This window comes from Candoia aspera, chromosome 1 (genome assembly GCF_035149785.1).
Source record: "Candoia aspera isolate rCanAsp1 chromosome 1, rCanAsp1.hap2, whole genome shotgun sequence".
In the NCBI taxonomy this organism is placed as follows: Eukaryota; Metazoa; Chordata; class Lepidosauria; order Squamata; family Boidae; genus Candoia; species Candoia aspera.
Window position 1 is genome coordinate 263331747 of NC_086153.1, and position 144179 is coordinate 263475925.

The 144179-nt window shown below is 39.9% G+C and overlaps 2 protein-coding genes across 3 annotated transcripts; one reads left to right on the forward strand and one right to left on the reverse strand.

The window, feature by feature from the left end:
* Positions 1 to 19262: 19262 nt before the first annotated feature.
* On the reverse strand, positions 19263 to 54759 carry APIP (APAF1 interacting protein). The gene is made up of 7 exons (XM_063289621.1): positions 54566 to 54759; positions 40250 to 40350; positions 35684 to 35732; positions 32788 to 32905; positions 29826 to 29961; positions 21439 to 21606; positions 19263 to 20415 (listed from the first exon to the last, which is right to left on the reverse strand). The coding sequence occupies exons 1-7, from the start codon at positions 54623 to 54625 to the stop codon at positions 20316 to 20318; spliced, it is 732 nt and encodes a 243-aa protein (XP_063145691.1). The 5' UTR covers positions 54626 to 54759; the 3' UTR covers positions 19263 to 20315.
* Positions 54760 to 56078: 1319 nt separating this feature from the next.
* Positions 56079 to 104463, forward strand: PDHX (pyruvate dehydrogenase complex component X). Of its 2 annotated transcripts, none has more exons than XM_063289617.1 (11): positions 56079 to 56241; positions 62236 to 62319; positions 65377 to 65477; positions 70832 to 71043; positions 72577 to 72675; positions 84740 to 84923; positions 85352 to 85499; positions 91071 to 91129; positions 96472 to 96630; positions 98311 to 98375; positions 104034 to 104463. In XM_063289617.1, the coding sequence occupies exons 1-11, from the start codon at positions 56100 to 56102 to the stop codon at positions 104296 to 104298; spliced, it is 1518 nt and encodes a 505-aa protein (XP_063145687.1). In that variant the 5' UTR covers positions 56079 to 56099; the 3' UTR covers positions 104299 to 104463. The 2 variants fall into 2 exon arrangements, with proteins under 2 accessions (XP_063145687.1, XP_063145689.1); XM_063289619.1 differs by lacking the exon at positions 56079 to 56241 and adding an exon at positions 58440 to 58467.
* Positions 104464 to 144179: the final 39716 nt, after the last annotated feature.

The window sequence follows — 144179 nt, forward strand, 5'->3', positions numbered from 1 at the left end:
TACTGTCTCTTGTTCTTCGGCCTTTTAAAAACCAGCTTGAACATTTGGCATTTCCTTTTTCATGTAGGGCTCTAATCTGTGTTGGATGATCCTAAACATTATTTGCTAGCATGTGAAATTAAGAATATTGTGCAGTAGTTTGCCCAATCTGTTAAGTCTCCTTTCTTTGGTATTGCTATGTACTGTATACTCATCTCTTCCAATCTGTTGGCCACTGTGTCATTCTCCAGATTTGCTGGGATGTTTGGTTAGAATATTTACTGATTCCTCTGTTGCTTGCCATATGTCAGTAGATATTCCATCCATTCCTGTAGCCCTTCAACCTGGTAATGACCAGAGTGCTGACTGAACTTCATCTAATGCTAGAGGTTCTTGTAAATATGGAATAGAAGATGATTAGAAAGAGAGAGAGAGATACGTGATAGATAGAGATATTGTATATATCTTCTAAGATATATATCATAGAAGATATATTGGATGTTGACGTCCCTGGTGTACAAAATTTCGGTATATTCCTTCTATCTCTGATCTTTAAATGAGTTACTATCTATCCATTGGCATCTTTTAGCATGCCAATTTGAAGTTGGAACCTCCTTCTGAGTATGGAAATCTTTTGAAAAATGTCTTTGTTTTTCTATGCCTTCCATTCATTATAGTTGTTGTTGTAATACTGTTCCTTGTCTCCTTTAACAGATCTCTGAAATTCTTAAGTTCCTTCCTGAGATTTTTGTCTTTCTTGGCTTTGACGTGACTGTATAGAGTATATACTCTGGATGTATGTTTCCAGTGTGTTTTAGTCATCCCTCCCAGGAATACTCTCCCCCACAACACTGACACAGCATTGTTGGATTTACCATTATGTAATCCCTCTTAATATCTAACCTGAATCTGAAACCTGTAGTTTCAATCCATTGGTTCTGGTCCTGCCCTCCAAGGCAACAGAAAACAAGTCTATTCTCTCCTCTGTATGATAATTCTTTAGCTAGCTGAAGGCTACTATCATATTTTCCCCCAATCTTCTATTCTGCAGGCTAAATATACCCAGTTCCTTTAACCATTTCTTATCTATTGGATTTGGTTTCCAATCCTCTCACGATCCTCTGAACTCATTCCATTTGTTGAATTATAATTGCTGGAATTCTTAGCAGCCCCTATAAGCATGGTCAGTAGTGACTGATGGCTGCAGATTCATAATATCGCGTGAAGGGGCACAAATTACTTTTTTTTTCTTGCTATCTAGAGTCACTAATGTGTTTACGCCAGATGGACCACTTATTTAGTTCTCCACTAATCCAATTGCATGGGCTTCATTCAATACTACGAAAGCAGACTCCTACTTACACGATGGGATTTTCCCTGTCCAGTCTTTGGGTTTTTTACAACTTCCTCAACCAGATTTTGGAAGAATGTAAAGAGCAGAAGGTAGAAAATGGGGAATCCATCCAGTTGGTGGATGCCATTCAGTTAGCAGACATAGAACTGGATACAGTTACATCCCAATTGTTTTCTAGGAATTCAGGGCAGCATGCTTGGAATTCTAATCTCCAATTTTTCTCCACAACATTTCTTAAGGTAGTTAGGTCCTAAAGTCATCCAGGATGCTCTCATGGCTGAAGCTTTACAAGTCTAAATCATCTTGATTCTAATTCAACACTTTAACCACTACCCTAAAGTGCCTCTCTAATATATAGAGAGGGGGTGATTTAACTTGTTTGATGGGAGAAATTCTGAAAAATGTACCGATGCTGCAAGTCTGGCAACCAAGTTGAATCATCCTACTTTTCATCACAGCTCATAAATTACAATCTGTTCATCAAGATATTTTAGTTACAGAGAAAGAATGAAATTAATTAATTAAGCAATTTGACCTGCAATCCTACAGAAGTAATTTTCAACCTGTCAAAGATGCAGAGCTCATGAATACTAAGAAAACTAGTTAATATACAAACAATGAATACTTTCTTGGAATGCCTATTGCTTTGAAAAGTTACTCAGTCTTATTGTCAGTACAGACAGAATTGTGTATGGCAAAGAGTACTCTCTCCTACCTATTTCTGCCATTCCCAATCAGGGTTTCTGACAAAGATCCAGATCAGTCAAGTTTCTAGAAAGTGCAAAGCTTTAATAATCTTGACTACTGATCACTGTTTTTTAAATCCTACTGATTTCACTGAAACTGATTTCCAGATACATCAGGACTACACATTTATTATCTATATTATCTATCTGCAGCAAAAAAAAATTGGCACCAGCTCATCCACATTGGCATGACTGAAACAATGTTGGAAAAGGAACAAACGGTACAAAGGAGCGACATAGTAGTGTTCCATTAGACAGGGTTATGGGGGTTTTTTGCCTGATTTATTACTTTACTCTATATAAAGGTTTTGTTTCATTTTATATTTTATTGTGTAAAATTTAATGTCACATATCGGTTGGGGATGATTTGCAAAGCAGGCATTAATTAAATGCTTTAAATAAGTATCCTTCCCAAAAGATCTATGAGAAAATAATAGTTTTGTATTCACTCTTCAACATAATGAATGAATTTCTGTTCATCAATCTTACTTTCCTGTTGAACTCTGGTAGAAACCTTATAGTTTACCTCCCAAAAAACACTGAGTGTATTTAAATGCAAAGACAACAATCTGATGTTAAAGCAAAAATGCAGTTCCAAAATTCACATCATAGAAAAAAACAGAAGCCTTCTGTCAGTGGAATGAAATTAGCTGCATTATGCCCTTTCAGAATCATAACATTTTCCGTACTCTCTTAAGGCCCGCATCATTTATTGCTCTGTATGTTGTCTCCTAGGATGAAAAATACTGATTAAAATATACTAATTAAGACATTGACCTTACAGTGTTATCTGTTGTTTATACCTTCATTGGAAAATGTGTGTGTGTGTGTGTGTGTGTGTATGCATATGTCACCTTTGTGAACAACACCAGTTTATTCAGGCAGGTAAAACATGCATACATGCATACTATCCTGTCCTCCTTACTATAGGTATCCATTATGTACTAAAGTAAACTTTAATTTTTTTGGAATATTACACCAAGCAATAATGAACAAGCTGAGATGCTCTCCAGTGAAACAGTCATCCTGTTTTTCCACATTGCAAAAAGTATCCATTTGTGATTGCCCAATTTGCATTGATTTAATTCTAAAGATGCACAGTCAACCTTACAATTCTAACAGCACAGCTGAAGGCCTGTTAACTTGACAATACACCTGACTGAATTCAACGGAGCTTATTTTCTCTGCATAGGAATGCATAGAAGGGAGAAGGGGGATTGAGCGGGGCTTGGTCGGCGGTTTCCAGCACTTGAGGTGGTTTAACAAGCACAACGGGCATTGGGGTGTAGGCCCCAGCAGTGATGGGTGGGAAGTAGACCAGAGTGTGCGTGTGGGTCATCCCCCAACCTGCCCAGAGACAGCAGAAAGCTAAGAGGGTCCCTCCAGTGTGTGTGTGTGAGAGACTCAGGGGGAGTCCAGAGTTGTGTGGTTGTGTGTGAGAGTGCTTACCCCCTGTGTGAGAGACGGGGGGATAGGAATGGATGGGTGCCTCCCCATCGACCAGTGAGAGAGGCTGGGGGGGGGGCACAGGGAGAGTGTGGGGGGCATTGGCTAGGCTCCCGCAGTGCCAAGAGCATGATCTGGTGCGCTGTGGGGCCAGCCACTGCCCAGCAGTTGATTGAGTTTTGGAGATGTGTGAGTGGAGGAGGAGACCCTTATTTCCATCCAGGGTTTCCAGAGGTCTGGGAGTGGAGGCAACTGGGCCTGGAAATTCTGGGGGCTATAGGGTGGTGTGTACCATTGAGGTGGTGATGGGTCAGGGATGTTATGATGGGAACTGGAGGGTGGGCCATCTTCAGGGAAGATGCCCCCAGTATTTGTTACCGGTGGCGTGTTCCAGCCCTCCAGGTTCAGACCCAGGCCCTGGACAGCATATCCTTGAGGGCTCTGGTCTCCGGCTGCTGCTCCTTAATGCCAGGTCAGTTAACAACAAGGCCCCCCTCATATGCAACTTGATTGCAGAGGAAGGGGCAGACCTGGCGTGTATCACCGAGACCTGGCTGGGCCCAGAAGTGGGGGTAGCCCTTTCGGAAATTTGCCCAGTTGGGTTCCAGGTGTGGCACCAGCCGAGACACCAGGGTAGGGGAGGAGGGGTGGCTGCTGTCATCTGAGAGTCTCTGGTGGCCTTCAGGGGCCTTGCTCCACAAGTGGCCAGGTGTGAGACCCTGTTCTTCAAGTTGGATTCCCGAGAACAGTTGGGAGTGCTGCTACTATACCAGCCTCCCTGCTGTGTAGCAACCTCCCTGCCTGAGCTGCTGGAGGTCGTCTCAGGGTTGGCAGTGGAGTTCCCCAGACTTATGGTTCTGGGGGATTTCAATCTGCCTTCCCAAGGGAGTGCCTTGGAGGCAGCCTGGGAGTTCATGGCTACCATGGCAACCATGGGCCTGTCCCAGATTATCGGGGACCCAACTCAAGACAGTGGTCTCACTCCAGACTTAGTTTTCTTGTCGGAGCAGTGGCAATGTAATCTGAGGAGAGAGCCACATCTATCCCCATTGTCATGGTCAGTTCATGCCCTGGTGGCCCTGAGATTCTCCTATGCCCCCTCTGCAGGGAGGCAAGACCCATTCGATTGGTCTGCTCCCGGCAACTGATGGACCCAGTGAGGTTTCAGAGGGAGCTGGGGGTTGTACCCGAGGATCTGCTGCACGGTCCAGTGGAGGCCCGGGCTGCTGCCTGGAATAGGGAGGCGGCTGGGGCCTTGGACAGGATCACACCTGTGCAGCTTCTCTTGCCTCATCCATCCCAACTCTCCCCGTGGTTCATGGAGGAGCTAAGGTTTCTGAAGAGGCTTAAGAGACGCCTAGAGTGCCGCTGGAGGAAGACAAAGACTGAATCTGACTGAACACAAGCTAGATGTCATGAGTGCTGATGGTGAGCAGGAGGGGGCCCCTATCCAGGGGGGAAAACGCATGCGTAGTAGAGAGGATTTGAGCTGTCATTCAAATAGACACAGAACAGACCTGCCTTGACTTTTGGGGTTTATCTGTATGGGTTTTCTCACGCTTCTTCAGTTTGGTAGGATTTTCTGTCTACTGTAGCAGTAATAAAACACTAGAGACTTATTCCTCGTCTCGGTGTGGTTCCTGCTTGTCAGGACACTAGAGCTGCTATTAAGGCCTACCTTGTGGTGGTAAGAACGGTGAAACGGCAGTATTTCTCCGCTCTTATTGCATCCACAGATTGCCATCCAATGGTCCTTTTTAAGATCACACGTACCCTTTTGGGGAAGGTGGGCCCAGTGACCCACCTACAGGGCTGTGAGGAAGAGTCTCCTGAGCATTTGCAGGATAAAATCTCTCAGATCCATTCCAAGTTGGACTCCACACATGAAGCAGGGTCTGAGGAGATGCTGAGGGAACATTTTAGCCTTGTTATCTGGGAGCAGTTTGATCCTGTTGGACCCAAGGAAGTGGACAAGATCCTCCAGATTGTGAATGCCACCACCTGTTATTTAGATCCATGCCCCTCCTGGCTGGTGTAGGCAGCCTGGGAGGTGACATGTGGTTGGGTCCAAGCGATGGTAAATACATCCTTGAGTGAGGGGGTGTTCCCAGCTGTCTTTAAGGAGGCACTGGTGCACCCCCTCCTCAAGAAGCCATTGCTGGACCCAACTGTGCTAGACAATTTTCCTCCAGTCTCCCACCTCCCCTTTTTGGGGAAGGTAGTTGAGAAGGTGGTGGCATTGCAACTCCAGAGGATTCTGGATGAAACGGATTATCTGGACCCCTTTCAGTCAGGTTTCAGGCCAGGATATGGGACAGAAACTGCATTGGTCACACTTATGGATGATCTCTGGTGGGAGCGGGATGAAGGCAGTGCATCCATCCTTGCTCTCCTTGACCTCTTAGCAGCTTTCGATACCATTGACTATGGTATCCTTTTGGGTTGGCTCAGAGAGTTGGGGTGGGCGGCATAGTTCTGCGCTGGTTCACCTCCTTCCTCCAGGGCTGATCCCAATTGGTGGTGATAGGGAGCGAGAGATCCGACCCTCGGCCCCTTCTTTGTGGGGTGCCGCAGGGTTTGGTTCTCTCTCCTCTCCTATTTAACGTCTACATGAAACCACTGGGTGAGATCATCCATCAGCATGGGATGAGGTATGATCAGTATGCTGATGATACCCAATTATACATCTCCATCCCGGGTGAGGTAAGTGATGCAGTTACTGCCCTTTCTCAGTGCCTGGGGGCTGTGGGGGTCTGGATGGGGAACAACAGGCTTCAGCTGAACCCTGGTAGGATGGAGTGGCTGTGGATTGATGGCTCCTCGGCTTCCGGGAAATTGTCATCTTTAGTTCTGGATGGGGTTGCACTGCCCCAGACAGACTCAGTGCGTAATCTGGGGGTTCTCCTGGACTCACGACTCCTGCTCAAAGAGCAGGTGGCAGTCGTGGCCAGGAGGGCCTTTGCGCAACTTCGGGTTGTGTGCCAGTTACACCCGTTCCTGGAATGAGAAGCCCTCTGAACAGTCACTCATGCCCTGGTCATCTCCCATATAGACTACTGCAATGTGCTGTACATGGGGCTACCCTTGAAGAGTATCCAGAAGCTTCAGCTGGTCCAGAATGCAGCCGCGCGGGCCATTTTTGGTGCCTCTAGGTCGGCACATATAACACCTTTGCTGCGTGAGCTGCACTGGGTGCCAGTTTGCTTCCGGGTCCAATTCAAAGTGTTGGTTATTACCTTTAAAGCCCTACATGGCATGGGGCCAGGTTACCTGAGGACCGTCTCATCCCCATCACATCGGCCCGCCTCACCCGATCTTCCAGAGAGGGCATGTTATGGATGCCGTCTGTAAGAGAATTTCATCTGGCGGGGTCCAGGAAACAGACCCCAGCAGTTTCTATGCAGTGGCCCCTGCCCTTTGGAACATCTTGCCCCCGGAGGTGAGGCAGGTGTCTTCACTCCTGACCTTCTGGAAGCCCCTGAAAACTTGGTTCTCCCATCTTGCCTGGGGCAGGAAAGTGGGTAACCATTCTTGGGGGTGGCTCGCACCCTAGAGTCCCTCCCACCAGCTGGAATTTTATAGCCTCTTGGATTTTATATTTATTTATTGCATTTTATTATTGTAATGTGTTTGATTTTTATGAGATTTTAATGTTTATGGTCGTAGTTTGATTTTATTGTAAACCGCCCAGAATCCCTCTTTTGGGGGAGATGGGCAGTAATTAAATTTAAATAATAAATAAAAATAATAAAATGCAACCTAAAAGCTTTTATTTTTTATTTATTTTCCTCCATCGTGTACTTTTTCTTGCATAATCTGTGGTCTCCTGAATTAGACATAGCCTATCAGCCATCTATTTTGGTTTGACAGCTTCTTGATTGCTTTTGCAATCATAAGCAGGCAACTAAAACAAGAAGAGTGTCTTTTAGGTTACGGATGGATTCCATTCACTTCAGCACAGGCTTGCAGCAGTTTCAGTGTATGTAATCCCCATTGTACAAATCTCTTAGCATTTTAATATTCTTGTTTTTCTCAAAAATATATTGTCTAATCTTATAATCCCCAAACTCCATATTGCCCATATTGATTGTTTTAGATAGGAGCCTTTTGTTTCATTGTTTAAATTGGGTACTTGCAAAATTTAAAGTACTAGTTGGATATATGATGTTTTATTTAAATTTTTATTGCTGTCTTGTGCCATATACTTACTGAGGACTGATATTAATTTTCTGTGCAGCATAATCTTCTAAAGAGTGTCATTATTTAGCCAATTATTCCTTAGCTTATTCATGCATAATCACAGCTATATTCCTCATGCATATATATTGGATTTCTCATCTGTCATTATTTAATTTATTTATTTATTTATCAAATTTGTCACCGCCCATCTCCTCCGACCGGAGGGACTCTGGGCGGTTTACAATACTTTTAATTTAATATTAGTGTAAACACTCCACCTGTTTTCATTCCTACAAATGCGTTTTGAATGTTTTAGTTTCTTTCCCTTTTGCATCATCTATAAAAATTGCCAGATGTAAATTCTGCTCTCCTCCCATCAAAATGTCAAAGGTTATATTTTACCAAGCTTTGGTTTGTCTTGTCCTGGATTCAGTTCCCCTTTTAAGTCAATGTTTTATTTGCTGCCTGTTTTCCTATGTGAAGGCAGCTTTTCTTTGGTTACTTTATGGCATTTCCTTCTTCCCAACAACTCCTGGGCCATCATTTCACCATCACATGTATCATGCTAGATTGTCAAAGGAATGGGTACCTGACAGAGAGCCCTAAAGAAATAATTACCCATTCCCTCTAAAAACAAGGACTATTCCCAAGATATTTTCCCTGCTGCTTTACCCTTCCTCTAGTAATCAGAAGAAAGCACATATCTTTTATTAATGAACAGCTTCTACAAGTTTCTTCTATTCCAAAATCACATTTAAATGTTGTTCTATCTCCTTTCTTTGCTGTCTCTTTGCTGCCCTTGTCCCTCCTTTTGTATGCCTTTAATTTATTCTGTATGCCAAATATTCGTCTCTGCTGAGATGGCTAATCAGAGCGCCTTTCTGTCTACCTTAAGTTTTGCAATCCTCCTGAAATACACAATGTTAGCACTAGGTGTTACATAACTCAGCATAGTATGCCACACAGGTCCTTTTAAAATAATGCTGGATTATGAATTAATTGTATAGCTATTGAGAAATAATATAAATTATCACTTCAGTGATCAGTAATTCCATCTGGTATTATATTCATTAGAAATGTGCCTATGTTGTGTTATTTAAGTATGTTTTTAAAGAAGCATCCATTCACTGTGTGTGTGCATGCCTTCAAGTCAATGTTGACTCCTGGTGACTGCCTGGACTAGTCCCTGCAGTTATCTTGGCAAGGTTTTTCAGAAATGGTTTGCCATTGCCTCCTTCCTAGGGCTGAGAGAGAGTGACAGGCCCAAGGTCACCCAAATGGCTTCATGCCTAAGGCAGGGCTTGAACTCATGGTCTCCTGGTTTTTAGTCTGATGCCTTACCCACTACACCAAACTGGCTCTCCTATTTATCCATTTACGATGTGTCCTTAAAAGGAGAAGATACCCTTCAGGTATACTGAGTAAATATACATAATGTATAATAGAGTCAATATTCAATTAGTGGAAAATATGACTTAAAATTTTGGATAAATATATGGATACTTATTGGAGGATTAGTTACTTCTGAGTAAAAGAATTTGGTTATGTAAGATAAATGTTTAAATTTTAGAAATAATGCTATAGCACATGGATGGGGAGAAGGGGGTTAAATGAGCAAGGAACAAGGATGATAAGGATCATTGTTCTCCTTTGGAAATTCTCAGATTAAATTTAAATCCTCATACATGACTGAAGGTGGAACATGTAGTTTGACTATTAAATAAAGAAACAGATAATTCTTAGCCCAAATCAGTTCTTCTTTATAGATATGAGCACAGTTATCACATTGCTACCCATGAAGCCCACAGCATAGATGTACAAATTCTTTGCAAACTATTCAGGCAAATGGATTCATGAGGCCAATTTGCACACTCATTCACACTACTAGATTGGTTAACATTTCAGGGGAAATGATGCCATAGAAATCTATTTTTGTAATTCCACAGGTTGTTAGCCCTGTGATGTTTCACATACACACAGAAGTCATTTCCTTCTATTGCATTTATTGAAAGATAAACCTGCATGGAATGAATTAGCTTTTAAAATGTGCCTAAAGAAGACAAGAGGCAGATAGGTGAATGCAAAACTGCTTCCTAGAAGCCATGAGAAATAGTTAATTTTCAATCAAATTAACCCATGGTAAGATAAGAAAAAGGAATTTCTGTGTCCTTTGAAGCAGGGAGAGGGAGAAATCTTGCAAGGAGGGCTGGGAAATTCTGGGAGTTGAAGTCCATGTGTCTTAAAGTTGCTGAGGTTGGGAAACACTGCTCTAAGCAATCAAAAAGCCATTGCTGATAATTAATAATATAATTAATATCATGCATCAGAAAATGTATTAAGAAAATGTTATAATAGGGATTTAGTACTGAAGCTTCCTTCAAAGCAATAGCACTTTTATTATAAATTCTAAGCAGTAGAGGAGCACTCTATAAGACACATTTCTGCAGCAACTATTTCAGTCAAGAAAAACATTATAAATGCAAGTGATAGGTCTGGTAAAATAAAGGAAAAGTCTGCCAATGTAAATAAGGGATGAATTTATAAGCCAGCTTTCTCTGTAACCAGTTACAATCAAGTTTTGAGTTCAGGCCTACTTTCCATATATTTGGATATGTATTTTCTACATTTCCTAAAGGAATAAATTCTTAGTGCTTCACTGAATATGTTTTACATTCATTCATTCATACATGGATCAGAAGATGCATACATGAAATTTATACTTCCAAGAAACTGTATATCTACAACATATATTCACTGGTTAAAATGCCTGTCTATGAGTTATTGGCCAACCTTCAGCCGGTCACCATCTCTCAACCCTCTAATTCACAACGTCATTGTGAAGATAATATAAAAAAAAGTAAGGAATATAAAACTGTAATAAATACATCAACCATTATTCATCATCATCACTCTTTATTACAGTCATAGACCAATACAATGGTATTATTCTGTGAGATAAACATAGTCACACTTTAAGTATTAAAAACATTCAATAAAAATACATATATTAAAATCAGGTAAAATACACTAATTATCTATCTAACTCTATATGTAAAGTCTAAGGTGTAGCCTATTTTAACTATTTAAAAGTGTAATATTTTAAGAATATATTAGATATGAGATATAAAACATGAAAATCTACATTGCGACTATGTTACATACATAGATAAGATATATAGATAAGATTATAAAGAGTTACTAATGTATACAAGACATTACAAAGATTGGTCCCTCTTGGTGTGTCGAATCTTCACTGCTGCAGCGCAGAACCTTGCTACCTGCACCGTAACAGTAGAATTTTCATCTATAAGCAGCAATTGCTTATACTCAGGATCTGTACATCCAGGATGTTTAGTAATCAGTGGTGTAATAAATTTAATATGAATGTCTTTGTAAAAGGCACAGTGCAAAAGAACATGATCTATAGTTTTGACCCCCCCCCAAGTCACATGGACAAAGTCTTGCAGCCAATGGAATTTTTTTATATTTGCCCTCCAGTGCTGCAGAAGGGACAGCATGGCAGTGAGCTAAGGAAAAGGCTCTCTGATGAATGGGAATTTCGAGTTGCTTGAGATAGCTAGCAGCAGAAACAATGTATTTTTTATGCACAGGAGACAGGAAAAGTGGAACCTTCCCTGTGTCTGCTTGCCTCTCTATATCCTTTATCCTTTGTTTTAAATCTAGCTTTGCTCGATTAAAGTCCATCTTGAGAAGAGTAGCTGGAAAGTATCCTAGCTTTAAAAGATTTGTATTAATGGTCTTGATCCATGAAGATTGAAAATTTTCTTGAAAAATAAGAGGTGCAAGGCCTTTGGGATATAGTTTAAACTCTAGCCAAAAGATTAGAGAGGCTAGACACACTCTAGACTCAACCCTGACCATGCCAATTTCAAGTCATAGGTGAGCATTTGACACGCATCAAGGCATCTGAAGTAATGCTGCAATAAATTTGGCTTGTACTTTTTCCAGTGGTGTAAAACGTGAGGGGGAAGGGCCTACTAAAGTCCAACCATTATTGCCACTGATGGGTGACATATGAACACCAACACTTTTTAGTATTCTTCCCCCACCCTGCCCCTCTACCCTCTATCTTAATATTAATGGTGTTTTTAGATATGAGGCTTTTGAAATACTTACAGAGATCAGAATGACCCTTTCCTGGTGTATGCCATTTCAGAAAGATGTCATCTTCTAAAATGACCAGCAGAGCCTCAAGAAAACTTCAGACTTTTTCCAGGAAATACCCTTGTCATTCTAGTCCCAATTCAGTACCTGTGACTTATATGCTGCATCACTGGATCCAGTGAAAACCATAACCCATTCAGGGGTTTATTGATTGAAACCATGGGCAGGAGCCACATATATATGCTATAGATTTCCCCTCCCACCACTCCAGTCTGGCATTATGTTCCTAGGAAAGGGCTGAATATAAGTTTTAGTATGTTTATAGTATATTATGGGACCAGGATCTTTCATGGTGCAGGATTCCCAAATTTATGGAGTGTAGCTCTCTCTTTGAGCCAAATAATGACATAGCTGTTCTTCAGACATTTCCTAGGGAGGTTTGGGGTGAGGATTTCCCCCAAGATTACAAACAATGAATTGCAGCAAACTATCAAGTTGGGTAGCATATTGTTTACCCCTTCCATGGGGCCACTAGGAACAATGAAAGCTGTCTAATATTGGGTCTGAATGTTCGACTGTCCAATATATTACTGTCTACTCCAGTTGGCTGATTCCAAATCAAAGCTCAGTTTGCTGCCATAATGTGGCAGTATCATATTCAGTTTCTAAATGAGTGTATAAGGATTTATGTGAAGTCCTTAATTACTAATGTACTTTTTCCTGAGTTGTTCTTTGTTACACTCCTACATTGGCACTCCTGTCTTTATAGACAAACTGAATAAAACACACACCTAGTCATATTGTGAAATTTTATTGTTTGGTTTTTGGCTAGATCTCTCCTAGGTGTAGACTGGAATTCTTTATTTTTGTAGCATGATAGGTATATCAAAAGTCAAGGTAACCTGATGATTGATATACAAATAGAGCTTTGACCCAAGAAAATATGTCAGCACAAATTATGGCATTTGAGATAAGTAACACCCCCAAAAGGATTGAATTTATATTACATTGGCTTAATTAAAACATATTCATTGTGATGGCAAAGTTATAATAATCTTCTGAGTTGTCTTTGTGGACAGTGACCTACCTAAGGGTGCGACCGTATGGTACTAGAATAGTCCTAAATTCTGAGAAACTGAATAATAAAAAGCTTCCACAGAAATACATTTTTTGGGTTTGGCAATCAAATCATCTTTCAGGTTTTTACTTGCTCTTCCCTGATGATGATTATGCAAAATTTTAACTGGAAATTACACTTGAAACTATAGATGTGTTCATGCAAACCACCAGAGTTATTGCAATATATGAGCAGTAAAAACCTCACAATGTCTTTGGCCAGTAAAATAGCGATACAGTTTGGTGGCTTTATATGGCAGTCCCCTGCCTTCAGTGAGTTATGTTAAATACTTCTTTTTCATAGCAACCACTCTGTTGACATGGCTTCTAAATTATCAACAGTTAGCCAGTTTGATGTGGTGGTTAAATGTGGTGGACTAGGATTAGGGAAACTTGAGTTCTAGTCCTCCTGTAGACACAGAAGCTAGCTGGGTGATTTTGGACCAGTCACTCTTTCACCTAATGAAGAGGTAACTGGGAAACCACTTCTGAAAATGTTGCCAATAAAACTGCACGGACCTGTCAATGTGGTCACTAGGAGTCAAGATTGACTCAAAGGACCATAACAACAACTTCTTCTTAGACAATTGAATTGCCCTCAAGGGTCTATTTTGTTGATCCCTCTTCTAAACTGTACATTGCAGAATTGTTTTTCTGGACTCCTCTTGAAATAATATTGTGCAAGGGACAGAGAGTAGAAACTACCCTAGACAGCTTAGCTCATGAGTCATCGACATGGCACCTGCAGGCACCAATGTCCCTGCAGAAAACAACCCTTGGTGTTTACCAGGTTCTTAGCACCCCTGATTTTTTGATTGATTCTTTTAATTAAAATTAAATAGGGCCCTAACATGCAATAAAGCAAAATGATCATCTCAAGCATGATTTTTAAAAATTTATTGCCAAGAATGTTCCCTCCATATACCCCACAGCCATTCTTGGAAAATGATAGGAATGGTAAGAAGATGTTAGGATCCTCCAAACAAGCAAACAAAAAAGCAAAACTACTCTCCCCGCAAAACTTATGGGCACTAGTGTGCTCACAGAGCCTTGCCTTGATGCCTGCTAAACTTCCTGTGCCAAATCTTTTTAAAAATGTATTTTATTTGTTAATTTATTTAACAATATTTATAGTCATAGGTGGCATACAAGACTTCAAAATATGATACAATCTTTAAAAAGCAATTAAAATAATACATAACTATGATGGTCACCCAAACAAAGATACAGGCCAAAAGCCTGCTGGAGCTGTACTGCTTTAATTTGCTTTCTGAGAGCAAGGGGTTTGGGGGCCATGCTATTTCTTTTAATTAAAAAAAAAGACAATAGGACATTGCTCTGCCCTCTGGCATCAACTTCCAGGAAAAGAGACATGTGTATTCTTAGAAAATAAAAATGGTGGGAGGGTGCATCCTAGTGCTTTGTCCAGCTGCCCAGAAAAAAGGGAAACAGAAGGCCTAGAGGACAGGAGGAAGCATCCTGGAGACAGAAAGGGGAGTTGGTGGAGAGCCTCTTGACCAGTTTGCCTTTGAGCTTGGCCATGCCTGTATCAGCAACCTTCTGTGTGTCCAAAACTCAAAATTCTACATGTCTACCAACCCTATACAGTTGGAGATCCTGGAATTATAATTAAAATTTCCTCCTCCTTTTCCTCTGGTCAACAAACTTAAGTTCATAGTAAATTACTTTACAGTGAATCAGACACTTAGTCTGCCTAGCTCTGTATCACCCTGATAAACACTAGAGTTTCAGGCAGAGGCTTTATGTAGATCTAAGGATAACACCTGGCTGGGACTTTATCTGCACAAAGCTTGTGCTATCTCTGAACCTGGGTAGCCCTTCTTGTACAATAGAATGCACATTGCTGGCACTTTCTACCTTTCCCCTTCTGTATTTTTACTACATCACCATCTTAGAGCTGCTGGCAAATGCTTCATTGAAATCTGAGCTTATCAGAAAGCCCACTTGGACAATTTGTGTACATTCTGATGCAACAGATGACCTAGCCCAGCCTTTTTTACAGTATTGACATGCTGATTACAAGGAAGTTAACTGAAATATTTACTATAGAAGTTCAAAATAGAGGTTACCTCCATATAGTTTATTGTAGTATAATGTATTATACTACATTATATAGTTTATAATGTAGTAAATGCTGAAAAACAAACAAGTTGTCTCCAAAAGCCACTAAGCCCAACCCTGAAATGAGGGGATAACTCTGGTTTCTGATCAGGGAACTAATGGTAGCTAGCCTGGGTGAATAGGAATGGGTTACACATTGTACTATGTAACATGGTTTAGTTGGTTTGGTATTAAATTTATGTTTATTTTGATCACAGATCTCACTCTTGTCTTCATTGAAATATGCTTTATTTTTAATTAATGGAGTACCCTAAAAAGCCTACATATTCAATAGAAGTAATGCATTTTATGGACTACATTCTTGTTGAGCAGGTTTTTGAAGATTAAAAGCTTTACCATTATATTTCAAAGTCTGCTCCTAAAAATTTCTCAGAGGAGAAAAACAATGAGATTGTCTATAGTTCTTCCTAGTTTTGAAAACTGTCATTCACCATTACCTCTGTAATTGATAGAGACATAAAGACTTAATAAGGGGTAAATACATCTTCCTCTTATTCAAAGCCTCTACATAAGATTTACCATGGCAACCATTAAACCTTAGTTAAGATCTTCCATGTTTGATCATCAAGTTAACTCTGATATGACTCACTACCTATTATGTCCCATAGCCTCATGTGGCGCAGAATGGTAGGCGGCAGCATTGCAACTGAAACTCCCCACGACACAAGTTCGATCCCAGTGGAAGCTGGATTCTTGGGTAGCCGGCTCAGGTCGACTCAGCATTCCATCCTTCTGAGGTCGGTAAAATGAGCACCCAGCTTGCTGGGGAAGGGGATGACTGGGGGAGGCAATGGCAAACCACCCCACTCTATAGTCTGCCAAGAAAACATCGCGAAAGTGGTGTCCCCTCAAAGGGTCAGGCATGACTCAGTGCTTGCACAGGGGACCTTTCACCTTTCAGTATTATGTCCCACCAATGGGAAATTTGTGTGTACAATACCTTATATATGCTAAATACAAATTCTTTCCCACTACTGTGATCTTTGTCCTATATTATGTCCTGTATTAGATAAAAGTGGTAAGATATTATTAGAAAAATAATTTGCATGATGAAATACTTGTTTAAAAATGGTGATATGCACCAAAAGACTAGGGCAGTTTTTAATTAAATGTCATAAAGAATCATTAAACAGATAAAACCATTCTTGGGGAAAATACATCTTATGATCTGAGTTTCTCCTACTCCTAGTATGAGAATATTTTGGATTATACTATTTGTATCCAGGATTTCACAACTAATGAGGAATTTTGGTGTTACAAGAAATAAGAATTCTATCCAATGCTATGTGAGTTCTCCACCTTTAATTTGTGATGCTTCTTCCTAGTTTGCTCTGGAGACCTCCTCCAACTTCTGAAGCAATTTGAATATGCATGCTGAATGATTAGATGCCGAATGGAACAGGTCCACATAAAAGGCATGGGTAGCATGAGTAGGAAGTGGAAAGAAGCTAGGGATGTCAAAATCTGGAATAGCACAGAACAAATGTCTTCAAAATAATTCTGATCACTTTACAACTTGTTCCATTAGCTCAAACAACTAATGATTTGATAATGTTAGACAATGTGCTATATAATATATATAAAATGTCTGCTTTAGCTATGAATGGCTAAAAATATCATGTGCTTTTTCTTCTCAACTGCAGTTACATAACACTTTCAAGAAATGATCCTGAAATAGCTATATTTTTCAAGGAAAATAAGAATATTTAGGTTTTTGAAGATTAAAAGCTTTACCATTATATTTCAAAGTCTGCTCCTAAAAATTTCTCAGAGGAGAAAAACAATGAGATTGTCTATAGTTCTTCCTAGTTTTGAAAACTGTCATTCACCATTACCTCTGTAATTGATATAAAGCTAAGTTCCTTTTTTTTTCAGTAGGATTTCCTGCGTTTCATTAATTGACCATGTATCATCAGGTTGGTGTTGACTCTTGGCAACATAGATTTTCTCCCAGATGACCTGTCCTCAATCTGGTCCTTCAAGTCTTCCAATTATGCACCCATCACTGCTGTAACTGAATCCATCCACCAGTTTGGCTCTATTATGGAACAATATGAAACCATGAAACTGCCCAGAGTCCCTCCTCGGGGGGAGGTGGGTGGTGATAAATTTGATTAATAAATAATAAATTAATGAATCAAACTACTGACAATAGCTTTGTATTCTATAAGCAGAGGGTAACCTCTACCAGTAACACATGAGCAGTTTCAGCATGGAAGGATTCATGGAAGATGCCACCAGATGGCCATCAGTTTAGAGAAATGTAAATATGGAATGTGGCTGTCTTGACTGCTGTATGATTTCCCAGAATCAAAACTAGATTGCCATAAATATCAGTGTTAGGATCCCTAATGGAAAAGAACAGTCATGTTCCTCCAGCTTCTCAAATGCATTTACTTGAACACTGTGTGACATAGAATGCTGGACCAGATAGACCTTTGCCTTGACTGAGTAATGCTCTTATGACTAGAAGCTATACTGTTCCAATAAGATATTTCAAAAGGAGCCTAAAGAGCTAGAACATTTTGTAATTCCTTTCTGTTCTGAAGTCAAAATCGAATGTTGTATTTTGAAGTGGTAATTTTCTTTTAATGGAGGTAAGTCTTTGTGTCAGAGTCATATTTCATGTAGAATGAAAGAAGGGAATAGTTTCATATTTCTGCCATCACTTCAACTTTGGAAATTAAAAGCCAGTTTAGATACTAAGCTTGTGCCATACAACTGCAAGGTCCTCAGAGAGAGGACTACTTTGCCTCTCATGGATGTTAGAAAGGCTCCACAAAGATATTTCAGCCTCAATTCTCCCAACCCCTGTAGCTATCAAAAACGTCAAAGCAAACTTCAAGTTAGCAAAGAATCAGGCTACCTTGTGCTTCCATTAACCTTATAAAATGGCTTCAATCTAGTGGAAGCTTTTTTCGTCCCTACTTTAGTTCACCTCACCATTGCTTATCACCTTCCACACCGTATTTCTGTGGCCCACTGTGGCTGCAGTGGGATGGGGGAATAGGTGAAAACTGCCTGTCCTTTGATATTAGTAGCAATGCCTGCTTGATGAAAAACCATTCTGCAAGCAGAATGGCAGCACTTGATTTCCATCCAGATTGCCATCGTGATCACAATTATTTTATGGTACAGTATAGTACTATGGTAGAGGATAGAACACTAGGATTTGAATTAGGCATACTAAAAGCTTAGTTATTCCTACCAAAACATCTCTATGTATGTATGTATGTGCACACATACACATATGTATATGCCTGTATGGATGTGTATATATCATAGAATAAAAACTAATACTGGAATTGGAAGGAGCCATCAAGTCCAACCTCTTCCCAATGCAGGAAACCAAGTTAAACACCATCAAGAGATGATTGTCTAACCCTTCACTGAACATAGCCAAGAAAGGGGAGCCCACCACATCTCTAGGTAATTGGTGCCACTGTTGACTTGCTTTTCCTACCAGGAATTTTTTCCCAACAGTTGGTCAGAATCTGCCTTTCTGTAACTTAAATCCACTAGTCCATATCCTGCACTGTGGGATGCAAAGAAACAGGACCTTTCTCCTCTGACATCCTTTAAGGTATTTGGAGAGTGCTATCATATTTCCCTGTAGTGTTTTCTGTAGGCTAAACATACTCAGCTCTTTCAAACCCTCTTCACGGGATTTAGTTTCTAGTCCCCTAGTCACCCGTGTTGATTTTTCCTAAACCCAATTTCTCTGACTCATTACAGTTCAGTGCCCAGAGCTAGACACATTACTTGAGGTGGGGTCTGCTCAGAGCAGAATAAACTGGCATGATTACTTCCTGTGATTTAGCAACTGCACTTCTGTTTGTGCAGCCTGAAATTACATATGCCTGTTTGGCAGACACTCCACCCTGTTAACTCATATTTGGTTTCCAATCAATTACTTTTCAAATATCATTTTCATAACTGCCATTACCAAGCCAGAGATACCCCAGTCTGTACCTGTACACATGATTTTTATTTTTCATGGCAGAGTAAAATCTGAACATTGCTCTATTGAAGGCTTCATGCAGTCTTCCCTGTACTTTCTTTTTAGTTCTTGATTATCAAAGTGTGTTGAAGTTAATGTTAGTAACTAATTTAAAGTCAACATAAAATCATCTGTGTGTATCAAATGCTCATGCAAATTAGAACATACAGTACCCTTTTCAGTATTACTTCTGTTTTTATTTCTACAGGAGATTATATGATATATGTAATTGACAAATATTTAGTCAATACTAGACAGTGTTTGCATAAAATGTCACCAGGACCAAAAAGAACTTCTGTTCTTTCTATTGCACATACTGCTGTGCGCTTTAGTGGCAGGGAGAAGAGGCTCATCATTTTGTATTTAAACAATACTTTAATATTTGCCTGATGGTCCTTTTAATAAATAATTCTGATAGCACTTCATCTGTGGCAGGATTCAACTGTGTAACTACTAGTCATCTTCACAAACTTCTGCCTTTCAGACTTTGTGCCCAGCATCCATCTTATTCCCACAGAGCAAGTAACACTGAAATGTAAATTACAGCAATATATTCCTATTTTATAAGATAACACATGTAAGTTTTAAAATGTTAAATACATTGGCGCCATCTAAAATACTTTGGTAAAATAAATACGCCATTCATTTCTGTACACTATTTTTTCAGGCTGCTTTCATTACTTTTCAAAGACCTATAATTTCAGAATGATTTCTGTGCTGACATGTATTTTGAATTATCCAAGGAAAACAGCATGTAGGAGAATACATTCATTTTCTTAAAGAAAAGAGTGAAAAAAGTGTCATTTTTAAGAAATAAAAGCTAATGTCTTATTCTGGCGTACTTTTATCCATGGCACTCTTTCAACCCCTATTTGAAATTGTTTTCAACATTTTCTCTGTTGAATAACACAGTGCACTTCTGATGTAAAAAAGAAAAGAAGAAATCCAGAATTAGAAAATTACAAGACCACCAGGTTTTAATAATGGCATACTGTTAAATGCTAGAATATGAATCACAAAGAAAATCCTAAAACAAAAATACAAATATTATGCAGATTGAGAGGTAAAGGAGTTTTGTATAATTCAATATCTGCATGAGGAATAGAGAGTATCTTGCGCATCTTTCAGACTTTTAACAACAATCCAGAATGGCTAGTGTTTAACCATCACTGTCCTAGAAACCCAATAATATTGAACTAAAGTGTCATTACTTTAGGAAAAAGGGTTACTAAACAATTCCATTTTCTTCACTGGGAACTACAGCAGGATCAATTCCATGTTGTTTCATTTGTACTGCAATGTCGAAAAGGTAGTCGTAACATTCACACCTGAAGTATACACAAAAGGGAAAAAAATAAATAAATCAGGGTGTTTTTTTATTATATACATTTTGTTTTTGACTCTGTTATGTACACATAAATCAACTAATTTACCAGTACAGCAGAAATAAAACTGTATCTGAGTGAAAGTTTTTCATTATTGTACAATTTAAGATGATACAGACAGAAAAAACTTAACTCAAGTATCAAACTAAGACAACCTTCCCCTTTTAAAGTAAATTATTTGAGAGAGAAAAAACCTAACATTTTGTTAAGGGGAATATAGTATTATTTTGGCAATAATACCACTTTTAAAATATTTAGCACTATGGATGACAGAATTCTAAAGTACCAGTAGGTAGTAAAGGTAAAGGTTTCCCTTGACATTAAGTCCAGTCGTGTCCGACTCTAGGGGCCGGTGCTCATCTCCGTTTCAAAGCCGAAGAGCCGGCGTTTGTCCGTAGACACTTCCTCTGTGGTCATATGGCCAGCATGACTACACGGAACGCCGTTACCTGCCCGCCGAAGTGGTACCTATTAATCTACTCACATTTGCATGTTTTCGAACTGCTAGGTTGGCAGGAGCTGGGACTAGCAACGGGAGCTCACCCCGTCACGCGAATTTGAACCGCCGACCTTCCAATCGGCAAGCTCAGCAGCTCAGCGGTTTAACCTGCAGCGCCACCGCATCCCTTGGAAAGTACCAGTACCTTACACTTATTTTTACACTTTGTTTGTAAAAATAACTGCTTCCCCTACCCCTACTCAAAAATCCTTTTTAAACTTTGAAGCACATGTTATAACAACAGAAGCTCTGCAAGTATTTATAAAACAAGTGTAAAAATAGAATGGTACACTGGAGAATATTTTTACGCTTGGTAATTGGAATAATTCCCAATTCTCAAAAACAAAAACAGAAAAACCAAGTAAAGTGGAAGTAAACATGCTCCAGCTGTACTTATATGTAACATTAAGAAGTTCTGGAAGAGACAGACCCCCCACTATAAAGGTTTTCTTCCTCACTGTACTCACATTGTCTTGGCTTTTTCCCAAGTTTCACCCCAAACATAAACACCATGACGCCTGACCAGCACAGCACAAGTGTCTGGATATGAGTTCATTGCGTGTGCCATTCTCTCCTTCAAGTCCTTCTCTTCAGGTGTATTCTCAACAATAGGGACCACTAACATGTCATCGTATCTGAAAAGATGAGGTTGTGTTGTCATGAATAACATGGTCACCAGCCTTCCTCAACCTTTTGACCCTGGAGGAACCTTGAAATATTTCTCAGGCCTTGGGGAACCCCTGCACATTCAGGCTCAAATATAGGCCAGAAGTTCCAAAATTATTATATTCGTTTCATGTGTAGGCCTGTATATATGCATTAACAGTGTTCTTAAACTAAAAATAAAGAATGAAACTGTCCTAACAGCCAGGAACCACGCTGAGACAAGGAACTGGTCTCTAATGTTTTATTGCTTGTACATAACAGGAATCCTAACAAACTGAAGAAGCGTGGGAAAAACCCAGACATATAAACCCCAAAGTTTAAGGCGGTCCCGATCTGTGTCTCTTTGAATGGCTGCCCAATTCCTCAGTGCTACGCATGCGCTTAACAGCCTGGATGGGAGACCCCTGCTCGCCATCCTCACTCATGACATCACCCTCCCCTCCAGATTCACATTCCATTTCAGCCCCCTCCCCTCCAGAGTCTTGATAAGATTCGCCGTCTGCTTCTAAGGTCCCATGGGAACTGGGCAATGATGGAAAGTCTTCAAAGGAAAACTCCTCCACGGACGAATCAGTGCTGCTCTCCAGGTCTGATAACGCTTCTGGCCCAGGTGGCCGCTGCTGGAAAATAGCTAGATAATTAGAAGAGTCGTCCCCCCTCCCCCCTGGGAAATGCAAGCCCGAGGTGGAGGGCTGCGGTTCCCCCACCTCCTCTGTAACTGGAGTCAAGGCTTCAGGCGGGGGGGGGGGGGAAGTGCACACTCACGAACTCTTCTGCTTGGAATTCTTCTGCCTGCTCAGCCGAAAGAGGAATCTTGGGTAGAATGCGAGGTTTGGGTTTGTGAGGAAAAAGCTGATGGAAACGATGAACCAGTGCTGGAGCATGTACATCTCTGGCATTCTCCCACGTGCGCTCTTCCTCAGGGTACCCTTTCCAGTGTATGAAATATTGGATGCCCCTTCCCCTCCTCCTAGAGTCCAGAATGTCCTCAACTTCGTATTCATCCTCCCCCTCCACAATTACTGGGGGGGGGGCAGTTGCGATCGCAAGGCACTTGGGGGAGGGTCTTTGGCTAGCAAGGCTCTGTGAAACACTGGGTGGACTTTCATGGATGCTGGGAGCTGTAAATGATAAGCCACTGGATTTATCTGCTGCGCCACAGTGAAAGGGCCCACAAACTTAGAGTCTAATTTCTTGGAGGGCCTGGTAGAGTTCAAAAACTTGGTAGAGAGCCACACTCTGTCTCCTACTGCAATCGCTGGCCCCTCTTGTCTGTGAGCATCTGCAGCTCTCTTGTAAGCACTCTTTGCCCTGTTCAGCTGCTCCTTTAACAACTCCTGTGCGGCTTGTTGCTCTTTAAGAAAATCAGCCGCGGCTGGAACAGTTCCCTGCTGGGAGGAGGTGGGCAACACCTGAGGGTTAACCCCGTAGAGTGCCTGGAAAGGGGACATCTTGGTCGAGGATTGCACAGAGTTGTTATAAGTAAATTCTGCCATGGGGAGCAGGACTGGCCAATTGTCTTGCTGATAAGTGGTGTGACACCTGAGATACTGCTGTAACCATTGGTTAATTTTCTCGGCTTGCCCGTTACTAGCAGGATGATGCGATGATGACAGGTGGATCTGGACCCCTAATGACTGGAAAAGGGCCCTCCAGAACCTGGAAGTGAACTGTGGGCCTCTGTCACTCACCAAGTGATTGACCATGCCTCTATACCTAAAAACATGGTCCATGAACAACTGCGCTGTGGCTTGTGCGGATGGGAGGCCCTTGCAAGGAATAAAATGCACCATTTTTGTGAAAAGGTCCACCACCACTAGTATGGAAGTCAGCCCCTGGACCGGGGGTAAATCAGTGATGAAATCCATGGAGATTGTATCCCAAGGCCTACTGGGGGTGGGTAGGGGTTGCAAGAGTCCTGTGGGCTTCCCTGGGAGAGGCTTGGCTCGTCTGCAGGTGTGACAAGAAGCAACGTAACCCTTTATGTCTGCAGCCATCTTAGGCCACCAGTAGTCTCTCAGAGCTCTATGGAGAGTTTTGAAAACACCTCCATGGCCTGCCGTTTGGTGGTCATGGCAAAGTCTCAGTACTTCTTCCCTCAATGAAGGGGGAATATATAATCGCCCACTATGCCAGAGGATTCCTGCCTCCACATTGAATGGTGAGGCGGTGTCTTGCGGGGCCCTCTGGAGGTCATCCATCCTGGCCCTGGCATACGGGTCCAGTTGCTGCTGAGCTCTGACTCTTGTAAATAGGTCCTCTGCTTGTCTGCCTGCTGCTAAAATCTCTGTTTGGCTCCCCCTCATAGACTGATCAAAGTTGTGAGGTTGTAATATAGTAGCCTGTACCTCCTGGTGAGTGGCGGGGGTTGCCTGAAAGGATTGAGACAGGGCGTCTGCCAAGCCGTTTTGCGCCCCGGGCACATAAGAAATAACAAAATTGAAACAGGAGAAAAACTGGCTCCATCTGATTTGGCGTGGGGTGAGGGATCTGGTGTTTTGTAGAAGCTGTAAATTCTTGTGATCGGTACAAACTTTCACAGGAAGGGCTGCACCTTCCAGCCAGTGCCTCCACTCTTGGAATGCTGCTTTAATTGCCAGCAACTCCTTGTTAAAAACATCATAGTTTCTCTCTGCTGGTGAGAGCAGGCGTGAAAAAAAGGCACAAGGAAGCAATGTACTCTCGGTTTTGTTTGTATATTGCAATAACACTGCCCCAATGGCAATATCTGAAGCATCTGAATGCCTTATGAATTGCTTCGTGGGATCAGGGTGCCTTAACAGTGGCTGGGATGCAAAGAGTTGCTTAAATTCTTGGAAGGCTGCTTGCTGTCTCTCCCCCCAAATGAATTTTGATCCTTTCTTCAAAAGCTGTGTGAGGGGTCTAGCCTTATCACTGTAATTTTTTGTAAACCACCTATAGAAATTGCAAAATCCTAAAATCCTTTGTACCTCTTCAACATTTCGGGGGGGAGGGGGTGCCAAGAGAGAATTGCCTGGACCTTAGAAGGATCCATGGATATGCCTTCTGTTGATACTTTATAGCCTAGGAAATGTAATTCAGTTAAATCAAAGGCACACTTCTCTAGCTTGGCGAATAGTCTGTTCTCTCTCAGTCTTTGCAAGACATTACGTACATGGGTTACATGAGCTGTAGCATCCTCAGAGAAAATTAATATGTCATCTAGATAAATGACCAGATACTTATCTAGTAAATCAGAGAAAACTTGATTCATAAATCTGGAAAATATGGCTCCTGCGTTAGACAAGCCAAAGGGCATAACAAGGTACTCAAATTTACCAAACCTGGTGTCGAAGGCAGCCAGATATCCGTGCCCCTCTTTTATCCGGATCAGATTGTACGCATACCTCAGATCCAACCTGGTAAAAACGCATGCCTTCTGTAAGCAATCCAGCAGATCAGAGATTAGAGGCAGCGGGTAAGTTTCTTTTTTTGTTATTTATTTAAAAAACTGAAATCGTGGACCACTCTCATGGGTGTCTCCTGGGTTGCAGGTGCCAATGGGTCAGGCTTCTTTGGTACAAAGAAGGTAGGAGCAGACGCTGGGGAAGTAGATGGTCGGATGAATTCCTTTTGGAGATTTGAGTCCAAGTAATCCTTTAAGGTGGCTAGTTCCTTGGGAGACATGGGATATTGTTTCCTTGCTGGAATCTTGGCTCCTGGTATCAACTCAATGGTGCAATCACAGTGCCTATGCGGGGGTAGTGCTGTGGCCTCTTGTTCGCTGAAAACGTCTGCAAAATCTGCATACTTGGCTGGCAACTGGACCCCCCCCTGCTTCCGTGACTGCGCTGGTTGCTGGAGAGCGTAGAGCAGCTTGAATCTTGTGGTGCTGGCATTCCTTAGCTGGGAAGGAGATTGCTCCTGTAGTCCAGTTCAGCAACGGGTTGTGGATCCTCAGCCAAGGCGTGCCTAGGATTACCGGCACATTAAGCGATGCAGTAACATAAAGTTGGATCCACTCAGTGTGGTCTCCCATTGTCAGTTGCACCGGTTCTGTGAGTCTTCTAATTGGCCCTGCCTTGAGGGGCTGGCCGTCAATGGTCTCCACTTCTATGGGGCATGGCAATTCTCTGGTCGGGATGTTGAAGTCTTGTACGGTCTGCACATCAATAAAATTGGTTGAAACTCCGGAATCCACGATGGCCTCTAGCTTGACCTGGTGCTCTGGGCTGACGTGCATGATTACGGGTAAGTAGTAAAAGGCTTGCCTGGAATCCTCGGAATGAGCCCTCCTTAATTGATTGATGGTCTCCCTGTTGAGCTCTATGGAGGGAGACCGATGGAGTTTCCCTGGTTGGAAGCAGAGGCGGAGATGGCTCCTGTTTCAGCTGCTTGCCTTGGGGGTCTTACTGAAGTTGCTTGGCCTCTCACTGGGCAAGCTCTCACCATGTGCCCCTGGGCTCCGCAGTAGAAACAAAGGGCTCTCTCTCTCCTTCTCTGCCTCTCAGCCTCGGAATTCAGCCTCCTGCTCGCCCCAATCTGCATCGGCTCCTCTGGTGCTGAGTGAGTGGATGCTACGGAGAGAGCTGGAAATCCTGGAAACGCTCTGAGGGTCCTGTTTCTCCCCGGCTGCATCTGTCTGAGCTCTTCTAGCCTGGCGCCGGTTGTGGGTTAATTGGAACTGGTTGTTGTAACTGCTGTAGCATGGCAGCTTGTAATGTGTTGACCTGTAGATCTACCTGTTGTTGGTGTTGTTGTAGGGCTGCTGCCAATTGTTGGATGGCGAGCCGCATTTCTTGGTTTTCTGAAGACATTTCCAAATGTCTTTCCTTAATTTCTTGTTCCTCCCTCTTTTGATGGGAGTAGGAGTTTGTTAGGATTGATGTCCTAACAGCCAGGAACCATGCTGAGACAAGGAACTGGTCTCTAATGTTTTATTGCTTGTACATAACAGGAATCCTAACAAACTGAAGAAACATGGGAAAAACCCAGACATATAAACCCCAAAGTTTAAGGCGGTCCCGATCTGTGTCTCTTTGAATGGCTGCCCAATTCCTCAGTGCTACGCATGCGCTTAACAGTCTGGATGGGAGCCCCCTGCTCGCCATCCTTACTCATGACAGAAACTTCCTTTTTAATGTGAAGTTGCCTGAATTTGAAATTTTTTTTAAAAATAAATTGTGATCTCACAGGGAACCCATAGTGACCACTCGTGGAACCCTGGTTGAGAAACCCTGATGGTCACATTCACTCTGGCCTTTCATACCTAGTAATAGTTGTATTGCTTGTTCAATTTATTTAAAACATTTATATCCATGTTTTCTCTTTAAGCATCCAAGTTGACCAACAATATAAAGCAAATAATAACATCCCCAAATTTCAAAACTAAGAATCTATGAAATTAACACAATGATAATTGCAGTACCATGCTATCATAACAGACCATCAAGTATACAACTGAGTGTTTAATTTTGACAAAGGAGCTAAATGAGCAAAAATGAAATAAGTATTACAGCTTATTCACAGTGGGAATCTTTTAAAGATTTATTTTAAAACATTGTTTTCCCACCTATTTTAATATGTTGATCATGACACATGGGAAAGGTAATTGGGTACATAATTTTAGTGGGCATAACCAAAACAAGGATGAAGGCAGCAATGTCAAAATTACTTAGGAAGAAATCTGAATGAACTCAGTGGGGCTAACTCAGTGGGACTTACTTGTGTCTTTATTTTTAAAAAAAATCAGACTATACCTTCAGTGGTTTCAAAAATATTGACACTCTAATTTTGACTGGATAATGCCAACTATAAGAGTATGTGTAATTTATCTTAAACATAACAGTGGAAGATATTGTACTTTTCTTACCAACAGTTCACTGTATTTCCAAACAGTAGCAAAATGCACTGAACCACTTGCTATTACTGTAATTATCCAAAAGGAAGATGAGGCTAAATGTAAAACAGTCTTCCCAAAAAGGAAGGTAGGCAGCACACACACACACACACACACTATTATCTCTTGCACAATAGAAACAGCTCCTCCAACCCAGGAAAAACAACGGATAAAGATGGGATATGGGAAGGAAAAGGAAGTAAATAAGGAGGGGTTGTTTTCTGAAAGCAGCATAAAGTGATTTGTGCCCAGTTCAGCAAGCATAAACCTATGCATGCTTACACTGCATTCAGCTCTTCAGCTCTGAATTGAATGGCTCTTATTCTCAGGAAATTAATTGCAGACCACGGCTCTGCTGGGGATAGATCTGTTTAACACAGTTTATTCCATGTGGTAGTTGGAGGAGATCCTTGGGGGCTGGAGAAAGCTGGTGTGGGGGTGGGTTATTTCTTTGGAAAATAAAGAAATATATCAAATGAGACATTTGTCCTGGGCTGCAAAGCAAATGGAGGTTAATACATGTTTACTTGGTAGCAAGCTCTACTGAGTTCAGTGGCTCTTACTCCTGGGTAGGCATGCTTAGTCCTGTTCAACTGTTATGAAATCTGGCCACAGCTTGCTTATGTTCAAGGAGGAATGCAAACAAATATTCTAGCCCTGATCTTCTCTTATTACCCTCCCTATAATGTCAGTAATGGCATATTTATCTGGTGGCTATTTGAATGACAGAGCATTCTGATCTTTAAAAATCTTAACCCAACCCTGGTATTCTGCTAAACAGTAGTTAACAGTAGCAACTTGTTTCCTTCTGCCTCTGTTCCAGTCTTCTGCTTTCATCATTTGCTCCATCTCCTTGTTTTTAACAGTATTGGCCATTATTACTAGATACAGTACACAGAAGATCTGGGATGCTAAAAGCCTAGTATTGTTATCCACTGGAAAAGTATGGGAGAGAACATTGATCAGAAGTCAGATTCCTATTATCAAACTACATAATATCTATCTGCACGTTGCTACAAAAAATCAATCCCATGTTTTCCCAGTAACTTCAGGGTCCTGAATTAAGAGCACCCAACGTAAACTTGGTAGCTAGTTTTTTAAGTAGAAGTAATAATGGTGATACTTAACATGTTTACAGCATTACCCAACTGTAGTTGTTGCAACACATCCCCAGTTTCATGGAGGACATGTGGAAACTTCCCCTTTCAGACTGCTGTGTTTGTCAGGGTGTCTAGAATTATGTGTTCCAACCTTAAGCTTTCTAAGTAAAATGTTAGCATATCCCTATGTAAGAGGGAAGCTGCAGCATCTTTTATTTATAACAGTAATATATTATCCTATAATCAGGTAAGTATGAAGTACACAGATAGTAGTCTGCCAATTTGAATTAAATTGTTTTAAACAGTGCCAGGTTAACTTAATCCCGTTTTATTATTTATTGTGCAAATTCCAGTGAGTAATCTGCTGAATCTTGTTCATAGCTGAGATTTTTCAAATGTTATTTTAATAATATCAGTCCACTGAAATGTCCAAGCAGTTTTACTTAGGAACTTTAGATAAGTTTTATTGAATTCAGATACCTGTTTTCTCCCTCAGTTTCATAATGCAAAAACACAGGTTCATTCATAGACTTGTTAGGTGGAATGATCTTCACAAAGTCAAAAGTTGCTTTCAAATGAATACAGTAGTTAAAGCATATTAGTGACTGCTGGACTATATAATCTTTTGTAATAGGTGAAGGTGGTAGGTAGTTTAACCCCTCCTGCTGGCAGAATATTTTCCCCTTCTCACTTTATCCCTCATACCTTCTCCAAATTTCCAAAGAACTAAGTGAGTACTCTATTTTTTTATGATACACAGAATAAAGGAGATTTGTTTTAATCTGAAAAGAAGTTTTTTTTTCTTGAATAGCTGCTTGTGAATTGAGGGGCTAGAATTTTGAGCGTATGGTACTATAAATATAGACTATTCCCATACCTATCCAGATAAATTTATGAAGAGCAGGAGAAAAAGCTGGTCTTATTTCTGGAAAAAGTTTCTGAGTATTCCTGTAATTGGGAGCATGTGATTGGGATGGATTCATTTTAGATTGTGGGAGTTTTGAATAAAAGTTGAATGCAAAAACTATAAAGGTTCTTACAGCACATCAAAGACTAGTAAATCAATTATCACAGAAGCTGTTGTGGGTCCCCTTCATCCAATGCATAATGTGATAATGTCTTTAAGGATTCTATTGCTTTGTGACAAAAGACTAACACTGACTTTAAAAAATTGCATGGATGAGGAAGAACTCAATACTACTCCAAACTATTTATTAATGGAAATTACCTGAAATATCCCCCTGTAGTACACTTCTTGATTCCTTTTATCATCTCCTGATGAGTGATTTTAAACTCTTTTCCTGGATACAACAGTGTGGCCATTACAGCAGCTTTGGAATGAGTATGAATTACTGCTCCTGCTCCTAAAATAATGTTTTTAAAGAAAACACGATTCAGAAATGCAATGTTTGTTCTTCTTTCATTTATTCAAGAATCAAACTTCTTTAATGCAAATTACCTGACTTGTATTTTAAATAAAAAGGAAATAGATTGAATCCTATCAGTGGCATCCACAACAAACTCTACAAAAGATTATCAAAGATAAAAAGAATATAAGACCTAACCCTTTTGTGACTTAAGAAATGGTTCCATGTGATTGACTGGTGTGTGTGTGTGTGTGTGTGTGTAGGGGGGGCAAGTGACTAATGTGTGTCATGACATCACAATGGAAACCTCATAATTTATGTCTCATATTGTACTGCATGTATGCAAGTATGAAAGGGCAGGGTCATGACATTACCATGCATGCGTCATTATTTCTTCATCATTATGGTTACCTGAGTACACTTATGTATACATTTAGCAGCACATATTGCAAGACAGCCCTGCTCAACTTGGAAACTACCAACATGTTGGGATTGTAACTGCCAGCCATATTGACTACACGTTCTGGAAGTTACTGATCTCAACACAACTTCAGAGACGGTTTAGGAAAAGTAGATGTAAGATGGTACTGCTTATTGTCAGATCTATTAGGACCATGACTATTAAAGAAAATTGTGTCTACCTCACTAGTCCCTATTATAATAGTCTTACCCTAATTTCTTCCAAAACACTTTTAACACTGGGATGCTGCCACCAACAGACTAGAAGTAGAACTGTTTCAGTATTCATAATTTCTAGTCCTTAAAATGTGCATGACTGAGAACAAGAGGATCCCAATTTCTGGTTATAATTCTCTATATATTTCTCTGGATGTGGGAAGACTGGAAGACTCATTGACTTCAACTGGATTTCTTCTGAATAAACATATACAGACTACACCTTAAACATCAAAATCTCCCTCTATTTGGATTTTTTATTCAACCCCATCCTCTATTTGAGGATATGCAAAATGTATTTAAAACCTACCCATCCTTAATATAAGGCATGAATTACCAGAAGCACAGGATGAGCTTTCTTTGCATGTCCTTCCAGCTTTCATTTTCCTCCCATTTCTTTTTTAATTCAACCAACAGGGGACTTATAGATCAGCCACTAACTTAGGAAGCATACACATTCATTTTATTTTTTTTATTTATTACATAAAAATTCTATTATAACTTTAAACATTCTACTTATAAAATAGAGCTATTGCCAATGAAATTTGCTGTAGTTTTGTAAGCTGTTTCAAGAACATATTATTACTGTTCATGCTGCTATTACATACAGAATACATACAGGTAGTCCTTGGGTTACAATGGTAATTGGGACCAGGAATGCCATTGCTAAGTGATGCGGTTGTAAATCGTGATGTCACCTGACCACATCACTTAGTGATGGTAATCCCAGCAGTCCCGGTTGCCGTTGTGATCCCAGGACCACAGGGTCGTTAAGTGGGAAGAGGTGGGAGTCCTAGGCAACCAGGTGGGTGAGCCACAGGCAGGTGCTAGGGAGTGTGGGTGGGCCAGCATGGGCCATGGGTGGGCACTGGGGAGTGTGGGTGGGCCAGTGAGGACTGAAGGGAGGGCACTGGGGGGTGGGGTGGACTGGCAGTGGCCATGGGCAGGCTCTGCGGATCACAGGCTGGTGGAGCTAGTGGGGGCTGTGGGCAGCCGTTGCAAGTGGGTGATGCCAGGGGGTGCTACGGAGTACGAGATCCCCAGGATCCCATACTCCATAGTGGGGTTCCTCAGGAGAAAAAGCAGAGGGAGCAACTTACAACTTTCCCTGCTGGCTTCCCCATTGACTTTGCTTGTGAGAAGCCAGGAGGGAATGCTGGAATTGTGATCATATGACCACAGCTCACTGTGATGTGATAATCGCAACTGCTGCAAGTTTGCAGACCAGTCGTAAGTCCCCCTCATTCAGCACTGTTGTAATTTTGAACGGTTCCTGAATGAGTGGTCATAAATTGAGGACTACCTGTAAAACAGCTCCTAGCTGATCTTCAAAGGTTCAGACCCTCAGCAGTACTTGGATGGGGAACTCCCTGGGATGCTCAGGGCTGCAGGCTAGATTGGAAGTCAAAAAAAAAAAAAACCTTATCCCACAAATAAGCAGTGACAAACTGCAAGAAAACTGCAAGGACAAAGGCTCAGGAGCTAACTGCATTCTTCAATTATATCAAGTGGCTTAGGGCTCTTCCTCTACATGAGCAAGGTAACTCTGAAAAATAAATAGAAGGGGACCAAATTTGGTATGGGGTGAGAAACTGGCCAAAGAAAGACTGAGTTCAAAAACGGGCCGAATCAGGCTAGAGATCGTGGAGGAAAAAAATCAAGAAAAAAGATCCACTATGGAAGAGGCCCATGACTCAGAATATTGCCAGTTTCTGGGCCCCACTTCCTCCTGGCCAAGTTTTCTACAGCCAACCTATCATTAAACGATTGGAAAAAATTCCAGAAGCCATGCTTTATACACTTTCCTTTTTTTCCTTTTTGAAAAGAAGGACTGTACTGTAATATATTTTCACCCAGGCCTTTGGTGAGGATGACTGAAACCTCCTTTTAATCTAGGTTGTCTTGTTTCCACCTGGTTTGTTTTCCTGCCATCTCTATCCTTCTTTTGTTTCTTGTTTTTATTGTCTTGCTTTTCATGTTTTAAATCATTTGTAAATCATCCAGAGTTGCTGGGAGTTAGGTGGCATATATAAATTTAATAAATCATGATGATGGTTGTCTGCCTTCCAGTCATGTTATAGTTCCAGTTACAAAATTACTACAGCATATTATCAATAGCATGTACCTCCAAGAATATTTAGCGCATACCTCTCATGATATAAGCATTCATGAACAGAGGTGTACATTGACTCTTCTTGAGTTTCTTGTGTGATGGAGGGCCACTGATGTCCTTTCCTTTGATATCACACACAAACATATCTTCAGGCTATAATGAAAGAGCAGTCAGCTGGGATAATCACAACCTTTCAGCCAAAAAAAATTTACTTTAGGAAGGTATGGCAAATCATGGAAACCTATTTTTAGGCAAGGCAAAGTTTCAAATCGAAAAACTGCTAGAATGAATGCAGGTTGATACAATCAGTTCAATTTATTGGGATTCTAACTAAATGTACCTTGGTCAGGCAGTCGAGAGCCTACGGAAGCACACATTATAGTACAGAGAATCCAAAAATACCCCGTCCAGGTTCAAAGTGAATAGAAACTGGTTTTTCTACTGTGCAGGGGAAGCTGGCTATAAGCAGCATTGACTGGCTAATGCTTGTCAGAACCTCTGCTTTTTCCATACCTACAGCACTTTTACAGAACTTTAAAAATGCATCTTCCATTCAAAGGCAAAATAAAGTGAAAACCTTCTGAACAGAGAGCCTAGCAAGACACATAATCAAGTTATTTTTGTGCATAGTGTAACTTTTTATGGTTTTAGAACTAAATTTTGATAACACTTGGAAGACTGTTTGTCCCCACTTCTGTAACAGATACAGCACTGATAGGCATACAACCTGCTGAACTAATGTATCACGGTACATGGGAAGTAAGTGCCACTGAGTTCACCAAAATTACATTTAAGTAAGAGAGTAGATTGTAAATTTAATTATTCTATTTTATACCGAATGTGTTTGCTTGATTTTAATGGACTGAAGTTAATAAGAACTAATATTTGCAATTACCACGGCCTTGGTGATCAATTTTCAAACATTTCTCTTTGAAAAGATTAAATAAACAAATGAAAACTGAGACTGCAATTACGCACAATCCACCTTCTAATTTTGGCACATTCAAATGAAGAAATAAACACAGCCCTATTTAAATATGCACACTGTAATCAAATCCCACTTAATTCAGTGGAGCTGACACTCAGATAAATTGGGATAAGATTCCAGCCTTAAATCAGAAAATATGCATTAATATTGATGAAAATTAATTATGCAATCTTAGAGGCCATAAGTTAGTTCTAACAACAACTTTATGCAAATTCAATAGCATTGCTTTTTATAATAGTATCTTAAAGTTTGTGAATTATAACTTTTCATAGTTACAATAACATTTCTTTTAAAATCCTGTGATTCATTGTACAGTAGTATAATGCTTAATGTGCTTCTCATACAGGACTAGTATTTTCATTGTTAAAAAAATGTTGGCAACATTCTAGAATTATAAAAGGAGAACCCCTTCCCACCAACCTCTCAAATTGAGAGGAGCTCCTTATAGACATGTTCATTGATGATTTTCCCCAAAGCCAGAAAGTAAAATAGGTATTTGCTCTTGCCCAGTGAGGCTGAAATAGAGGAAGGCTGGAAACTGCTGCCCTGACTGTGGTCCTTGTGCCATGCCTTGAAAACAAAATGCCCTATGAGGAAGTCACCTTATGCTGTTGCTGTGGGGAAGCAAGGAGTAGGAGAGAAGGCTCTTCCCCCTTTTTGCTGCCTGCCACTCTCCCCACCCACCACGAATCCTGCTTTGGGGAAAAGAGAGGGAGGCGGCAGAGGAATGGTAGAGTGTGCTCTTCACTCCTGCTGACTAGCCGACTTGCTGCTCCAATCAGGGCTGGCAGTGGTCCCCTCCAGCCAGCCCAGAGGTCATGGCAGGGATTGTCATGGAGGGAAGCAGCCAGGGCTCTCCGCTTAGGGAGGGTGAGCAGGGGAGAGAGGCAGGCACGTGGCTGAATGGGACAGGATAGTTGTAGAATGGGCCAATTGGAGTTGTGCAGGTCCCCAATCTGCCTCAGGCGCCTCCTCTACGTAAATGTTTACACAGAGGAGCTCTTTTACCATTTTCTACTGGAAAACATTCCTTTCTTACTAGATCCCTTTGATTCGTCTTTGACTTGCCCTAGTGGGAGATGGAGATGGAGGCTCCTGTATGAGGACATGTCCTCAATGACATGGGAGCAGGCCATCCATAGAGGGCCGAGGGAATGGCCTTGAAGGACAGGAGGAAGAGCCATTACCAAGATAACAGTCAGATAAAAGGGGCTGAGCCCAGGCCAAGGAAGTAACATTAGTAAAGGTTTCAGACAAGCCCCTCCCTAGTTTATCTAAAGATAAAGGGAGGGAGGAGGAAGCACACTCAGACTTGCAAGATTATGTTACTATAGCTTAAAAGTAAAGCATAAAAGTAGTAGTGGCACTACTTGGTTTCCTAGTCTGGTCTACCTTGACGGGATGTCAACATCTCAGAGCCAAGACAAGCAAGCTGTGTGGATGATCCACACATTTCTTCATTGGTAATTGCCAAATAATTATAGAAAACAGACTTAGCTAGTCTAGGATTTTTCATACCGGAGCATGAAATAGTAGAGATGTAAGAGTGTGACTTGCTTGTATGGCTTCTAAGAAGTTTCTCTACCACGGCCTGTCACAGCAATTGTCTTTTGACCATCTTACAGGAAGGGATTATCCTTCTATATATAGATAAAATTTCCAAATCACATGGTACACAAACGAAAAGATCCCTAAAGTATACTTCACTCTTGCTGCCCCACTCATTCATATTGCCTCCTAGAGTTCTACTTTAAAATCTCATATAGTCCAGAGAAACCTAATAAGAAAATAAAATAAAAATTCTTCTTAAAATACATGCAGTAGCAATCCTATATATGTTTATCTAGAAAGAACTCAGTGGGACTTTCTCATGAATAACTATGGATAGGCTGTGGATTTATTTTCAAAGCTATAATCAAGGTAAAAATACTACTCATACTTGCCTGTATTCTTTCTTTTTGGACACCAGATGGAGCAATATATATTTCATTGCTGGGAGGGAGGGAGAAATCAGAATTGTAACTGTAGGCATAAAGCAACAGGAAAAACAAAGCTTCATTTACAGACACAACAGGATGTACAATACTTGCTTCTTTTACCATATCTTGGCAACTGTGCTTAACAAATTGCCATAGGTTTGGCTAGTTTGAGAACAACCAGCATTAATGCAATTGAGCTACATTTCTAATCCCTGATATTCTGTCTCACCAATACAATCACTGTGATTATATAGAACAAGTTTCAAACACGATCACTTTAAATTGCACCAGTGTAAACATATATACCTGACCAAACAGTCAACTTGATTAGAAGGAGCTACAGGGTCCTACAAGGAAAAGTGGAAACAAAGCTTTATGACCAGTGTTATGGCTAAAAGGAAAAAGATATTTCACACATACGTATATAAAAACTGTGGGGCAGGATAAAATAAAGGAAAATCCTTCAAGAACTACTGTTTTAATCATCATTATCATACACTAAGTATTTAGAACTTTTGGAATCATGAAGAACAGGGACACCTAGTGGTTAATCAGCCAGGTAAAACCAGATTTCCTGGTATTTGAAGGCAAAGTTAATATTATTTTTACATCAGAAAGGAGTGGAAGAGATTCCATCTTCATGAATCAGATCTCATTGGATCACTAAACTGTAAAGTATTTGCAAACAGCACAAGAAGCCTACAGCAAAGCAGTTGGGAATGTTAAGAATGTAACCATTTGTAATGTATTTGTTCCTAACGCTAACACATTCTCAAAGTCACTTATATGGCAATATGCTTGTTCTAACCCATTCCATGCTTTTTTGTTTTGGTATGTATAACATCTGGATGTAATGGCAGAGAAGAGCTGATGAAAAAATGGAAAAATATTTCTCTTCCCTGGAAAAAAAATGATTTTATAATTTTCCTGCTTCACCTAAGACTGACCAATATAAAAACAGCTTCATCACATATATACACGCAACTGACACAACCAGAGCTGTAATTACCATTGAACACTTCTAAAACCCCTTGTAACTGGAAGGGACAACATATTATATTTGAAGATGTAAACCTGCATACGTACAAAAATATTACTTTCAAAGTATAGGACTTAATAGTTTAGTGCAGCAAGATTTCAGTCAGATTTCATATCTTAATTCACTAAATAGTCTAACTGGGGAAAGGAATACAGTAACTTACATCAAATATATTGGACTCCAGTTCCCCCCTTTAAAGGGAAACAAGTTCCTAGTTTCGTCATCCAAAAAAGAATACCAAACGTGTCATATTCCTCTTCAATCTTTTCTTCTCAAGATGAAATTCCTTAATTTCTCTTCATAGAATTTAGTTTTTAACCCTCTGATCATCTGTGTTGCTCTTCTCTCGACCCATTTGAATGGGTATAAATCCTTCTTAAAAACTGATGCCCAGAACCAGACATAGTACTTCAGGTGGGGTTCAACAAGATTAAAGTAGAAGTATTATTTTCCATGAGTCAGAAACTCTATTTCTTTTGATGCAGCCTAAAATTATATTTGACTTTTTAGCAGCCACATCAGGCTGCTCATGTATAACCATCTACTATTTGAAGTTCTTGAGAAAAATAAACCCATGCATTTATTATGTGATTAAAAAATTTTTTTTTTTTGAACTCTGAAACAGGACATGTAAATAACCACATTTGCTCAGCAGAACACATTTGAAAAACAGTAAAATAAGACTTTTATTAGGAATAACCACAATCTAAGGATCTAACAATTAAGCTTTCCAGAAGGTTTCTTAGTACAAATTATAATAAAAAGGAATGAGCTAGAAGCGTTTATCGCAGATCCCCATTCAGTGGGGATCCTAATTCTATTCTTATTTATGAGACAAGAAATGCTGTTAAACAATATACAACTTACATTGTCCAGTCCTGATGAGTTCTTTAAGCCATACATACATATACTTCATGTGTATGTTTACATACACACAGACATACTGTACACCAATGCATCTGTCAGACTCAGGACCTTTTTCTCCTATCTTCCTGAATCAAGAGATTTTTAGCCATTCTTTTCCAAGATTTGAAAGTTGATGTTCATTCAATGTTTACACAGTTCTGGCTGGCCTACCCTGTCAGATTCAACTCTTACCCCATCCTATTCTCCCTTCAAAGTTGCTACAAGATGGCTATGTGGCTGCAACTCTGTTCTTCATGCTCTTCTTTAATTGGTGCTCTTTATTTACTCTCCTTGTGGCTTTTGATAGCTCTTCAAAGCCAAATTTCTTTCTGCTCCAGACAACCTACAGTGGAACTAAGTGTTAAAGTTCCCCTTTTCCCCCACACTTGATCCTGCTGATCAAGTAACATATAGTTGGGCATTATCAGGCATATTCGATAACTAATAATGGGGTTAAGTTTAACATGCACTTGGTTTCCTCTATATTATAGATCCCTTTTAAACATTGTCCGAATAACTTCAAAATGAAACCAAGTATGTATGACTTAACTGTACCAGCAGTTGCTATCATTTACCCAGTTCTCCTAAAGAAGTAATTGTGCTTGGTAGACAGAACTTGACAAGTTTCAAGGAGTGAAACAGAGGCAGGGTCTATTAACAATCAAAGAACCAGCCAAAGTAGCAAAAGAATTCACATATAAGTCTATTAGAGTAGAGCAAGTACAGGTATAAGCCAGGTTTGGGTCCAAGGAGTCAGTGTTAGAGAATGAAGTAAAGATTTGTCAAGACCCACATAGCTGAGAAGACCAAGGAAGCAAGAACTACACAGATTTCAATAAGGTATTTTAAGTACTAATCTTCAAATCTTGGAAACTATAATAGAAAGTTCCCAGCCTCAGCTATAATGAGTTAATTAAAATGAAATCTCTCTGAGTACTCTGAGATGCTTTTTCCCACATCTCTTCCTATCTGGGCTGAGTTGTTTTTTTTAAATAATCGGTCACTAACTTACACATGGTTGTCTTCTTTTATCAGCCACCCCACAATCTTTCACAGGATTCTGGGAGCTGGTCACAGGGAAATACAACACTGTTGTGTCTAGCACTGGATTAACTCCAATTGGCCAGCTTTATATAGCAGGCATCATCTGCCCTAGATCAACTAGCTTGTACTGGTTCAGTTCAGACTGCTAGTCTAATGGAGCAACAGTGATTCCAAAGTAGATCATTATTCCCAATAAGGTCTTCCCTGAGGCTTGTGCTTCTACATTTTTCAACCCTGGTGCTCTGGACTCACTACTGCCATTACTCTTTGGACTTGGAGAGTGCTTGATGGAGTCCTGATTGGGATCTGGGGATACAGGAACATCAGTAGTGGAAAACCCTGTTCTTCCCTGCTTTTTCTGCTATATTCTGGCTCCGACCCCTCAATAGTCTCCAAGGCCGCTCCTCAGAGGGGGTCATGACATCAAAGGGGCATAGAGTCTGTATTACCCTTTGAAGCACAGTTCAGTACTTCACTAATTAAGAAAATGTTTTTTCTATCATTTTTTGGTAAAGAAAAATCCATGATGATGTTAGTTTTGAGTATGTGAATCAAAGATCTTATATCAAATGAGGTATGAGAGGGTTTATGCCCCCTGTGTTTTTACCTAAGATTCCTTCAGTATGTTGCATAAACATTTCCTTTATCTTGAAGCAAACCCTTTTGAACTATTCAGCACCTTGTCTCCCAACCGCATAAATCCTTCTTGTTCTCAAGACTGAGACGAGAAAACCTTGGGGCAAACAGGTTAGTACAATTTCATTTAAAGGAGCAAAATTTGCATTAAGCAGTTATTTTATGTGGACAAACTACATGATTTTCCTTTTCTTACCACTATGTGGAGCTAATAATCCACAAATGAAAGTACTGAGTTGGCTTCAGTTAGAAATGACTCCTGGAAATCTCCAAACCACCAATAAAACATTTTTGGATTGCTAATGTTTGGGAGAGTATAACTGTATACAGATTAAATGAAATGTGTATGCAGTCATAAATCTAATTTAGCAAGGAAGGAATTTGAATTTTTAAAAGACATTGTGGCACCATGGTTGAGATTTTTTTCCATTTGTGGGAGAATTCCAAACTTCCATATGTTATAGAACAGAGATCCCATATTTCATCAGGTTGAATGATTATAGTTATCTAACAGGCCTAGTAAATACTCCAATCAATAAAGGCATTTTATTTCTTTAGTGGTTTTGTACTAATGCATGTTTTCATTGCAAACAATTCATATGTACTTTTCTTTAGAAATACTAGAGAGATGTCTCTACACAAAATTGTCCACTTTGTGTTCTACTGTCAACTGGTAGATTTATTGTGAATTATGTTGAAAGCATTTTAATTATTTAAGCAACAGAAAAACACCAAGATCTTTATCAGATTCCACAACGTTTTTGAGCTATCATACTGCATGTAGTTTTCTCCTGTTATAATATCTACTTAGTTTGAGTGGCCTGAAGATTGCACCTTAATGTGTATTGTGTTTTATATCTCACAAATTCTCATTTGTCAAAAAATGGCTTATCCTTATCACTCACCCATGTTTCATGCTGATTCCACCACCAGTTCCTGTAACCCATCCTAAGTGATAAAATTGTCGGCAAAGTTCTGGAATCAAATTCCTCGGGTGCACATTCTCCTAGAGGAAAAACAAAAAAATACCTGCTTGTTTAGTATTTTTAAAAATATGTCTGCAGTAGTTAGTTGATTATTCAGATTAAAAGAGATGCATTATTTATACCTCCTGGAGAAAATCTCTGAGCTGCCCAGAGTCATGTAATTGAGATGGGCGGCCGTATAAATCAAATAAATAAGTGGTTACTGAGAGTCAATGCTGACTTGATAGCACATAATCAATCAGTAAAATCATTCATTCATTCATTCATTCATTCATTCATTCATTCATTCATTCATTCATTCGATGCTGCCAAACTCCAAACAACTCTGGGTGGCTCACAATTCACCAAATCATGTAAAAATAATGGCTTGACAAAATCAGAAGAAAGCTCTCTGGAACAACTCGGTCTTTAAAAGTTTCCAAACTGTTAGCAAGCAGGGAACTAGCATGATCTCTATTGGGAGTCTGTTCCACAGAGTTGATGCTGCTGCGGAAAAGCAGCGTCTCTTCGCTTCAGCCCCCCAGACCAACTGAAAATGCAGATCAATAGCAATTTTTCTCTGCCCCATTAAATTGGTCAAGCCAGTACTAGTGGGAATAGGAAGTCCTGCAGATATCCATGCACCAAGCCATAAAGGGTTTTATAGGTTAAAACCAGCATCTTAAATTATACTTGGAAACCAATCCGCAGTCAATTTGTCTGCAAAGGCAGTGTTATATAGTCCCAATGACAGGAGCCAGAAAGCACACATGTCGCTGCATTTTGGACCCAGAAATTATAGCTTCTGAGTAGTTCTTAAAGTAATGCATATAGTAGCCCAACTGGGTATCAGCCCTTTAAGGTAGATCAAATTATGAATCCAATGTCATGTAGGTCAGTACTACTTTTATTGTAAATCTATAGAAACAGAATCTTGCAAGTCTGAATGCACCTTTCCCACTCTCCCTTTATTTTTGTTTGAGAACTAGGGATGGTCTTGTCTGAGACATTTACTCAAGTTACACTCCTTCCCCACACTCAGTCCTCTTTTATTTAACTGCTGCCTCAATAGCAGCTCTTCCTCCAGTCCCTCAAGGCCATTCCTTCTTTCTTCCACAGGTGATGATAATAGCCTGAGTTACTATAGCTAGGTCCTCTTGCCCCAGATAGTCCTGATGAAACTGGGCATAGGTTCCTCTGGTTTGGCTTCTACTTGCTGTTCCAGCAGAAGCCCCTGAATCCAGAAGGACCCCCAAGTTGTGAGCTTGCTCTCTGAGGGCTAGTACTTGCCCATCAAGAAACAACTCTGCCGATGACACAGAACCTTGATGAATCTGTAATAGCTCAGACTTACTAGAGTTCAATTTCAGTGTATTCTCTTCTATCCAGACCTGACAGCCTCTAAGACACCGGGAAAGGACATCGACAGCATCTCCCTTACGGCCTGGAGTATCAATTTACAGTGGGTATCAGCCATACACTGGTGATACCGCAGCCCAAACTGTTGGATGACCTCTCCCAGCAGCTTCATATAGATGTGAATGGTATCAAAAAAGTCACTGAGAGATCCAGTAAGACCAGGATGCACTACCCCTTTCAGATCTTGACAAGTCATCTAGAAGGGTGTTTTGAATAAACATTCTTTTTTTAATAAGAATTTTATTAAGTTTCAAGCAAAGATAAAAGCTACAGAAAAACAAAAAACTACAAAGAAAAGAAAAGAAAAAACTAAAAAAGTATGGAAACACAAGAGAAAAAAAATTTAAATTACAAAAAGAGGTGCCTTCTAACTTTTTAACAGCAGGGATACAGAACAATTTTCCATAATCAATCCCTTATTCTATACTAAACCAAAATCACATTATTTCTATAAATCATTCCATTGGCACATTATAAAGATCACTAAATACAATTTCTCCCTCCCCTTATATTAAAAGAAAGGAAGGAAGGAAGAAAATAAAGATCAAACTAAAAAGACATAAATTGTCTGCCATTATACTTCATAATACAACAATTTTAGTAACCTTATTACACCCAAACCAAACATTTATTATTTTTTAATTTTACCTAAATAAACTTAATCCAAATTGTTAAAGATAAGTGAAGTCAGCAAAACCCTAAAAGCAATCCAGATAAATATTCTTAAACCCTTATCCCACTTCAAAATAAACCAAAGCATTTACATATCCCCACAATGCGCACAGAGCATTTTTTCCTTAAAAAAATCAAACAGCCCAACTGTAAAGTTCAAGTCTGAGTCTGACTCCAAAAATGAAACTTATGCTGAGCCAGAAGGGGAAAACAAAACTTACCTGGAAGGAATTAGAAACCTGGAGTGACTCAGCAGAGTGGGACAAATCGGAGATTCTGATTGGGCAAAACCCGGAGAGAGGTTCAATTCCTCCAATCAGTGCCCACGAGAGGAGAGCTGAGAAGCGAGTAAAGCAAAAGGCAACCCAATTGGCTACAGAGGAGAAATGGCACAAAAAGGATCAGATAAAAAGGCACCAGTGCAAGGAGCAAACTGCCAGAGACAATGATCCACTGAGCTAACAGCTTCTTCTCGAGAGTCCTTGCTGGAGCCCAGAGCCTTGCCTATAGCCGACATGGAATCAGCACCAGCTCCTTCTATTGATGCAGACTTACCTCCTCTGCATGCCGCTCCAGCCGAGTCCAGCCTTGCCTCCAGTTCCAAGTCTTGTCTTGCTGTTCCAGCCAAGCCCAGCCTTGCCTCCAGTTCCAAGCCTCCTCTTGCCATTCCATCCAAGCCTAGCCTTGTCTCCAGTTCCAAGCCTCGTTCTGCCATTCCAGCCAAGTCCAGCCTTGCCTCCAGATCCAAGCCTTGTCTTGCCACTCCAGCAGAGTCCAGCCTCACTTCCAAAACTGAGCCTTGGCTTGTTGCTCCAGCAGAGCCTTGCCCTGCCTCCATTGCTGAGCCTAGCCTCCTCTCCATGCCGTACCCTGCAGTTGAACCTCAAGCTTCCTCCTTGCTATGTGCTCTAGCCACACCCAGTCTTGCTGCCTCGTCGAGAGGGTTAGCCGAGTTCTGTCTTGCTGTACTGCCACAAACTCCTGCTACTCCAGATCCTGCAGCCTGCCTTGTTTCCATTCTTTGCCTGAGTGAACTTGAGAGAACTGCACTGTCTGATCTATGGACTCTTACCTATTATAAATAGTTGATTGTAAATAAAGGACTTCCTTTTGTATTCTGCCTGGCTGTCTCTTAGTCTGAACAGGACACCAACTGCCCCCCTCAAAAACTCCAACTTCTCTTCAGGAGACCTTCCAAACATAATAACCCCTTCTTTTCCATGGCGTTCCATCAGAAGAACAATATCACTTATGGCTTGCAACTCAATCTTTCCCTTTAATTTCTTCAACTCGACTATACAATCTTCATCCAGCATTTCAACAGAAGTCGAAGAGACACTTCTGTCACTGTTAAAGTCCTCAATTTCATCCACATCATCCCCAACCAAATGACACATTTTAGACCTCATATTTTCCACAATGCCCTGAATGCCTCGCATAAAAACTTGGTAGGAATCAGAAAGAATCTGTTTAAAATCTCAGTGGAAGTCAGAGAAAGTCTGTTTAAAATCCTCCATGTCTCAAGCAGTAGATTATGGTCCCCCCTAGGAGCTTAACCAGCAAAAGTTGAAGATATGAAGGAATTCCAGAATGTGTTTACATAAGTGAAAGTTCAAAACAGCCAATTCAACATGTAGGAAAATGCTAATATCTTCAAATTTAGTAAAAAAATAATAATAGGAAGACAATTATTTACTCTAAATTCTCCTTAGTATTTGGATGGAAAACAAACCAAAACTTAAAAAGAATTTTTTTAAAAAATTAATCCCCAAAATAATGATAAACACCAAGAGAACCACTTCTCCTTGCTGTAGAAAGCCTCTCTTAGGGTATGCGTACTTTAAAAAAAATATAAATTGGGTGATTTAGAAATGAGGTGGCCAGTCTTAGTGTCCCTTTAGGGCTACAGCGTGGCTTAGAAAATGGTGACGTCCCAGCCTCCTCGCTGCTCTTACCAGTTGAGCGCAAATGCTGTTTGCAATCTTCTGGCTGCAAGCAGCTGTCTGGAGGACAGATGGGGTGATTCCAGGTATTCTTCTTAAGGTGCATATCAGATGCTTCAACTTAAATATTTCAATATAGCTGAGTAGCCATAAATTTTCTCAGAAAAGAGCCACTTCCTTTTTGAGATAAAAAAATAAATTAGGTTTCTGAAACTCATTCTACTTGCTTGAGTAAGGCTGTCACAGTAACAAACTTAAAAGATGGCTTTTAAATTGAGTTTTCTTTGAAATTATCATTAACAATTGCAGTTCGACATCCTTCACTTACCACATTTAAACAGATGCAAAATAACAACTCCAAAACAGTTAACCCAAAAGGGAGTTGACAGAATGCATTTTTGTACAAGCTCTTCATCACTAATATGGATTTGGTTATAGAAATAAAACTTCCTTTGAAATCGTTCATATTATTATATATAATCTAGCCTTTATACATGTACTGTTGCAAAATATTATACATATTTCCATAAGCTGAAAGGTTTTCCTCATTCAGTATTTTTCAAGATAAGCTACAGCTTACGTTACATATCAAAGTAATGCCAGACATTTCTAAAAGGATTCACCAAGGATTTATAAAATTACTGTTAAGCCATAGGACTGAAATACATTGAGAAAAAACATTCCCAGCTTTCTTTAACTGCATTTCTTGTTAACTGCATGTTTCTAGACATTTATTGTGTTTCCTATTAAATTGTACAAGAGTCGCAAACTACATTTTAAAAAAATGCAGATAAATTTGATCTGCAGTCCATGAACTTCCCTTCTATACTCTTTCTAACCTCACACTAAATTGTTCCTGTCTTGTGTATGAAAGGTATTTATCTTTAAATAATCTGAGTTCTTTCCTAAATTGTAAAAGAATCTTGGGTCAAATATGTTATCAGTGTATACTTCTATTAGGCAGATTTATGTAAGTAAAAGGATACTCCCTGGAATATTTGTGCAGTATCTTTTTCTTTTTAACTTTCTGTCACTTTCCATAGTCTGGCTATCTAACATTCAAACAATTTATGGCTCTAATGACACATGTTATGGTCCTTCCTGTATGTAGGTTTCTCTGAGGTGGTGTCACCAGATCCCAGATTCAAAGTTAAAGAATGTGGGCTGTTTTCTATCAAATTAGCTCTTAACTTCTTTTTCCCAGAATCCTTTTCTTTTCACTGGCTTGTAATCAAATGCTTTTTCTTGGAGATTTTCAATAGCTGATTCACAGATATTGTCACCAAAATTAAACTGTACAGGTGGGGCTACTTCTGTTACAGTACCAAGCAAATGCTTCCCCAAACAGCAAGTAGCCAATTCTTATTCTACTGTCCTTTTAAAGATCCATTTTAAATGTTTTCTTATTTACATATCTTTCAGGCTGCAGCTGTGTCATAGTTGATACAGAAATGTTCCCCAAAATGTTCAGCGCAGCTGACAGCCACTAAAATTGCCCACCTTTAATTTAGTGTTCCATGAATATTCAGCATGTGTTCTCACTTTTCCTCTACACTAGCTTTTATTTATTTGTTTGTCAAATTTATATGGCTGCCCATCTCACAAGAAGTGACTCTGGGTGACGTACAACAATTAAATAAAACAATAAATATATAAAAACAATCATTATTAAAAATATAAACAGTCATTATTAAAATATATCAACCACCAGGCACAGGAGAGAGCAAATATTAAGCACAATGATGGAGCCATCTTAGAATTTCACCAGTCCCCTGGGCCCCCCAGGCCTGATGACATAGGCAGGTCTTGAGGGACTTACGGAACATTAACAGGGATGGAGCTAACCTCACTTCGGGAGGGAGAATGTTCCACAAGGCAGAGAAGGCCACCTCTTGGGACCTGCCAAGTGTAAGTCGCTAGCCAACAGGACCCACAGCATGCCCTCTCTGCCAGATCTGATGGGATGGGCAGATGTAATCGGGGAGAGGCGGTCCCTCAGATCACCCAGTCCCATGCCATGAAGGGCTTTAAAGGTTAAAACCAGCAACCTAACCCTTGAATTAGACCTGGAAGTAAACCGGCAACCAATGCAGCTTGCTGAGCAGAGGTATAATATGTGCTGTTCTGGAAGCACACAGCTGCCTGTGCCGCTGCGTTCTGCACCGGTTGAAGCTTCCGGATACCCTTCAAGGCCAGCCCCAGGTAGAGTGCATTACAGTAGTCCAATCTAGAGGTGACTAGGGCATGAGTGACTGTGAATAGACCCCCCGCTCTAGGAACAGGCACAACTGGCACACAACACGAAGCTGTGCAAAGGCCCTCCTAGTACAATTGCCACCTTCTCTTCAAGCAGGAGCCGTGAGTCCAGGCGGACCCCCAGATTGTGCACCGGGTCTGTCTGGGGCAGTGCAACCCCATCCAGCACCAAAGATGGCATAGAACCTGTTGGTGTATTATTACTTAAGGAGTAAGTCACAGAGGCGCCTGTTAATTGCGCACCAGCAGAATGAAAAGGTCAGTCATCAGTTGTTCTCAGGTTAAAATGTAACAAAGATCAAAAGGTTAAGAGTGACCTAGATTTATTTATTTATTTATATTTATTTATTTAGGAAGCTGTCTTTGTTTTAAAAACTTGCTTGCTTGCTTTTTGAAACTTGCCTGCCCAGCCTGGTGTGTGATGGTATGGTGTTTTGTATTTAGAAGATTTTTGAGCGCTTCCAGGGATCTGGAAGAAAACTGTTTATGTTCTCTGTTTGCATAAATACAACTGTTTGCTGTAATGCCTGGTGTCATTACTGATCTCTCATGCCCAACACTTTCCGGTACTCTGCACATGCACCAGAACACACACACCAACAGAACCGGCAGGCCCCAAGACCCAAAGCCACTCAGTCTTGCCAGGGTTCAACTGAAGCCTGATTTTCCCCATCCAGACCCTCAGCCTTCAGGCATCGGGATAAGATGTTCACAGCATCACTTAATTCGCCAGAGGCAAAGATATATAATTGGGTATCATCAGCATCCTGATGATACCTCACCCCATGGTGATGGATGAGCTCACCCAGTGGCCTCATGTAGATGTTAAATAGGATAGGAGAGAGCACCAAACCCTGTGGAACCCCACACAGTAGGGGCCGAGGGCAGGACCTCTTATCTCCAATTACCACTGACTGAATCGGCCCTAGAGAAAGGAGACAAACCAGCACAACACCATGCCACCCACCTCCAATCCTCTGAGCTGATCCAGAAGGATACCATGGTCAATGATGTCGAAAGCTGCAGAGAGGTCAAGTAGGGCAAGGATGGGTGCACAACCCCCATCCCACCCTCACCAGAGGTCACTGAAAAGTGCAACCAATGCCATTTCCATCCCATACCTGGGCCTGAGTCCTGACTGAAAGGAATCTAGATCATCCACTTCTTCCAAGGTCCCTTGAAGCCACTACACAACCACCTTCTCAACCACTTGCCCCCCAAAGCGGAGGTTAGATACCGGACAAAAATTGTCCAGTATTGTGGGGTCCATTGATGGCTTTTTGAGGAGGGGGGCGAACCAAAGCCTCTTTAAGAGGTAAAGGAACAAAGGGGAATTAACCACTGCTAGAACCATTCACACGACCCACCCACCCCGCCTGGGCCACTTTAACAAGCCAGGAGGGGCATGTATCTAAAGAGCAGGTAGCTGAGCTTATTTATTTATTTTTATTTATTTTATTTATCTATCTAATTTATCCCCACCCATCTCCTCCTGTCAGAGGCCTCTGGGAGGTTTACAACAAGTGATTAAAACCATCAGAATAATACAAAAAATAAAATACAGTAAAAATACTATAAATAGAAATAAAAAATAAAGAATAAAAAATCCAAGCGATGAAACATCTAAAACAGTCCAAGTGTGGGAGGAGTGGTCTATAACAACCATCCCCATGTAACTCTATTCCCCTCTCCACCCCAAGTGAGGTGGCAGAACCAGGTCTTCAGACTCTGCCGAAAGGCCAGGAGCGATGGGGCCAATCTCACTTCCGGGGGCAGCACATTCCACAGGGCAGGAGCTACTGCGGAGAAGGCCCACTTCCTGGACCCCACCAGATGAAATTCTTTTACAGGCGGGGTCCGTAGCGTGCCCTCTCTGCACCATCGGGTGGGACGGGTTGATGTAATGGGGAAGAGGCGGTCCCTCAGGTAACCTTACAGGACCCTCAGGACCAAAGGTTCAAACTGTTTCCAGAAAACTGGGCAAGGCTCCTCCCCAGGCATCTCCTCTGGACCTGCAACACGGCTGGCATCCAACTGTGAGCGAATCTGAGTGACTCTGACTGAAGCTGAACAAATTCCTCCGCACGCCCCTGAAAGAGGTTCTCTGAATCCCCTCTACCAAAGAGAGCTCAAGGGGCAGCTATCTGCACATGCAATAAGGCCAGAGAAGTACTGACGCTTCACTGCCCTTACCGCTGCAAAATAGGCCTTAATTGCAGCTCTAACCCATATTCCGTCAAGTTTGTCTTTTGTGGAGTGCCAGCTATGTTCTTGATGTCTCTTCTCATGTTTCATCTCCCTCAACTCCTCCATGAACTACAGGAGTGACAGGATCCCTCAGAGGGGAGAGGTAGAGGGGAGAGGTTGCATGGGCATGATCTGATCCAACACCTTAGACACCCCCTTATTCCAAGTGGCAACCAAGGCTTCTGATGGACCATGCAGCAGACCAGCAGGAAGAGCCCCCAGCTCCTTCTGAAACCCATCTAGCTCCATCAGTCACCGAGGGTGGACTATTCCAATGGGACCAGCCTCCCTGCAGTGGGTAGTGGCACTAGAGAATCCCATGGAAATCAAGGCATGATCTGACCATGACAAGGGAGACACCAAAAGCTCCCCCAATATCAGTTCACATAGCCACTGCTCCGAAAGGAACACCAGATCCGGTGTGTGACCACTGTCCCATATCAGGCTCTGGATGATCTGGGACAGGCCCATGGCCATCATGGTGGCCATGACCTCCCAAGCTGCCTCAGACCCTACTCCTAGAGAAGGCAGGTTGAAGTCCCCCAGAACCATAAGTCTGGGGAACCCCACTGCCAACACAAAAAAGGAATCAAGGAGCTCAGGCAGGGAGGTTGTTGTGCAGCAGGGAGGCTGGTACAACAGCAACAATCCCAACTGATCCCTGGAGCCCAACTTAATGAGCAGGGTCTCACATCCAGTGTCCTGTGGTGCAGTGCCCCTGAAAGCCGTAAGAGATTCCCAGATGATAATTGCTATACCTCCACCCCTGCCTCAGAGTCTTGGCTGATGCCACACTTGAAACCTAGCTTGGCATATCTCCGAAAGAACAACCCCCTGCTTCTGGACCCAGTCAGGTTTCAGCGATACATGCCAGTTTGGCCATCAATCATCAGTTATTAAATCACTAATGAGGGAGGCCTTATAACAGACCAGCCTGCATTTAGAAGCAGCAGCCGAAAGCCAGGGCCACTGAAGGTCTGCTGATAGGGCACTGGGGTTGAGATCAAGGAGCTAGAATGCAAAACCAATATGAGACAATGGTCCCACATTCCCCAAGAATGGCCCACTCCCTGTCTCCCATTATATCCCCCATGCCCATCACCACCATAATATTATTGCCTGCTTCCACCCCCCTAATGACAGCCCCATCCCCACATCCAGGCCCCCCAAGACCTGGAACCCCACATTGTCCTCTCCAACCATCCCTAGGAGGGGAAGCTGGGCATCCTGAGGCATTTTAGCTTCACTAGCTCTCAGTGCCATCAGGGTACCCAACCACCACCTCCCCATTCGCTACAACACCCTCACACACACTACAACACATACATACACACTAGCACTCACAGGAACCCTCCCCTGCTTCTCTTACCAGCTGGTAGAGGACTCCCTTCCATTCACTCCCACCCCACCAATTCCTCTTCTGGCTCTCACCCAGAAGGAGGAATCAGTCATCAATTCACAGCCAATGGATAGAGCCGTGTCATTTCCTTCCTTCCTTCCTTCCTTCCTTCCTTCCTTCCTTCCTTCCTTCCTTCCTTTCCTTTTCTGGGCCACCTGGAGGGAAAGCAAAAGTGGTCTCCGTGGGGGGAAGGGGATCCACAGTAGCCTGCCACTTTAATGTAACCCCACCACCACCTGGGCACCACCCACACCGCCAAAGCCCCAGCATCCAACAGCAAGAAAAAGCAGATGGTACAGGAAGGGACCAGTTAATTTTTCATTCATGGGAAACTAATGTTTGCTAATCTATTTGGACTGACTTTTACTTCAACGTTCTTCTCCTTGTGCAGCAAACTATAAAAGAGTCCTAACCAGGTCAATCTGATCAAGGCTTGCAATTCTAGTGGATGCAAAATGACAAATTACAGTTTAGATGCAATGGCAAACTATATTTTGGCACAAAAAGGAGGGAACCGATGGTTATATTTGCATGATTTCCATGTCACATTATGTGAGCATTATGAAGAATTCTGCTTTACAAATTGATCATTCCTGCTAAGCAAGTCCTGTAAGCAGGAACAACCAAATCGGGAAAGGTTTTTTTATGCCTTGTTTAGTGCAATGGGAAGACCAAGGATTCCCCATTGGAACAATTGATAGACTTGAAAATCAGGAATAAAACAAGTTTTCCATCTCTGGCTTTTTAGAAATGAGACATGTTTAGTTATAATGCCACAAAGTTGTTATTTGTTTTGGTTTCTTGAATTTATTGAATAAGCTACAAACCAGAGGTTTTAAAACAAAAATGGCTGTATAGGTATTCCTGCCATTTATTTTATAAACCAGAATTTGATGAATAAAGCAACATTGGCTGGTTTCGTACAGATCAAATGAAAGTAGCACAGAATGACTTAGTGTAACACCTCCCCACCACCACCAAACCTGGGTATTATTAAGATTGTGGACTTCCATCTCACAGAATTCCCCAGCTAACACAACCATGGCTGTGAAATTTGGGAGTAAATATCACACATAGAAAGTGTCAAAGCTGGAAACGGCTGAGTTAGCATCATGTAGGAACCTAGTCAATTACCTCATTTGGCATGGAGATGGCTGCAGTGGCCAGGGTGAAGATGTGAAATTGGTGTAGGCAGACTTGGGATTTTCTGTTGTCACCCCCCAACACACACATTTTGGTAGGTCCTTTTTTAAAAACTATGCTAAACTCACTTTAGAACTTATACTGCAGTTTTGTGCATTTCCTACCTCAAAGTGTGGCATCACCTGGACAATCTTATCTGGGCTTGGAAACTAAACAGAGCTAGACATGATTAGTACTTGGACAGAAGACCAAAAGGGAATATCTGGGCTGTAGGCTAGACTACAAAGTTGAAAAATATCCTGAAGAAGGCAATGGCAACCAAGAAAACTGCATGGTTGGGTCTCTGAAATGACCAGGAGTTGAGCCTGAGGGCATCATTATAACTTTTATTTATTGATTTACAGGGGAAAACATTGTACAGTATGTCAACTACATGCTAGTTTTGGGTCAAAGGCAGCTCTGTGGATTCAGGAGCAGCATGTAGTCTTAAATTGCCCGTTCATGCTTGCTTTATTTATTAGATTTATATCTGGCTTTTCATTCATGAGCTCAAGGTGGCATGCATAGTGCTCCCTCTTCCAATTTTTCCTTACAACTACAATCCTGTGAGGTTGTTTGGGCTGAAAGACAATGATTGGGCCAGTACCATCCAATGTCTGGTTTAAATGTTACTGTTAATAAACAAAACATATGTGTTATGTGCAATTAGAATACAGTTGAATTTGAATAATTTCCACTGAAGTTTATGAAGCCTTTATAACCAAGGGAGGTGTGTGTTAGATGATAAATAGTAGATATGTTGTTATACAACTTTCATCTGTTACAATGTGTCAGAGATTTGAAAATCAAACTCCAAAAATAACTGGTTACAACCAATCAAGTTATATTTGTGAACTTATCATTAATTGGAAGGAAAAGCAAAGTATTTTCAATGTTGTGCTGTAACTATTCAATCAAATCAGAGCTCATAACTTCTGCATAGCAGGCAACTTTCCTGCAATAACCAAAAGCTGTTAACAAATGATAGAAATCCAGCTTTTTCTTTAAGTTCTTGAGTAATAAAGAACCTGACGGAATTTCTTCATCCTCAAAAGTTTTGATGATTTACTCAATAGAATTTGGTGTGACTGTCATTCATTTTATCACACATTCAGTATCATCATATTGCATGCTGTTGGCCTTGACTCCGGCACCTCTGATCCTATAAAATTTATTTTCTAAATAATCTACATTTTTGTGTGATGCATTTCATAACGTCTCTCAGATTCTTTTCTGGTAGGATTACACTGAAATGGCACAGCATATACCATTTCATGCACTTTGATTTTATCAGTGTGAAAAATAAATGTTCCCTCCATTCATCAGGAAGCACTATAAATTTTATTTAGCTGATATAAGTGGTAGTTAGGCAGAAATGCAAAAGAAATGCTTGCTTGCTGATGAAATCCCATCCACATTTAATGTAAACTTGAACGAGGGCCGCCAGATATCTGCTGAGAAAAATCTGAACGACTGCTATATGGAATAAGGAGTAAGGAGATACAGCAATCTTACTCTTTGCTAACAACCTGGTTATTTGGATATCTGCAATCCAGATCTGGTAGCTACAGTTGAATATAAAACTAGAATGTCCCAAAACCCAACCTTATGCATAATTGGAGGAGTCAAGTTTAGAACCAATACATGGCTATTAATTAGTTTTTAAGCATTTACCAAGAATCAATCTTGCAGTTTGTGTTTTTGGAAAATGGTATGGTCAGATCAACTTTTGCACATGGTGGAATAGTACCAGGTTCACAATTAACATTACAGACCCCATGTATACCTGCTGCATTAATGTTCCCTAGTACTGAATCCAAAAATTGGATGTTGCATCTGAAAAAGTTAACTCCACATCTCAGATATGCAGATGATACCACTCTGATGGCTGAAAGCGAAGAGGAACTGAGGAGCCTTATGATGAAGGTGAAAGAAGAAAGTGCAAAAGCTGGCTTGCAGCTAAACCTCAAAAAAACCAAGATTATGGCAACCAGCTTGATTGATAAATGACAAATAGAGGGAGAAAATGTAGAAGCAGTGAAAGAATTTGTGCGAAGATTACTGCAGATGCTGACTGCAGTCAGGAAATCAGAAGACGCTTAATCCTTGGGAGAAGAGCAATGACAAATCTCGATAAAACAGTTAAGAGCAGAGACATCACACTGACAACAAAGGCCCGCATAGTTAAAGCAATGGTGTTCCCCATAGTAACATATGGCTGCGAGAGCTGGACCATAAGGAAGGCTGAGAGAAGGAAGATTGATGCTTTTGAACTGTGGTCTTGGAGGAAAATTCTGAGAGGGCCTTGGACTGCAAGAAGATCAAACCAGTCCATCCTCCAGGAAATAAAGCCAGACTGCTCACTTGAGGGAATGGTATTAAAGGCAAAAATGAAATACTTTGGCCACATAATGAGAAGACAGGACACCCTGGAGAAGATGCTGATGCTAGGGAGAGTGGGAGGCAAAAGGAAGAGGGGCCGACCAAGGGCAAGGTGGATGGATGATATTCTAGAGGTGACGGACTCGTCCCTGGGGGAGCTGGGGGTGTTGACGACTGACAGGAGGCTCTGGCGTGGGCTGGTCCATGAAGTCACGAAGAGTTGGAAGCGGCTAAACGAATAAACAACAACTGTACTCAAGCACTCATCTTGCATCTTCCCTGCCTACAGTTACTAACAGCTTGCATTAATTCTTCCTGACACATTTAAATTTAAATAAATGTGTCACAGGCAGAAACTCAACAGGTGAAGAGTACTTTCCTCTTTTGTTTTTGGCTTTTAATTGGTGCTATTCTTTCTATAAATAAAGGGAAGCTCTTCTCAGCAATGTCGATTTTTTGTTGATTATGTGCCATCAGGTCGTTTTCGATTCCTAGCAACCACACAGGTTTTGTTCATGCTCATTTTTGCTGGCCATCCCTTTAAGCAGAAATCATTTTTGCTGGCCATACCTTTCATCAAATGCACATGCACGAACCCTCCCGTTGGGGAGCGATCGAATTCTAAAAATCGACTTGGACACTCAGCGAGCAATGCCAAGTGCTCACAACCTTACGTTAAAAGCTTGTTTTCCCTCTCACTCGCCTCTTCAGGGTGAGGGCTGAGATCGGCTGGAGCTGTTGAGCGCACCCCGTTACCTTTGCTTCATCCAACCTGCTCCTGGACGGACGGACGCAGTCCCCACTCGGCTCCGCCATAGCGGGAAGGCCATCAGAGCCTTCTTTGTGCCGGAGTCGCTCCTTTCGAAGAAAGACCCGGGCCCTTCCAACTCCGGCGCTGGGAGGAGTCTTCTCACGTATTTCGAAAGGTGGCAGCGCAAAGAGGAATTGGGGGCGTTGCAGCTTTGGGTCACCGTCCTGGACGACCGCAGCGCCGGGTGGGATGCTTTGGTCGAGCGTCTATGAGTTGGATCCGTTGCACCGTTCCTAAATGAGCCGTAGTCAATGAAAAAGAGACGCACAGTTGCAAACATGACTCCAAATCCTTCGCTGCAAGGATAACTTTTCTTCTTCTAGCACCGATTCCTAGCACGTGACTGTTCTTTTATTTTTCCAGGTCGCGCTTTGATTTGGTTAGATTGTGAGGAGATGGATAAGGCTTTTGCCTCCAGGTCGGAATGGTAGGTGACTGAGACGGGAGGGTACACACGGATGTAGATTCATAAAATACCGGTGAATCCCGCCCTGACTAACTTTTCCTCACCCACAGCTACCTGACTAGATAGTAATAGTCTGTTTTCCAACCAGCTGGGTCGCTTATTTCCTCCTGAACATATCTAATGATCTTTAATTCTTTTATTTATTTCAAAATAGTTTACCCCCCTCCCCCCAAAAAGCATGTTAAACATCAGAAGATGACTGGTGCAAAGGAACAGTCAGATCACAAAATCTGCATTAAACACATGTAAATTGCTACTGCCTTTACCTGGTAGTACAGGATAAGCACCGACAGGAAGCTCTGGCGTGGGCTGGTCCATGAAGTCACGAAGAGTCGGAAGCGACTAAACGAATAAACAACACAGGATAAGCACATAGGCTTCTAAAGGAGGTTTTATTCTGTAACAACTGATTAGATGACTCGTGAGATAGAACCTATCAGCCAATTAATATTTGAAGTTTTTCCCCCATAATTTCCTTCACTGTTTGCTATTCTGTTGATGATCTGTATAGAAATCAGTGTAAGAGATGCGATTATAGTACAATACATTCAGTTTATGCCTTTTGTAAAGTTGCAGTAAAGAAACGAGGCTTGGTATGAGAAGAATTGTTTCACACACGCATATGACAGCTTTACTCTGAAATACTGGGAGCAGGTGAAGTCTGGTCTGATATACGTACAGAAGGAGCTGGTTTAGAAAACATTCTATTTCAAGGAGCTTGAAATAGAAAACATGTCGTGAAAGAAATTGACTAAGCCAAAAAGGCTTCTTCCTCATTTTTTCATAGCAATCACTGTAGACAAATGGAACTCTCATCTACTTTCTGCTTAGTGCAAATTACACTTTTACAGAAGGGTTTTTTTTTCGCCCTTCAAAGAATGCCACCTAAATGTATGACTAGCGTGTCCGTGTGCGAGTTCAGGCAGAAACGACGCCTTGCCGAGATGGGAGCACTATTTTTTCAGGCATTGCAATAGACAGCCTATCCTGGGAAGGGGAGGGAAAGGGGGAAGATGGCAGCCTCCCTGTGGCTGATCCATCGCTGCAGAGGAACGATCAATCGCTTGCTGGGCAAGAATTTAATGCGAGGGACCCTTGGTTCCTTGTCCCAGGCGGTGGGCTGCAAATTTCTACACATGACCCCGGAAGCCTTGGGTGAGTTGCTGATTATTCATGGGGAAATTGCTCTCTTAATCATTTGTTGGCAAACCTGGGGTTTTGGTTGGGTGAAGGCAGCAGGGATGGGGCTGTGCTTCTACAGGCGTGGATGGTTCAAGAAAATTGCAAGAATAGGACGGGTGCCAAATAGCCAGGACGTGGGTGGAGTAAATGCATACTGTGTATTGCTTTGGTTCCGTGGTATAGAGAAGGCTGTTGCAAGTGGCAGAGGTGGTTGAATTATGAGCCTTAGGATGGGCAGGAGCCTTCTGTTAATGTAGATCCATTTCTTGCAGTCACTTGTGGCACTGAGGATTTTCTCCCAGAATCAACGAAGTAATTTCAAGTTTGGCTTAGTGATATAATGTAGGTGGGGGGTGGGAGAACTGCTTACATTTAGGTCATAACAGGGATCCCAAGAGTGGGTTGGCTGCCTTTTGTGAAGTGAAATGTTTATCTAAGTGTATTTTATATTGTTACTCAGCTTGAATATAAGTCTTGAAAGAGTTAATCATGTAGTATAAACAATAAATGTAGAGAAGCAAAACATTGCCACCATGTTTTGCTCCCTGTTACATATTAAGGGAAAGGTTTGCAAATAGCGGGGAAAAACCCTTGCCAATTTCAGGAGGAATGCTAAGGGTTAAAAATGTGCTTTAATGATGCATTATATTTATAGTACAGCCACATTTCAAACTTTTAGCACCCTTCATGCATACTGTATGTCTTAGATTTAATAGGAGAACAATATTATCGTATATTGTGGATTCATATTTAGAGAAATTATTTCTGTTCTTCAGTACAAAAGGATTACCTCAGAAAAAGTGGCAGATAGTTAACAGGAAGTAAATCTGACTATGATGACTGAGGTTTATTTCCAGATACAATCTAAAATGAGGACTTAATAGTCTTACGTACTGAGCCAATCTCTCTGTGCATGCAAATATATTTAATTAGTGTATTATTTTTTTTAATAAATTCACATACATATTTCGTTTTAAAGTGAACTAAGTTGTGGAAGAATATTAAAGGAAATAACATTTATTTTAGAGATTTCCATGCATTTATAGGTACAAGAAAAGGTTGCTTAGCATAAAAACTACTCTTCTGATAAAGGTGAATACTTTCAATTCTGCTCCACTCAAATCCAACAATGTACAGTGTAAGAGCTGAACATTTAATGCTTCTTATGATTCTGGCCCAGAGAATGTCTGAAGGCCCAAGATAAAATTCAGTAGATGATGCTAATGATATTTGGTTTGAGCTGTGCCAGACTGGAAGAGTTTTACTGGCTCAGAGGAGGGAAACCCTGGCCTCCCGAATGCTGCTGAACTATGACTCCCAGTAGCCCTTATTATCAGCAATGCAAGCTGGATCTTGGTGGTAGCTGTAGTTCAGCAGCAGATGTTGGGCCATAGGTTTGCCACTTACCTCACAGAACTGAGTTATCAGTCTCTTTGAAATCCACTATAAATTAAAATTTCCACATTCATTGCAAAATGGAGAAATCCCTTTATCATTTAGAAGTATACCATATCCACAATTTGTCATTGAACTATTAAGACATCACCTCCCTAATCATGCTCTAGTTACCAGCGTTATGTTTCTCAGCATTTACATTAATTTTGACCTGCAAGTGGCAGAAATATATTATCTTTAATGTGCTTGTACAATTATACAAAAGTATATTTGTACTGAGAGAATGCTTTTAGACTGACATATATGTAGTTGATGCAAACTGAATGTTAAAAGAACTAATTAAGACATTTATGTTACAATTAGTACACTGACCACTAGTAATAAACCACTGTACAGTAATTATCAAAGCATGTATTAGTTTCTTAGTTATAAAATAATAGTATATTAATTTTATACTAATAGAATCATAGGGTTGGAAGAGATCTTGGAGGTCTTCTGTTCCAGTCTCCCAGACATTCCTGCATTTATTTATTTATTTATTTATTTTCCACCTTTATTATTTTTATAAATAACTCAAGGCGGCGAACATACCTAATACTCCTTCTTCCTCCTATTTTCCCCACAACAACAACCCTGTGAGGTGAGTTGGGCTGAGAGAGAGCGACTGGCCCAAGGTCACCCAGCCGGCTTTCATGCCTAAGGCAGGACTAGAACTCACAGTCTCCTGGTTTCTAGCCCAGCACCTTAAGCACTACACCAAACTGGTATAAATTCCTTGTGACATACACAAGAGTTGAATAAAAAGTAATGTATCCACCTCCATAATTTTAATTTAAATAGGGATATTTTAATAAGTGAAGCAGGTCATTAGTCCTTGAAATGAACTCTTTTGTTACCCCTGTTTATTTCTTGAGATAATCATTCACTACACACTTCTGCCAACAATGGACAAGCTTATTAAAGTCATCACAAAAAGCTCCATGGTTTGTCTCTTTAACCAGGTCCTGACAGCCCTTTCCATCTCTTCATTTAACTCAAACGCATGCCCACAAGGCTATTCCTTCAATTTGGGGAAAAGGTGGAAGTCTCATGGTGCCAAGTCTGGCCTGTATGGCAGATGGAATAAAGTGGAGAGATTCAACATTGCAGTTGCCTCTTGGGTGGCTTGTGAGGTGTGCGGCCTAGTGTTGTAATGTTGCAGCAGAATTTCCTTCTTGTGCATCTGAACTCTGCTTAACTAGTCTTTCAAGGTTTTGAGTGTTGCAGTGTAGTGCTCTGAGTTGATACGGTGTCAGGGTCAAGGAAATTCCTGTGAATAACACCATTTGCAACCCAAAAAACTGTAACCATGAGTTTTCCTGCCAAAACCTGGGTTCTGAATTTTTTTCCATAGATGAAGCTTTGTGATGATATTCCATGAATTGATGCTTTGTTTCTGGATCATAACAATATATCTATGTTTTGTTATCTGTCGTGAAGAAGTTTCTCACCTTTATTCTAATAGTGTGACAATTGCTGGCAAATTTCAACTCTTTAATCTTTCATCTGTCAACATACAAGGAACCAATCTTGCACAAACCTTCTGATATTGAAGAATATCAATAGTGTGACCTATACTTTCTTGTGAAATGCTGAGCTTAATAGCAGTTTCCCTTTAAGTGCTCTACCAATTGTCCTTAATCTGTTCATAAGCCTTTCTCATGTGAAAATTACTGTCACAGGTCATCCATTTCACTCTTTCTCACACAAATCAGCTCTTCCCAGACAGCTGAGAGAGCTGGGAAATCATCACATTTTTTGACTTAGTGACACACTGTATTCATGACAACAAAGTCATCACCATACAACCTGCATTTGGTCATGAATTTTAATTGGAGGGACTCCTGCAGCAGTCAAGAATTCAGTCATGGCACATTGCTTAAAGCATACTGACAAGTACTCACTGCAGACTTCCATTTCGTGAACAATAGCAACACAGTCTTTTCTCACAGAAGCTTCCTGCCAACTGAAATGAAAAAAACATGCTAAAGATTATGTTGGAATTTCTAGTGTATCAGTTCTGCCACCTATTGGTGAATGATAACTTTGGAGGCATTACTTTTTGTTCAACCCCCATATATTGGTTTGTGATTCTTGTCTCTTAAACCTGATGTGGAAGGCATTAAAATGCTCAACATATTTATGTCTTCAAAAGAACCCTAACTATTAAAACAATGTCAGAATGTTGTTTTATCAAACCAGGAGTCATTGTAAACTAGTATCCTGTTTCCAACCTGGTTCACCCAGATTTTTTTTTGAGAAAATGAAGTAGGAAGGCAGTAGCAATACCTACTTTGTCTAACCAATGATCCTCCCTGTTGTATTTAGAGTAGTAATCTTTAAATGTTATGGCTTATGGTTTGATATAGCCGTGTTTTACGTTAGTTTTTAAAAAGTGTATTTTAACTCTGTTTTCTACCCTTAACAAACTGCTTGAACAGGATAGGAGAACTACAGATTTTTATCAGTGTGAGTGTCTCATTGATGATATTCTAAGCAGTTAAGTATTAAATAATAAAGGATAGATGCAAATATCTACATTATCTGCTCAAATTTGGCTCTGGGGAAAAATATGTTGTTCAGCAATTACCAGAGCGTGCTCCTGAAGATTCCTGGGCATGCATGCATACATGCATCCAGTGAAATGATATTGTGTCGTGTGCATAAAGGCTAAAGTGTCCTTGAATCCAGCTTGTCAATCATGCAACATTCTTGTAGCATTACCTTTTTCTGAAATGTTTTCAGTGTTGTTTAGTCTACGGTTGTGGGGTTTCAAGATGGTCTCTTTTTCAGTCTCTAACAAGTCTGACCGTCACATCTGTATCAATGTTCTGAGAGCTTAAGGGAAGGTTGACTGTATATACCATTCTGATAGCGCTTCAAGTAAAAGGTTATCTTTGAATCAAAGCCTGTGCATCAAAAAATTAAGGAACACCTTTCAAGAATAAAGTATTTACTTCAGTTGCAATTATTCAGGTTGCAGTAGGCTATGAGAAATTCCATGCAGGTTGGTGAATATGTTTGAGAAGGATGATTTACATGTTGTGTGCAAAAGAAGAGACGTTTCTTCTTCAGGTCTGTCCCTTTCCTGCCAATCCATTAGGCAGAAATAGGCTTTTAATAAGGTGGGCGTGCTGGATGAGGAGGAATGGCTTTCTGGCCCTCCGCTGCTGGGCATGGAATTGCAAGCTAATATTTCGGGGGGCAAATTATTTACAGTCTCTTATAATATCTGAAATAAGTCCCTTGGCAGATAAGTAAAGCTTTCATGGATCGTTTGACTAACTTAAACCTTTACATGATATCCAGTCATAGTATTATCCATCTAAAATGAGACCACATTTCACAATATGATTTGCTTTCGCACAAACATCATGTCAAGCTACCTTTCTTACTTAATCCATACCTACAATTTCTTTGCTAGTTGTATTGTAATACTACTAACTAATTTCACAGGTTGGTTACTATGACTGTTTTTCTTTACAGTTTTATATAATTAGGATTTGTTGTGCATTGCTTAAGCCTAATGTGAGATCAATATGAGGCTAATACAAGATTACACTAAAAACCCCACAAACCTTCAAAATACTTTGTTCTTTACTTGATGTTTCCCACAGAAATGAAATTAGAGTACATTCCAGACGATTACATGAAATACTTATAATAAGAAACCATGTAGCTTCAATAAATACTTTAGTTTCCTGATCCTATTATTTAGCAGTGTATTTAGATCACCGGTACCTATTCCCTTCCTTTAAGTAGACTACACCATTGCTTTTGGCAGTTTTTGTAAGTCCGTCATCTAAACAAGGCTTTAAATATTTTTATATAGCCAGTGGCTAAAGAGAGTTAAATTTATATGCTAAAAACAGCTAATTTGCTCTTTCAAAATTATACCAGTGACATTACATTTGCCAGCAGTTGGCTACTGATGTGAAAATTGTAAGATTTAATGAGAAGATTGAGTATAGTGACTTACATGTCCCCCAAATCCCCCCACTCAACCAGACCATCTGCAGCAACCTTGGAACACCACAGACAGACAGAATGTCTGATTTCCTTTCCCATGAAAAATAATGGCAGTAAGGAATATTGTGAAAAGGAGCTTTTGAAAGCTGTTGGAAGGAATAGGTTTTGTCTTTCAAAACTTAGTTGTGTATTTCTGTACTCTGCTTTTTAATACATTCCACCTTATCTACCTTTTCCATTGCCAGTGAGTAGCTGTTAGGTTAAGGATATGAGGTCAACTAAGTTAGCTTGTGGCACAACTTTCTTCACAATCCACAACTATTCTGTCTTAATGGATTGCCCTCATAGCAACTCCTTGTACAACACTACACCATGAATAACATTTAGCACACATTATGGTTCTTTGAACTTGGTACAGCTTGCTGAAGTATCGCATATCTGGTTGTTCTTAGAGAGGCTGGTGGAACTTGCTTCTCTGCATAAATTTACAGATAAGGATTTACTATGCTGGCTCTTCTCATGAAAATGAAACAATACTGATGATAACTTTTTTTCTTCTCCCAGGTATCCCTGCTATTAAAATCATTATGCCTGCTTTATCACCTACAATGGAAGAAGGAAATATAGTGAAATGGCTGAAAAAAGAAGGCAAGTCTGAGCTATCAGAATACTGTTTTGAATAGTGAAAGCTTAATATTTTATCTTTTCCAGTATAATCTTCTCCTGCTTCCTTTTTCCGTCAAAAATAGATTGTCATAATGCTGCTACTCCATTAGGATTGCTATTTGCTGTGGATTTAGCATGCATACTTTATCAGTTTTACAGAGTATTGAAAGTGTCAGTAATCTATTTATCTATTAAATCTGAGTTGCTCTGTAACAAGCTTTGGCTGGATGTATGGGATAAACAATTATTTTATGATTATGGTATAAATGAAGGTAATTAAATTATGAAAAAGAGACTTGTTAATCCATTTTCTATTTATACTGTACATAAGCCGTTTTCTAAGGAACACTGAAAAGTATTTATAGTCAATGATGTAACTAAAATCTCATGACTCTGGCTACAAGTCTCCATTTGCAGAAGACTTAAGCTACCAAAAAGGCTGCCTGTGTTTGCACTGAATCCTATATCCAGTCCATATGCAACAGCAATGGGTGATAAAACGTTGAAGTGCCATTTTTAAAAACTTCCCTGCATGTAAACCAGTGTTCCTCGATTAGCAGATTATTGCAGCAAATATTACATATGTCTGAACTCTTGGTCTGTGATAATTACTTTAAAATGTGAATTAAAATACAGGTAGCATTTATTGCTATTTCTTGATAACAAATTATGATGTTGGGATCTCTTGATTGTCAACTCCAATAACATGGTCCTTTATTTCCATTCTAAAAATGTGGGACTGAGTTGATAACATCTTGGTTTCTTCATGTTATTTGTAAATGTTTAAACTCAGCCTCACTGTGTATATTCCTGAGCTCAACTTTTAAAACATTATTATTTTAAATGTCTGCATAAATAACTTGATATCCTTCAGACTTTGGAAGGGTATCTCATATCTAGGAGTATGATCTATATTCAGAGGGACACCATATAACTGTGTATATTCTGAGACCTTCTGTATTCTGAATTGAAAACAATTACTATATTAATTTAGTGAAATAATGGCAAATTCTCTGAAAGAAAGTCTCTTAGTATTTTTTTTATTCCTCCCTTTTTGGGGTTTTATTATAGTAGTATTGTAGAGACAAACAGAACAAATTGCATTTTTGAATTTATTGAATAGCTCATTACTTCCTCCTCTTTTTTTTGGTCAGGGTTATTATAGCCACCCCACTCCAAAAGACTCTTTTAAATGAAATGTCCACAGAGATCAAATACTGATTTTGAAACATTTCCCAGTGACTGTTGTTTACAGTTGCCTTTCCAAAGGCACATGATTTACCTGCATCACTACCCTTCAATAGTCTCTATATTTTGTTTTTACATAAATATGATAGAGGAGGTTGAAGGCAAAGGTACATGTCATTTCAGTGGCCTGGCTATTAATGTTCTTACCATTATTACTCAATGTTTAAGTCTTTCATGTCGAAAATTATGAAAAATCCAGTTTGGAGTTAGGCAAGACAGTTTGTTTCTTTCAGGTAAGATGATTAAATGACCTTTCCCTTTTTTAATAAAATCATCATTGCACACAATGTCAGTCAGATGACAGAGAATCAAACCTTTGTTACCTCAGTTTTCTAGAGAAGTACTGAAGGTTTTAGATGTTTTGACTCCAGAACTATTCGGGATCCTATCCAGATTAACAGTTTAGTTCATTTACAATGGAAGGCATCCAGCCAACCTTCAGTTGACAAAGAAGTCTGGATCCATTAACTCATTAACATACAGAAACTAAAAGACGTATGATCTTGAATTTAGGAGAAAATGCTAGCTAAATCATTCCATTTTAAAGAGAGAATTGCGTGTAGAAAACTTCTTCCATTCATTTTTTTTAAATTTATGAAATGAAATACGTATTTCTAAATGGATTTTTGCTTCCCTTTAGGAGCTTCTGAAAGCGATTTCAAATTCTTAAATTTGTTTTTTGTGTGTATGAGAAAAATGGAGCAATGGGACAGTACTGCTTATCTAGAGAGATTTTTAATATTAAAATATCACTTTGCATGAAATTCTTTTTTGAAGCTCTATGAAATTTATTACTTAGGATAATCTTTCTTATTCTTAACTACCTGGTGCCCTTTACTGACACAAGGCAGTGACCCCTCTCTTAAAATTTCAATTTTTATTCTCTACTGTTTGATAAATTTGATTTCTTTCTCTTCTTGGGAACATTGCCCTATTTCCTGTAGTTGCCCCTTTTGTACTTTTTCCTTTTAATGCTGGATATTGCCATGAAATCCTTTCTGTAAACTTCCTTTGAATCAGGCTCCCATCCTTCATTTCTGGGATGGATGGATGGATGGATATTCCTTTCAATCATGTCTGATTCTCAGAGACTGCCTGGACAAATCCCTGCAGTGTTCTTGGCATGGTGGTTTGCCATTGCCTCCTCCTTAGGGCTGAGAGGGAGTAAGGAAGCATATGGATTTTCACTCAGTGCCACAAGCCATTTTAATTTCATCCCTAATTTACCGTTGTTGACACTACTCTGACTTGACTAGATATTACTTTTCAGCTTTTGAACCTACTCTTTGTCCTTGTTCCTCATGTAGCAACTTGGTACTTGACTTTCTTCTCTTCTAGAACCAGCCACCTGGTGAACTTGTTCATGAATAAAGCTGGAGCTGGCAATCACAAAATGTTGGAAACACCTAGAATTTGAACATTTAATACAGGAAGATGCTGTGAGTTCCTGCTAGAATCGGGAACTCATAATAATGGGATTGTGTTTAGTTTAAAAATATGGTAATAAAGGTCTGATAATACTTGCAATGCCCATTATACTACTGTATGCCTTGTAAATGACCAATTATTATGTATTTGTACCGAAATGCACTTTCTTTATCAAGAAACAATTTTAATCACTATGTGTTCATTGCAGTTTTTAACAAAACTCATAGTGTTTCTAAGTGAGTTGATTGTATTTTTCAATGATAAGCAATAATTTAGGTTATAAACATAATATAAACTATGAATTGAAACCTATGAAATTTTAAAAAAATGTTTAAAAGGTTGAATTTTATTTTCATTTTACAGGAGAAATGGTGAATGTTGGAGATGCCCTGTGTGAAATTGAAACAGATAAAGCAGTGGTTACAATGGAGTCAAGTGATGATGGCATATTGGCTAAAATAATGGTAGGAGTAATTTAAGTATTATAAATTATGGCCTTTAGAATGTTATGGCCTTTAGAATATACACTTAACTTTCACTGGCTTTTATTTATTTTTCATGATTTTTAATATTTTATTAGAATTCCCCTGCCTGGTGCCCTCCAAATTAGGATACAACTCCAAGAATTCAAAAACCATGATGACTGAGAGTTCTCTGTATTGCAATTCCTACAAATAGGGAAGACGCTAAGTTGGGGGGAAATAAATAAATGTGTTTGGCTGTGTGTGTGCATGTGTGTGTGCATATAAGTGGTCATATATTACCCTTTGTGAAAGCACTGAATTATTAGTATTCAATTGAACGAATGTTTAGATCTTTCATGGCGGTGATTTTTTAAAATTTTATTCATTTCATTTTTCATACTATCTTCCTTTATATGACATCTAAAGTTGCTTTATGAATATTTGCTATTCTAAAGAACTTTAAAACCTGTCCTAACAGTGAGAATCACACTGAGACGAGGAGTAGTTCTCTAGTGTTTATTACTGCTACATAAACAGAATCCTAACAAACTGAATAAGTGTGGGAAAAACTCAGACATATAAACCCCAAAAGCTAAGGTGGGCCTGATCTGTGTCTCTTTGAATGGCTGCTTAATTCCTCAGTACTACGCATGCATTTTCCACCCTGGATGGGAGCCCCTTCCTGCTCGCCATCATTACTCATGACAAAACCCTACTTGGCAGAATTCAGAAAGGATAACGTATTGAAATAGGTTTACACACTTCTGCAACAGTGATGCAACTGCAGTCCCACAAGGCTGCCCAGTTGGACCCCTGCTCCCCCCGTGCCCCACCGCAGAGCCATTGTCGCCAATGGGAAGAATCCTAGAAACCCGTTTGTTTACTTTTAAATGTATGTTTATTGAATTTTAATTTATGATCCTTCATTTTGGCAGGACTTCTTATCCTAAAATGTGAATATAAAGTATTATAATTAATAAACATAAATCATATGGCTGTAAATCTGAACTAGGAACTATGTAAACTGTGAAGAAATCAAAACCATTATCCTGTCCTAACAGTCAGGAATTGTCATGAGTAAGGATGGCGAGCAGGGGGCTCCCATCCAGACTGTTAAGCGCATGCGTAGCACTGAGGAATTAGGTAGCCATTCAGAGAGACACAGATCGGGACCGCCTTAAACTTTGGGGTTTATATGTCTGGGTTTTTCCCACGCTTCTTCAGTTTGTTAGGATTCTTGTTATGTACTAGCAATAAAGCATTAGAGACCAGTTCCTTGTCTCAGCGTGTTTCCTGGTTGTTAGGACAGGAATCACGCTGAGACGAGGAGTAGTTCTCTAGTGTTTATTACTGCTACATAAACAGAATCCTAACAAACTGAAGAAGCGTGGGAAAAACCCAGACAGATAAACCCCAAAAGTCAAGGCGGGTCTGATCTGTGTCTCTTTGAATGGCTGCTTAACTCCTCAGTACTACGCATGCGTTTTCCCCCCTGGATAGAGGCCCCCTCCTGCTCGCCATCAGTACTCATGACAATCCTAGGAATGAGAGTATGAATAAGGCCATTTTGAATTGAAAATATTATCTGTGGAAAATTGGCAAATCAATAAGGAAATAAACTCTAAAGGTGGACTAATACCATTGCAATTGGCAGGCATGTATTATTTAGTTAGTTATTAATGTATGCATGCATTCTATTTCTATGCCATTGAATCAGTACAGACTCCTGGCAGTTTACAAAACAATTGACAGAAATTTTAGTTCTTCCCTTCTATAATTCATTGAAAAGTAATGTTTACTATTTGCTTGGTAATAATACATTTACACTGAAATGTAACGTATTTGAAATTTTAAAATGTTTTTTATTAGTTTAAACACAAAATATATTTTGGTGGAAAAGTTTTTTTTAATTAATCATATGGATCTGTATAGGCCTGTTTTGGTACCAGAATATGATTGCTAGGCGGACCTGACGAATACCTGCTTTTGAAACCATGCAATTATGTTGTGTTGCCTAACACCATGCTTTGGTTTGAGAGAAACATGTCTCATATCACATAATTCTTAGGTCGAGTAAATACCTTTTTGCATTGCCAATATGATGAGTAGTTGTAAATTAGTAGAGACTCAAAGATTTGCAGGTTAAAAATACTGCCAATGAAGGAGTTATGACAGAAAAGATCACTAACCATTCAAAATACTGCCAATGAAGGAGTTATGACAGAAAAGATCACTAACCATTCAAAATACTGCCAATGAAGGAGTTATGACAGAAAAGATCACTAACCATTCAAAATACTGCCAATGAAGGAGTTATGTCAGAAAAGATCATTCAAAATACTGCCAATGAAGGAGTTATGACAGAAAAGATCACTAACCATTCAAAATACTGCCAATGAAGGAGTTATGACAGAAAAGATCACTAACCATTCAAAATACTGCCAATGAAGGAGTTATGACAGAAAAGATCACTAACCATTCAAAATACTGCCAATGAAGGAGTTATGACAGAAAAGATCACTAACCGTTCAAAATACTGCCAATGAAGGAGTTATGACAGAAAAGATCACTAACCATTCAAAATACTGCCAATGAAGGAGTTATGACAGAAAAGATCACTAACCGTTCAAAATACTGCCAATGAAGGAGTTATGACAGAAAAGATCACTAACCATTCAAAATACTGCCAATGAAGGAGTTATGACCGAAAAGATCACTAACCGTTCAAAATACTGCCAATGAAGGAGTTATGACAGAAAAGATCACTAACCATTCAAAATACTGCCAATGAAGGAGTTATGACAGAAAAGATCACTAACCATTCAAAATACTGCCAATGAAGGAGTTATGACAGAAAAGATCACTAACCATTCAAAATACTGCCAATGAAGGAGTTATGACAGAAAAGATCACTAACCATTCAAAATACTGCCAATGAAGGAGTTATGACAGAAAAGATCACTAACCATTCAAAATACTGCCAATGAAGGAGTTATGACAGAAAAGATCACTAACCATTCAAAGTCTTATGCAAAAGCACTTTTGTCAGCATATTTTATACTAAGTCTATATTGTATACACTATTATAGAGTACTACTGTTGCATGTTAAAATCCCATTACAGCAGTGACATACTGTAAAGTTGCTTATGTAATTCAGATCATTTCACTGTTCTTGATATTGAACCTGCAGTCAGTTGAAACTTTCTGCTTAACTATGCTTTGCAAATGAGTATCAAATACATCTTGATATATGAATGGAATATAAGATACCATCCTGAGTAGTTAAGAAGAAATCAGGCAAGAAAATGCCTGTCTGGAGTAGAAGATAATGGGGCTGCATATTTTGTTAAGGCTTCTCTTTCACAGCGTAAGATTCACACTGTTGGCAGCCCCTTGTGAAACCGTAATGGTTGGATTCTATCCGTTCTCAGCAGACTTTTTTTTTTTAGCCAAGAGCTTGATCTTGAATAGGTAGACATCTATGAACCCGTTTTCTACATAAATCTTATCAGAACATTTAAGACACATGAGAAGCAAGAAAAAGTAAATATTCCTTAATAAATGAAAAAGTATAGATTATATGAAAAATAATTAGGGCTTTTTCTAAAAGGGTTTGCAATATTTTATTTCCTTTTGTTTGTTTCTGTTAAATGGGTCAGTTAACATAGTTTCATCACAATTAGTTTCAGACCTTTTTCATAAAAGGTCTTTTGTTCTACTTTTTTGTAATTTCAAATTTTCAGAAATAGTGTATATCTAATAGTGAGCTTGCAACTTCCCCAGTTTTAGTAATGTGCATCAGAGTCCACAGAAGGAGTACAAGACGGGGTAAGTGATGAAAGATGGCTTGTTTTGGGTATTGTACTGGTATGTAGCAACATAATTGTGGTGGAATGTCTCCCTGAGGAGGGGGGAGAAGAGGGCGCATTCCAGGCTGACAAACATTCTTGCAGTTTGCTTTCCTTGGAGAAGGGGGAAGAGCCAAGGAAGAAAGTTAGACTAGCCCCACCTTAGATTCACAAGAGGATTATTCCCTTCAGCTCTGTTAAGGGATCTTTAGTATGGCAAGATTCTGTGCATGGTAGAGAATAATAAAGAAGCTAGAGTCTGCATCTGATTCAGTGTGGTTCTCTTCCCCGTTTTCCCTGACAATAATGCAACTAAAAGGCTGGAGCTGTATTGTGACATCACAGCAGAAGACTCACCAATTTAGGTAGCTGTAGACTCCCCATCACACCCTTCCTCCAACTGTAAATTTTTTTAATGAGGTTAGTTTCTAAAATCTATTTATTTATTTCTATCTTAATGGCATGCCAGTTCATATGGTAAATCCCAATATTTTTTAATTGACTTGAGCACACATTTCATTGAAACGATAGCACTTTAATGATTTTTAGAATGGGCAAGTGATTATTTTTTTCTTCTGGAAATCAAGAAAAAAATGGTATATTTAGTTTTAGAAATCTCAATCTTTTCTGTTGTGGGCAGTGGTAGCTGAATAAAGACTCCTAACATGGTACAAGAGATTATAAAACAGCCTTGAACTGAATGTAATTAATAATTGAAATTTGACTTACTACATTTTTCCATCAGTTCTTATAGGAAAATGTAGCAGCATAATGATTAACTCTTGATTTAGTTTTTACTTTAGGCTCCACCGGTTGTGTCTTCTGGTTTAGGTTCAGATGAGACAAATGGAAACATTCCTTTTTACAGTCATGAATTCTTTCCAATAAAGAGCATTAACAGTATTTGAAAAATGAGGTATATCATCCATATTATTTAAAATCAAAAGAACCTCTTCAATGTTATATAAAACCTTTATTAGTGACTCAGCTTTGGAATTCTTTATGGTTCAAAGGAATCATATAGAAAAGAAAGAGGGAAACAAAACTGGATGGAAATGAGGTGAGAGGAAGTGGTAAGTGGACAGGGAAGGAAAAAGAGAGAAGGGAGTCACCTAGGTGTCAACAAGGACTAAATTTACCAGGCAGTGTCTCCCAAGCAATAGCTAATCTTGAGGCTAGTCTTCAAAGACATTCACATATTCCAGAAGTAGGTCTACAACCAGTTGTAGTTCTTGTTCCTTGGCTGTCAGATTTCTTCTTACCAGCAAATGTAAGGCTCCCCCCACACCCCAATCACATGCAGTTATTGTGGACTCTTTTTATCAAGTAAATATAGTATATGTGACCAGCATAAAATGTGGATAAAATTATATGTTAGTTTAATTGTATGTTCGCAGACTAGGATTGATTTTTAAATTTTTTTAAAGTGGTTGTTCAATAAATGATCTAAAAACACATTAACCTCATAAGTCTACAATGCTATTCTTTTTTCCCTTCCATTTCAGAAGGAAGAGGGGAGTAAAAATGTGCGTTTGGGTGCATTGATTGGTTTGCTAGTAGAAGAAGGACAAGACTGGAAGCAAGTTGATATACCAAGTGTCATCAGTGATGCACCTTCTGAGTCTGTGACATCAGCAGCATCAACGGCCTCTTCCCCAAGTCTTTCTGCTACTCTCCCATTAGAGCATAAAACAGAAGATCATCCTGGAAAACTACAGTAAGTCTCTGGGTATCTCATGGCCTGATGCATTTCAGTGCTTATTTCTACTGAGTAACTTAGTCTTCAGTAGAACTTCGTATTGTTCTGTGTGGTTGTTGATGTATGGAAAGCCCATATCTTAATGTCCCATTCTAAAGCTGAAGAATAATCAAGAAATAATTAGAGTTTACATTTTAGCCTAATTTCTCACAACAATTTGTATTTTGTATAATAACCTCAGAAATTCTAATTTCAGTCCATTTATCCTTGGTGATACTAGCAGTGCTATAGCAGTAATTACAGGTCTAGAAATTATACTTCTCTGTGCATAACTAAGGGTATCCATTATAGAAATAGGGAATGAAATACAGTAAGCGGAAGGACAAGCTTTTACATCAGTACATTATTTTTGTGGAGAGCTTTATTTATTTACAATGGTTATAGAACAGTGACTCCAAGAAACTAACAGCAATATACAAACCCATACAACCCACAAAATAACAATAAAATATCCCACCAGCACAAATCTACCCCCTGATGTCAGTGTTGTTATTGTGTGTAAGATATCAAAGTCCTCATAAAAATGTTCAGTCATGACTGCCTTCCAAAACGCAGCAAGCAGGGGCACCATTCTCATCTCCAGAGGCAGGTGTTCCTTATCAGGGGCATAGATGCAAGAAATCTCTTCCTATAAAGGAATTGATGTATTGGTTGTCCTAACATTTCAATGAATGGAAATATAAGAATAGTGATTTTTTTTAACTAAATAGACCAGGCTTTGGATAAGGTATCTTAAAATATGGCTAATGTAATGGCTCCAGAGGTTAAAAAAAAGTACCTAATATTTTATCTTACATACTTCTGATCCACTTAGCTGAATTCAATCGGTTTTAACTGGTAGGATGTGTCCCAATATATCCCAATATGATATTTTTCCATTTAATTATAATTGTATATAATTTTCAGCTTTTGGCTATTTGTTGTTTAAGTTGATTGTCGTATAACATTATAGTTTATTAAAGGGCAAAGTGGATAGAACATATATTTTTTCAATTGTAGGTAATTCCTTTAGGAATTCCTGTAGGAGAAAAGCATTAATTATTGGGACAAATTGTTATCAGGTCAGGAATCATCACTTTGAAAGCAAGTATAACAAATATATGCAATAAAAAAGCAGCATTTTCCTTCCAGATGTGTTGGACTGTCTTGTCCTGGTAATTATCAAGTTGACTAGAGTTGATAGAAATTATATACCAACACATCTGGAAAGTAGCAGATTGGGGGTGCCTAGTTTGTGTCTGCAAAGTATTTTTAAATATGGTTCTTGTTGGCTGTTGCTTCTCTAGGTAAATTATTTTTAATTTTTAGACATTGTTGGGGAAGACTTCAATATCACTTAAATAATCAGACAGAATTGTTTTGATACTTTAAATTTAGAATGAACTACTGTCAAAAGTTAATTATGGGCTGTATGGTGTATACATTTATTTAATAAACTGTGTTACTTTTTTGTATGTGCCCTTTTAATACAGCTGCACCTTTGCCTTTCAGGTTTCGCTTAAGTCCTGCTGCCCGTAATATTTTGGAGACACATGGACTTGATGCAGGTCATTGCACACCCTCAGGACCTCGAGGAATTTTCACAAAAGAGTATGTTATCCATCTTTCTCTTTATGTATTGTATTCTGTAAAATAAGCTACTTCTAATTTTTGTAATGAAGAACCAATAATACCAGTTGATAACTTGCTTCCCTAGCACATGGACCTTTGTATTAGTTGTAATAAGGTCACAAGCAGAAAGGAGCATGGGCATGAAGGAATTAGTTTGTCAGTTAAATAGTATGAAGGCAGTGGTATAGAAGTGCCATGACAGTATTTTAAGTTATATACTGAGTAAAAGCTTGAGTCCTGGTGAATTATTGTGTATCACATGGGTACAGAAATAATAGATTTTAGAGGAGGGGGGAAAAAAGGGAAAAAGTGAACCAGTGTTTTTCAAACTTGTATTTGAAAGAGCTGTGGTTACAATACAGTCACCAAAGGTCAGGCCTGAGTCAGTGACACCTGACTAAAGTCATACAGAACAAAAACATTACACACACTGCCATTTAAAGCAGCTGATTTTTGTTGGGAAAGGGATGCTTCAAAATTGAATCATACCCACTTCTCTGTCAAAAGCACCAAAAGATTTTCTTCCATCCAGCTCCTCTGTGGCTGCCACAATTGTGAAATGCTGTTCTTTGAAAGGAGTGGTTAAATCAGTTATAGTAGTGGTGTGGGGTTTCAGCCTGCATCTGACTCCGAAAGCGAAAACTTATCCGGAGTCGGAGGGGGAAACCGAAACAGCTCAGGAGAGGCTTGGAAAAGCAGAACCAGGAAGTGACTCAGCAGAGAAGGAGAAATGGCAAATGGGGATTGGAGAAGCTCCAGTGGGGGGTTTGAACTCTCCAATCAGCGCGCAAGACAGGAGAGCTGAGAAGCACACAAATCAAAAAGCAGCCTGATTGGCTGCTGCAGAGAAAAGGCGCGGAAGGGATGGGCATAAAAGGCAGAAGTACAAAGAGCAAGTTTCAGGAGACAACCAATCCTTCAAGCTCACAGCCCTTGCAGAAGAGTCCTTACCTGCATTAGAAGCCTCGCCTGTAGCCAGGGTGGAATCAGCACCAGCGTCTTCTACCTTTGAAGATTTGCCTTCTGCACAAGCCGCGTCAGATGATCCTCCTCCTGCCATCCCTGCTGAGCACAGTCTCGTGTCTAGCTCCGGACCTCGTCGCCGTGTTCCAGTATGAATCAGGTGTGCACCCTGCTCCTAGCTCCCAGCCGTGCCTAGGATCTCCAGTCCAGTCCAGTCTTGTTTCAAGTCCCAGTCTTGCCTAGGATCTTCAGTCCAGTCCAGTCCTGCTTCCAAACGCCAGCCTTGCCCAGGATCTCCAGTCCAGTCCAGCCTCGTTCCAAGCCCACAGTCTTGTTTAGATCTTCAGTCCAGTCCAGTCTTGCTCCAAGCTCTCAGCCTTGCCTGGGAATTCCAGTCCAGTCCAGTCCAGCATTGCTTCAAGCCTGCAGCCTTGCCGAGAATATCCAGTCAAGCCCAGCCGAGCCTCTAGAGTCAAGCCTTGTCCAGTGATTCCAGTTCAGTCTCACCTAGCCTCCACGTGTGAGTCCGGTCCTATCTGTGTGCCAGCTCACAGATCCTTGCCTCCAGTTTCTGCTTTGCCGCGCACTCTAGCTTCACCAAGCCTGACAGCTTCAATCAACGGGTTAGCTGAATTCTGTCTTCCGCCACAGTTTGACCCTGCAGCCATGCCTATTCATCCTTCATTGCCTGGGTGGACTTGATTAGAACTCCTTTGCCTTATTATTCACCACGAGTTTATTACTGTAAATAGTTGTTTTTAATAAAGAATGTTGATAATAATTCTGTCTGGCCGCCTCATAGTCTGAACAGGACAAGTGGCTTCTGATTCTGCTTATGGAATGGCAGGGCCATTTACACAAGCAAGCAATCTTACATTGCTTGCATTGCCCTACCTGCACTGAAATTAATCAAAAGACACTTTGGAATGACGGAGCTTGTATGGAGCTATGTATCACACAGACTCCTTGGGTACTAAACATTTTAGATCTTAAGCAAGAATCCTTATCCAGCATTTTCTAAATCAGTTAAAGTAGTTGAAACTACTGTGCGTAGAGTGAGGAGTGATAGTTTCATAAGTATGGGCTTTTTCCTTCTCTTAACAAATGATCTGCCTTTCATAACACAACACTTAAATATTGCTAACTTCCCAGAAAGTTGAAGCCATCTTCTAAGTCAGTGCCTATACTGAAATGGCATAGTAGAACCTTTTATTAAAAATGAATAAATACAACCTTTATTTTGTTCTTGTTCTGACCTGATTTAGACAGAAGAGTAAACTGAGTACATATTACTTCACATGGAATTGTCAGGAATCTTAGTAATTGTATAAATGTAAATGTAATTTATAGTATATAACTAGTTCATGGCATATGGGAACCCTCTTGGTTACAGAGATACCTAATTAATGTTTCCTAGTAGCCATGGACGTATAACACAGGTTTTGTACAGGGAGGGAAAGTTAATGTGTTTCACCCTTAGACATATGTTTAACACTCATCCACATTTTGGGCAGAGGGTTGGCTGGAACTTGTGTGATTCTTACAAAAGGTAAGAGTAAGTCATACTTTCATTAAGTTATCTGATGATGGAGGTTAGGATATGGCAGATAATTCTTCCCATCCATCCTCATTGTTTTTTGTGGCGAAGAGTGTTAATTAAAATAAAACAATGAGCAGTATCGGATGTTGTAGTTTTTTCCTGAATCTGATGGTTCTCAGAACTGCAGGTGGCAGCAAAACACAACTTTCAGTGAAAATTTATTATAAAGTAAAGGCATGCTACAATGAATGGAGCTAAATATCTTGTGCTACTTATACAGTAATCTCACAAATTACTGTATTTCATAGAAGTATTTATATTTCATACAATATATTTCATGAAGTCTGTAATACTGGATTTTATACTTATTTATGGAAACACATTTTGTCAATTCTGGTGTTTTGTTTTGTGCGGGAGATCACTGCTGTAAAATGGCATTTTAAAAATCCCTCTAGAAGCAAGATTGGTAAAGAAGTTGTTCATCATACTGAACCTCACCTATTCCTCTGATAAGGAGGATCTTAAAAATAATTAACATGGCATGCCCCGAGAGTGTAAAAGACTGTATTTTGTATCTTTTGGAAGTGCCAAAATGAATTGAGGGATTATTTATGGTAAAATTTATACTTAATTGAAGTCAGTGGCAAAACTCCTATTGATTTTAATGGTCCAGTTCTGCTCTGGTAATTCTTAACTAAAGTGCTGCATATCACAAATAGATTCACTTATAATAAATAGATTGATTATGTGCTATCAATTCAGTATCAACTCTTAGTGACCAGATAGAGCTTTTACCAGATGATCTGTCATCAACCTGGTCCTTCAGGTCTTCCAATGGTTCAAGTCCATCCACCTTGCTGCTGGTTGTCCTCTTTCCTTCAACCTTTCCCAGCATAATAAATTTCTCAGAGGAACTAAGTCTTTGCATAATGTGTCCAAAGTGTGATTTGAACCTCTTACTTGTGCCTAGGTGAGAACTCTGGATTGATTTGTTCTGTGATCCAGTTTGTTTTCTTGGCTATCCGTGGTATTCTCAGGAACCAACTTTCAAAAGCATGAGTATTCCTTATACCTTGCTTCTTCAAAGTCCAACTTTCACTTCCATAGAGTATCAGAGGGAAAATGATTGCCTATACAGTTCTGATTTTTGTAGGTATAGCTATAGTTATATCTTGGCATTTGAATATTTATTTATTTATCAAATTTTTATTACCGCCCATCTCCCCCACCAAAGGAGGATTCTGAGCGGTTTACAAAAACTTTTCTAACGCTTTCCTACCAAATGCTAGTCTGAGGTGTATTTCTTGACTGCTGGTTCCTTTCCTGTTGATAGTTAATCCTGTAAGGCAGAAGCTATCCACTATTTAAATATCTTCATGATCAGTTCTAAGTAGTTACTGTATCTGTTGTCATTAGCTTAGTCCTTGTTATATTTAATCCTACTCCCATTTTTTCACTATGGTCCTTGACTTTCATTACTAGAGCTTACAGATCATTTGCATTTTCAGCTATCAGAGTAGTGTCATCAAATAGCACAAGTTATTGATGTTTCTTCCTCCAATTTAAAACCACACTCATCATCTTACAATCCAGCCACCCTCAATATATACTCAGCAGATAGTTTGAATAAATAAGAAGAAAGCATACAGCCTTGTCTTACTCTTTTGCTGATCTGGAACCAGATTATTTTGCCACATTCTGTCCAAATTGGCTTCCTGACCTATATATAGGTTTTGCCTGAAGTTGTTCATAAAAAGCAGCTATATATAATATATGAAAATAATAAATGAAGTAAAAAAGTTTTATGGGGGACTTGATTTTAAAAGAAGATGGATGTGTAATTTTAGTACATTTAAAGATCTCTATAAGTAACAAATGACTTGTTCTTTTTAACTCTGTAATTATTCTTAGCAATATTTCATATCATTCTTTGAATATATCAATTATTCTGAAGTAGTATGAAAAAATAATGATGTTTGGTGGTATGAAAATTAGGATGAAAACCTCAACTTTCAAATCTGTAAAAATTAAAAGAAATAACAATGAAGTTGATTGTATAAACTTTCCACTTGATACCTTAAGTTGCTTATTATTTCTGATTATTTTTGCATGTAATGGTAATTGCTTTTTAAGTTAAGAAATTGGATACTGCTTTATTATATAAGTAATTAAAACAGCCATTGTTCCATAATATGGATGTTCTTATAATCACTTCAGCTTCTTTCTTTTTCTTCTATGGGTAGTTTTGAACAAAGTCCATCCTGCATACTTGCTTGCATTATCAATGATGTCTTAAGTGTATTACAATTCCAAAAAATAGTTTTATTTACCATGTTTTCATTAAAGGTATTTCAAAGCAATGCATGTAATTAGAAAAACATAATTAAAATGCAACAAATAAGGAAGGCATGACAAAATAGCCCAATAGTGGACTGTTTTAAAGACAAAACAGTCTTTAAACACTTAAAATAGTGTTGGAGCCAGTATGAAGCTGTGGTTAGGATTGCTGGATTGGGAAAGCTAGGCTCAAATCTACACTCAGCAGTAGAAGCTCACTGGGTGACTGCGCCAATTTCTCAGCCAACTTCAGAGTTTTGAGAAAGAAATTAGGAGGGCCTAGTAGATACACAGGGCTGAGTTCCTAGGAAAGAGGCAAGATAAAGTTCTGACAAATAAAGACCATTAGATTAGGCCCAAGGTCCTCCTGTCTTGAGAACTGTTTCTAGCTGTACAGCACTTCACTCCTCTTTGCCTTGAAGAGAGGTATATTATCACTGGCCATTGATATCCCATTTAATTGGCTTTTCCAATGGCTGCTAAGAGGCATATTCTCCATGAATCTGTAGATGTCATTAAGCCATCAAAGCTAACGGCTATCACCATTATCTATGGATGAATTTCTTCTGCATATTCATTATTAGTCACAAGTTAAATTAAGGGTTAAGGATCGTTACCTTGTCGTGGTGCTGGAGCTTGAGCACCTCAATGATGCCATGAGCTAAACTGTGAAGGGCCACCCAAGACGGGAAGGTCATGACAGAGAGGTCAGACTAAATGCGATCCCTGGGGAAGGTAATGGCAACCCACCCCAGTATTCTTGCCGTGAAAACTCAATGGATCAGTACAACCAGAGATATGTCGGTATACCATCAGAAGATGAGACCCCCAGGTTGGAAGATGGTCAAAATGCTACTGGGGAGGAACAGAGGATGAGTTCAACTAGCCCCAGACGTGATGACGTAGCTAGCTCAAAGCCGAAAGGACGGCTAGTGGCCGACGGTGCTGGTGGTGAACGGCGAATCCGATGTTCTAAGGATCAACACACCATTGGAACCTGGAATGTAAGATCTATGAGCCAGGGCAAATTGGATGTGGTTATTGGTGAGATGTCAAGATTAAAGATAGACATTCTGGGCGTCAGTGAACTGAAATGGACTGGAATGGGGCACTTCACATCAAATGACCACCAGATCTACTACTGTGGACAAGAGGACCACAGAAGAAATGGAGTAGCCTTCATAATTAATAGTAAAGTGGTTAAAGCAGTGCTTGGATACAACCCAAAAAACGACAGAATGATCTCAATTCGAATTCAGGGCAAGCCATCTAACATCACAGTTCTTAGTGGTATGAGGATACCAAGTCATCTTGTCTGCCTCCTGAAGAATCTGTATAACGACCAAGTAGCAACAGTAAGAACAGACCACGGAACAACGGACTGGTTTAAGATTGGGAAAGGAGTACGGCAGGGCTGTATACTCTCACCCTACCTATTCAACTTGTATGCAGAACACATCATGCGACAAGCTGGGCTTGAGGAATCCAAGGCTGGAGTTAAAATCTCTGGAAGAAACATTAACAATCTCAGATATGCAGATGATACCACTTTGATGGCTGAAAGTGAAGAGGAACTGAGGAGCCTTACGATGAAGGTGAAAGAAGAAAGTGCAAAAGCTGGTTTGCAGCTAAACCTCAAAAAAACCAAGATTATGGCAACCAGCTTGATTGATAACTGGCAAATAGAGGGAGAAAATGTAGAAGCAGTGAAAGACTTTGTATTCCTAGGTGCAAAGATTACTGCAGATGCTGACTGCAGTCAGGAAATCAGAAGACGCTTAATCCTTGGAAGAAGAGCAATGACAAATCTCGATAAAATAGTTAAGAGCAGAGACATCACACTGACAACAAAGGCCCGCATAGTTAAAGCAATGGTGTTCCCTGTAGTAACATATGGCTGCGAGAGCTGGACCATAAGGAAGGCTGAGCGAAGGAAGATCGATGCTTTTGAACTGTGGTGTTGGAGGAAAATTCTGAGAGTGCCTTGGACTGCAAGAAGATCAAACCAGTCCATCCTCCAGGAAATAAAGCCAGACTGCTCACTTGAGGGAATGATATTAAAGGCAAAACTGAAATACTTTGGCCACCTAATGAGAAGACAGGACACCCTGGAGAAGATGCTGATGCTAGGGAGAGTGGAAGGCAAAAGGAAGAGGGGCCGACCAAGGGCAAGATGGATGGATGATATTCTAGAGGTGATGGACTCGTCCCTGGGGGAGCTGGGGGTGTTGACGACCGACAGGAAACTCTGGCGTGGGCTGGTCCATGAAGTCACGAAGAGTCGGAAGCGACTAAACAAATAAACAACAAAAATTAAGGGTTAATCAAGAAAACAATATAATTGCTTAATTATTATCACCACAGTTAAGATGTCAGTCAGAATTCAAACTCAGGAATTGGGGGTTGGGGAATAGCTTTTTTCTTTTTCTCCTGCTATAATAAGTGAAAGTATTGGCACTTGCCATGGCTGAATACTTCACCAGCATTAGCCATTGTTAAGGTAGGTTCTGATGTTTGCTTAAAGCATAGTTGATAAGGCAGTTCACTCCAGAGAGGGTGGGAGAGCCTGATTTCTGAAGAAATTAGCAAAGCATCTGCTCTGGGTTAAGCTTGGTCTAAAAAGAAGCTGTTGGGAATTGCTTTCATTGTTTTCCAACTTGCTTAAATAAATTGGCATAATGGTAAGAGATATAATCCATTAGATCAAAGGAAGGGAGAAGGAATTGGGGCACATACCTTGGCAGACTAGATGATGTAAATGAATAAACCCTCAACAAAGAAAATCTCATTCCTTCATAAAGCAGCTTTCTGTTTTCTATATAGTTGTGTTGAATATGCAAGACAGAGAACACAGAGGAATAAATTATGATAATCTCCAGAGTGAAACTAAAAATTAAAGCAACTGGAAAGAGTATTCCTTACCTCCTCTCTTCTTTCCCTCTTTGCTAGCAGTACTGCTGTTATAAATGGAGGTTTTGCTCAGTGGGTTCCATATCTGAAGCATTTGTAGAGGAATTGGGTATTTTGCCTGAGTATTATTCTGATCTCTTCTATTTCCTCCTCATGATTAGCTCTGTAGCAGAGGGAGGCTACAGTACTGCCAATGCTACCTGTCCCCAGATTGTTTATGGAAGTTACACTCAGACCAAATACTTAGGAGGAATGTGCTTCACTGCCTCAAAAAGTTAAGTGCCTGTGTCAATTGCCGAAGTCAGAATTTGGAAGCAAGTGGGAAGCATGTAACTGCTCCCTTTTTTAGTAGTTTTAGGAATTTCACCAACTGCATCCCAGACATTTTTGTGCCAGAAGTAGATAGTGAAATGATAGACTTCCTACCGGCATGCCAGCGTTCTGCCTTATTTTGTGGCTATATAGACTTCCAAATTTATAAATCAAATGATTTGACTATCTAGTTCTAGATAATAGAACCAGGTTCACATATTCTGAGTAAATACCAAGTTACCTACATTATGCCTTAGTCTTATATATATAAATACAGTTTATGAGTTCTATCCAGTCTAAAATGGTTACTCTTAATGGGATAATTTAAAGTGTGATTTGATTTTCATAAAGATTTCCTTAGGAACTAAGCACAACAAATGTAGTCTGGATCTGCTCCAGTCTTTTGGAATTCAAAAATTCATCAGTAATTTAGCATAACCAAATCCTACCAAGACCAAATGGCCGTGGGTGTTTGGGCTACCCAGATCTGGGGATATTCCATCTTTGACCTTGGATGGGATTGTGCTTCCCCCTTCACAATTGGTGTGTAAACTGGGGATCTTCCTGGATTTGCAGCTCCTGCTTTAAGAGCAGATAGCAGATATAACAAACATCAATATTACATTCTTGAATTTGGTGATATAAGGTTGATGATATTAAGAAATAATCAAGCCTAAAAAAGTTCTGGTGAACATTTGAATAAAATGTATATTCTCTTTTAGATGGATGCATCAAAGGGGTCTATTAAATTCAATTCTTCCATATAAGTCTTAATTGTTTCCCTCACTAATGAATGGTGTTTTTTTCCATGCCAGTGTATTTCTATCAAATTCAGGATACAATATTTCATTGAAATCTCCTATTATCGAGGCTTCCTGTGGGTAATGGCAGACTGAGCAGTACTGCTTTTTTAAGCAGTGCCCACGGCGCAGCATTTTCTGGGCACAGGCTGGGTCCTTGCAGCCTCCGGGTAAGGTGAATCCAGGAAATCATCCCTTTTGTTCTCTGGACAGCATTTTCTTGCGGGGGAAACACTAAATCTTGCCACTCCATTTCTAAAACACCAAGGGAGGTTTTCTTGTTGTTGTTGTTTATTTGTTACCTAAGAGAGGCCTTTTGCAACAAAGAAATGCAAAGCTCATGGTGATTTTCATTATTTTTTGGAATTTACTAATTTGGAAAGTTGGCCTTTGTAATATTTGAATTCTATTATTGGGATTTAAGGATGCTTGCTGTTTTGCTGCCATTTTCTTAATGTTTTGAGGATTATAAAAGATTTCTCTACCTGGTTGACTCTGCAAAGTTGAATTTTGAGCTATCTGCCTCTGCTTTCCTGTGAGAATGGCTCTTGTTTTCGTCTTTTTCCTCCTGATAACACACTGTGGAGAGACATGGAATAAATGAAAGTGATCTTTAAAGAACTGTATCTTAATGTCCACCAATCCCTGGATAGCCTCCTAGAACTTGTGGAGTCTAAAGCCTACCAACAGCTTGAAAAAGAAGACAAGAATGAAAACTACTTTGAGAGTAGCGCTCCTTCTTTAAAGAAGAAAATGAGGATTAATGTTTCCAAGTCAAAATGTGAAGGGTGTAATGATTGCCTATCCTAAAACACCATCAGACTCATGAACAGGTTCATAAAGATATCTGATTTATTAAAGAATAGTATGCAGGATCACAAAGAAAGCTGAGAATGGGAAAAGCGCACCAAATGCAAACTAAAAAACCCTCGGTACGAGATCCCTCCCCCCGTAGAATCTTCCCAGGCTCACAATCCTGGGTACTCCTAACAGCTTCTGCTGGTCCGCGGGAAAAGTCCTTGAGCAGAGCACATAACCCAAAAAATATCAATTGAAATGAACATAGATACAGAGCTTGGCACAAGGTTTCACAGCAGCTCCCTCCCACCATAAACGCGCGTCAGCACCATGGCATGTGAAGCGTTATGATGTACAGTGCACATTGAAACAGTGAACATGACAAGGGGAGAAAAATTGGACTGTGGAGAGTTAACTTTGATTCTGAAGAAAGAAGGGTTTCAGGCACAAAGGGAGATATACAATTGGCTGAGTTCCTGGAAAAATTGAGACCAAGAATCAAGGCTGGCTGCTGAATTTGGGACTTGTAAGGGGAAAGCTTTGTGTGTAATACTGAGATACGTAAATGCCTTAGTCTATTTTAAAGTTGGATAATTGTTTAAATGTATTTATCAGGATGGTCTCTTAAAGACTGATTTTTTGTTTTGGGGTTGATGATTTTACTTTGGGTAAAAGGACATTAACCAAATGTAGATAATTTGTTTTTGTTATTTTAATAGGCAGAGAGGAGTAAAATTTTAGTGAAGTTGGATAATATTTGAGTATTTGCTTATTAGGTGAATAATTATGTTAGAAAAGGTTTTTTATTTTTTTAAGAGGGAGAGAGTGTTTGTTTTAGAGGAGAATGTCATATAGAGATGGAAATGTTTTATAGAAGTAATGTTTATCTTAGTTTAAATTAGAGTAAGAGATTGATAATGAGTTATATATAACTTTGTTACAGAAAGTTGGAAGCCACCATGTAATAATCTTTTCTGTATTTTTGCAGTTTTTTAGTTTTCTTTTTTGTTGTAGTATTCTTTGTTACATTCTTTTTAGTTTTTATGTATTTTATGTATGTGTTGAAAAAAATTAATAAAGCTTTATTTTAAAAAATCTACCACTTTATCATAAATACACTCATTGAAATGTTGTGATGGGCATTCCTTGTTATGCCATGTAACACCTCTGCTTCACAAGCTGCACTGCTTGCCAGTTTGCTTCTGGGTGTGATTCAAGATGCTAGTTGTTACCTATAAAGCCCTTCATGGCATAGGGCCTGGTTCCTTGTGGGACTGCCTATCTTCCATAGTATCTGCCCAGCCGATTTGATTTTGGAGGATTGGCACACTCCTGGTTCCTTTGATTAAACAATACCATCTGTTGGGATCCCGGAAGCATGCCTTCTCTGTAGCAGTGCCTGCCTTCTGGAGCAAGGTTCCCTCTGAGATCCCGATGGCTCCCACTCTGCTGTTGTTTGGAAGAGCTGCGAAGACCTGGCTCTTCACCCAGGCCTTTGATGAGGCAGAGTGAAACCCCTTGCTTCATTCCATCCAGTCTATCATTCTTGCTATCTTTTATTGTTTTATTGTAATTTCTTTGATTGTTGTGAGCTGCCCAGAGTCATTGGGAGTCAATAATAATAATAATAATAATAATAATAATAATAATAATAATAATAATAATATACCTTTGTATCTTCTAAGTAGTATGCCTTTGCCCTACGTAGTGCCAGTTTGAGAAGCTGGAGTTGATGCTATCATAAGTATATTTGTAATACACAGGAGACATTACTCTTCAGTTCCAATATAGTGTGATAAAATGTCACTGCAATCCCTGACAGCTATGTTATATTTTCAACTTTTATCTTGCTAGGTTGCACCATAAACCCAATTCATGTTCTTATTTCAGATATGGTGAAATCTGCAGTCTATGACTTTATACTGTGTTGATATACGAGAGGATCTAAGAATAGTCCTGACAGGGAAGGTTTGGCATTTCATATACAAGCTCTCCAAAGTGAAATGGTATCCTGTGTTTTTCAAACTTGGCAACTTCAAAATGTGTGGACTTCAACTCCCAGAATTCTCCGTCCAGTATGCTAGCTTGGGAATTCTGTGAGCTGAAGTCCACACATCTTAAAGTTGCCAAGTTTGAAAAACACTGCTGTAATCATTACCAAATGGTATAGTGTAGAACTTAAATCTGTTGTCTATAAATGAATGCTTAATAATGGAGGCGTCAATGCACGTAAGTTGCTTGGTAAATAATCCCCAATAACTTAACATTGATTTTGGGGTGGATTTTTGTTTTGTTTTGCAGAGGTTGTTTTAGAGATTTATTTGCATTTCATTAAATTTGAAGTGTGTCTTAAACCTTTCCACACGTGTCTTTGAATTGACAGGGATGCCCTCAAGCTTTTAGAGCAGAAGCAGAAGCAAAAGCCTGTAGAAGCAAAACCCATGGTTTCTTCACTTCCCCTACACCAAGCTGGAATACCTTTATCTGCACCATCAACAAGCGTGCCTGTTAGTGCTTCACACCTTCCAGTTCCTCCTGTCTCTGTGCCAGGCCGGCCACCTTCCATGGTATTAACTGTCTCAGATTTATAGATATGCTAAGATCACTGTGTCCCATTACATAAAAATAAGTGATAGGGTTATACCAGAAGGGTTTTAGAATTCAGTTTGGAGGGTTTTCTTTATATAACTATTTTTATTTATATATGCAACTTATAGGCCACACCAATCTGTTATGATTCTGGGTGGACTTCAGTAGAAACTGTAATAAACATTTATACATGCCTTGTAGTTTATGCCTATATAGAACATTCATTTTGGTTTAAGAAAGCTATAATTGGCAACACAGTTATTTAGAAAACATTACATATTACAGCCCATTTTTTCCACCACTAAATTTTATGGTTTAAAGGATGTCCTTTATTGTCATGACCCTATTTCATTGAACTCATCTTTCTTCCTTTAATTTAATATGTAAAATGTGTTTTTATTGCAAGAGCCCATTCACTGAAGTCCCTGCTAGCAACATTAGAAGAGTTATTGCTAAGAAACTAACAGAATCAAAAACCACTATACCTCATGCATATGCATCAGCTGATTGTGACCTTGGTGCTATACTAAATCTAAAGCAAGAGCTGGAGAAAGGTAAAACTCTTTCCTATTTTTAAAAAACGGCTATTGAATTCTGATCTGTCTACTTAGCTGTGCTTTATTTACTGCAGGGGCTTCTTGAGCTGTTCTCCTGTTCTGAAAAGGAACAAAATGTCTGTCAAAATTCTGCCTTTGATCTTAAATGTAGTTGAGTATTTTTGTTTGCATGTGTGACATCTCTTGCAATCCAACATTTAGCATGGATATTTGTTAATTTGGTTTCAGTGACCATTGTCCCGATGTTAACTGTCACAGGCAGAGGATTTCTATTGATTGATTGATTGATTGATTGGCTTAAGAGTTAAGCAATTGTCATACACGTACCCGAAAAAGAATCTGCGAATTCCACTATCAACCTATTCACTTGAGTGGTTTTACGTCTTGAATGAAGCATTTCAAGGTTACCACTTAATTAGCAGCCTTAGGAGGTACAGAGGGCAAATTCTTTCATTAGAATTCTAAACAGGTACAATTATTCAAATGATGATAATGTTTTTCTACTTCAGCCAGCCCTCGTGAGCTTAATGTTTGTTTTTGAACACCTTTTACTCAGTAACATTGCAACTGGCAATGGGGGTGGGGAAGGCAGAATTCCAGCTTTCAGTTTGCCAACAAGAGATTTCTGTTGCTGCTTATTTGCATAGAGCTTGAATGTGTGGCATATTTTTTCTTATTGCTGGTAAGCTATACTTCATTACAGCAATTTAGAAGAAAGTTTAGATAAGAAAGTTCAGTACTAATAGTTGGCTATTTTTTTCTAGAATTTATCTTTTTCCTTAAACCTGTGGAAAAGTTCATACGTAATGAACTTGCATATACAGTGTTTTGTAGAACAGTCATGGCTGTAGACTGAATCACTCATTTGGAGGTATTTTAAAATACTGTTTCTTAAATTTAGAACCATGGAAACCACAGACTATCCACTGTTTACATAACAGTTAGCTCTGCTTCTTTCTGTGTCAGTATTCTTTGCCTAAGTATGATAAGCGTACATAGAAGATAAAAGGTAATTATCATTAATTAAGATGTACTGCAGGTATTGTCATGTATATTTGCTTTTTAAAAATATATTGGACTAATTAACAACAATAAAAGCAGAATACAAAATAAAAACAATATTAACCATATAATAACAATAATGCAAAAGGCTAAGCAATTGAGTTATAAAGAGAACATTCAAAATGTTTCCTATATTGCTCAAAAATATTTTCCTTGCCTCTTTCAAAGGTTGACAACCAACAATTCCCAGCTGCAATTTGCATGTTGATATTTCCTTCCAGTATTGTATAATTATTTTATCCAGCCCCTATGTCCCAAATATATACATCTTGAAATCTTGGTAATTTCCAAACAGTGAGGGAGAGCCAAGAGGAACATATACCTCTTTAATGCACAGCTGTCATCCAAACTTATATTCACAATGAATTGGGTTTGAATTCGTTTAAATCCAAAATGTGACAATAGCAGGGTAAGTCCAAATCCTGTCAGTTAATGTTCCAACTTAGGAGTTTCATCTTAGCAAGGCAATTGCACCCTTATTAATTATTCTCTGAGGTTTGAATAATATAAAGCTATTTTTGTTGTTGTACTAACCTCATTTAAGAACATAGGGAATTGAATGTCATATTATTTAAAACAACCCTGCATTGGTTTCTCAGGACAGGAAATTCACACTCATTCATTTGATGAAGTAAACTGTGGCTCATAAAAGCTTATGCCTTCTAATAAAATTTCTTAGTTGGAAAAGTGCTGCCAGACTCCTGATAGGTTGCATTGTTGTTCTTGTTGTTTATTCGTTCAGTCGTTTCCGACTCTTCGTGACTTCATGGACCAGCCCACGCCAGAGCTTCCTGTCGGTCGTCAACACCCCCAGCTCCCCCAGGGACGAGTCCGTCACCTCTAGAATATCATCCATCCACCTTGCCCTTGGTCGGCCCCTCTTCCTTTTGCCCTCCACTCTCCCTAGCATCAGCATCTTCTCCAGGGTGTCCTGTCTTCTCATTATGTGGCCAAAGTATTTCATTTTTGCCTTTAATACCATTCCCTCAAGTGAGCAGTCTGGCTTTATTTCCTGGAGGATGGACTGGTTTGATCTTCTTGCAGTCCAAGGCACTCTCAGAAGGTTGCATTAGTAACTAGTAAGTTGCCCAGAGTCAGTTGGAGTCAGGAGGGACTGAAATTGAATCAAATAATATCAATTTCATCAACTTTCTATTACAAGAAAGGCTGTTGGTTTAGGAACCATGATTAATTCTTCCATGACCTCCCTCCACTATGAAATTTCCAGAAGTAACAATAATATTTGGACCTCATAGACTGTATAACAATGCTTGAGTTGAATAAAATGCCAAGAAGCACTCTGCAGTAAAACAGATTTATTTTTTCATTCTGCAAAAGTTTTTTTAAAGGCCCAGCTGATCTAAAATAATAGTAAAATGAAAGGCCCAGTTTACCTAAAAGACAGATCTACCTGCTCGTTTAAAACTGGGATAGACCCATAATATAAGTTTTTAATGGGTAGAAGGATCAAAATTATATATGTGATCCAATTTTTTAAAGTATCTTGTAACATTAAGTGCAGGTATTAAAGCAGATCCCCATAGAATCAGAGCTGCTGGGCTATTTGTTAGGATTTCACTGTGGCCAAATATTAACTCTTTTACTGAGCCCAAAGAAGAGCTGAGTACATAAGTCCTTGATTCTATTTAGTGATCAAAGCTTGAATAAATGCCCAGTGATAAGCCTGAAAGTGTGAGAAGTTAAAGCCACCTTTCCCGATAGATAATTGTGAATTTCACATGAAAAGCATGCAGGATGTCCTTGCCAAAGAAATGTAACCAGTGTCCTATAAATTAATTTAAAATAATGTGATAGAATAAATGTAGAAAACCTCTCAAAACATAAATCAATTCTGGATTTAAATTCATAATCACATTTAACTTATGCCAAATATTCAAAAATATTCTAGACTATTGGTCTAGATATTTTATTTCCATCAACTTGGAGGATAAGTTTAAATTTACCAATTGAGAAACTTTCTGAGTGTTCTTACTCTAAAATGTAAACCAAGGAGACAGAACATAACCTAAAACTCCAGTCTTTATGCTTGACAAAGTTATTGCTATGGCCCATAGCATCCAGTCTGATTTATTGCAATTTATAAAATAACAGAACCAAATACAGAACTCATGTATTAATGAGGAGCTAAACCACCACTTTCTCTACCTGTCTATAAAGCATAACATTATCTTCATGTAGTAGAATCTAATTCTCCGATCCTCCTGCTGTAATTCCACTAAGGTTTTCAGCTTTTCAAACAGTAACAAGCAAAAGAGAAAAAGGAATGAATATATATATATACATATATATATATGAATATATATATATATGAAAAATCTAGGCATATCAGCTGTTAATCCGGTATCAAACGCTATCTGAAACTTTCAAATTAAAAAAAAAAAACTATTGTAAAGTATCATTAATTGGTGCTGGGAAGGGTGTCAGTTCTATTTTGATTGGTCTGCCTTATTTGTTGGTTGTATATGGTTTGGATCACATGCTTGACTGGGTGTACATCATATCCAGCTCCATTGATCTGTTAAAGGGGCCGTTAACATTTCCAGTCACCAATAAATTGATCGGTCACAGGAGAGCTTCAATCACCAACCAATCCCTGAGTTCAACTCTTATGCCAACTACAAATAGCCAGGCAGTTCTCCTTCTGAATTTTTGCACTGAGAAAGCCTTGCTGGGACATGGAGTGAAATGTCTGCAGAAAACCTGATCAATATCTTGGCATTGACCTCCCAAAGCCCAGAGAACCTAATCACAAGATATGTACAGTTTTAATTGAACTGACAATTTCTGGTATTTGAAATAGAGATAGCATTCACCCAGTCTTTGTTGTGAAGTATCGATTTATTTGAATTTCAGCCATTATAATTAACAAAATGCATTATACTGAATTGTTGACTCCTGTATATTCAGATACTAACCTGTTTTAAAAGTTGTAGCATCATTCTAGATGTTAAGGGTTACTATAGTGAAGAAGTATGTTAATAAAAAAAATGCCACATGCTGTAAAACAATTCTGAAATAAAGAAAAATGGACAAGTGACTGATCTCTATTTAGCTAAAGAAAAGAGACTTATTACTGTCTCAGAATTCAGAACTACCAAGAATCAGTGTGCATCTTCAAGCTGAAATATTAACTAAGAAGAAATAGTTTTATGATGGTTAAATCATTTAGACTTTGCAACTGTGCAGTAAAGTTCCTTCCTACACTCTGTTACTGTTAACCCGATTTCAGGATTTGTCAATGACTTTATCTCATTTAAATAGCAGTAGCCGCAAGGGCATCACACAGTGAAATGTCACCTACTTTTGACTGAATAGATATAAAACAATCATTTTGATTGTTCCACTTCATGCATGACAGAATTTATAGTGCCTCTTTTGGAGCTTATTTTCAGACTTAATAATAGATTTGGGGAAAATGGTAGATTGATACATAAAAGTTATAAATTGTTTTTCATTCACTGATTACTTGCTTTGTTTCTCTTATTAAAATTATGAATTATAATAATAACTTATGAATGAGAGCATGAATCATATCCTGTGCTGATTTATTTTTTACTAAAAATAACAACTTCAGCTTCAATTAAGCAGATCTGTACGCAGTATAGTTCTATTAATTTCTGTTCAATTAAGTATGATTATTATGATGTTTCATTCTTCTGTGCTGTTACAAAATCATGTTTGCACATCAGCTGTGTTTCAGTACATAACATTCAAAGGAATTTTATGTTCTATTTTGGGAGAATTCTTTCTGCTTTCATTATGTTTTATTTTATTTTATTTTTATTATTTTATTTTATTTATATGCTGTCTAACTCTGGGTGGTTTACAAATGATTTAAAGTATGAAAAACAATAAAAACAAGATCTATAAGGCTGTGTGTGTGTGTGTGTATAACACACAAAACACCCTCTCACACATGTATGTATGTATATATTATATAGATTTTCATTTCATTTTCATTTCATCATTACAGCAAAGACATTCAAAACAAACATGAGTTTAAGCTATACTTCAGAGTCTTCTAAGTTTTTATTATTATAGCTGTTTAACAGCTTGAACTCATGCTTGTTTTGAACGTCTGTAGTGATCCTGAGAATCATTGATTATGTGAGGGTTGAAATGAGACCCAGGGTTTCTCAGGCCAGAGATGGCAATTATGGGCTGATTAACTTCAAGGCCACCAATCAGTACCAATTAATTCATGGGAAGAGCAAGAACATAAATTTGCAAGTTTCAACTGATGTGGCTGTAGGAGTCATTTGAACCAAACCATGGGCAGTGTGGGCAATCAGCTATTTTGTATGGCTTTACTGTCTGCAAAAATACATTCTTCAATTCAAATAAGTTTTGAATTTCAAATTTGTGGTACTGTGAAAATGCTACTGTGAAGATTAAATAATTGAAATGTTTTGACCATATGATTTTTCATGGCTGGAATGCTTCTATTAAACTTTGTCTCATAATTTATCTCTCTCTCTCCCTCAGATGATATTAAAGTATCCATAAATGACTTTATTATCAAGGCAACTGCAGTTACCCTGAAAGTAAGTAATCAGTCCTGCAAAATGTACCGTCATACACTGTTCCTGCCTCCTTAATGATTTCTTAAACCTGTATTTTTCCGGGACCGTGTTCCAGACCAGGAAAAGATGTTTCTTTAAGGTGTTACTAACAGGTACAGTGAATGCTTCCAAGCCAGATAAAAAGCATCTTTAAACAACCCCTGCCTTGGAGAAAAGTTGCAAAAAAAAATGTGTTAAGCTAATATATCTAATCATAGGGCTTTTCTTTTTTGTGTGTTTACCATTACATTAGGAGGTTTAAAACACCCTGATTTCAGCATTCTTTTATAAAATGTCATGAGATTTGGCAATGATGAGATTATTGCTATAGTTCCTCTTATTAAATATTATGGATCATAGGCACTGATAAGGAGAATTTCTGGAACCATGTTATCTTTTCTACAATATATTTCAAGTAATGGCAAATTTAAACTAAATATATTTTTCATTTTATTGCATTCCAGCTACGGTATTGTATAATATATTGGTTTATAGCTCCGGTTTATTGAATGTTACGTCTACTGATATGGGTATCTGTCTCCCTAGGGAAAGAAACAAATATTTCTTCCAAAAATTTATTTTAATTTCAGGTAATATTCTGGGATTTCCAAGCCATTAAACTTAGTATTTAGTATATAATATGTTTGTTTGATATTCATTTATATCTAAGCTCAGTACAAGATGCAATGTGTTTGGTTGGCCTTTATGGAGAAAATAGGCAGAATCCTTAAATAAAGATCTCTTTCCATAATAGAGAAAACTAAATACTGACCTTCCACTAATTCCTTCTTATTGCTATTTCTTTCTAACTCATTATTGATATTGGTTCTTATAGAACAATACAATACAATAATATTTATTCAGTCAATGACCAGCAAAATTTAAAAGAACAAAAACAGAGTGAAACAAATAGATACAATAATATAACAAAACTAACAAAATAAATCACATAATAATATAGCATTCACTCTTCTGTTGATAAATTTCTATTGATATTGATACATTTGTTACCCTGGTAGTATAAATCTAAAACATTAATAAGTATAAAATAAAAATATATATCTCCTAACAATTTATTAATTAAGATACATCAATTTAAAAGTAATATTTAAAACAAGGGTGAATTACTTCTTTAACCGGTTTTGTCTTTCATTGCAGCAACACAAAATTTAGCTGCTGAACACGCAAAGTATGGTTTTAGATCTTGAAGAAGATGGTTCCCATAAAAATTATCTGGATTCCCAGGGAATTTATCTATTGGCGCAAAATGTAGAATGACTAATGTCCCTATAAAATTTATAATAATATGTGTGAGATGGTTTCAATTTCCTCGTCACCACATGGGCAGATACTTTCAGCTATAGGGATTTTACTACACGTGCCTTGAAGAAGTACAGATGGAAGAATTTTGAATCTAGCTTTAAAGAATGCAATCCTCAGCTTAGGGAAAGTTAATTTTAGCAAATAACTTGCTGGTTCCCATATGCCCATGTTTATACAAATTCTACTGTGTTGGGGCAGCCCGTTAACTTCAGTCTGGAACTCCATGTCCCTTATTCTTTGAATGATTAATTGCTTAGCTTGATCATAACCTAATGATATTAAGAATAGTGGAAAGAGCCCGTATGAAACCCGCTTATACTCTACCGCCTGCTTCCAAGGTGAAGGAAAGTTACCTGTTACAACTAGAGGGGTCAAACCAACAGGGAAGAATTGCATTTTCAGCAAATAAGTTATCATCTTCCAAGTGTGAACCTGAATTGACAGCATTCCTGTCTCAAGTCTCAATTGGGCATTTGATGTACCATTGGGTGCAGCTAGAATTGATCACAGGAATTTTATTTGAACTGTTTTGTGCAGCTCCTTCTTCACATAAAGGTTCTTATAGCATGTTTTAGAATTACGTTATAACAAAATTTTAAAAATGTATTTAGTTGTTATTAATAAGGATGTACTTTGCTACCACATGGTGCTAATTTCTAGCTCAATGAAGTTTTATGTTACACCATGTTGTAGCAGGTGAAGGCATTTGGCAATGGAAGATGCTCTAGACTTTATTGTCTTTAGTCTTCCCTTGTGTCCCCCTCCTCAGTCTAACTTCTGTGAATTTTGGGGAGCTGTTAATTAATGACTTACCAAAGGACCTGCTTTGTTTCTATTATTTAAATTTGTTTGGATGAAGGGGTGCATATGTGAACCTCTCTCCGATATGCCCACTAAACATGGTATGAGAGATGGAGAAAAAGATAGCCTTATTCTGTCGCTGTTGTTGAGAACCTATGATAGTACTAATTATGTTTTCCTCTGCCAAAAAACTGCCTTCTTGAATTGCCAGAAATGAACATGGAAGTGGTCATGGATGAACAAGTATTGTCATCGATAATAATCTGAACTGTAACTGTAACCTCTGCAAAGGTGGGAGAAATGCTCTCTACCTTAATATCTGTCTCTTAGTTATATCTTGTCCTCTGCTTTAAATGCATATCTTGATATTCAAAATGTAGTTGAGATGTGGGCCACTTGCAGCCATAGGGTTACTTAGCATCATCCTGAATTTATGTGGCCCTTAATCTAATTCGAAAATTTTCTGCAAGCAGTTCAGATCTTTGGTCCCTTTTCTGCTAGCCAACTGTGTGAGCGAAGAGAAGAGAATCAGAAAGAAATGAATGAAAAATAGCATTCAATGGATTAAAAGGGAGATGGCAGAAAGGAAAGTAGGTGGCTCCATCTAGATTTGTCTCTGACCCCAACCACAGCTTGATTAAGGGCATGTAGCCCTCAACAGTTGATCTTTGAGCAAATCTGGGACTCAACAGAAAAGTTTCCCACTCATTAAACTAAGATATTCTAAAATGTTTAATTACATTGTACTTGACTTATTTTGCATGCAATTGGATATACTGTAGATTTGAATTCTTGTGTGTGCAGCACACAGATGGTTTCTGTGAAAGTTGTGTGACTAAAGTAAATGATAAAATGAATGGAATAGCCAATGTAGTTATTGGGAGCTTTTCCCTTCCATTCTCATCTTGCCCAGTGTGTTGCCAGAGATGATTAATAGCCCTCTCTAGACTGAGGTGTGTGATGGTAATAGAAATGGCTTTGGAATTAAAAAAAACATGTTTTTGAGATCATGTCAGATCACAAGTTGATCTTTTACAAGTCTATCAAATGTTAAAATCAAAATGTTGAAGCATTTTTTTTTTTGTAGTTTAATTATCCACAGAGTAAAATTTATTTACTCAGTTTATACTCAACCTTTCTGCTTGGACAAGTACTCAAGATGGTTTATTAAAAAACACAATACAAAATTGTATGGCCTTGTTATGGAAAATTATTGAAAACACAGTGCCTAGGTAGCAGTTACTACTTTTCTTCAGAAGTCAAAGAAATTGTCTTAAAGCCAAATACAGTTCTGCTTGAGAGTATATTATGCTAATCCAAATAAGACACTGGTTACCAACATCGCAAATTTTAGCCATTACATATTTCCAGGTTTAAGTGCAGTTAGTGGTGGGAAGTATTCATGGTCTTCTTTTTCTCAGGTCCTGTAAATACAAGGCATAATCCTAATTGGCTAATTTGATCACACAGAGGGATATAGCTTTTCTAAAATAATCCAAGACATAATTCCCAATTTACCCAGATATGCAACTGTGTATTAATTTAAATTTATTTATTTACTAATCATCTTTCTGGATTCAGCTTAGACAATTTACAGTGCAAAATATAAAAATCTGTGTCAATATATCAAGTATATAAAGTATCTAACCTCATAGCACATAAATTTAAGAATAAACAAGTTAAAACAAATCAACCAAATAATCAACATGCTTGCCAAGATTCATCTTAAATTTCACACTAGGCTTGTGTCAGACTCCACAAACAAAGGATTGTTGAATCTTCTGATCGTGTTTGTCTGCAATGTGGATCAATGCATGTCAAGAGAGAAGATGGGAGGGGGGAATTGCAAGGACTGTGAATCACTGTTGTTTGGGCTGGAGAAGGGGAAGTCAAGGTCGTACTGCCAGAGACATCTGCGGCTGGTATGGCTGACCATTAGAGGTTGGGTGAGAAAGAGACGGGGGGGGAGGGGGCATTGGAAAGTTTTAATGAGTGAGTTTAGGCGGGAATCTTTTAATTGCAGCTTTCTTTTGTTCTGTACACTTGTTCTCAATAAACCTGAATTCTGCATATTCCAATTGTTTATGAGTTGGGTCAATATTGGGACTATAGTGTCAGTTCTTATAGCTTGTCTATTGTTAAGATTCTTTCTCCTACCTGGATACAGTTTCCATTCCTTAATCCATAAGAATCTTTCAGTACCACTTGTCTTGAATTTGATTTTTATATGGTTAGTAGAAAATACTACTTGTAAGTGCTAAGATATAATAATAAGGTAAGATATAATGTTCCAACTTCAAATCTTGGAAGAATTTTCAGAGTCATGTGGGGCTTAGTTTGCTTTTTCCACTCAGCTACTCATAGACCTGAATATTGTAGGACAGTTCTAAGCAGCATACATTATATGGTGTAAAAAATTGCAGCTGAAAAGAGAAATTGGCAGTGACAGTTTGTCAGTGCATACATTGGTGTGATGAAGGCATGTGTGGCTCTCATTGAATCAGTGTGGGCTAACATTATTAGGGGAATACGACAAGTTGAATTAAAGACTCAATATGCTATTTTTAAAATTAGCTGTCTACTTTTGATGAAAGCCCAGAATATTAAAGGGGGGAAAACCCTTTAAAAAATTGAACCAAATATTAAAATGTCAGAATTGACTTCTGAAATTAAGGTTTCAAATTTGGTTATCCCTTCAATACAACGATGTGACTCCCCCCACCCTTTTTAATTTTTTAATATTTAGCTCTTTTTCTCTTCTCCTCCTGATTCAAATGGGAACAAAAATTCTGTAAGTCTTCCATTATCTTTTTGGGCAGAATGTCACAGTTCTTTAGTAGCAAGGAACAAAATGAGAGTTGCCTTCCAACAATCTGAATTCTGTTAATAATGTTATAGCAACCCAGAAACTGCATAAGCCCATCTATCTTCTGGTAGCCTGCAGCTGTAGAATGTCCATGTCCACAATGTGCATTCATGTTTTGTGACAATATTGCTATACACTAATACGATAAGTCTATTTTTAGGGTCACTTGGCTTTTTTTTTTTGCTATTATTAACTTTATCTTGCTTAAGGCAAATCATTTCCCATATGTCATTGCTTCTATCGCCACAATTCCAAAAGGCTTTTTAAAACTTCATAATTGGTTTCACTGCTGTTTTTTAACAGCTGTGCCTCCCTCTGTTTCTGTTTCTTCCAGCAAATGCCAGATGTGAACATGACCTGGAACGGAGAAGGCCCCCAGCAGCTGCAATCTATAGACATTTCTATAGTTATGGCAACAGACCAAGGTTTCATTACACCTATCATAAAGGATGCTGCAACCAAGGGAATTCAGGAAATTGCTGCTTCTGCAGAGGTGTGTCTCCAAATACACAGTACTCTTTTAGACCAAAAATTGAATTATATGGTCCCTCAGAAAACATCCACAGTTCCTTCAATTAGGTCTTTTTGGTTGGCAATAAAACATTTCCTTTTAAATAGTTTTATATCTAAAAAACAATAATAAAGAACAATACAAGCTAAACTCATAAAGGAAAAGGAAAATAAAGAATAGAAAGAGCAAGAAAAATGGGAGAGGAAAAAAGAAAGGAGAAAAATATTTTAAAAAGTGACTTCCGATCTTCCTCACAAGTGCAAAGAAATTTAGTAATTTTTCAACCCCTATAAGGTTATGTGCAAGTATTTCTTCTTCCCCTAACCCATCCCTTATGCAAATCCATAAATCATTCGTATTTCAATCCTGGTATCAGCAAAAAGTCTATAAAAAGTTCCCAGAATTTTATAGAAACATGTCTTACTTTAACCTTTGTCAAACAACCAACTTTGTACTCCTTCCTTTTGCTTCTATATGTATAATAATGTCAGATTTTGTCATTATGTAATAATGTCAATAATAATAGTGTATAATAATGCTGCAGTGGCTTTCAGTTCATACATAATAGCTATACAAACCTACTACAATATTCTTGGCTCAAAATTACATCTATGAAGTTTAACTTCAGTACTTAATTGTATGATTTTTCTCTTTATCATATTGCATTATTCACAACAATGCCTATATCACAAACATCTGGATCAGTGTTTCTTAAAGTATAGTCCTATAACCCATGCAAACAATAGCTCTTTTGGAGCCCTTCATAATTTTTTAAAGTGGTAACAGGTCCTGAGAGAAAAAGGTTTAAGAAACACTCATCTAATTAATTCTTAATTGTCATTCATTTGAATCTTTCAAATATGACCTATAACTATCCTGTTTTTAAGCATTCAGAAGGCAGTGCTGTTGTTTATTTCTGAAGTATTTAAATATGATGTATCAAATTAAAATGTGTCATGATTTTTCATGAGTTTTATTGCCTCCTGGGGGAAATGAATTAACACTGAATTATTCCCCCCTGTCTGTTCTGCACCCTGCTGCCACACATTTTTTCTGTGACATTTGGTGGGATTTCCTATTAATATAAAAGTGTTCATTTATAGCAATAGCAAAGTAATTGTTTTGAATCTACAATTTCTAGATTCTGTAAACAAGGCAATGATGGATGTTGGATAACCAAGTGCTATCCATAAGGCAACATATGTGGAGATTTAAAAGGCAACCTAATCTAAGGATTTTATATTTATATTTATTATTTTAGTATTTTGGTTGTTTACTTCGTAATTTTATATGTTGATGCTTTCAAAAGGATAATTTTATTGTAAACCGCCCAGAGTCTCCCTCTTTGGGGGGAGATGGGTGGTGATAGAAATTTGGAAAATAAATAAATAAATAAATAAATGGGAATGTCCATGAACATATCCCTGTTGTACCCACAATTCTTTTTCCACTTTGGAGGCCTGTTTCCAGAAGATCTACATTTATGACTTCTTCTAACTACTTCTCATAGATTGTAGCAACTGTCTGAATCCACTGAGTACTGTTTCTCATAAAATTAGCAACCAAATCAAATATACAAATATATTCATTATATAAAAGCATGTACTTTGTTGAAACTCATCATTATTTAAAATAGTTTACATTTGGGTCTTACTTTCTTAGGCTCTGGCAAGAAAAGCAAGAGATGGAAAGTTGCTTCCAGAAGAATACCAAGGAGGATCTCTGAGGTAGTTTAAATCTATTTTAGGACAGAATGACAGTGTTGGGGAAGGAAAAAAGATGTGTGAAGTAGTCTTTTTAAATCTCTTATATCTACGGTATATAATCCTACCTCCATTATCAGGTCTGCAAATAGAACAATGAATGGGGGTTGTTGTTTATTCGTTTAGTCGCTTCCGACTCTTCGTGACTTCATGGACCAGCCCATGCCAGAGCTTCCTGTCGGTAGTCAACACCCCCAGGTCCCCCAGGGACGAGTCCGTCACCTCTAGAATATCATCCAACCTTCTTGCCCTTGGTCGGCCCCTCTTCTTTTTGCCTTCTACTCTCCCTAGCATCAGCATCTTCTCCAGGGTGTCCTGTCTTCTCATTATGTGGCCAAAGTATTTCAGTTTTGCCTTTAATATCATTCCTTCCAATGAGCAGTCTGGCTTTATTTCCTGGAGTATGGACTGGTTTGATCTTCTTGCAGTCCAAGGCCCTCTCAGAATTTTCCTCCAAGACCACAGTTCAAAAGCATTGATCTTCCTTCTCTCAGCCTTCCTTATGGTCCAGCTCTCGCAGCCATATGTTACTACGGGGAATTGCTTTAACTATGCGGACTTTTGTTGTCAGTGTGATGTCTCTGCTCTTAAATATTTTACTGAGATTTGTCATTGCTCTTCTCCCAAGGATTAAGCGTCTTCTGATTTACTGACTGCAGTCAGCATCTGCAGTAATTTTCGCACCTAGAAATACGAAGTCTTTCACTGCTTCTACATTTTCTCCCTCTATTTGCCAGTTATCAATCAAGCTGGTTGCCATAATCTTGGTTTTTTTGAGGTTTAGCTGCAAGCCAGCTTTTGCACTTTCTTCTTTCACCTTCATCATAAGGCTCCTCAGTTCCTCTTCACTTTCAGCCATCAAAGTGGTATCATCTGCATATCTGAGATTGTTAATGTTTGTTACGGTCCACACAGTCAAAGGCTTTAGAATAGTCAATAAAACAGAAATAGATGTTTTTCTGAAACTCCCTGGCTTTTTCCATTATCCAGCAGATATTGGCAATTTGGTCCCTAGTTCCTCTGCCTTTTCTAAACCCAGCTTGTACATCTGGCAATTCTCGCTCCATGAATTGCTGAAGTCTACCTTGCAGGATCTTGAGCATTACCTTACTGGCATGTGAAATGAGTGCCACTGTTCGATAGTTTGAACATTCTTTAGTGTTTCCCTTTTTTGGTATGGAGATATAAGTTGATTTTTTCCAATCTGATGGCCATTTGCTGGCATACAGCATGCATTACCTTGACAGCATCTTGTGTTTTCCAAATTTGCTGACATATAGCATGCATTACCTTGACAGCATCATCATGCAAGATTTTGAACAGTTCAGCTGGGATGCCGTCGTCTCCTGCTGTCTTGTTATTAGCGATGCTTCTTAAGGCCCATTCAACCTCACTCTTCAGGATGTCTGGCTCTAGCTCACTGACCACACCGTCAAAGCTATCCCCGATATTGTTATCCTTCCTATACAGGTCTTCTGTATATTCTTGCCACCTTTTCTTGATCTCTTCTTCTTCTGTTAGGTCCTTGCCATCTTTGTTTTTGATCATGCCCATTTTTGCCTGGAATTTACCTCTGATGTTTCTAATTTTCTGGAAGAGGTCTTTTGTCCTTCCTATTCTGTTGTCTTCTTCCACTTCCGCGCATTGCTTGTTTAAAAATAATTCCTTGTCTCTTCTGGCTAACCTCTGGAATTTTGCATTTAATTGGGCATATCTCCCCCTATCACTGTTGCCTTTTGCTTTCCTTCTTTCTTGGGCTACTTCTAGTGTCTCAGCAGACAGCCATTTTGCCTTCTTGCTTTTCTCTTTCTTTGGGATGTATTTTGTTGCCGCCTCCTGAACAATGTTGCGAACTTCTGTCCAGAGTTCTTTGGGACTCTATCTACTAAGTCCAGTCCCTTAAATTGATTCTTCACCTCCACTGCATATTCCTTAGGAATATTAGTGAGCTCATATCTAGCTGATCTGTGGGTCTTCCCTAATCTCTTTAGTCTGATCCTAAATTGTGCAAGAAGAAGTTCGTGATCAGAACTACAGTCAGCTCCAGGTCTTGTTTTTACCGACTGTATAGATGTCCGCCATCTTTGGATGCAAAGGATGTAGTCAATCTGATTTTGGTGTTGTCCATCTGGTGAAGTCCATGTATAAAGCCGTCTCTTAGGTTGTTGGAAGAGAGTGTTTGTTATGCAGAGTGAGTTGTCTTGGCAAAATTCTATCAGCCTATATCCTGCTTCGTTTTGTTCTCCCAGGCCATGCTTACCTGTAATTCCATGTGTCATTTGACTGCCCACCTTAGCATTCCAGTCTCCCGTGATGAAAATAGCATCTCTTTTAGGCGTGTTGTCCAGTAGGTGCTGCATATCCTCATAAGAACTGCTCTACTTCAGCTTCTTCAGCATCTGTGGTTGGGGCGTATATTTGGATCACTGTGATGTTAGATGGCTTGCCCTGAATTTGAATTGAGATCATTCTATCATTTTTTGGATTGTGTCCAAGCACTGCTTTAGCCACTTTACTATTAATTAGGAAGGCTACTCCATTTCTTCTGTGGTCCTCTTGTCCACAGTAGTAGTTCTGGTGGTCATTTGATGTGAATTGGCCTATTCCAGTCCATTTCAGTTCACTGACGCCCAAAATGTCTATCTTTAATCTTGACATCTCACCAATAACCACATCCAATTTGCCCTGGCTCATAGATCTTACATTCCAGGTTCCAATGGTGTGTTGATCCTTAGAACATCAGATTCGCCGTTCACCACCAGCACCGTCGGCCGCTAGCTGTCCTTTCGGCTTTGAGCTAGCTGCGTCATCATGTCTAGGGCTAGTTGAACTCAACCTCTGTTCCTCCCCAGTAGCATTTTGACCATCTTCCGACCTGGGGGTCTCATCTTCCGATGGTATACCAACATATCTCTGGTTGTACTGATCCATTTAGTTTTCATGGCAAGAATACTGGGGTGGGTTGCCATTACCTTCCCCAGGGATCGCATTTAGTCTGACCTCTCTGTCATGACCTTCCCGTCTTGGGTGGCCCTTCATGGTTTAGCTCATGGCATCACTGAGGTGCTCAAGCTCCAGCACCACGACAAGGTAACGATCCTTTGCTGAAGGAATGGGAGTTACTTATCTACAAATAAGTACTGCTGTATTCTAGTTTTCCTGCTGCATTTTGAAGCTGCTATTATTATGATGATTTACTTATTACTTCATTTTATATATGAAATTTATCTATATGAAGTTGTTTCTTGAACTTGAACCTCTAGCCTTTCAGTGGATATTCCGCAATTTTAATAATGTTCTTGGGTGCACTATGGAATTATAGTATCTGCTAATTTACAAAATTTAGAATCTGATTTTTGGAGTATAGCATTTAATTTATTATTAGGGCTATTACATTCATAAAAAATGATTCCCTGATAATAAACAAGCACTTCAATCAAAACATTTTAAGGTTGATAAGAATCTAGTAAATAGATGAATATAAGTCCTTTTTCAGCATGAAAGCTTCAAAAAAAAATCCCCACTGTAAGCTTATTCTGAAGAAAAATTGTGAAATATAGTAGATTTACAGTGCTTGATGTTAAACTATGAAGAGACTAAAAGGCTTGGCATTTTCTTTTATCAGTCCCACAAATCTGAAATAACACTGTGTAGAGCTAGTATAACTTGGAGCCAATGACATTTATGTTAGATCACTGAATTGGAAACCTGTTAGCTTCAAACTAGAGATATTTTTGATTAAATTTAATAGGTTTAATTAACCCTTAATTCTCCAATGGCCTTCTCATACACGTGGTGGAGATGGCAAAAGGCAATATATTTTTGGGTGTCCAATATTGCAAGGATGGAAAACTGCATCCAGCCCAAACTTTCATTCCCTCTCATACTTGTAGACTTGTTAAGGATGGGATTTTAAAGAGGGCAGACATCCACCCTTCAGCAGTCCTTTTCTTGAATCAGAGAGCAGCTCCAAATTTTCAAGTGACCAGAAGAAACAAGAACCACTGATTATAGGTACTCCCAGGTACAAGGAGCAGTAACAAAACTGGAGTACCAGCTTTTGTCAGCATCAACCATATTTTATCTTTCCTAAAGAGATAAATTGTGTTGGACCGCTGAAGTGGAATAAAGTGTATGTGGTAGTTTTCTTCCTTTGGAAAGGAAGGCAGCCTTTTTCTAATAATGGCCTCTGATTTCCTTTCCAAACTGACTCAAAATAGAAATTAGTATGAGTGTACTGTTAGAGGAAAAATATTTCTCTAAAGAAAGTATTCTGTATATATGGACTTTCAGGGAAATGGAATGCTGTTTTGTTTCATATCATGTCCATCTAAATCTTAATGGTAAGAATATTGCATATTTGGAAGAATGTCAAAAAGAGTAACAGCATTTTTATTAGAGTTGCCATGCTCAGTTTATAGCAGAGAAGAAGGTCCTTACCTGGCAAGGGGTATGTCATAAACCAGATTTGCAGTATGTTTATATAAAGATAATGAAACATTTTTCATTGGTTCATTATATTTTAGTGCTGATACCACTCTATCAGATTTCTTAGCATAGATTCTGCTGCAATGGAACAAGCAAGACTGCTTCCAATCACCTTGGATTCCTCCTGATAGATATTTTTCTTCAGCTCATTAGACACCAGTTTTGTAAAACCACAATATGACATTGTATTCTTGTAAGCAAAGGAGCCATTTTTCCTCAAGTTACAAAGTTGCAAAGAAACAGTTTCAAAAGCCCATGTCACAGTTTAGATCAGAAGAATTCAAAATAGCTTATAGTTTTGAATAAGTTCAAAATCAAGTCCAAAATTGGTGAGCTGTATGCTGTCTGTATCTGTGATATTTCAAAATCTTTAAGGGACTGTGTGGGAGATGATTGCTTTGTTTGTAATCTGGTGTTAGTACTCATGGATTACTTGTTCAAGTAAATATTTTGTGTTAAGTCATTTGATCAGTAGTCCCCAACTTAGGGTGAAGGAGCATGTTTGGAATTTGGGCATAGCTAATTGCAAAACATCTATTTCCTAGAAGGCACACTGGTGAGAGTGTTTGCCACCATCCCTTCTAACTTCTCAGAATGCTTTCTACCACCTTGGCTTATCTAAGCTGCAGTCACCATTTTGTTTTCTAAGAAAGGCTCTGGGTTTTTATGCGGCCCTGAGATATTATTGAAAACATACTGTTGCTTTGTGTTTAAGTGTGCCAGCTTCCCATGTTTTCATTAAAATAACCTTTAAAAATATTCTGAAATCAAGAGGGCATCTGTGGACACATTGATGTTCATGGGCCCCATATTGAGTACCCAAACACTAGATGTGAATAGGTAAGCCTTTGCTAATAAAGATTTGGCACTTAATAGCTATGCTAGTGGCTCCGGAGCTGTGTTTCATCACATGGAATTTTGAACCCGTTCTTACCCAAGGTACCCTTTCTCTTGTGTTGATGAAGAGTGGGAGTACTTCGCTGTAATATTTAAAGCTAAATTCAAAATCCAGACTTCTTTATCACAACATATTTATTTCTACCTTCATACTTGTATTAAGCAGTTTCTGAATTATTTTTCCAGGGTGTCTTGCTTATTTAATTTTTCTATTTCTTGACCCTTTTCCAACAAAAGTATCTCAGATCTTGGAATGTTCGGTGTCAACAGTTTCATTGGTCTTGTAATGCCTCCTCAAGCCTGCATCTTAGCTGTGGGACGAGCTCGGGCAGAACTCACTGTTGTGGAGGATGAAGATGGGAATGAGAAGCTTCAACAACATCAGCTCATAACGATAACTCTGTCAAGTGATGGTCGAGTGATAGATGATGAACTAGCTTCTAAATTTTTAGGTACACTTAAGGCAAACTTGGAGAATCCAGTGCGTCTTGCATTGTGTTAAAAGGTCAAAATTTGATCCTCCTTTTGGCAAAATATGTAAGTTGAACTCCAAAAGAAGATAAAAGAAAAACTAGACACAGAAGTTAGGAAGATATGTATAATGTGACATGGACAACTTAAACTGCTTATTTATTTAAATAAACTTTAAAAGATGTCTAATGACCTACCTCTTGGCTTTTATACTGAAGTACTGTTACACATATTAAATGTACAAAACTGGTTCAGAGTAATTTTAGAGTGTATTCTAATATACATGGGTATTGCCTATATCCCATGTAGAACTCTAGCACTAAAAGGAAAGAAGACCACCTTTTGCCTCAAGCTAAACTTTTATCTGGGGTGAATATAAACTGTCTTTTAAGTCTAATCAGACAGAAACAGCAACATGTAATTGGTCTGAGTCAACAATGTTGCTGTTTAAAAGAAGCAATTAGAATAGAATTCAGCTGTAAAAATCTGAGTATATGAAGAATTCTCTTCATACAATGGATACAATGACTGTAATAATGATAGTTATTGAGAAGTAAGTATTATAGGGTGCCAAGATTCAATTCCATAAGAAATATTAATCAGTATGTAGTGTTGACTTAAAATACATTGTTTTACAATCTATTCCTGTTATTAAACACATTTTCTCCCTACAGTTCTTGGTAATACATATTGTTGTGACTTTTTGAAAACAATTCCTTCAGAATAAAATCTGTATTTAGATGTTTGCAGTGGAACTGGTGGAATCAGATTTTCCTCATGGCAGTGCTTCCAGCCATAATCTTGGGACACCATGTAAAGAAAGTTTGCCCCAATTTCATGGACCCATTCTTCTTAGCTCTGTATACAGTAGGCTACAACTCTCAGGCTAAAGGGACTGCTCTTGGGAGCAGGAACTTCAGTTACTCCAGCTCTGTTGCTTGTATCTAAATCTGATTTTATCTGTATGTTTTCAAGTGCAAAAATAATATAATTGTAAAAGTGCTAATTAGTATACATCATGGAATCCTCAGTCCATCTTTGGATTACATTTGGATGTTTAGATATAGCTGATTGTTATCATAACTTGTTTGTATACACAGAATTAAATTTCAGCTTGGAAGTTCAGTACGGAAAATACTTTCGCAGTTCAAATATAACTTGTCAGGACTTTCACTGTGTGCGTATTACAAAAGATGTATTTATTCTTGATATTCAAGGAACTGCATATGGAATTCAAAATTTAATTTAACTATGACTTCAAATTTTCACCCATAATCCAATATGAAGTATCTATCATTCCACTTCTGTGTCCACTGGATTTGGAAGTAACACCCATTGACCTCAACTGGATTGTCTTCCAAATAGGTACAGTATGTATAAGATTACTTTGCTATTTACAACTGCCAGATCCACTGAAACAAACAATTTCCTCATAAATCTTTTCAGTACCTATAAATCTTTTGCTATTCCCCTTTAATTATTGTAGGCCATATGCCTTATGAGATAAGATTTTTTTTTTCAGCAAAAGGTCTCCGTAAATAATCTTCTCTGAGTTGTACAAAGCCATAATCGTATATTATTGCTCTTAATAGAATCAGCTAAACTGTAAGTTTCAAAAGCCTCCTAGAGATAGCAAAGTAAGTATTTATTGTCTTGCTTTGTTTTGAGCTCCTGATTAATGGTACAGGGTAGGCTACAATATCACTTGATGAGTAGTGCCATCATTTACTTAATAGAAGTATTTGCTATATGTAGTTTTATTTTAAAGATCTGAAGTTTGCAATACTATAAAAACATGCACACATAGGATAAATTATTTTAAAAACAGCTATACCATACCTAACACATTTGAAAAACAAATATAACTAATAAAAATGATTGTGTAAATGACTGGGCACTGTCCTACAAACATTTTTTCCTTGTCTTATACTCTCAAAAGCAGTGACATGTTTATGAAGTGACTACTTTCCTAGATGTACAGAATGCATACAAGCCAAGAGGTGCTTGCTTTGCTACTATGTTACAGGATTAATGGTGTGGCCTATTTCCAGAAGCAAGATGACTTTTTCCCCTCTGTCTGACCAATGATTGGAAGCTACATGGACTTACATTTTGTGTTAGTGTACAATCTCTTTTTGATCTTTACAGCTTGGAATGCAAGTTATTCTTGCTTTACAACAGCCTGTGGTTAAGCCAGTTTTTGTCTCCCTTGAAGGTATTTTATTTTTGGAGACAAGAAACATTATGAATAATAGTACAGAAAGACAAAGCGGAAGAGTGTGACTTATGCCACTAGTATCCAATTGAATGGATTTGATGTATTCTGTATTCTGATTTTTTATCTAAGTATTCTAGTGCAGGTAGTGGGTAAGAGGGAAATAATTCAAGCTGTTGCCTCCAATTTAAACACTTCTTTTTCTTTCAATAATACTTTCTTTGGCTCCAAATGATGGATTGTTATCCAGCCTTTCCATGACTTTTGGGGGGAGGGAGGTGGGATAAAATTACATGCCTTACAAATATTAGCCAATTTAGTTTGTGCGTGTTTGTGCGTGTTTGTGTGTCTACCACATAAATTAGTCCTTGTTGCTGCGATAAATACTGTTGTAGTAGATTGCATGCACCAAATACCCTCAAACCATAATACACAATAGAGAGGAAGTCATTTGAGGGTAATTATTTGGTTTGCAGGAAAAATGCCCTGCTTTACTTTCAAGTAAAATGGATAAATTGAAAATGGTGCCTGTCTTGTCATTTCAAATCCTGTTACCATGTAACTTTATAGTTAAAAATATGAACTTCAAAAGAAAACGTACTTTTTTTGGCTTCCTTTCCTCTACATCTTCTGTCATCCATAAATGTTGTTCTCTGTGGGCATTTTCCTGAAACCTGCTTATTAATGCTTTTCTTGAATGCTTCATATTCATGTTCTCTGGCTTCAGGGCAATTGATTTGGTTTCCTTTTACTCTCAGGCACTGTTTAATCTGATTAAAGTTAGTTTCTTCATACTTCCATCACCTTTCCTCTTCTATAGAGGATGAATCAGTGCAGCCATTATTGCTGTCTGCTTCAAGTCATGGACTCATCTGGTTTTCCAGACCCTGCCAGGAACTTACAACATAGTGCTGGGATTTCCCTCTTATCTTCCTGCTCTTCGAAAAAATGATAAGAGTGCCTATTGAAGTAATGATTTAAAACTCTGTCACAGCCTTATTACAGTTAAAATATTTCTCATTTCAGTTCTCTACCCAACAATCAGTCTGTTTTGAATAGAATTTAAGTTACTGGGTAACTTCTTCTAGTTACTTTATTAACTGGAGAAACAGCCTTTTCTGTGTAATTAAAGATGCTTTACCAATACAAGCCAAAAGAGATTTTATTTTGAAAATAGCAGATCAATTGTAGAAAACATCCCTGGAAATACAGTTATCATTCCTCTCTATTGTGTGTTAATCAGACCACCTAGAAACTGGACACCATATTTTAAGAAGGACACTGACAAATAGCAGCAAGTCCCAGAGGAGACAGCCAAGATTATAATGGACCTGAAAGGTACAACTTATGAGAATCAGTTGATATTACTGAATATGTTTAGCTTGGAAGAGAAGATTGTGGGGAAGCATGATAACTGTTTCCAAGAATCTGTAAGGCTGTTTTCCCCTGTTTCCTGGGCTCAGCGGAGGAACAAGAAAGAAAAAATTATTTAGCATGGAGTTGCATGGCAACTTATTCAGTTTGTGAGAAACAGGAGTTTTCTATGATAACCCTGAACAAAGAGATCTCTGAGATGACCAGACCTGGTAATACCACAGACATGTGACAAGTTTGAGTTTTTGGAATGAAAGATTATCTCATGGTCTCAAGTTTTAGTTATTTCTTTCCAGTTCAATTTCCAATATTATAATTTTAAAAATATATAAGTTGTCTATGTACGTACATATATCCAATAAAACAACCTATTCTATGATAGTTATAATCAGTACACAATATTATTTGGTAACTATTATTGTGATTTGTTGCCCTCAAGCAAAGTCTCCCAAGTTACACATGTACAAGGAGTAGTGGAAGAGAGCCCACCAAAGATGCTTGCGAAAGCTTGGGTATATTAGGGCTGTGCAGAGATTAGCCTGGGCATGTATGTAGCACCTGTAGGGAGCTCCTTGGAGCAGCTGCAGCGACTAATGTGCAATTCTGGGAAAGATATTGTTTCCTTTGAGCTGTTTCCAAGAGGTGCTATTTCCATATCCCCATGGCCTTCCTTCCAATCTGGATCTCTGCCCACAGGGCTGTACTACCATTTTATTAACAAGGCACTCTCTATGGCAAGAGTGGAGTAGGAGTGGTGTGATTGGGGTAGTGGTGCGGCTGCTTGGATGAACTAATATGGGTTTGCTCATACTGAGCTGGCTGCCCTGGTAGAAGAAGGGTGTGGAGCAAGAGTGATGAACTAATTTGGAAGGCGCCCAGTGGGAGCAACAAAGTGCAGAAGGTTATCTCCTGTTGCAGCTTTGTATGAAGTACAGACTGGCATTATGCAGAATCCAAGCAACAAGTTTGATTGGTCAGACATACTCAAAAAACTGGCATCAAATCATTCAAAGGAGTGGAGGGAGCCACAGCATGAGAAGAACTAATTAGCAAAGGCTCAAATGCCCCAAATCAACAAGCCCTTCCATGCCCCTCCAGCACACCCCTGCCTGCACAGCCCTAATGTATCCCTGGTCTTTTGCTTGCGATATGTCATGTTTCAGTTTCAGCAATGGAGGGACTAACCCTGTTCCTCTGAAAATTGAATCTCTCAATTTCAGTCTAATAAAGCGTTGAAGTTTTCTAATAAATGCGGCATGATTTATACATACAAGAAAGCATGATGGTAAGGTGGAAGATTCCTGAGCTATTAGGGCCAGCTTTTATTTTAAGCAGGTTGTTGATGATCATATTTTTGAATGATTTCTATATTTTAAAAATGTTCTGCATTCTTAGAATTAATGCCATTAAAAATAAGAATAGGGTAGAACTATTGATGATCTGCCAAGTTATTCATCTGCAAGCACCGTAGTCCATATGAAACCAATAAAACGAAGTTTCTCTCCTGGAGTCTGGAGTTGTGTCCTTCATGCTCTTCGAAGAATTCACCATTCTGTTCTGCCTGTGTTGGCCAGGCTTAAATAGCAATTAACAATGCAATTGCTTGGGTTAACTAGGGAATTTGTCCACATAATAGCTGAATTGTTTCAGGGAGGCAGGTAGGTTTTGATGCAACCAGTAACCACAGATTCCTACCTTCCAGCTTAATTTACATTATATATTTATCGTAACCTTGAAAAATGGTTATGAGCTGCAGGCATTTTGCAGTCCCAACAATATATCAGCAGAAACTATATTACTGAATAATGGAAGGTCTTCTGGGAGAAACAGAAATGAAAGAAGATAAATTTTAAATTGCACGGTCTAATTTTTGAATGTTCCACATTATTCTTCTTAATCATTGCAAATTCAGGCGTATGGTGTTCATGAACAAAAGGTGCATATATTTTATTCCCATCTTGGAGGCTGCAGTGCTATTCAGAAAAAGCATCATGTGATTGCAACTAATAAATAAGATAACTAGCCCAGCATCTCCCACTCTCTCAGAAAAGCACCTCAGCAATATTGAAGACAGCTTTTTAAACCTGCTAACAAACAAATTATGTTTTTGCTGATTGATTTTAAATAATTGAATTTAAGGTCTAGCAAGCATTGAAGTTATACTTTGCTGTATTTTAAAAATATGATTAAGGTACCATTTTTAAATGGCTGTGGTGCTTCATTAAAGTGCCTACTACTTTAACCTTTACCCAGTTTTGGAAAATGTCAAATTCCCAGCATAATGGCATACAGTTATATTAATGACTTAATATTTTAAAAAAGAAAGATCAAGGTTCATTTGGTATCGTGAGTAGGTTAAACTCTGTTTACAGTCAAAGACCAAAATGAACCAACACAAAATCTGAAAAAGAGGTAGCACTGATAATATACTGAGCCATAAAGTCTTAATATTTAATGTCAGACAGCAGCATTGATAGAACAGAATGTTGTGATCTCTCTAGAAATCTCCATCGATCTATCAGCTAAAAGGAAAAGAATCTTCGGAATTTCTAAGAAATATGGGTAGTAAAGGCTGTGAGGTTGTATAAAATGGGAGGCAAAGAAGTATATCTGCAACAGATTCCCCCAACAAGCAGGAGCAAAACCATTCTTGCAAAGGGATGCTATTCAATCTTCCTTACAGTGCAACCACAAATCTAGCCAAAGTAAATGCTCTGCTGTGAGTCAGGCATAAAATGTTATCAATATAAGGAGTGTCTGAAAAGGGTCCTGCCTATAAGCCCGCCCAAAGCTTACACCTTGCTGCAAATCTAAGTTTAAAAAGCCACCCTTCAAATCAGACAACTCTGAATTAATGAAAAACATTTAGCATCAGTGTTGACATGGTGTGCCCAAATTGTCTACTGGTTTACAGAAGAGGGTTATCCTTGAATCAATCAGCAGCAGGAAAATGGTACCAAGAGATCTCTATGCCCTGTGCGATGCTGTTTTTTAAGGAGCTTTGTAAATGTGGAAACAAACGTTTAAAAACACAACAGTGAAATGAGGATACATAACAGCAATTTACCCAAATGCCCCAAATATGCATCTATATTACAAATCCATAAATTGCATCCTCCAACAAACTTCCATTACTTTAAACTTCCACAAGCTTGCTAAATCCCAGGGTATATCATAATTCAAACATAGGAAGGAAGGAAGGAATCAATCCTCAAGCACTAGGAGATTTCAACACAGAATTATCTTCAATAGGTCTGAACCTCATGGATTATGGTAATCACAGTAGTATGGTTTGCAATCTTAGATTCTAAAAAGATGCTTTGGAATCCCTGGTGGCATGTATGTAGCACCTGTCTGCAACTCTTTAAAGCAGCCATGTTATTTCCAGGGATTGTATGGTAACTGCAGAAGGCAGGTGTGCAATCCTGGAAAAAACCGCAGCTGCTTTAAAGAGTTGCAGAGGGATGCTACATTCATGCCCCAGTATGCTGCACAGGATCTGTCTGAATTATTTCCCCAGTATGCTGCACAACCTTATTGATTAAGTAACAATTGCAGAACTATTAACAGGCAATGTAGAATTAGACCAGCAGAGGGCAATCTGAGCAACCCAATTATTTTTAACGTTTTTTTTTCTTGGTCTATTTCAGTGCAAGGCTGATCTTCTTTGCTTCCTGTTGGATAGATCTTTCTGGTTAGGGACTTTAGATACATATATTTAAAATATTCACAGTTGGTCACTGGATGCATTCAGTCAGAAATAGTATTAATAAACATCCTTTTTCTAGGATATTAGAGTAATGACAATCTATCAACTCCTTAAAATATAACCTTTCTGTATAACTATCTGCATTCTTGAAATCATAATCAAGCCTCTTTCAAAACAAACTGAGCTCCTATTGACTTCATGAGGACATTCATGCAGGGGTCTTAGCACAAATAAGGAAGTAGTGTGCCATTGCCTTCTTTTCTCAAGTTCCCAGTCAAGCCCTAGCCTCCCATCTAAGGTTAAGCTATCCTTAACCTGGATAGCTTTTGAGATCATCCAAGATTGGCTATGTGCTGCCAACTCCTGACACAATACATCAATAAAAGCTTGAGTCTTCTCTGAGTCAAGTTCAGTTCCCTATGACTTCATTAGCATATCTGTGCAGTTTTCTGGGCAAGAATACAGAAGTGGTATGCAATTGCCTTCTTCTGGGTGTGTCTTTCACTTCCCAGTCTAGCCAGTGATTCCCTAAAGGTCCTAACCAGCCCCAATGCTGCATGCTTCCAAGCAAAACAAAGAGCTCTTCCCTACAGTCTGTTAAAACATTATCTACCAGTCCTTGAGCTGAAAGAAAATATATCAATATAAAATTTGAGGCCTCCAGTACTGCCAGTTTCTACCCTGCTGTTTTGCCACACCAAATATGGGCAGGAGATTTGTGGATTCAAAAACAGTAAATACACCCATGAAAGAGTTTGTTAGGGAAAGCATGGAAAAGAATAATTTTAAAAGAGCATAATACAGAGAGGAAATATCCACAGACAAGGCAATAAAACAAGACATAGCAACTTTCATAAAGGCATGTAAATACAGACAGAATGTCACATCTCTTCAGTAGCTGGGAACCCCCATCTTTATCAAAGGCAGCTCCAGATATTCCCCAGATTATTCTGGCTAATGTATAGCATCTTTCACGGGTGTGTCTATACTGAGGCTCATCTCACAGGAGTAATTTAAAGAACATTGATAATTACTTCTGTTATTTTGAGAAATTATCTTCCCAATCACTGAGATACGTGCTGTAAATCTTTCATCATAAATGGAGAGATAAAGAAAACATGCCTGTCCATGAGAGTCTAACTTCCTACATCAGGTGTCATCCAGGCTCTGAGATCATGTATCCAATATGTTCAAAAATCAAAGGACTTAAGATTCCTATTAACCTATCAACTACTGGATGACAGTCTATATGCCCTAATCAGTAAAAAGGAAAAACCATGCTCACAGGTAAAGAAGCACACTCCACTACAGACTTGCCTTTCTTCCACAATTCCACTACTATTGCCACAGACATGATGCTGATGATGGCATGATGCTTATTTACTGTGTGTAGCACAGGTTAAGTGAAGGAAATGATGGATTCCCCAGTTTTGGGGCACAACCAGTTAGTTGCATCAAAGCGCAACCTACCAGTCAGCAAAACAATATGCTGATATAAATCACACTGCCCCAGTAATCAGACCAGAAATTGGTGCTGTCCTAACAGTTTTAATGTGGAAAGTGATTAAGTTAAGGATTCCTCTGGCTTTTCCCCCTTTCCCACTGAGCATCACCTGTTGGACAAGCAACCACCAGTTGCTCTCCTTAACAGTGAGTGTAGCTGGGCCCTTTGATCAGTGGGTTCAGCTATCTGTTAAGTTGCCTGACTAACAAGTTGCAGGGGCAGAGGTGGAAGCCATTTCAGCACACTGATCAAGCAGCCTTTTGAAAGATCGCTAAACCCATAGCCCCAAAGACTGGCTTGGCTGATAAGCTGCTGGTATTGGGAAAGGGTGTGGGGCCAAGCAGGAGCTTTTGGTGCCCAGCACGTTCCCAGCACACCCCCTCTCCCAGCCTAGCAATCAGTTTGGGAGGCCTTGGAGAGGTGGTGGAGAGGAGAGTGAGATAGTGCCAAGAGCTGACAGACACAAGGAAAGGGACTTTCCAAGTGCAGCAGGAGAACTCCGTCCTGCTTCACTACCCAGCATCTCCATAATGCCTGCCAGCTCTTCACTGCACTGTTCTGAACACGAAATCAGTGCTCTTTAGAGGAGCTGGTCCCATTTTCAAAGACATTGATTTGGAAGTCTAGCAGATACATGGGGAGAGGCCAGTTTGAAAGATCTGGACTCTCCTGTTGCCCAGTCCAGAATAAGCCTTAAGTGTGATTCATTGACCCATAGTGATCATGTAAAGCTACTGGAGGTTACCAGACTTTACTTCACACATTAAAGCATTTTACTTTCATTACTTATTCCTGTGTGTTCTGAAAGCTCACTGTGTGTGTGTTTTGCAAGATGTATTTTTCCCAGTGTTGATAAGAATAAATAACTGTATGAAAAGACCTTCTTCTAGTGAACTGCTGATTCTTTTGGGGGGAATGATATCACTGAATGGCAACAGTAACTCTGCATAGATGAAGAATATTTTGGCTATTAAGCAAGGAAGTCTGTTTGAAATGGCTTTTCAATCATAAAGAATTAGCCCCACCATTGTGACTCAAGGAAAAATGCATTCTGTGATGTACCCATATTTTTTTTTACATGGTTGACTAATGATCACATCCCTGTTCCATCCCTTGTGATTCCACCCTGAGTTCTGATTCACCTTTTCCAATTATTGTTAATTTACATTTCAAGTTCATCTAATCGGTTGTGGCTAACCAAGTTATTTTACTTGCTACAGAAAGCAGGTACAGTCTCTTTTTTAGCGCACTAAATACTTATGTTACCACAGTAAAAGAAAGCTCTGAGAAACAGAGACTACAGATATAAAGTATTGAGAAGAAAGAAAGAAGAATTCAGTTGTGTGATACACTTAAAGCATCTTACAAGTGGCTTAACAGATTTGCTTCTCCAGCTACACTCTTTATCGGCCTTTCTCAACTTTTTGACCCTGGAGGAACCCTTAAAATATTTTGCAGGCCTCGGGGAACCCCTGCACATTCAGGCTCAAATATAGGCCAGAAGTTACAAATTATTATATTTGTTTCACGTGTAGGCCTGTATATATGCAATAACAGTGTTCTTAAACTAAAAATAAGGAATGAAACTTACCTCTTCAATGTGAAGTTGCCCGAATTTGAAATAATTTTTTAAATAAATTGTGATCTTCCTAGTGACCCCTCATGGAACCCCAGAGTTCCATGGAACCCTGGTTGAGAAACCCTGATCTTTATTGTAACAAGAAAATTTAACTGAATAGAGTGAAATTGTTAAAGGAAAGAAAGATGAATGAAACATGGTTTTTAGAAGTCAAATGAAACATTGATTGCAGCATTCTGGGAATGGAAGGGGAGATGCAGAGACTCCCACAGAGTGGAAGAACCTGCCATCTGTCCTGAAGAGGAAAAGGTGCATGGTGGAAATGGATGTTGACAGTCTGAGAGGAATGGAGTTGGCAGTCTGCAGATTGGACAAGAAAGAAAGGAAAGTGTGTTGTCTCCCAGGTGCCAAAACCCAGGCAAGACAGAGAGACTGAATAATCAAACCCACTGACCACTATCTCTCTATTTCACGTTGGAATGAATGATGCTGCTAGAAAGGGCATGAAAGGATATTGGGAGAGCACAAGGAGTTAGGCAAGAAGGCAAAAGAGTTTTATGGTTGAGAACAGATGGTGTCCTTGTTGGCAGATGCCGGGAAAGCCTTTAGCCCAGGAGAGGTTAAAAAAGTCACACACCAAGCATTTCTATAAAAATAATTTATTTACAGAAAGCAAAACAAAAACAAAACATTTAAAGGACTTAGCTCCCTTTGGAGCAAGCCTTGCTCGCCTACATTGCCGGCAGAGAGAAAAAAAAAGAGGAAGTGAGAACAAGTCCGGGCAGGTTTCCTCCCCCCCCCCCCAGGTGATTTGCATGAAGCACGTGAGAGGAGACAATCTAATACAACCTTTTAACCCGGCCAAAATGATTAGGCACAATAGCAGTCTTAATCTATTAGTAGGAAAACCTCAACACTCCCCTTTTTACACTACAGATTAAGATGCATAACCAATCTTCTCTGACAACTTTATATGTCTTTCCATTCACATTACTTTACCATTATCTCCCCTTTGGTTTAACAGAAAGCTACCATTCTTCTTCCTGTGTTTTTCCAAACCTAGGTTGTTATAATTCCAAGGCTTTTTAATGTGAAATGGCTTTTCATGCAGGCTTCAAATTCAAGCCTTTGTTTTTCTGTTGATGTGAACAGCAGCAAATCATCAACATAAATGCACAGATACATACAGCCTTGTTTGTCCTTCATATATACACAGGGATCTGCTTTTCCTTTTTCAAAACCAAAATTCTGCAGTTTTTCATCTACTTTTTGGTTCCAGGATCTAGCAGCTTGTTTTAACCCATAGATTGACTTCTGCAGTTCACAGACTAGATTCTCCCCTTTTTCATAGCCAGGGGGTTGCTGCATGTATAATCTGTGGTCTAAATCACCATAGAGAAATGCAGTTTGAATGTCATAGTGGTTAACTGACATTCCCTTGAGTGCAGCAACTTTTAACAGTAATCTAATTGATTCACCTTTAGTAACTGGTGCAAAAGTCTTGTCAAAGTCTAAATCTTTCCTTTGAGTGAACCCTTTTGCAACCAACCTTGCTTTATATTTTTGGATTTTGCCATCAGCATCCCTTTTCAGTTTGAAAACCCACCTACAACCCAGACAGCGTTCATTGGGAGGTAGATTTACCAGTTTCCATGTTTTATTTTCTTTCAAGGATGCTAATTCCTGTTGCATGGCAGAATGCCAATTTTGTGCAATCTCAGGTGGTAAAGCATTCACTTGTTCTAAAGACTCAGGTTCTGTGAATATGTGAAAAGCCTTTACTGTTTCAGCCTGAAAATGTGATGGAGGAACGCCTTTATTACTCCTCTGAGATCTGCGAGGTAATACAGGGCTTAAATTTTGACTCCTATCACTTTCCTGAGAAGCATCTGTCTCATCAGACAGATCTTCAGTTTGTTTTTCTGGTTTAATGTCCTCATCAGGCAAAAGATCACCATCAGCAAGTCCTTGCTGTTCTCTTGTGGTGGTCAGTTCAACTGGAGAGCTAGAATTTAATCTCCCCCAGTTTTGTTCAGCAAAAGAAGCGCTTTTGCTAATTATTAATTTCTCTCCCATTATGAACCTGTAGCTCCTCTGGCTTTGTTCATAGCCAACAAAGATGGCTTTCTTTGTTGTGGGGCCTCCTTTCCTTCTCTGCTGTTTTGGAATGTGAACCCATGCAGTGCTACCAAACACTCTTAAGATGGCTTACCTTTGGTTTCACACCATAAAACAAATGGAATGGAGTGTCCTGAATCATAGAGTTATACAACCTGTTCTGAACATAAGTGGCAGTCGATATTGCCTCTCCCCAGAACTTAAAACATAATCGTGAATCTTTTAACATGCATTCCGTCGCATTTTGCAAGGTTCTGCCCTTTCTTTCAGCAACACCATTTTGCTGAGGGGTGTACGGATTAGAAAGAATTTGTTCTATCCCCTTTTCCACTAGGAACCTTCTGAATTTGTGAGAAAGGTATTCTCCTCCTTTATCACATTGGAGTGCAGATACAGGCCTAGGGAATTTTCCATTTGCCCATGTCACAAAACTTTTAAATTTCTCAAATGCCTCATCTTTATGTTTTAAGATATAGATAAATGTGTATCTTGAGAAATCATCAATGATGGTCATTGCATACCTTGCTTGTCCAAGACTTGGAGCAAAAGGACCAATAATGTCAGAGTGTACAATTTCCAAAGGTCTAGTTGTAACTCTGTCACTGTGCTTACTCACAGGAGCTTTTAGTGTTTTGCATTCTTTGCAAACTACACAGTCTAAGTATTTATCACAGGGTTTTATCTTTAGGTCAGCACACAGCTGTGGCATTTGTGCTATATACTTGAAATTAGCATGACCAAATCTCCTGTGCATCAGGTGTACACATTGATCATGATATGGCGTGTTGCCAACTGCAGCCTTGCAGCTTGGCTTCCTTGCATTTTGCACAATGCACAAGGAGTCTTTTAACATACCAGTAGCACACAATTTCCCATTTTTTCGTATCTCACAACCATTTTTCTTAAATGTTATGATATACCCTGTTGCAGCCAATTGTGCCACAGATAAAAGGTTTGATTGTAAATTTGGCACATACAACACACCTTTTACAGTTTCTCCCAAGCAGGATAAATACAAGTCACCTTGTCCCATAATTTTGGTCACAGACCCATCAGCCAAAGATACACTTTGTCTTTCAGTTTTAGACAGTGACACAAAAGAGCTTTTACAATTACATAAATGACATCTGGCCTCAGAATCTAACACCCATACATCAGAATTACCCTTCTCAGCAACCTGTGCAATCTGGGTTGTCTGAAGAGCCTTCTTCTGTGTTGCCCTTGTGTTCTTCTTCTCTGTCTTTCTACTCTTGGGTCTCATGGCACAGTCTCTTTGCAAATGTCCAGCTGAACCACAAGTGAAGCATTGCTGGCTGGCTAGTGCTGTGGTCTCAGATTCCTTTCCCTCATTTTCTGGTCTTGCAGCTTTCCAGAAGAGATGTGGGGGGATCTTTCCTCTCTCTTCTCCCATTCAGCGAGTAAGCGCTGTGTAACATACGATGGGGTGAGGTCTGCTTCAGGCATAGCCTCCAGGGTACAAATCAGCGTGTCCCACGTTGCATTTAGTGAGGACAGAAGGATATAGGATTTTGTGAGAGGTGTAAATTCCATTCCTCTCTCCTGCAACTCAACAAACAGCTGCTGAATATAATGCAGGTGCTCAGGAAGGCTATCTCCTTCTGCAAGGTAGGCTCTGTACAGCTTTTTCGTCAGAGTAACTTTACTCCCTGCTGTTGCCTTTACATATAAGTCTCTCAAAGCGTCCCAAAGTTGCTTTGCAGACTGCATGCCTCGCACGTGGACTAGCTGATTGTCCTCAACTCCCAAGATAATGGTGGCTCTAGCCCACTCATCCTGTCTCAGCCATTCAGCACTGGGATTTTGGGGGGTTTGCTCACCAATTGGCAGCCAAAGATCCTCTCTGCGAAGATACATTTCCATCTTCAGGGACCAATTCAAATAGTTGGTCTCTGATAGGCGCTCCAGAGGCATCGCTGAGGGCTGGGAGGTAGCCATGGCTTCTTCCTTCTTTTGCAAGTCACCTCAGCTGGCTTCTTTGTCCTGTAGACCAGCAGTTGCTGGAAAATCTCCAGGTGGCTCCAAAGAAAATCTTCATAGGTCTTTGCTACCTGCCTTTAAATTGTGCATGAGGTGTGGAGTTGATCTCTCTTTTCTCTCTGGGTTTTACTGGGCTTACTGGGCACATAACCTGTTGGCAGATGCTGGGAAAGCCTTTAGCCCAGGAGAGGTCAAAAAAGTCACACACCAAGCATTTCTATAAAAATAATTTATTTACAGAAAGCAAAACAAAAACAAAACATTTAAAGGACTTAGCTCCCTTTGGAGCAAGCCTTGCTTGCCTACATTGCCGGTAGAGGAAAAAAAAAGAGGAAGTAAGAACAAGTCCGGGCAGGTTTCCTCCCCCCCCCAGGCTATTTGCATGAAGCACGTGAGGGGAGACAATCTAATACAACCTTTTAACCCGGCCAAAATGATTAGGCACAATAGCAGTCTTAATCTATTAGTAGGAAAACCTCAACAGTCCTCAACCATAAAAAAAAAAGTGTTCAGGAGGTTGGAAAATCTGAAAAATGAGATAATTAAAGCCCAAACATAAGAGAAAGAAAAATGAGAGATACCTTATGAAACTGGCATGGTTGCATATAGAGCTCTCTGATAAGCTGAGAAACAAAAAGGAAAGAGGGGCACATAACAAAAGCAGAGTATCATGGATTAGTCCAAATCTGTAAGGATGAGTCAGGAATCAGCTCAAGATGGGGTCAGGAATCAAGAGTCAGTTCAGAAAGAGCTGGGACATGTAACAAATGTGAAAAATAACGAGAACGGGAGAGGGAGAGGGAGATCTTTGGGTATGTGCAAAACAAGAGGAAGGTGGAGCCAGGAGTCAGTCCACTGGTTAAAGAAGATGGCAAGATAGCGATGGGCAAGAAGGCTGAACTGCTCAATTCCAGGGCTGCATGTGTCTTTGAGAAAAAAGAAAAGGTGGTCCAACCTGCCAGAAGCCAAACCACGGGGGGGGGGGGGGGAGGGGGTTGAGGCTGGTGTTTTTGAGAGGGAGATCCAACTCAAATAAGGAGGAATTTACTGATGGTGAGAGCTATTATGCAGTGGAACTATTATGCTATTATGCATAATAATAAGCTATTATGCAGTTTTCTGATATGTAGATTATATTTGCAATTTTATTTGTTTGGTGTTTCCCCAGTCTAGTTTACTGTACTTTTTTTTCTTTTTTTGCTTTGCATTTTTGAGATTTAATTACTCATGCTCGCTGGGCGTGTGAGCCAGTGCAGACCACCTGACATGTGGAAATTTTCCACTCCAACATATTTCCTCATATCAACAGAGACAGAACAGAAGGTATCCAAATTGGAGAAAAGATAAATGGGATAATAACACTGATGCCCATCTATTCTACAAATGGTTACTTTACAGAAATAAATGAGAACCAAACTAGAATTCTCCGCAGAACTGAGAAAATAAAAGACAATGCTGATTATGGGTAGCAGCTTTGAGAATCCGGCATGTGCAACTTAAATACTTTGATTTAAAAGAAAGGATAAAAAGAACATGCATGTTGCTTTACAACTGTTGGTGGGTTACTAAAACTAAGCATTTCTGAATTACCAAGAAAAGAAGCTTCTGACAAGAATGGCTGAGTAGGTAGCAATATTCATATTGTCTGGGTAGGCAGTAATGAATATTCAAAGAAAACAGGCTTTATAGAAATTCATTAAAAATATCTGTGCACTGTGATGCTGGGGAGAGCCACAAAAAGAAGGGAACAGGAAGTGAAATTTGGGGATTTTTTTTCCAGAAGACATTCAGTGTCTAGGCTCTGGCAAGCCCCTTAAGCACGGAAGAGAAGTGGGAAATTCTGCAATCACTACAGCATTGTGGCTAACAGAACAAGGCAGGCCAAACAGCAGGGAACTGGAGTTGAATGTTACATACTCCATTCGATCTGATCAACCAATTTCTTACTTTGAATTTTCTACTTTAAAATTTAGCTAGACTGATAATTTGCAAAGGTTCAAAATATACAATTAGCGTGTAATTCTCCCATCCAGTAAGCTTAGTTCTTTGTGGTTCATAATGTCCAGATTTTTGTGCAATCTGTAGCTTCCTTTAAACAACTCTGCCAACTAGGTAGCTATGACATTTCCTGGATTGCTAGTCTGATCGGCATGATTGGGCACAACATTCCAAAGTGGAGAACTTATGGGATTGTCCTTAATTTATTCTTGTTACAATTTCACACCTTAATGCGGTATATTATATAATATAAATGGGAGATAATTTCCTAGACTAAAATAGAACATTTACTGAATTGGGCACAATCCATCCAAAAGCAAGCATGTCTTAAATTCTATTTCCTGTACTAGCCTGATTTCCATACATTTCAGAGATCGTTTGTGAGATGAATACTTAATAGCCCTACAAGACATCTCCACTGTTTCTGAATATAAAACTGAGAGCATAACACTGCATTTCCCTATAATACCAAATAAGGAAAACTTTTTTCTTTTTCACTGCAAGGTGTTTCAGACTGCACATGCCTTAGACAAAAGGGAAACGCAAGGAATGTGTGTTTTGGAATTAATTCATTGGTTAGCTCTCAGATTAGTTTTATGCAACTGTGACTGGTTTCCACTAAGTAGAATTGGGAAAACCATGTTTAATATCTACTCCATATTTGGGCTCTATTGACTGTATTTCTGCTTGGAGAGGAGCAGGGCAGGGCAGAGATAAAAGAGTTTGGTGCCAGGGCTGGCATCATTCATGTATCCAACCCAGAAAACTTGTGTCTGGGATTCCAGCCAGGAGTTATTCAGCCTGACTTGATGGAAAACAACGAAGCCTTTAATGCTAAAACATTTAATTAAAAAAGGAAACCCTTTCAGCACTACAGCAAAGTAAAATTCCCCATCCTCTGCCTCCTCCTCTCTTCCTTTTCAATGTGTCATCTTCATATAACTGCTACATGGCCCTCTAGCAAAAAGTAGCAAGGAGGAATTTGTGATGTGGCATAATACCTTAATACCTTACCTAGAGCATAATACAGTTACCCAGACATACGCTGGTGTGGTCAAATTTACAATAGGTAAAGCCATTAAAGGCATCCAATGCTTCCTAAGCACTGAGAGCTAGATCTGGTTTCCGGAGGTCTTCAGATGCATTCTAGAGGGAGCAAGTGGCTCAGGGGTATACACGGTCACAAGATGGCCTGAATAAGAGCAGTGTTTCTCAACCTTTTTTTCTGGAACCTTTATTTGAATTTATAAGTAAGTTAAATCATGTTTTAGAGTAATCTGGTGAGAATTATATGCTTTTTATTTTGCCTGAAATGTCATATTTTGACTTTTTAAAGGTGTTATGTCATTTTTCTGCTTAATTTCATCACAAACGTCATATTTTGGTCATTGGCAGCCCTCCTGATAAGCCAGCAAGTTCAAGCCAGCAAAGAAAGTGAGAATTTGCCTGTTTTTCTTTTTCTTTTTCTTATTTGCTCCCCAACTCAGGGAGGGTGTGTGTGTGTGAGAGAGAGAGAGAGAGAAAGAGAGAGAGAGAGAGAGGTGGGAACGAAGGTTTCTCCGCTGACCAGGCCTGAAAAAAAGGTGAGAATTTGCCTGTTTTGTTTTCTTTTCCTTATTCACTCCCCAACTCAGGGAGATGTATGTGTGTGTGTAAGCACAGATTTTTAAAAATTGGGTGCTAATTTCAGAAAAATTATAAAGTCATATTTTTACTTTAAAAGTCATATTTTTGGTTTAATAGGTCATATTTAAATGGTTTTAAGGTCATAAATGCTTGCATATTTCTAACATTTTTAGGTCATAGAATTCCTCGCCCTAGTTATTAGATTTATTTGTTATGGAAACTTCATGTGTTTAATTCTGGGAAATTAAAATCAGATTTCTTACCTGCTTCAACAAGTTCAGGAATAGAAAAAATATCTCTCTCTCCCATCTACCCACACCTTTCCTCCCAATTTCCTGCACTGTTATAAAATAACATAACAAAATGAGTTAATACGTACAATGTAAAAGAATTTGAGAGCAATTGAATTTCTCTGTTTTTCAGTAAGAAATAAAAAAAAACAGATTCATGTAACATTAATAAAGTTGTTAAAGAAATAATCTCAACATAGAGCTTTTTGTCACCTCTCCATACTTATTAAAGGAACAGGAACCCTTGGTATTTAGTCACACTAATTTCCGATAAGTTCCAACACTTAGTTCCGATAAGTTCTGACATTAATTTCTGATAAGATCGTTAAACTTATTGGAACCTTATTATTTTGCTTATAACATAACTGCGAAAATTACTGCTGTAAAACTGGAAATACTATTAGCAGTTATTGCCTACCATTTCCAGAATAACACAGTTCTCTTTATGTTGCAGGGCTGCTTTTGTTTGTTGTTTATTCGTTTAGTCGCCTCCGACTCTTCGTGACTTCATGGACCAGCCCAGGCCAGAGCTTCCTGTCGGTCGTCAACACCCCCAGGTCCCCCAGGGACCAGTCCGTCCCCCCTAGAATATCATCCATCCACCTTGCCCTTGGTCGGCCCCTCTTCCTTTTACCCTCCACTCTCCCCAGCATCAGCATCTTCTCCAGGGTGTCCTGTCTTCTCATTATGTGGCCAAAGTATTTCAGTTTTGCCTTTAATACCATTCCCTCAAGTGAGCAGTCTGGCTTTATTTCCTGGAGGATGGACTGGTTTGATCTTCTTGCAGTCCAAGGCACTCTCAGAATTTTCCTCCAACACCACAGTTCCAAAGCATCTATCTTCCTTCGCTCAGCCTTCCTTATGGTCCAGCTCTCACAGCCATATGTTACTACGGGGAATTGCTTTAACTATGCGGACTTTTGTTGTGAGTGCGATGTCTCTGCTCTTAAATATTTTACTGAGATTTGTCATTGCTCTTCTCCCAAGGATTAAGCGTCTTCTGATTTCCTGACTACAGTCAGCAACTGCGGTAATCTTCACACCTAGAAATACAAAGTCTTTTACTGCTTCTACATTTTCTCCCTCTATTTGCCAGTTATCAATCAAGCTGGTTGCCATAATCTTGGTTTTTTTGAGGTTTAGCTGCAAGCCAGCTTTTGCACTTTCTTCTTTCACCTTCATCATAAGGCTCCTCAGTTCCTCTTCACTTTCAGCCATCAAAGTGGTATCATCTGCATATCTGAGATTGTTAATGTTTGTTACGGTCCACACAGTCAAAGGCTTTAGAATAGTCAATAAAACAGAAATAGATGTTTTTCTGAAACTCCCTGGCTTTTTCCATTATCCAGCAGATATTGGCAATTTGGTCCCTAGTTCCTCTGCCTTTTCTAAACCCAGCTTGTACATCTGGCAATTCTCGCTCCATGAATTGCTGAAGTCTACCTTGCAGGATCTTGAACATTACCTTACTGGCATGTGAAATGAGTGCCACTGTTCGATAGTTTGAACATTCTTTAGTGTTTCCCTTTTTTGGTATGGAGATATAAGTTGATTTTTTCCAATCTGATGGCCATTCTTGTGTTTTTCAAATTTGCTGGCATATAGCATGCATTACCTTGACAGCATCATCTTGCAAGATTTTGAACAGTTCAGCTGGGATGCCGTCGTCTCCTGCTGCCTTGTTATTAGCAATGCTTCTTAAGGCCCATTCAACCTCACTCTTCAGGATGTCTGGCTCTAGCTCACTGACCACACCGTCAAAGCTATCCTCAATATTGTTATCCTTCCTATACATGTCTTCTGTATATTCTTGCCACCTTTTCTTGATCTCTTCTTCTTCTGTTAGGTCCTTGCCATCTTTGTTTTTGATCATGCCCATTTTTGCCTGGAATTTACCTCTAATGTTTCTAATTTTCTGGAAGAGGTCTCTTGTCCTTCCTATTCTATTGTCTTCTTCCACTTCCGCGCATTGCTTGTTTAAAAATAATTCCTTGTCTCTTCTGGCTAACCTCTGGAATTTTGCATTTAATTGGGCATATCTCCCCCTATCACTGTTGCCTTTTGCTTTCCTTCTTTCTTGGGCTACTTCTAGTGTCTCAGCAGACAGCCATTTTGCCTTCTTGCTTTTCTCTTTCTTTGGGATGTATTTTGTTGCCGCCTCCTGAACAATGTTGCGAACTTCTGTCCAGAGTTCTTTGGGACCCTATCTACTAAGTCCAGTCCTTTAAATCTATTCTTCACCTCCACTGCATATTCCTTAGGAATATTAGTGAGCTCATATCTAGCTGATCTGTGGGTCTTCCCTAATCTCTTTAGTCTGATCCTAAATTGTGCAAGAAGAAGTTCGTGATCAGAACTACAGTCAGCTCCAGGTCTTGTTTTTACCGACTGTATAGATGTCCGCCACCTTTGGCTGCAAAGGATGTAGTCAATCTGATTTCGGTGTTGTCCATCTGATGAAGTCCATGTATAAAGCCGTCTCTTAGGTTGTTGGAAGAGAGTGTTTGTTATGCAGAGTGAGTTGTCTTGGCAAAATTCTATCAGCCTATGTCCTGCTTCGTTTTGTTCACCCAGGCCATGCTTACCTGTAATTCCAGGTGTCATTTGACTGCCCACCTTAGCATTCCAGTCTCCCGTGATGAAAATAACATCTCTTTTAGGCGTGTTGTCCAGTAGGTGCTGCAGATCCTCATAGAACTGCTCTACTTCAGCTTCTTCAGCATCTGTGGTTGGGGCGTATATTTGGATCACTGTGATGTTAGATGGCTTGCCCTGAATTCGAGTTGAGATCATTCTATCGTTTTTTGGATTGTATCCAAGCACTGCTTTAGCCACTTTACTATTAATTAGGCAGGCTACTCCATTTCTTCTGTGGTCCTCTTGTCCACAGTAGTAGATTTGGTGGTCATTTGATGTGAAGTGGCCCATTCCAGTCCATTTCAGTTCACTGACGCCCAAAATGTCTATCTTTAATCTTGACATCTCACCAATAACCACATCCAATTTGCCCTGGCTCATAGATCTTATATTCCAGGTTCCAATGGTGTGTTGATCCTTAGAACATCGGATTCGCCATTCACCACCAGCACCGTCGGCCGCTAGCTGTCCTTTTGGCTTTGAGCTAGCTCCATCATCACGTCTGGGGCTAGTTGAACTCATCCTCTGTTCCTCCCCAGTAGCATTTTGACCATCTTCTGACCTGGGGGTCTCATCTTCCGATGGTATACCGACATATCTCTGGTTGTACTGATCCATTTAGTTTTCACGGCAAGAATACTGGGGTGGGTTGCCATTACCTTCCCCAGGGATCGCATTTAGTCTGACCTCTCTGTCATGACCTTCCCGTCTTGGGTGGCCCTTCACGGTTTAGCTCATGGCATCACTGAGGTGCTCAAGCTCCAGCACCACGACAAGGTAACGATCCTTTGCTGAAGTGCTTTTGTTTAGCTTTATTTAATTCTTTTTCATCTCTGACAAATCTCTACAATCTCCTTCTTCTCTTGCCTGCTTTTGCCTTCAGGTCAAGCTAATTTTATCACAGGCCTCAGTGTAAATTACCATGCATCTCTCAGAAAAACCTGAGCTTAATGTACAGTAAACTCAACTGTATATATTTGAGGGAAGCCAAAAGCAGCAGCATAATCCAGCTGAATACCAGAAGAATGACTTGGTTTCCAAGTCTGAAAGATTAATGATAAACAGTGACATTAACAGCAGAAATGCACTATGCCAAGTTAACAATTGTTCCTAAAGTTCTGGCAGATGCAGCCCAATTCTTTTGGACCTTCAAGCTTTGATCTTGATACAGTAGAAAGTTTGTTCAGTTTCACTGCCCTCTTGAGTAAGGAAAGAGAACTCCCACACTCACCTCTCTTTGGGGTTTGTTTGTAATACTGCAGCTGTGCTCCATAACGGGTTCTGTTCCTGCTCTATGGCTCAAAGAGGCCACCCGAGAATGGAATCATTCAATTGTGGCGTCAATTATAGTTCTGGCTGCAGAGCACTGCTCTAAAATATGAAGCAGCCCTGAAGAATGAAGATCCTGACCAATCCTGCTTTTAAATCTGAAGACATTCCAACCCACGCCCTCACAAAAAGAGGGACATTACACAACTGAAAATATAGTAAACTGTAAACATAAAATAAAATAATGGGAAAAATAAATAAAAACAGTGGTAGGAAGTTGCATTATACCAAGTCAGACCTATTATCTGATGACTCATTTAACTCGGCATGGTTTGTACAGACTGGGAGAACAATCTTCTCTAGCTCTACTGACATGGAACCCTGCTTATATAAAACTGGTGGTCTGTCCCTGAGATACACTGTCTTCTAAAGGCCTCCTCCTTCAATGAATGAATGTGGAACTTTGCAAATAGCCAACTGGGAGTTGAGCTCAATAGCTATCTAAGCATCCCTGTTTTCTTTCTCTTTGTTTCTCCTATACCAGGTGATGCTGAACTACAGCTCCTAGTATCCCTCCCTTACTGGCCCTGTATATTGCTGTTATGAGTGAATCACAGCACGAACAGCATATTGAGAGCATAACCGAAGCAACAAACTAGTAATTATTGATGTAAATAATTTATTTAAAATAAAGTTATTTATTGCTTATGTAAAAGATTTTTATGCCGCTTTTCAGAATTTAGTTTTCTCAAGGAGACTTAATGTTACAAAAACTTTTTTCACTACCTAAAATAATAAAATTTTAAAAGCAGCTTAAAACTCCAAAAGCAACAATCTAAAACACAAACATTATTACCATTTTAGAGCCAAGAACAGTATCTGTTTAAAATCCAGATCACAGCTTTTACCCAAAGGCAGTCTAAAATCTTAAAAACCTTTAGTGTTGTTCACTTGTTCTTTCTGATGAGCACCCACAAGGGGTGGCAGTAGTGGGGCCACATACCCCAACATATTAGTATGGTTCTTAAAACCTGCCTTAAAAAATGAGTTATTATAGAAGTCAGTGCTTTAGGATGAATTGATTGGTGAGACTATTGATAGAAGCAACATTAACACAAAAAGGAGAGAGAAGAATCAGACTGAACTATGTTGCCTAAATGGTTCCTTTGCCATAACTCTAAATCTAATCTTGCCTAAGCATGTCTCTCCTGGGAAGTAAAGAGATACTTTATATCTGCCTTCTGCCTAGCCCAGCCATTCTCAGACAGGGTTCTAATTAATGCACCACTTCCAGGAATCAGGATTTTCATTTTCTGCAGATAGCAATAGCACTATTATACTTTTGTTGTTGTTTAGTACTAAAGAAATCACACTGAAGCAGTTCAGTCTTGAAGGGCAAGGCATACCAGAGGCTTTTCCTGGCTAAGCCAAGCCTTCTAAGCAAGGTGCACAGCTTGAGGACTCACAGCTGCATGTGTCTCTGGAAGTCTTGTGTATAGCCCAAAGAACTCCAAAAGTTGTTAGAAAGTGCAAGTTTTATGGGTAGAAGGCCCAGATGTCCCATAAGTGAAGGAAGATGGATGATGTAGAGAGCTAGTTTAGTGTAGTATTTAAGGTGCTAGTCTGGAAACCAGGAGAATGTGACCTCTAGGCCTCCCTTAGGCATGAAAGCTGGCTGGGTGACTTTGGGCCTGTCACTCTCTCTCAGCCCAACTCTCCTCACAGGTTTTTTTTGTTGGGAAAATAGGAGGCAGGAGTATGAGGTAAGGTCACCACCTTGAGTTGATAGATAGATAGATAGATAGATAGATAGATAGATAGATAGATAGATGGATGGATGGATGGATGGATGGATGGATGGATGGATGGATGGATGGATGGATATGGTGGGATAAAAAGCTGCTGCTGCTGCTGCTGCTGCTGCTGATGATGATGATGATGATGATGTCGTCGTAGTCACTGGCAAGACTTCAAAAGCCAGCTAAACTAGGAGCATGAGGGGGTGCAGTGATGGCATCCCTCTGTAGCTCTCTTAGAAGTGGCAAGAGAGGCAGAAAGATAGCAAGGAAGAGAACAGTGAGTAGCTCTCCTCCCTTTCATTTGGATGCCCTCAATGAGGAACAGAGAGGAGAGGAACTGGGCAACATATGCCTGCACAATGTTTTCCATGGGGGATTGCTTTCGACTGTTTAAAAGGTGTAACTGATTTACAACATAGCAACTGGTACTGGGCATACAAGTCTTTAAATCATGAACTGGTTACCTGTCTAAATGCTCTTAATCATACATATTTGACACATGGCTCCTTCCATAGGTGCCCTGCTCCTTGTGCCTCGGGATATACCGGAGAAGCCTTTTTGAAGCCTTCTGTTCACCATGTTCTCATGGTAACAGAAACAGTGAATGGCTTTATTGAAGTAAACAAAGCCAGTATGATTTGCAACAGATGAGCAGCTTTGACCACAAGAGTTGCATCAATATTAGTCACATGGGAATGTGTAGGAAGTTCCAGTGATATTTCCATCATACTTGGGTTGTGCCAAGAATGTTATACAACAGAACCCAAACTCAGCAGTATCTATGCAGTGGCAAAATTACACCAGAGTGGCTGCATGTGGATTGGCATTTGAAGACCTCCATAAAAAATATGACATGTCATAGAAATCCTCGCCCTACTAATAACTAAACTGGGAGAATATATTCCATATTCCCATGTCAGCCTTGCCCAGTGTGGTGTCTTCCAAATTTGTAGATTTCAAATCCCTTTTGGCCAAAGTGGTAGGGAAGTATGTTAGTTATCTATCTGGAGGACATCAGATTGTGGAAAGTTATCCTGCATGGTGCACTTTTATATGCACTATTAGCTGATCATTGGCCTTGAGTGATTGATTATGTGCCATCAAGTTGTTTTCGACTCTTAGCAAACCCACGGATAGATTTTCTCCATGACAATTTAATGTGGTCTTTGCAGCCATCGCCACTGTAACTGAGTCCATCCACCTTGCTGCTGGTTGTCTTCTTCTCTTTTCCTTTCACCTTTCCCAGAATTAGAGCTGAGAGCTAGGTTTTTGCATAATGTGTCCAAAGTAGGGTAATTTGAGCCTGACTATTGGTCTACAGCTTAGTTATATATTCTTGTCTTATCCTGACAGCTGTTTCAGGTAGTAGCTGAAACTGTTTCTCCATGCTCTTCCTAATAGTTCACATTCAAGTCACATGCATGGCTACTACTGTATCCCTTTCTAATATATTTCTCTACTAAGTGTCTATACCTATTTTAGAATGGGTATTGAATGGAAGCCTTTTTATGCTGTCTCAGGTTGAGACAAGGTGCGGAGAGGCCTGCTTTTCAGAATTATTTCAAAGTAGAATTTATGTATTTATGTATTTATTTATTCAATTTTTCCCCACCCATCTCCTCCCATTGGGGGACTCTGGGCAGTTTACAATAATCAATTAAAACAATAACCACACAATAATATACATAAATATAAATTATTCTAATAAGTAAGTATCAGTAAGAGTAAAAAAATAAGGAGTCCAAGTGGCAGGAGAATCTAAAACAGTCCATAAGTGGGAGGAGTAGTCTATAGCAGCCATCCCCATGGAGATCTACTCCCCTCTCTGCCCCAAGTGAGGTGGCAGAGCCAGGTCTTCAGACTCCTCTGGAAGGCCAGGAGTGATGGGGCCAACCTCACCTCCAGGGGCAGCGTGTTCCAGAGGGTGGGAGCTACTGCAGAGAAGGCCCACTTCCTGGACCCTGCCAGACGGAATTCTCTTGCAGATGGTTGTCTTCTTCTCTATACTGAATCTGTTCAGTATAGGGAAAATTAGGCTAAATTGCCCTTTCACTGTATTGTTGCCCACATAAAAGACAAAAACTCATGGGTCCAATAAAGGAGTTAGTTTAGAATAGGAGCTGTACTAGAAATTCATTCTCAGTGTCAGAAAAGAAAGCCTGAAGGGTGAATAAAAGGCCCAGTTCTATTGTATGATTTTCTAAAACATAATCTAAAACAGCATACATATTTATCCAGTGCATTCCCATTTCCTGGCCTACTAGTCATTAAAGGGTTAATCCCATTTACAATAATAACTAGTGTGGGGAAGTTGGGTTACCTCTTGGATTTATGCCAGTGGGCTAATTAAAGTCCAGGCTGGAGGAAAGATGAAGAAGCTTGATTATTTCTCATAAAACTCCAAAGAAGAAAATCAGAAAAAGTTTATTACTGAAGACACGAGCTTCACTTTTTCCAAGGGCATGGTTTCATCCTCTTTTGGTTTTACTTTGGTCTTTTGTTCCCATGTGTATCTTTTTGAGGGACTCAGGGAAAAGCACCCCCCTCTCTTTTATATGGTTATCATGTAGATGTTAACTTTGCCTTTCTCCCACCATCCCAAATGCAGTTTCTCACCCCTTTCACTCTCCAGTTTCTTTTCTGTAAAAAATGGTTTTGCTTCTTTCTGTGTTACTGGCATCTGGGAGAGCTGAAGGCTGCAATCTTTCATTTTTGATGCCTCTAATTATGATTCTCACCATGTTTTAATAATTACTTTTTCTTTCACTAGAGAATCAACAGCGTATTTTCCTTATTCCTTGAGAAACATCTAAACTAAATTTTGTTCCACTTGAAGAGAGTTCCAGATTTGTACAGTCTGCACTGCAGAGTTCAGGCAGTAGTCAGAAGCCTTCCAAGTCCCCACAAAATGCTCCCTCTCCCGAAAGAAAAAAATTGGCATCAAATTTTGTCCCAGGATCCAGCCAGAAACATACAGTCCCATTCAGAGTGAAGTATAATAGCTGAATAGGGATGGGAACAGAAAGTTGGCCTGGTGGTAGAAAAATATCAGTCTGACAAATAAGAGTTATGTGTGATCCCTAAAGCAATAAGCTCTGCCTTCACTGGTAAGTATAGGAGAGCAGAATCAGAAACATGGTTTAGATCGAATATTTTTGCAGTCAACACATCTGGAGCTAGTTCTCAAAAACATCTGTATGGGATAATCCTAGGAAGTAGAGGATTAGAATTTGTAGAATTCTAGTAGAGGAAGTAGAGGAGTAGAATTTGTGCCATTTGGGTTTGTCTATTCCATTTTTTGTCAGTGTGCACTGTTGGAGTAGCTATACTTTAGACAGGTATGTGGTTTTTTTCCAGTTAAACTTTTGAGTCAGTGGGTGCACACCTGTCATCTTTAAAGGACATATATGTAAATGCATCAAGATTAAATAAATAAATTCATAGCCTGCTAGTTTACTTGCTGATAAGGCCCAATTTGAAAGGTTGGTGGATGACTGTCTTCCTAGGATATTTTTGCTTTTTAGATGACTTATTAAAATACTTTATTAGCATATGTTTGGAGGCAGTGTACAAATATTCTTAAAATAATGGTCAGCATTGTAAGGATCTCAGAATAAATCAAGCTGATGTCTAAAAGTGTAGAAAATTGCAAAAATGACTACATTTGAAATACAGATTTCAACTCTTATGATTATAAATATAGTAAACTGTACTGTTTATTATTTATTTAGAGCCTCATGTGGCACAGTGTGGTAGGCAGCAGCATTGCAACCAAAAACTCTCCCCACGACCCGAGTTCAATCCCAGTGGAAGCTGGATTCTCGGGTAGCCGGCTCAGGTCGACTCAGCCTTCCATCCTTCCGAGGTCGGCAAAATGAGTACCCAGCTTGCCGGGGAAGGTGACGCCTGGGGACGGCAATGGCAAACCACCCCGCTATAGTCTGCCAAGAAAACATCACAAAAGCTTCTTTTTGTCCAGACCTTGAAAGTACAATATCACATATCACATTTGCTTTATGCTAGTATTATTTTATTGGTTATTAGCTGTTTTATATGGAAAATGTTTTACTATTATATTCTGATTCAGTCAGTAGCTCAGGGACACTGTAAAGAATACAAGAATAGCAATTCTACATTTTTGCTTAACAAATTATTACAGTTGAAGTACATGATGAACAGGGAGTTGAAGCAAAAACAAGGAGAACAAACAAATTTGGAATGACATAGAGGAAAGCTTCTCAGTGATCAGGATAGAACAAAATTAAGGACAGTCCTGCTTATATTTGTTGCCTTTTGCTTGCAAATTAAATTGATGGTGTTAGAAGATGGATGAAGATGGGGGAAGGTTCTTTAGATTTTGATGTAGAGTAGGTGTTCACAAGAGGGGTCAAGGGGGAGGGCAAATGATGGAAGTAGTGTCACAATGATGTGATACAAACACTTTTGCACATGTGTCATGACATTGTATGCACAAAGAAAAGAAGCAAGGCACTGGATCCTGCAGATACTGCTAACTGTTACCAGTTGCATTGTGGGAAATAATTTGCACCTGCTGACTAAGAGAAAGAATATCATCTGAAGTAGAAACAGAATGTGTATGTGAAATGGCTTTTAACAAGGAGATGAGACAGTGCGATGAAGACATTTAGTTCCCCAAATGCTAATTATCATATGTCTTTAAGGAATATCTCACTTAATTTGCATGTTAAACTGGTTAATTGACCCAGCATATTATACACTATTTTATTACCCTGGATATTGTAATGTTTATTTGAACAATCTGTATGTTTTATGACTAGTTCAGAAATTGAGGGATACATTAACCTATAAACTCAAAGATTTTAACCTATGAACTCAGAGGAAAACAATACACTGGAAACCCCAAGGTCAATGATTCAGCAGTAGCTCTTCTCTGGAACTGCCATAATACTTCCTCTGACATTGCTTTAACACCGGAGCATACTAAACAAATGCATGACAACACAATAAATGTCCTTTCACATAGAATCAGAGCTAGCTGGGAAATGGTTTCTACTTAGTCTGTTTTCCAAATATCACCTTCTATGAATTTACATTTTTAAAAAAATCTTCATTTATTTATTTGTACAGGTATTTATTTTTGCAGCAAGACATTCTGTTACACAAGCTTTTGCCAGCATTGTAAAGTAAGACAATCCAAGCTTGGGATGACCCTCTTAGCTGCTGTTTCATAAGAACTGGTTTTATGCCAATTCCTAAGCAGGTTATCTCAGACATATAGAGTCCTTGGTGCTCTCTGAGCTGGGTTGTTTGCTTGCAGACGTTTCATTACCCAACTAGGTAGCATCATCATTGTGATGTGTATCTCAGACATGCATGTAGTGGTCTTCCACGAGATTGCATAATGTGGTAAATATTATATAAATTATTTGAAATATAAATAAATATATAAATGTGATAAAGCCACCCAGAATCGTAGAGAATTGGGCAACATACAAGTTTAATAAGTTGTTGTTGTTGTTGTTGTTATAAAGCTTGCTACCTGTTCCTTCTCATATCATAGCCTAAAGTGGCAATGGGACAGCTAGACTGGCTCTAGAGGCCATTTCTGAGCACAGTGTTCACAAAATATTTCAAGATGACAGATTCCCAATTTTAGAAATCTGATCTCAGAATGGACAATTCCAACTATGAGAGCCTCTATGTCTGCTTCTATTAGAGCTTTGCAGGGCTTCCGGTTTGATTCCAAAATGTTGTTTCCACAGCTATGCGTGTGCACACACACCACACACACACACATACACACCAGTAGCTAAGAAAGCTGGCCAGAAAATCTCATGTTTCTGTTGCTCAGTATATTATTATGATTTGTAAATATACAGTCATATTTCTATAACAAGAAATGTGTTCAGATAAAAGCATTTAGCACTGGGGCAACAGAAGCAAATTTAATCTTATTCCTTTTGTCAGGACAGTCCTGTGATCTGAGTGAATTTTAAAATATAAAACCACACATGTTCATTTCATTTCTTTTTTTAGCTGGAATATAACAAAATGGCACCACGAAGGGAGAAGAAAACTGTTAGTTTTGTTCTTTAAACTTAAAAAAATAATAATCATGGCCTGTAAGAACATTAAGCCAGGACCTAGAATTACTTAGTTGCACATTCATAAGGCAGCTGATTGATATGGTGGAAGATATCTAGCCTGCAACTGAAATAACAAAACAGCAGAGGAAGAAAGAGGAAGCGTGAGTAAACAGGAAAGCAATATGTGATATGTCTAACTATGTGAATTTGAGGTTATGTTTTAATACTAACAGGCAAAGCAAATACGGGTTGACCCAAATTCTTTACAGAAAAGACGTTTGAAGGGGGATCTGAAGGAGTGAGAAAAGAATAATCATGCATGGGTTTCAGAAGGCAATTTCAAACATACTAGGCATTAAAAGGCCAAGGGTGAAGGGAAGATTACAGTAGTCCAGATGAGTAAAGTCTAGACCATGCATGAAGGAATCAAAAGGGCAGTGTTGTTGCAATGACCAGAAAGGAGAAGTGCTTCTTGCAGTAAGGTGAATGGTAGGTCTCCCCCAGTTCTCTGGAACTGTGAGTCATGCGCAATCTTATCTGCATACGACTTTCATAAAGCAGAACCCAGGTCAGGTTCAACAACTGAAAAAGAGAAAGTTGGCATGTTTACTCTGTGATTGTTAGCTCAAGGATGTTATCTTGGACTAGGCCACCCTCCCTTCTAGGAGGGTCATATATCCTTGCTCACTATTGTGAGGCTACTCATGGTTTATTTGTGTATCCGGGTAACTCTTACTCCACAATAGATAAACTGAGTAATTCCTTGGAATAAGGAAAGGTCAGAAAACTTTCCCCCACTTTCATTTCAGCTCCTGAAAAAATATTGATTTTTTCTGAATGAAAATGTTATTTGAAACTAAGTTAGTAGCTGTTATTGTTTGATTAGTCCTACACAGCTGAAAATCTTATTTTCACATATAAATTTTACCACAGCCAGTATCTGTTGTGGTCATGATACAGCACTTCAGTGAGCAATAGAGTCAGCTCATCTACATAAATCTAGACTGATCTTGCATTCAGTTATAGCTGGACAATTCCTTGTCAAAAAAGAACTGAATAACAGGAATGCAGTGACAGCAGTTTATTTTGTGGATGATGAAAATAACTAAGTATTGTTTCTACCCATACGATCCAATCCAGCAGGAAGGGTATGCTCTGGGTCCCATCAGCTAAGAAATGCCAGTTGGCGGGACCCAGGAGGTGTGCCTTTCCTGCTGTAGTGCCCACCCTATGGAATATTTTACATCTGGAGATTAGGATGGCCTGGACCCTGCCGTCCTTTTGTAAAGCACTAAAGATCTGGTTCTGTGCCCAGGCCTGGGCCCCTGAGTGTGTGAAGAGGCCAGTCTCCTGGCTGTATTATTGACTGTCTACTGCGATAGTTCCTTAGCTGCTAAGTATTTTAATTTTCGTATTCGTTGTAATTGTTTTATCCTTATTTTGATATTGTTCACTGCCCAGAGTCACTTGTTGAGTTGGATGGCTATATAAATTGATTAAATGAATGAATGAATGAATTAATTACTAAGTAGACATCAGAGTTCATGATCAGTTTAGATAAAAGACTTGTTTCCGTTAATAAAATATTTCACACAAATACGGATGTATAAATTTGCTCTTGTAATGTCTGAAAATTGAGGCAGAAGATTGTAATTCCCATTCTGCATGTGGCAAATGATCACTGGCAGATTTTTTGGCTCTGTGGAACATCTCAGAATCAACGCTCAGATTTTAACCTTTTCTTTTTCATCACTACAGCATTTACATGTAGATCCTCTCAGGAAATAGCTGTGCAATCAAAGACAGAGATTAGGACCTGTAATTATTTAGGGAATATTATTAGGAATTTTTCCTTCAGTATCTGCTGAAGTGTGGAAGAGTTAATCAGTGTGGAATATTATGTACAGTATATGGCTCTCAAAATACAATCTTTTATGGACACAGAAAATTAATGGTAGAATCGGAAAGTTGGTATTTCTTAATGAGAACCTGTCAGGCTCTGCCTGCTAACCAGTAAAGACACAGACGCTAGCGTGGGCTTAGGTTCTGGCTTTATTGAGAAAACAGAGTGCATGCCTTTAAAAAGCTGAGAGTGAGGGGAGCGTGCCGGAATGGGATTTAAATAGCTCGCTCCAGTCAGCACTCCACCCCACCTTTTCCAGGTGCGTCCCACGAGTCTCACCGGTTTCGTCCTTGTCAGGTGAGAGGTCGTTCAGCCCCCCTGTGCCCCGGGCGTCGCCTCGATCGCCTTCCTGAATGGTAATGATTCATTGCCGGGTGATCAGACTTTTGTTCCCTTTGACCACTTGGGCGCGCCTCTCCTGTTGTCTTGTCAATTACCTTTTGGCAACTTTGTATCTTTGTCTTCCATGCCACCGGCTTTGGTTGTTACTTAGTTTCCAGCACCTGTTGCTTTCTTTTTGTTTCATGGTTGCCTTTTGCCTTAATCCGCCAGGGACCCATTTCCCTGTATTGTCATGCGAGCTGTTGCGATGTCACAAGCATCGCAACGGTGATCATGACATACTGCCCCCCTTTAGAAAGTCAAGCTGCAGGTTTGGAGGGATAGGCGGTATGGAAGTTGCGGACCAGGTCGGGAGCCTGGATGTTGTGGGCAGTGACCCACTCCAGGTGTGGGAAGTGTTTCCATTTTACTAGGTATTGGAGGGAGCCCCGCAGCTTGCGGGAGTCAAGTACCTCCTTCACTTCAAAGTGTTGCTGTCCGTCTATCATCACTGGTGGGGGGGGCATGCGTGGGTGCCACCAGGAGGGGTCACTTGCCGGCTTGAGTAAGCTGCAGTGGAACACTGGGTGCAGCCTCTTTAAATTATGGGGCAGGTCCAAGCGCACCGTGACTGGGTTCATGATTTGTGTCACCTGGAATGGCCCAATAAATTTGGGGGCCAGTTTCTTAGACAGTTGCGGTGATTTGATGAATCTGGTGGATAGGTAGACCAGGTCCCCTACCCGAAACGTTGGTTGTTGGCGCCGGTGTTTGTCCGCTTGCAGTTTGTATGCGGTTTGTGCCTCTTTAAGCGTGTCCTTGATGACCAGCCAGGAATCTGCGAGTTTCGCACCCCAATCACAGGCGGCCACTGCTGGGGATGGGGGCTGAGGTAGTTCAGGGATGGGAACGAACTCCCAACCCGACACCACCCCAAAGGGGGTTTGTCCCATGCTTTGGTGTATCACGTTGTTGTATGCAACCTCTGCGAACGGGAGTAGGTCCACCCAGTCGTCCTGGTGGTAGTTTATGTAGGAGCGGAGGAATTGCTCCAGTGTGGCATTAAGGATCTCTGTAGATCCGTCCGTCTGGGGATGCCAGGAGGTTGACAGGGCTTGCTGGGTACCTATCAGCTTCAAAAAAGCCCGCCAAAACCTCAAGGTAAATTGTGTGCCCCTATCGGTCACCAAGCAGGAGGGGCAGCCGTGTAGGCAGTACACGTGTGCTAGGAACAGTTTCACCAGCTGTTGTGCTGACGGGATCGAGGCGCAGGGGATGAAATGGGCTTGTTTTGAGAAGTAGTCTTTGACTACCCAAATGACCATTTTCTTTTGGCTAGGCGGTAAGTCTACAATGAAATCCATTGAGATTTCATCCCAAGGGTGGGAGGGTTCAGCCACGGGTTGCAGCAGCCCCTGGGGTTTGCCAGCCGGTCGCTTGGCCATTGTGCACACCAGGCAGGACGCCACATACATCTTGACGTCCTTCCTCAGCGAGGGCCACCAAAACTGTCTCCGAGTTAGGTGTAGGATTTTCAGGAACCCGAAGTGACCAGCCTGTTTGCTGTCATGCGATCTGCTGAGGATTGTCTGCCTTTGTGAGTCAGGGACGTATAACCTTCCCTCTGCCCATGTGAGGTCCTGTTCCATAGTGACTTTGTTAGGGTTGGCGAGGAGCCAGGGGTCAGATTTTATCGCTGTTATAAAATCTGCCTGTAACCCACCTGGCATTTGGGGTTGCCTGTGCCTGGGGGCGGGTTGCGCCGGAGTTGCTTGTAAGGGGGGGAAGGCTATCCCCGAGCGCGTCCCCGGGTGACAGCTGCCAGACTCAGCTGGGAATCAGAGAGCACAGTCCCTACGATGTTGGAGATAGGCTCCGCATCCTGGGGTAGTCGGGAGAGTGCGTCTGCCAGGAAATTCTTTTTCCCTGGGATGAACTTCAGCTGGAATTTGAACCGGCTGAAGAACTGAGCCCAGCGTATCTGTTTGGGATTGAGGCGCCGGGGTGTATGGAGCGCCTCGAGATTGCGGTGGTCTGTCCAGACCTCAAACAGGCAAGTTGCCCCTTCCAAAAGGTGACGCCAAGCCTCCAGTGCTGCTTTAACTGCAAAGGCTTCCTTTTCCCACACGTGCCAACGCCTCTCTGTCTCTGAAAATTTCCTAGAGAGATAGGCGCATGGCTTCAGGATTCCAGCGGAATCCTTTTGCAGCAGGATGGCCCCAATTGAGAAGTCAGAGGCGTCCACCTGCACCACAAAAGGCCGTTTGGGGTCCGGGTGGGATAGAATGGGCTCTGCTGTGAACAGCGCTTTTAGCCTGTCAAAAGCGGTTTGACAGTCGGGGGTCCAATTAAGCACGGCCCCTGGGTTTTTGACCTTGCGCGTCTCCCCGACACCTTTGGTCTTTAGTAAATCGGTTAAGGGCAGGGCAATTTCCGTGAACCCCCTCGTGAAGGACCTATAGAAGTTCACGAACCCAAGGAAGCTTTGAAGCTGGCGCCTGGTGCGTGGGCGTTCCCAGCTCAAAACTGCCTGAACCTTTGCTGGGTCCATTTCTATGCCCTTGTCAGAGATTCTGTACCCTAAGTAGTCCAAGCACGACTTGTGGAATTCGCACTTGGACAGCTTAGTGTAGAGTTTGGCTTTCCGGAGCTTAGTGAGAACTTGTCTCACTAGTCTCTCGTGTTCCCTCTGAGTCCTTGTGTAGATTAGGACATCGTCCAGGTAAACTAGTATGCCCTTGAACAGATGTTCATGCAGTACCCCATTGATGAGTTGCATGAAGACCCCTGGGGCCCCCGCAAGACCGAAAGGCAGTACCTTGTACTGGAAGGAGCCCAAGGGACAGTTGAATGCCATTTTCCACTTGTCCCCCTCCCTGATGCAAATTCCGTAGTACGCCTCGCAGAGGTCGAGTTTGGAAAACACCCTTCCCTTTGACAAGTGTGCCAGCATGTCTTTTACGAGTGGAAGGGGGTATTTGTTGGATAGGGAGGCGGAATTTAATCCGCGGTAATCTGTGCATAGTCTCAGGGTGCCGTCCTTCTTTTCTCGGAATAGGACGGGCGCTCCAACCGGCGAGTTTGCCGGTTCGATGAAGCCCCTGGAGAGGTTTTTGTCCAAAAATTCTCACAGCGCCGCCAATTCCCTCTGGGTCATGGGGTAGATTTTGGGCTTGGGTAATGGGACTTCCGGGAGCAGTTCGATTGTACAATCCGTCTTGCGATGGGGGGGTAATTGGTCCACCTCCTCTTCTCTGAAGACGTCTGCGAAGTCCAAGTATTGCTCTGGCAGTCCTTCGGGGGGGGGGGGGGTTGGTTGATGGTCTCTGCCCTCCCCACAGTCAGAGCGGAGGATTTCCCCTTTGTTGGTGCTTGGTAGACCCCGTCCTCGAACGTTATAGAGCGGGTCCTCCAATTTATGCAGGGGTTGTGGCGTGCTAGCCAGGGGATCCCCAGCACCACTATGGGCTTCCCCACCAGGGTTACCACAAAGTCTATGGACTCCCTGTGGGTGCCCATTTTCAGGGTGACCTTTCTTGTACCCTGGGTGGCCGGTCCCCCCCCCCCCTGCTGTAGAGCTGTCGAGTTGTTGGAACACCAGCAGTTTAGGGAGGGGGGAGCAGGGCAGTTTTAGTGCGGTGACAATATCTGGGTGGATTAGGTTTCTGGAGCACCCAGAGTCCACCAGAGCTTCGACCATGATGGCTCTAGAGCCGTAAGTCAGTTCGATTTGCCCTGCCAGGATGGAGCAATCTTCACTCACCCTGGGGTTGTTGTGCCCCTCCTTTACCACCTGCCCAGTGGCGCTATTTAGGGCAGGTGGGAGGCATTTCCCGCCAGCTGCTCCTGGGTGTCAACCACGTCCCCTGCAAGGTAGGCGTCCGCTTCCTCGTCCAGGGTCGCTAGCGCTCCTGTCAACCATCTGGGAGGGTTGGGTGGCTTGTGCGGCACCTTCTGTGTTGGTCTGGGCGGGCGATCCATCGTCCTGTCTTTGAAGCAGTCCGCTGCCCGGTGGCCCATCTTCCCGCACCTGGCACATTGTCCGCGGGCAAACCTCCATTGTCGCTCTGCGCTGGGAGGGGTCCTGTCGTTTGCGGTTGCTAGCATGAAAGTGCACTGGGCGTGCTCTGCCTTTCCGGCCAGACAAATCCACCTGTGTAGGGAGTCTGGGTCGTCCCTATAGAGTGCCCATTGTAGCACCTCGCAGTTGAGGCCATCCTTGAACATGTCGATCAAGGTGGCCTCAGACCATTCTGGGATTTTGCCCACTAGGACCTTGAACTCGAGGGCATAGTCAGCCACCGCTTTTTTCCCTTGGCGAAGTCCTTTGAGGGTACTCTTGGCCCTTTCCTTTGCCAGGGGATCCTTGAAGTATTGTTTCAGCACGGCCAGGAAGTTGTGAAAAGTGGCCAGGGCTGGGGCTCCGGACTTGGACAACTGGACGTACCAGTCCGCAGCCCTGCCTTTGAGTTTTGTGGCCACTGCCAAGATTTTGGACGCTTCCGTCCCGAAGCAATGTCCGTGCTGGGCCATGTAGTTCCTGGCATTCGTGAGGAAGAATGACAGGTTCGTGGGGTCTCCATCAAACTTTACGGGGAAGTCCTTGGTGAATCCAACTTGCGAGGCCCCCACCTGTGGGTGGTTAGGGATGAACCCCACCGGGTTGGGACCACGAAGCCCTGCGAAAGAGTCCCGTGCTTGGCCCCTTCCTCTCATGGTTGTCAATGGGGTGGATAGGGTACCCCGATCCCCTCTTGCCCCCTGTGCAGCAGCAGTCTTTGTGAGTTAGCTCACCACCGATGCCATGGACTGGGGCATGTGTTCCAGGGCTTGTACCTTGGCTTCCAGGGTGCTGATCCTGTCCGGTATGCCAGGGTCGTCCATCCTCGGTGCTGCCAGTTGCTGCCCGATCGGCAGTCCTGTGACTCCTTGCTCGGGCGTTTGGGGGTAGTGGAGTCTCCAGGTAGTGTAGGATGTTCCCATCCAGGGTCCTGCTCCACCGTCCCATGTGAAGAGTTGATGGCCCCCGACTTCGTCTTTCATCGGGGCTCTCCAATCCGGGCTGGAGCTCCAGGTCTGGAACTGGGGTGCGGTGTGGGCAGGGAGGGAGCCCATGTCCCATCTCAGGTGCACCGACTCTAGCAGCTGTCGGGTCGTCTCCTCCTCTTGTGTGGCATCCTTCACGCCTCCGGTGTGAAGCGCCAGCTCCATGGTCTTCCCCGGTTCTGTCATCGCCGGTGTTTTTCTCCCGCGGAAAAATTTTTTCCCCGGTGGAGACTGATGAGGTTCGTTTTTGTGACTCTCAGCTTTATGTCAGGCTCTGCTGCTAACCAGTAAAGACACAGACGCTAGCGTGGGCTTAGATTCTGGCTTTATTGAGAAAACAGAGTGCATGCCTTTAAAAAGCTGAGAGTGAGGGGAACGTGCCGGAACAGGATTTAAATAGCCCGCGCCAGTCAGCGCTCCACCCCACCTTATTCCAGGTGCGTCCCACGAGTCCCACCAGTTTTGTCCTTGTCAGGTGAGAGGTCGTTCAGCCCCCCTGTGCCCCGGGCGTCGCCTCGATCGCCTTCCTGGACGGTAATGATTCCTTGCAGGGCGATCAGGCTCTTGTTCCCTTTGACCACTCGGGCGCGCCTCTCCTGTTGTCTTGTCAATTACCTTTTGGCAACTTTGTATCTTTGTCTTCCGCCCCACCGGCTTTGGTTGTTACTTAGTTTCCAGCACCTGTTGCTTTCTTTTTGTTTCATGGTTTTGCCTTAATCCGCCAGGGACCCATTTCCCTGTATTGTCATGCGAGCCGTTGCGATGTCACAAGCATCGCAACGGTGATCATGACAGAACCTTTGTGCTCTAATTTTTGGAAAACCATGATAGCTGAGTATAGGAGATGAACTTGAACTGAACTCGTGATTTAGGAAAAAGCTTACTTCTGAAGACCAAAAGCATAGTAGCGTTAGGATTGTCACAGGTATGAATGTGGGGTGCAAATGGAAGTTCTGTGTACAAATCCTAGGTATTGTTCCATCTAGTTGTGTGCATCTGCCTGAGATTTTACTTGACACATCATACTTTGGTGGCCTTGGTGTTAGGAATATGCTACAGGTATTAGAATACATGTAGTCCTCCCTTAACAGCCATTCATTTAACGACTGTTTGAAGTTACGTTATTGAAAAAAGTGACTTACGACCAGTCCTCGCACTTAGGGCTGTCACAGCTTCCCCATGGTCATGTGATCGCAATTTGGGTGCTTGGCAATCATTGCGCATTTACAACTGTCACAGCATCCTGTGGTCACGTGATCACCATTTGCAACCTTCCCAGCTTCTTCTGACAAGCAAAGTCAATGGGAAAGCCGGCAGGAGGTCACAAATTGTGGTCCCGTGATGTCTCACTTAACGACCATGGGTGAGTTGCGTAAAGAACGCAACTAGGACTGCTGGAACTATTGTCATTAAGTGGGGCAGTCACGTGATGTTTTGCGTAATAACCAGTTCACTTAGCAATGGAGTTTCCAGTCCCAATTAGAGTCACTAAGAGAGGAGTACCTGTATACTAAAAATGGCAGCATGGTTGAGCTTCAAAATACTTGACTTTCCTCACATACTAGAAAGAATAAACATAGTATAGTGAAGATTCAAAGTGTCTGTGTGTGCCTTTGAGTTACTAGTGACTGCTGGTGACTGCCTGGACATGCAGTTTTCTTGGTCATATTTTTGGAAGTGGTTTGGCCCTGACTTCTTCCTAGGGCTGCGAGAGAGTGACTGGTGTGAGGTCACCCAGCTGGCTTCATGACTAAGGCAGGACTAGAACTCACGATCTTGCAGTTTCCAGCCTGGTGCCTTAACCCTCACACCAAACTGGCTCTCTTCAAAACGTATCTACCTGGGGGGGAAATGGCATATTGACTTTGGAGACTTTGGAGTATGTTTAGGTTTGATACTAAAAAACTTTTTCTGGACAGTTTGTGAAGGGTGTTGTGGAAAAATGTACACTTGACATCGTGGCATGGAAATTATTGAAGTACTTTATTACAGGTTACTCTACCCCTAACATAATTTTCCTATAGAGATAAAAGTCCTGCCTCATTTATGGGGGATGTGTTACTTCTTTCCATGGCAGAGAACACCTAAATGTGTTCATTTCTTTGGGTGAATTACCTCAGCTTAAATATCTCCATGCACAGCTGCTTCTGGAAAACGAATTCCATATGCAGGCAATATGGTCTTGGCCTTTGTTACAAACTTCTGAATATTTTATCCTTGATGGAGGATAATTGGTCTTTTTCCAGTATATTCCCTATGCATGTTATCAGCTCACCCTTCATATGTATGTAATTATCTTTCTGAAAATAGAAGGTCCTTCAGTGAGCGATATTTTATACTGTTGGGTTTAACTTTAGAATTAACCTTTATAAATGTTTAGTAGTCACCAGTTTGCAATGAGACAGAAATAGCATGATTGTTGTTTGAGATGTGGGAGATAAAAAAGTTCACAGATAGT

Bases quoted from the DNA above. Each gene is read 5' to 3' on its own strand.
- PDHX (XM_063289617.1), top strand. From the start codon at position 56,100: ATGGCAGCCTCCCTGTGGCTGATCCATCGCTGCAGAGGAACGATCAAT. The intron at 71,044-72,576 runs GTAAGTCTCTGG...TTTGCCTTTCAG, and splicing joins GATCATCCTGGAAAACTACA to GTTTCGCTTAAGTCCTGCTG. The intron at 85,500-91,070 runs GTAAAACTCTTT...TCTCTCCCTCAG, and splicing joins AAAGCAAGAGCTGGAGAAAG to ATGATATTAAAGTATCCATA.
- APIP (XM_063289621.1), bottom strand. From the start codon at position 54,625: ATGGCGGAGCCGAGTGGGGACTGCGTCCGTCCGTCCAGGAGCAGGTTG. The intron at 35,733-40,249 runs GTGAGTGATAAG...CCTCCCTCCCAG, and splicing joins GGAATCAGCATGAAACATGG to CAATGAAATATATATTGCTC. The intron at 21,607-29,825 runs GTAATTTCCATT...TCATCTTTTCAG, and splicing joins ACTACAGGGGGATATTTCAG to ATACGATGACATGTTAGTGG.